Genomic DNA, 144179 nt, shown 5'->3' on the forward strand with positions numbered 1-144179 from the left:
ACCACAAATGTCAGAGCATGTCAGAACACCTCCAGGGCCCAGAAAACAGCTCAGACCCCAGAGGGTTAAAAAAGCCTGAAATAGTCTCTGAGTTTCTTCAGTAGGCCTGAAAGAGTCTCTGGGTTTCTTCAGTAAGCCTGAAAGAGTCTCTGGGTTTCTTCAGTATGCCTGAAAGAGTCTCTGGGTTTCTTCAGTAAGCCTGAAAGAGTCTCTGGGTTTCTTCAGTAAGCCTGAAAGAGTCTCTGAGTTTCTTCAGTAGGCCTGAAAGAGTCTCTGGGTGAAAGAGTCCCTGAGCTTCTTCAAAAATCCTGAAATAATCTCTACCTTTTTTAAAAAAGCCTGAAATAGTCTCTGAGTTTCTTCAGTAGGCATGAAAGAGTCTCTGGGTTTCTTCAGTAAGCCTGAAAGAGTCTCTGAGTTTCTTCAGTAAGCCTGAAAGAGTCTCTGGGTTTCTTCAGTAAGCCTGAAAGAGTCTCTGAGTTTCTTCAGAAGGCCTGAAAGAGTCTCTTGGTGAAAGAGTCCCTGAGCTTCTTCAAAAATCCTGAAATAATCTCTACCTTTTTTAAAAAAGCCTGAAATAGTCTCTGAGTTTCTTCAGTAGGCCTGAAAGAGTCTCTGGGTTTCTTCAGTAAGCCTGAAAGAGTCTCTGGGTTTCTTCAGTAGGCCTGAAAGAGTCTCTGGGTTTCTTCAGTAAGCCTGAAAGAGTTTCTGGGTTTCTTCAGTAAGCCTGAAAGTGTATCTGGGTTTCTTCAGTAAGCATGAAAGAGTCTCTGGATTTCTTCAGTAAGCCTGAAAGAGTCTCTGAGTTTCTTCAGTAGGCCTGAAAGAGTCTCTGGGTTTCTTCAGTAAGCCTGAGAGAGTCTCTGAGTTTCTTCAGTAAGCCTGAAAGAGTCTCTGAGTTTCTTCAGTAGGCCTGAAAGAGTCTCTGGGTGAAAGAGTCCCTGAGCTTCTTCAAAAATCCTGAAATAATCTCTACCTTTTTTAAAAAAAGCCTGAAATAGTCTCTGAGTTTCTTCATTGGGCCTGAAAGAGTCTCTGGGTTTCTTCAGTAAGCCTGAAAGAGTCTCTGGGTTTCTTCAGTAAGCCTGAAAGAGTCTCTGGGTTTCTTCAGTAAGCCTGAAAGAGTCTCTGAGTTTCTTCAGTAGGCCTGAAAGAGTCTCTTGGTGAAAGAGTCCCTGAGCTTCTTCAAAAATCCTGAAATAATCTCTACCTTTTTTAAAAAAGCCTGAAATAGTCTCTGAGTTTCTTCAGTAGGCCTGAAAGAGTCTCTGGGTTTCTGCAGTAAGCCTGAAAGAGTCTCTGGGTTTCTTCAGTAGGCCTGAAAGAGTCTCTGGGTTTCTGCAGTAAGCCTGAAAGAGTCTCTGGGTTTCTTCAGTAAGCCTGAAAGAGTCTCTGGGTTTCTTCAGTAAGCCTGAAAGAGTCTCTGAGTTTCTTCAGTAGGCCTGAAAGAGTCTCTGGGTGAAAGAGTCCCTGAGCTTCTTCAAAAATCCTGAAATAATCTCTACCTTTTTTAAAAAAGCCTGAAATAGTCTCTGGGTTTCTTCAGTAGGCCTGAAAGAGTCTCTGGGTTTCTCCAGTAAGCCTGAAAGAGTCTCTGGGTTTCTTCAGTAAGCCTGAAAGAGTCTCTGGGTTTCTTCAGTAAGCCTGAAAGAGTCTCTGAGTTTCTTCAGTAGGCCTGAAAGAGTCTCTGGGTGAAAGAGTCCCTGAGCTTCTTCAAAAATCCTGAAATAATCTCTACCTTTTTTAAAAAAGCCTGAAATAGTCTCTGAGTTTCTTCAGTAGGCCTGAAAGAGTCTCTGGGTGAATGAGTCTCTGAGTTTCTTCAGTAAGCCTGAAAGAGTCTCTGGGTTTCTTCAGTAAGCCTGAAAGAGTCTCTGAGTTTCTTCAGTAGGCCTGAAAGAGTCTCTTGGTGAAAGAGTCCCTGAGCTTCTTCAAAAATCCTGAAATAATCTCTACCTTTTTTAAAAAAGCCTGAAATAGTCTCTGAGTTTCTTCAGTAGGCCTGAAAGAGTCTCTGGGTTTCTTCAGTAAGCCTGAAAGAGTCTCTGGGTTTCTTCAGTAGGCCTGAAAGAGTCTCTGGGTTTCTTCAGTAGGCCTGAAAGAGTCTCTGGGTTTCTTCAGTAAGCCTGAAAGAGTCTCTGGGTTTCTTCAGTAAGCCTGAAAGAGTCTCTGAGTTTCTTCAGTAGGCCTGAAAGAGTCTCTGGGTGAAAGAGTCCCTGAGCTTCTTCAAAAATCCTGAAATAATCTCTACCTTTTTTAAAAAAGCCTGAAATAGTCTCTGAGTTTCTTCAGTAGGCCTGAAAGAGTCTCTGGGTTTCTCCAGTAAGCCTGAAAGAGTCTCTGGGTTTCTTCAGTAAGCCTGCAAGAGTCTCTGAGTTTCTTCAGTAGGCCTGAAAGAGTCTCTGGATTTCTCCAGTAAGCCTGAAAGAGTCTCTGGGTTTCTTCAGTAAGCCTGAAAGAGTCTCTGAGTTTCTTCAGTAGGCCTGAAATAGTCTCTGGGTTTCTTCAGTAAGCCTGAAAGAGTCTCTGGGTTTCTTCAGTAAGCCTGAAAGACTCTCTGAGTTTCTTCAGTAGGCCTGAAAGAGTCTCTGGGTGAAAGAGTCTCTGAGTTTCTTCAGTAAGCCTGAAAGAGTCTCTGGGTTTCTTCAGTAAGCCTGAAAGAGTCTCTGAGTTTCTTCAGTAGGCCTGAAAGAGTCTCTTGGTGAAAGAGTCCCTGAGCTTCTTCAAAAATCCTGAAATAATCTCTACCTTTTTTAAAAAAGCCTGAAATAGTCTCTGAGTTTCTTCAGTAGGCCTGAAAGAGTCTCTGGGTTTCTTCAGTAAGCCTGAAAGAGTCTCTGGGTTTCTTCAGTAGGCCTGAAAGAGTCTCTGGGTTTCTTCAGTAGGCCTGAAAGAGTCTCTGGGTTTCTTCAGTAAGCCTGAAAGAGTCTCTGGGTTTCTTCAGTAAGCCTGAAAGAGTCTCTGAGTTTCTTCAGTAGGCCTGAAAGAGTCTCTGGGTGAAAGAGTCCCTGAGCTTCTTCAAAAATCCTGAAATAATCTCTACCTTTTTTAAAAAAGCCTGAAATAGTCTCTGAGTTTCTTCAGTAGGCCTGAAAGAGTCTCTGGGTTTCTCCAGTAAGCCTGAAAGAGTCTCTGGGTTTCTTCAGTAAGCCTGCAAGAGTCTCTGGGTTTCTTCAGTAAGCCTGAAATAGTCTCTGAGTTTCTTCAGTAGGCCTGAAAGAGTCTCTGGGTTTCTTCAGTAAGCCTGAAAGAGTCTCTGGGTTTCTTCAGTATGCCTGAAAGAGTCTCTGGGTTTCTTCAGTATCCTGAAAGAGTCTCTGGGTTTCTTCAGTAAGCCTGAAAGAGTCTCTGAGTTTCTTCAGTAGGCCTGAAAGAGTCTCTGGGTTTCTTCAGTAAGCCTGAAAGAGTCTCTGAGTTTCTTCAGTAGGCCTGAAAGTGTATCTGGGTTTCTTCAGTAAGCATGAAAGAGTCTCTGGATTTCTTCAGTAAGCCTGAAAGAGTCTCTGAGTTTCTTCAGTAGGCCTGAAAGAGTATCTTGGTGAAAGAGTCCCTGAGCTTCTTCAAAAATCCTGAAATAATCTCTACCTTTTTTAAAAAAGCCTGAAATAGTCTCTGAGTTTCTTCAGTAGGCCTGAAAGAGTCTCTGGGTTTCTTCAGTAAGCCTGAAAGAGTCTCTGGGTTTCTTCAGTAAGCCTGAAAGAGTCTCTGGGTTTCTTCAGTAAGCCTGAAAGAGTCTCTGAGTTTCTTCAGTAAGCCTGAAAGAGTCTCTGAGTTTCTTCAGTAGGCCTGAAAGAGTCTCTGGGTTTCTTCAGTAAGCCTGAAAGAGTGTCTGGGTTTCTTCAGTAAGCCTGAATGAGTCTCTGGGTTTCTTCAGTAAGCCTGAAAGAGTCTCTGAGTTTCTTCAGTAGGCCTGAAAGAGTCTCTGGGTGAAAGAGTCTCTGAGTTTCTTCAAATAGCCCGATTTTGGCAGCAGATTTCACTTACGGCCATACCACCTTGGGCACGCCTGATCTAGTCTGATCTCGGAAGCTAAGCAGGGTCGGGCCTGGTTAGTGCTTGGATGGGAGACCGCCTGGGAATATCGGGTGCTATAAGCTTTTTTGTTTAAAAAAAAAAAAAAGAGTCCCTGAGCTTCTTCAAAAATCCTGAAATAATCTCTACCTTTTTTTAAAAAGCCTGAAATAGTCTCTGGGTTTCTTCAGTAGGCCTGAAAGAGTCTCTGGGTTTCTTCAGTAAGCCTGAAAGAGTCTCTGGCTTTCTTCAGTAGGCCTGAAAGAGTCTCTGGGTTTCTTCAGTAAGCCTGAAATAGTCTCTGAGTTTCTTCAGTAGGCCTGAAAGAGTCTCTGGGTTTCTTCAGTAAGCCTGAAAGAGTCTCTGGGTTTCTTCAGTATGCCTGAAAGAGTCTCTGGGTTTCTTCAGTATCCTGAAAGAGTCTCTGGGTTTCTTCAGTAAGCCTGAAAGAGTCTCTGAGTTTCTTCAGTAGGCCTGAAAGAGTCTCTGGGTTTCTTCAGTAAGCCTGAAAGAGTCTCTGAGTTTCTTCAGTAGGCCTGAAAGAGTCTCTGGCTTTCTTCAGTAAGCCTGAAAGAGTCTCTGGCTTTCTTCAGTAAGCCTGAAAGAGTCTCTGGGTTTCTTCAGTAAGCCTGAAAGAGTCTGAGTTTCTTCAGTAGGCCTGAAAGAGTTTCTGGGTGAAAGAGTCCCTGAGCTTCTTCAAAAATCCTGAAATTATCTCTACTTTTTTTAACCCTCTGAGGTCGACAAACGCGCCGGCGCGTTTTGCTGCATTTTCTCCACATTGTAGCACTATAAACTTAAATTTCTCCGTCATTTATGGTCATACAGAAAAAAGAAATATAAAAAAAGAATCTGTGGTATTTCTACTTTTGTATGTGTCCACTTCCAATCAAATCAAAACATTGTGCTTTTGTAAAATAAAGAAAATAAACAGTGTGTGCGTTCTGCCTCTCCGTCGCGGTGAACTTTTTTTTCTTGAGCACGTCTATAAACTGAAACAAAACTCAGCGAATACTTGTCACACATTTATGAGCCATATACCTTTATAAACATTTAAGTGTGTACTTTTAAATGATCGGATTCAAACTGAAAACAAATATTCTCTGTTTAAGTAATTTGTATAAAACCAACAAGATGTCCAGCTTCTGAAACGCTTGCTCATTACAGTTAATTTGGCCACGCCTACTCGCGCAAAAGATATTCACATGCAAATCTCCACATGGAACGCGATCGCCCTCATTACCTCAACAACAAAACACTTCACTTCACTTTTCGTCGAGTTTGAAAGACGTGCCTGAGCTTACATTGGATTTACATCAGAAGAAGAAGAACAATATTTGAAGACAAGAAAGATGTAAGGTAAGAAATTCTTACATATTAGTTTGCTATTGTTGCATAAATTTCACATTGCAGTTGAACTGTTGCTAGATATATGGTGAATATTATAATATTTAGACCCGTGTTTACTGTGTTTGTGGATATCTGCTCAAACGTAGATATGTATATGGTAGGTGTTATGAGCCGGAGTCATTTGTCATATGCTCATTGATTCCATTCTGTCCTGTGTATTGTCTGTGTATGTGCATGTGCTTGTTTGTGTTGCAGGTGGGCGGTATCTGGTGATAATTAGTTGGATGCTGCGATTGGTTCTCCTCCACACCTGATCCAGATATAAGGACCACCCCAAACACTCAAGATGGCCGACTATTGTGCCATTGTTGATTGTTACCACTTTGCTATTGTTTGTATCAGCGTCTATGCTAGTGTGTCGTATCTGAGAGTTTGTGAGTGTTTGTTTGAGATTGTGCTGTGATTGTTTATTTGGAGATTGTGACTGTGATTTTGAACCTCTGTTTATCCTTGTTAACTGACCCACGCCTGTTTGACTACGATTTTGGATTATGTTTTGCATTGTTTGCTATGGACTTTACATTAATCTCCTGTAGATATTTGTATATATATTTTTGCCAAATTAAGGGAGGTAGGGGGTTTGACGCCATTTTGTTTTGTATATCTTTTCACATTGTTTTTGTTTTAGGGAGGTAGGTAAGTTTAAATTGTATTTTGTTTTCTTTTGTTTTAGGAATTGTAGAGGTTACCCAAAAGATTGTTTTTGTTTGTTATTTTGGCCTTGTCTGCCCCTGATGCTTAAACCCTTTTAAAAATAAACACTTGTTATTTTTGATATCTCTCTGGTGGTGAGACTCATTCCTTTTCCTGTTATGGCTGACCCCTAGTGGTCGTAACATAGGCCTAACCATAATGTTTTATATTTGAGCACGATCGCGTTTGAATGTATCATATTTTTGATCGCGATCGCGTTTTAATGTATCATATTTTTGATCGCGATCGCGTTTGAATGTATCATATTTTGGAAAAGCAAAACGCTCCAAACGGCTTCATGTTTTTACTATTATCTCATTTCATATCATCATAACGAATGGAAACATTTGAAGTAACATGATAATCAATATATTTTTCTCTAGCTTAGTTGTTACTGAAATCTTTTTGAAAATATATATAGGCTGCTATATTGTTATTATTTTATGCAGCACTGGCATAGCCTATACCTACAAGGCACAACAAACCTGGTGTTCATTATATAATATATTGTTGGAAACATTTGTGTGAGTGTGTGTGTGTATTCTGTGAATTTTAAAAAGCAATTTTAACAAGAAAAATCTAAAATGTATTCCCAAAATCGTGCAGGCCTTTCTCTTGATATCAGTATGTTCACTTTTTTTTTTTTTTTTTTTTTTTTCAGGGCCCAGATGCCACTGAGTCCTGCTGACTTCAACATTCACAGTACATGTCTCTGCACATGAACATGGTACTTTTTTGTTGTGTATCTTTGGATTATGTTGTGTTGTAAATAAATCCAAACAATTTTAAAAGCCATTCTTTTTTAAATCTCCTCATTCTTTGTGCAAGGGTGGTCAGAATGATGGGCCCTGATAAGCTCCTAATAGGGCCATTAGGGAGGTTCTTTGTCTTTCTCAGGTGTGGAAAGCTTTCATATTAATGAGATGATCCACCCCTTCGCATATTGCTTTATCACACAAAACACGTCGTAAAATTTTTAAATCAATATATTGTCTTCTCTGAATGAGCAGTCAGGGTGATTCTCACATAGTTTTAGAGCAAATATTCTAGGCTACGTCATACAATTTTCAAAAGTCTTGTGAAGAAATAATCAGTATGGGTTTCATGACCTTATTTCAGTGAGAATTTATTTTTGTATTTTCACAAACCACGCATAAATGTCATTATCTCAAAACTACAAACTTTTACATACATGCTGCTGATATATTATTGTAGCACAGTCTGTGCTGAATACAGTGTAATTAGACTTTAGCCATGAAAATGTCACAAGTAACAGAAATAACCACAAATGTCAGAGCATGTCAGAACACCTCCAGGGCCCAGAAAACAGCTCAGACCCCAGAGGGTTAACAGCAAGGCCTGTCCAGGTCTGCTCAGCCACACAGCACTGGATAAAAGGATCTGTTTCAACCCTCTGTTTAGAGGGTGGCCTCCACAGCTTTGCAATATCATCTGGTGTTGGGCAATTGGTCTTCCACCCCTCCTGACCAATCACCCTTGCCACTTTAGCTGCAGAAGGCTTGCGGAGACTGAAATAACCTGAAAGACAGAATGACAAGACAGAATGACAAGACTTTACTCATGCAAGTCATTTGTCACTGTGAATGAATGGGTGCCAATGCTGTATTGATGGATTTGGAGACTTACCAAGTAGATATTCTTTTATTTGCCCATACTGTGAGAGGCGCCACTTATCATAATATAACTTGTCTCCTGCAAACCCACGGTCCATCCGCTGCCTCTTAGTTGGAGGCTGGCCCTCCAGTGAAACAGAAAATGTTTCCAAAAAATCAGAAAAAGAACGGCGCATGCTGGTTCCAGCAACTGCTTGCTCTTCATCTGAACATGTCCTGTATAAGTGAGGAATATAAAGTTTAGAGTAATATACGATAAATTTAGACAAGTTGCTAATCTGCTGTTCAAATAGTTTGTGTTATGTCTTTGATAAATTAAGAGACATACACAGCCAAGCAGTGCAAAATCTTAGCTGCCTCTACCATCTTCTCACTTTGTCCCGCGCCAGCGTTACGGGCCCAGTAGAGGCTGATACACCCCCTGTTGGGCCCGTAACGCTGCCGTAATGCTGTCAGCTCTTTTGCAGCCACCATAACTGCCCTCCTCACATCCTGGTTTGTAAACATGTCCACTTTATACCTGTAGAAATAAATAAAAAAAGCTGTTGCAAGCTTGATAAGCCTGAAAACTATCAGGGCGGATCTTAGTGAAGTACTGCTGCAAAATCTATGAAAAAAAGCTGTGGTTAGTACGGCCCACCCACTCCGCATCCTGAAAAAAATTGGTGAAAAAAAGGTGTCATTAAAAAGGAGTGTGTGTGTGTGTGTGTGTGTGTGTGTGTGTGTGTGTGTGTGTGTGTGTGTTTGAGAGAATGAATTTACTAACCCCATATGTGAACAAATAAACTACTTAAAATAGACTTACCGTCATGTCTTCAACAGCTCCTGGGAGCTGCATGTGTGTATAGACAAAGACCGCCTCACAGTAATACCTGTGAAGGGTCTAGTCTGCATTAGACATTTTCCTGCCCAACTGCAGGTCCTCTTGGATCCTTTGTACGTCATTTTTTGCGACCTTCAAAATCTTCTGACATTTCAAAATGCAATAGACTGTCTGTTTGGATTAAACATGAAAAAACCCGACAGGATACTTAAAACACAACCCTTAAGATTATGTGAGAGAAGACAGGTGAATGTGGATGATACCAGTGTTATTACAAACTTTTATACTGAGATGATGAAGTCGCACTGTAAACAATGCTTGCAAACTACACTGCACTTACTTTTCCTTATTCGAAGGGCTGACAACATTCTGTATGCTTAACAAACCAGCAGAGGAAGGGTAGTCAGATGCTGAAGGAGTTTCTTCGCCGGAGTCCATGTTGGGCTGGTTATGGACCAAAAAACCCAGGTGAAGAAGCTCCTTCAGCATCCCCACCTGACATCCTCTGTCTGGCAGCAGCACACAGAGATGATGGAAATCCCAGGTCCTTGCATTTCTGACCCAATCACTGGCCGAAACCTTGGCTTTGAGGACTTATTTTTATTACACAATGAGGTTCTAAGATTTATCACATTGCAGTAAGTTACCAAACCCAATAGCCTAGTGGTCAGTACACTCTGCACTATCATTAATTGCATTTCAGCTTATTGCGTCCCGAGTTCAAGTCCCGGTTCGTCAAACTTTCTTGATACTATACTGTCCTATCATAATAAAAGGCAAAAAAATATATTCTTTAAATATTTATAAAGCTTATTTTTTTAGCTTTGGGCGACCCGAGTTCAAGTCCCGGTTCGTCAAATTCTGTTCCCCCTAGGTTTATTACACAATAAGGTTCTAAGATTTATCAAATTGCAGAAAACTACTAAGCCCAATAGCCTAGTGGTCAGTACACTCTGCACTGAAGTGAATTGCTTTTCAGCTTATTGCGACCCGAGTTCAAGTCCTGGTTCGTCAAACTTTCTTGATACTATACTGTCCTATCATAATAAAAGGCAAAAAATATATTCTTTAAACTGATGGAAGTTAAGCTCCATCCACACACAAAAATAAAATCAGCATTTTTTAAAGGGGTGATGAACTGAGAAATCAAAATTTCCTTGAGCTTTTGACATATAAGAGATCATCATACTATAATAATATCCTGTAAGTTTCAGAACTGAAAACTACCTTGTTAGTCCAATAAAAGCTTTTATAGACATCAGGCTCAGCAAACGACTCGTTTTTCAAAGTGGGGAACTATGACGTCAAAGAGGATAAAACACCGCCTCCACAAAAGAAGATCAACGCCTACTTCAACACGGCCTGTTTAGCCCCGCCCACCGATTCGCCCAAACATGCTAAATAACATAGGACGACATGATAATTGCTAAACCAGATCGAGCTACTTCCAAGCAATAAACATGCTGTTTACTAAATATTGTGCAGTGCCTGGTTGTGGAAGAAGACAGTCTGCATAAGCTTCCTTCGGATTCCAGCATGGTTAAACTATTAAATCAGTCAATCACAATTTCCTGACACGGATCTGCCAGCAACATGTAAGTAACCATGTGTATTCTAATGCCTGATCTGCGATCAGTGATTTCTGTGTAATTATTCAAGTTCAGATATTTCTCTTAAAATCGTTCAATACTGTTTATGCATCAGTGACTAAACGACTTCACATCATTTCTCGTAGTATAATGAAAATAATCTTTTTTAAACTGTTATTAAATTATATACAGAAAGCGATCAAAGAACGTTCCCTATTCAATCGCCCAAGCTGTCAATCAAACAGCACAGCGCGAGCCGCGAGAGCTTATCTGGACACTTACCAAACTCGTGATGAAATAATGACACTGTTACACTACACAACGAAGCTCTTACTGTGTATTCATTCACATCGTGTTTGCATTGTGATTTGGAGTAAGCATTTGTGAGAGTGCAAAAATTGCGTTGCAATGATAAGATCTTCATTGACGCGATCAACAGACTGTCTGTCATCTGCTCAGTCAGTGCTCGTCATGCTGCAACCTTTCATGTGATGGAATAGATTTAAATATAATGCTTTAAACGATACTTTTCACGATTTGTTAATCTCGATAGCTGTAGGCCTAATAGTAAAAACGTAGTAAAAGTTTTCGAAAGAGTTCATGTAATACTAGCTATTTTATATGCAAGCATGTCAGCCAATCACAGCAGTGGGCGTTTGCACTGCAGTCTCACAGCAGACACGCCCCTTAAAACGGAGCGTTCAAATCTAAGGCTGAAATCAGGCTTGGAAAAATGGCTTTTATTTATAAATTATGACAATTTTTGATGTAAAAATCATACTAACATTATAAGGGCACCCCAGGCAACATTATAAAATAATAAAACAATCCAGTTCATGACCCCTTTAAGCCATTACATCATCACCTCTCATAATGGGAGTGGGGGAACGGATTCTGACAGCTGTTTTTTTGCCGTCGGTTTCTGTTCCCCCATATTTCTGACAAACTGAGGTTCTAATATTTATCAAATTGATGCTGTTTAAGCTCCATCCACACACAGAATAGAATAAGCATATTTTAAGCCGATACATCAACATCTCTCATCATTGGGGTGGAGGAACGGATTTCGACAGCTGAACTATTTGCCGTCGGATTCTGTTCCCCCTATGTTTATTACGCAATAAGGTTCTAAGATTTATCAGATTGCAGGAAACTACTAGCTTCAATAGCCTAATGGTCAGTGCCCTAACAATATTTTTTTTAGCTTTGGGTGACCCGAGTTCAAGTCCCATGTTCGTCAAACTTTCTTGATACTATACTGTCCTATCATAATAAAAGGCAAAAAATATATTCTTTAAACTGATGCAAGTTAAGCCCCATCCACACACAAAAATAAAATCAGCATTTTTTAAGCCATTACATCAACACATCTCATAATGGGAGTGGGGGAACGGATTCCGACAGCTGTTTTTTTTTTTCCCGTCGGATTCTGTTCCCCCTAGGTTTATTACACAATAAGGTTCTAAGATTTATCAAATTGCAGCTAATTTCTAAACCCAATAGCCTAGTGGTCAGTACAATCTGCACTTGAATGATTTGCTTTTTAGCTTATTGCGACCCGAGTTCAAGTCCCGGTTCGTCAAACTTTCTTGATACTATACTGTCCTATCATAATAAAAGGCAAAAAATATATTCTTTAAACTGATGCAAGTTAAGCTCCATCCACACACAAAAATAAAATCAGCATTTTTTAAGCCATTACATCAACACCTCTCATAATGGGAGTGGGGGAACGGATTCCGACAGCTGGTTTTTTTTGCCGTCGGTTTCTGTTCCCCCTATGTTTCGTACACAATAAGGTTCTAAGATTTATCAAATTGATGCAGTTTAAACTCCATCCAAACACAGAATAGAATAAGTATATTTTAAGCCGATACATCAACATCTCTCATCATTGGGGTGGGGGAACGGATTTCGACAGCTGAACTATTTGCCGTCGGATTCTGTTTCCCCTATGTTTATTACACAATAAGGTTCTAAGATTTATCAGATTGCAGGAAACTTCTATCTTCAATAGCCTAGTGGTCAGTGCCCTCACAATTTTTTTTTTTGCTTTGGGCGACCCGAGTTCAAGTCCCGGTTTGTCAAACTTTCTTGATACTATACTGTCCTATCATAATAAAAGGCAAAAAATATATTCTTTAAACTGATGCAAGTTAAGCCCCATCCACACACAAAAATAAAATCAGCATTTTTTAAGCCATTACATCAACATATCTCATAATGGGAATGGGGGAACGGATTCCGACAGCTGTTGTTTTGCCGTCGGATTCTGTTCCCCCTAGGTTTATCACGCAATAAGGTTCTAAGATTTATCAAATTGCAGCTAATTGCTAAACCCAATAGCCTAGTGGTCAGTACACTCTACTCTGAAATGAACTGCTTTTCAGCTTATTGCGACCCGAGTTCAAGTCCCGGTTCGTCAAACTTTCTTGATACTATACTGTCCTATCATAATAAAAGGCAAAAAATACATTCTTTAAACTGATGCAAGTTAAGCTCCATCCACACACAAAAATAAAATCAGCATTTTTTAAGCCATTACATCAACACCTCTCATAATGGGAGTGGGGGAACGCATTCCGACAGCTGTTTTTTTTGCCGTCGGATTCTGTTCCCGCCATATTTCTGACAAACTGAGGTTCTAATATTTATCAAATTGATGCTGTTTAAGCTCCATCCACACAGATAATAGAATAAGCATATTTTAAGCCGATACATCAACATCTCCCATCAATTGGGGTGGGGGAACGGATTTCGACAGCTGAACTATTTGCCGTCGGATTCTGTTCCCCCTATGTTTATTACACAATAAGGTTCTAAGATTTATCAGATTGCAGGAAACTACTAGCTTCAATAGCCTAGTGGACAGTGCCTTAACAATATTTTTTTTTAGCTTTGGGTGACCTGAGTTCAAATCCCATGTTCGTTAAACTTTCTTGGTACTATACTGTCCTATCATAATAAAAGGTAAAAAATATATTCTTTAAACTGATGCAAGTTTAGCTCCATCCACACACAAAAATAAAATCAGCATTTTTTAAGCCATTACATCAACACCTCTCATAATGGGAGTGGGGGAACGCATTCCGACAGCTGTTTTTTTTGCCGTCGGTTTCTGTTTCCCCATATTTCTGACAAACTGAGGTTCTAATATTTATCAAATTGATACTGTTTAAGCTCCATCCACACACACAGAATAGAATAAGCATATTTTAAGCCGATACATCAACATCTCTCATCATTGGGGTGGGGGAACGGATTTCGACAGCTGAACTATTTGCCGTCGGATTCTGTTCCCCCTATGTTTATTACGCAATAAGGTTCTAAGATTTATCACATTGCAGGAAACTACTGGCTTCAATAGCCTAGTGGTCAGTGCCCTAACAACGCTTTTTTTTAGCTTTGGGCGACCCGAGTTCAAGTCCCGGTTCGTCAAACTTTCTTGATACTATACTGTCCTATCATAATAAAAGGCAAAAAATATATTCTTTAAACTGATGCAAGTTAAGCCCCATCCACACACAAAAATAAAATCAGCATTTTTTAAGCCATTACATCAACACATCTCATAATGGGAGTGGGGGAACGGATTCCGACAGCTGTTTTTTTTTTTCCCGTCGGATTCTGTTCCCCCTAGGTTTATTACACAATAAGGTTCTAAGATTTATCAAATTGCAGCTAATTTCTAAACCCAATAGCCTAGTGGTCAGTACAATCTGCACTTGAATGATTTGCTTTTTAGCTTATTGCGACCCGAGTTCAAGTCCCGGTTCGTCAAACTTTCTTGATACTATACTGTCCTATCATAATAAAAGGCAAAAAATATATTCTTTAAACTGATGCAAGTTAAGCTCCATCCACACACAAAAATAAAATCAGCATTTTTTAAGCCATTACATCAACACCTCTCATAATGGGAGTGGGGGAACGGATTCCGACAGCTGGTTTTTTTTGCCGTCGGTTTCTGTTCCCCCTATGTTTCGTACACAATAAGGTTCTAAGATTTATCAAATTGATGCAGTTTAAACTCCATCCAAACACAGAATAGAATAAGTATATTTTAAGCCGATACATCAACATCTCTCATCATTGGGGTGGGGGAACGGATTTCGACAGCTGAACTATTTGCCGTCGGATTCTGTTTCCCCTATGTTTATTACACAATAAGGTTCTAAGATTTATCAGATTGCAGGAAACTTCTATCTTCAATAGCCTAGTGGTCAGTGCCCTCACAATTTTTTTTTTTGCTTTGGGCGACCCGAGTTCAAGTCCCGGTTTGTCAAACTTTCTTGATACTATACTGTCCTATCATAATAAAAGGCAAAAAATATATTCTTTAAACTGATGCAAGTTAAGCCCCATCCACACACAAAAATAAAATCAGCATTTTTTAAGCCATTACATCAACATATCTCATAATGGGAATGGGGGAACGGATTCCGACAGCTGTTGTTTTGCCGTCGGATTCTGTTCCCCCTAGGTTTATCACGCAATAAGGTTCTAAGATTTATCAAATTGCAGCTAATTGCTAAACCCAATAGCCTAGTGGTCAGTACACTCTACTCTGAAATGAACTGCTTTTCAGCTTATTGCGACCCGAGTTCAAGTCCCGGTTCGTCAAACTTTCTTGATACTATACTGTCCTATCATAATAAAAGGCAAAAAATACATTCTTTAAACTGATGCAAGTTAAGCTCCATCCACACACAAAAATAAAATCAGCATTTTTTAAGCCATTACATCAACACCTCTCATAATGGGAGTGGGGGAACGCATTCCGACAGCTGTTTTTTTTGCCGTCGGATTCTGTTCCCGCCATATTTCTGACAAACTGAGGTTCTAATATTTATCAAATTGATGCTGTTTAAGCTCCATCCACACAGATAATAGAATAAGCATATTTTAAGCCGATACATCAACATCTCCCATCAATTGGGGTGGGGGAACGGATTTCGACAGCTGAACTATTTGCCGTCGGATTCTGTTCCCCCTATGTTTATTACACAATAAGGTTCTAAGATTTATCAGATTGCAGGAAACTACTAGCTTCAATAGCCTAGTGGACAGTGCCTTAACAATATTTTTTTTTAGCTTTGGGTGACCTGAGTTCAAATCCCATGTTCGTTAAACTTTCTTGGTACTATACTGTCCTATCATAATAAAAGGTAAAAAATATATTCTTTAAACTGATGCAAGTTTAGCTCCATCCACACACAAAAATAAAATCAGCATTTTTTAAGCCATTACATCAACACCTCTCATAATGGGAGTGGGGGAACGCATTCCGACAGCTGTTTTTTTTGCCGTCGGTTTCTGTTTCCCCATATTTCTGACAAACTGAGGTTCTAATATTTATCAAATTGATACTGTTTAAGCTCCATCCACACACACAGAATAGAATAAGCATATTTTAAGCCGATACATCAACATCTCTCATCATTGGGGTGGGGGAACGGATTTCGACAGCTGAACTATTTGCCGTCGGATTCTGTTCCCCCTATGTTTATTACGCAATAAGGTTCTAAGATTTATCACATTGCAGGAAACTACTGGCTTCAATAGCCTAGTGGTCAGTGCCCTAACAACGCTTTTTTTTAGCTTTGGGCGACCCGAGTTCAAGTCCCGGTTCGTCAAACTTTCTTGATACTATACTGTCCTATCATAATAAAAGGCAAAAAATATATTCTTTAAACTGATGCAAGTTAAGCCCCATCCACACACAAAAATAAAATCAGCATTTTTTAAGCCATTACATCAACATATCTCATAATGGGAGTGGGGGAACGCATTCCGACAGCTGTTTTTTTTTGCCGTTGGATTCTGTTCCCCCTAGGTTTATCACGCAATAAGGTTCTAAGATTTATCAAATTGCAGCTAATTTTACCCATTAGCCTAGTGGTCAGTACACTCTGCACTGAAATGAATTGCTTTTCAGCTTATTGAGACCCGAGTTCAAGTCCCAGTTCGTCAAACTTTCTTGGTACTATACTGTCCTATCATAATAAAAGGCAAAAAATATATTCTTTTAAACTGATGCAAGTTTAGCGTCATCCACACACAAAAATAAAATCAGCATTTTTTAAAACATTACATCAACACCCCTCATAATAGGAGTGGGGGAACGGATTCCGACAGCTGAACTATTTTTTGCCGTCGGATTCTGTTCCCCCCATATTTCTGACAAACTGAGGTTCTAATATTTATCAAATTGATGCTGTTTAAGCTCCATCCACACAGATAATAGAATAAGAATATTTTAAGCCGATACATCAACATCTCCCATCATTGCGGTGGGGGAACGGATTTCGACAGCTGAACTATTTGCCGTCGGATTCTGTTCCCCCTATGTTTATTACGCAATAGGGTTCTAAGATTTATCACATTGCAGAAAACTACTGGCTTCAATAGCCTAGTGGTCAGTGCCCTAACAATGCTTTTTTTTTAGCTTTGGGTGACCCGAGTTCAAATCCCATGTTCGTCAAACTTTCTTGATACTATACTGTCCTATCATAATAAAAGGAAAAAAATATATTCTTTAAACTGATGCAAGTTAAGCCCCATCCACACACAAAAATAAAATCAGCATTTTTTAAGCCATTACATCAACATATCTCATAATGGGAGTGGGGGAATGGATTCCGACAGCTGTTTTTTTTTGCCGTCGGATTCTGTTCCCCCTAGGTTTATCACGCAATAAGGTTCTAAGATTTATCAAATTGCAGCTAGTTGTTAAACCCAATATCCTAGTGGTCAGTACACTCTGCACTGAAATAAACTGCTTTTCAGCTTATTGCGACCAGAGTTCAAGTCCCGGTTCGTCAAACTTTCTTGATACTATACTGTCCTATCATAATAAAAGGCAAAAAATATATTCTTTAAACTGATGCAAGTTAAGCTCCATCCACACACAAAAATAAAATCAGCATTTTTTAAGCCATTACATCAACACCTCTCATAATGGGAGTGGGGGAACGCATTCCGACAGCTGTTTTTTTTTTGCCGTCGGTTTCTGTTTCCCCATATTTCTGAAAAACTGAGGTTCTAATATTTATCAAATTGATGCTGTTTAAGCTCCATCCACACAGATAATAGAATAAGCATATTTTAAGCCGATACATCAACATCTCCCATCATTGCGGTGGGGGAACGGATTTCGACAGCTGAACTATTTGCCGTCGGATTCTGTTCCCCCTATGTTTATTACACAATAAGGTTCTAAGATTTATCAGATGGCAGGAAACTACTAGCTTCAATAGCCTAGTGGGCAGTGCCCTAACAATATTTTTTTTAGCTTTGGGTGACCCGAGTTCAAATCCCATGTTCGTCAAACTTTCTTGATACTATACTGTCCTATCATAATAAAAGGCAAAAAATATATTCTTTAAACTGATGCAAGTTAAGCCCCATCCACACACAAAAATAAAATCAGCATTTTTTAAGCCATTACATCAACACATCTCATAATGGGAGTGGGGGAACGCATTCCGACAGTGGTTTTTTTTGCCGTCGGTTTCTGTTTCCCCATATTTCTGACAAACTGAGGTTCTAGTATTTATCAAATTGATACTGTTTAAGCTCCATCCACACACAGAATAGAATAAGCATATTTTAAGCCGATACATCAACATCTCTCATCATTGGGGTGGGGGAACGGATTTCGACAGCTGAACTATTTGCCGTCGGATTCTGTTCCCCCTATGTTTATTACGCAATAAGGTTCTAAGATTTATCACATTGCAGGAAACTACTGGCTTCAATAGCCTAGTGGTCAGTGCCCTAACAATGCTTTTTTTTTAGCTTTGGGCGACCCGAGTTCAAGTCCTGGTTCGTCAAACTTTCTTGATACTATACTGTCCTATCATAATAAAAGGCAAAAAATATATTCTTTAAACTGATGCAAGTTAAGCCCCATCCACACACAAAAATAAAATCAGCATTTTTTAAGCCATTACATCAACATATCTCATAATGGGAGTGGGGGAACGGATTCCGACAGCTGTTTTTTTTGCCGTCGGATTCTGTTCCCCCTAGATTTATCATGCAATAAGGTTCTAAGATTTATCAAATTGGAGCTAATTACTAAACCCAATAGCCTAGTGGGCAGTACACTCTGCACTGAAATGAACTGCTTTTCAGCTTATTGCGACCCGAGTTCAAGTCCCGGTTCGTCAAACTTTCTTGATACTATACTGTCCTATCATAATAAAAGGCAAAAAATATATTCTTTAAACTGATGCAAGTTAAGCTCCATCCACACACAAAAATAAAATCAGCATTTTTTAAGCCATTACATCAACACCTCTCATAATGGGAGTGGGGGAACGCATTCCGACAGCTGTTTTTTTTGCAGTCGGTTTCTGTTTCCCCATATTTCTGAAAAAATGAGGTTCTAATATTTATCAAATTGATACTGTTTAAGCTCCATCCACACACAGAATAGAATAAGCATATTTTAAGCCGATACATCAACATCTCTCATCATTGGGGTGGGGGAACGGATTTCGACAGCTGAACTATTTGCCGTCGGATTCTGTTCCCACTATGTTTATTACGCAATAAGGTTCTAAGATTTATCACATTGCAGGAAACTACTGGCTTCAATAGCCTAGTGGTCAGTGCCCCAACAATGCTTTTTTTTAGCTTTGGGCGACCCGAGTTCAAGTCCCGGTTCGTCAAACTTTCTTGATACTATACTGTCCTATCATAATAAAAGGCAAAAAATATATTCTTTAAACTGATGCAAGTTAAGCCCCATCCACAAACAAAAATAAAATCAGCATTTTTTAAGCCATTACATCAACATATCTCATAATGGGAGTGAGGGGAACGGATTCCGACAGCTGTTTTTTTTTGCCGTCGGATTCTGTTCCCCCTAGGTTTATCACGCAATAAGGTTCTAAGATTTATCAAATTGCAGCTAATTACTAAACCCAATAACCTAGTGGTCAGTACACTCTGCACTGAAATGAATTGCTTTTCAGCTTATTGAGACCCGAGTTCAAGTCCCGGTTCGTCAAACTTTCTTGATACTATACTGTCCTATCATAATAAAAGGCAAAAAATATATTCTTTAAACTGATGCAAGTTAAGCCCCATCCACACACAAAAATAAAATCAGCATTTTTTAAGCCATTACATCAACATATCTCATAATGGGAGTGGGGGAACGGATTCCGACAGCTGTTTTTTTTGCCGTCGGATTCTGTTCCCCCTAGGTTTATCACGCAATAAGGTTCTAAGATTTATCAAATTACAGCTAATTTTACCCATTAGCCTAGTGGTCAGTACACTCTGCACTGAAATGAATTGCTTTTCAGCTTATTGAGACCCGAGTTCAAGTCCCGGTTCGTCAAACTTTCTTGGTACTATACTGTCCTATGTAAGGACATTAGCTCTAAGGGGAAATATTAATAATAATCCATAATTACCAATTATGATTAATTATTAATATTTGGGTCAGTTAATCAGATTAACTTTGAGGTAAGCCAAAGTAATATTACAATCAATTAATCAGTTCCAAAGAACTCTTTGATTATTCATTTATTCTAAGGAAAATGTATTGTTCATGGTCGCTGAAAAGTAATTATTCCTTATGTACAGCAATTAGCATGTAGCAAGATCAAAATCGTAAAAGGGACTTTGTATGCAAACAGAGGATCAGAAACCAAATTCATAATCGTGCACAAATTTTATTAACTAAATCACAAACATAACTAACACTAAACAAACATAAATACATTCATACATCCATACATACATGCATAGGTAAAGGGGTGAGTGGTGTGGAACCGGAAATAGAACTATGGAATAAGATCTCAGTATGAGAAGAAGAACCATCAGCTTATTTCATAGCAATCTCATCAAAGAATACTTGCATGGCAGTTGCAATCGTGGAAAATTCTTGGATTGGATTGGATTCGTTGAGAAGAAAAGCATGGTGGCTTCGAGCACATGGCTGTTGTGAGTCGAAGCCTGCTGTCCTGGCTTGAAGACCAGGAGTGGATCGTTGAGTCAGTGATGGTAAAGTTGCAGTTGTTTTCTAGATTGAAGAAAAGTCTGACTCCCTTTTTGGAGTATGAAAGCATGGCAGGCATTGCTCAGGCCTGTTTGGGCCCAGGGAGCTGGGCCCAAGTGGGGGGGAAGGGATCCAGCCCCTCCCCCAGTAACAGCAGAAGCTGCCTTGTTGTCGGATGAGAAGCGTTGAGAAGAGAGCACGGTCACTGTGGTCAGTCTCTAATAAAGCCTGAGAATGGCCACCCCTCTCTGGGTTTGCTGTACCAATGAGAAGGGTGGACTGTCTGGCGGGAGTTTCTTCTGTCACCAGGATTTACAAGCCTTTGTCTTAAGCGTGCTCACTCGGACTGGCATGCTGGATTGGTGTTTAATGACACTACTAAGGAAGATTCTTAGTAATTCTAATGTGTTGCACAGCTATTGGCATATCATGTACACAATCATTTCGATCTTCAAAGCACCAATTTATCGAGACCAAACATGGTTACATAGACAGTTGGTCTTGTAATAACTACATAGTATCAAAGAGATCATAGTATCAACAGAATTATTAAAAGACAAAACACACAACAGTAAATCATTCTCAAAATGTTCTGGAATGCCTGTTCATTTCATGTCAGTCAGTTCATCAATAAATGAATGCAGGAGAGTTTGTTCTGATATCTGTGGCAGAGTTAGTTACTTGTTAGCATTCCTGAGAGTCATAAAACATCCTATCTGATCGCGGCCATGGCAACCAGGCCCCTTTCGCCCCGCCTGGGGGTTGGGACCCTGCTCTCGGATGGAAGTTTTAAAGATTGGTGTGTGCATATGGCAAATAATTGTGTCTGATTTGTCTCAGTCGCTACAGATTCCCCCCCTTTCGGTCGTTGTTGTCCCTCTCAAGGACAACCACGAACGATGTTGAAAGTGCAGAAAGATCAGACACTGTCATACAAGGCTGGAAGGCCATGGTGGCCTCTGGTTGCTGGTGTTTCCTGGAGCGGTGGTCGTTCCACCAGGTGTTGTAGACAGTAGCCAAGTACAGGTCTTTGAGTTGGTGCAGCAGGTGCCGAGGCAGCAGGTGCCTTGACAGGGTGTCACCGGTCATTCTGAAGTTAATTAGTTTCGGGGCAGGTGTTTGCCTGTGGTTGCAGGAAGGGGTTAGGGCTCTATGTAGCATAGAGAGGTTTTCAGGCCAACCTAGTGCTGGTGGCAGGAGGTCAGAAGGTAGTCTGAAGAATTGAAGTGTTGCTCCATCCTTATGGCGGTGCTGATGTGAGCTTGCCTAAGCTGGGGTAGGCAAGGAGTCCAATGCTTGTATTTTACAGGACTCCTCGGGTGAGTCCTGTTCAGGGAGCTGGGTTGCGTGTGTCAGCAGCTCCTGTAGCTCTGAGTCAGGTGTATCCAGCTGTCCTTGTGGAGCCTCCGATTGACACCTGTGTGAATGGTGTGGAGGAGGATGTTGTCGTTGACAGCCTATGGTCATTTTGTGGTGTTTGCAGGTGGAGGGTGCTGTCCTCCATGGCTTCTCCAAGAGCTTGACTGTTACCTGGGTTACCTGGACAGTTCTGCGCTGGTGCTGGGCATGCTCAGTCCAGCTGCGTTGAATCTGGTTTGAAACTCAGTCTCTAGCTGGTGTGTGAGGCTTTGAGCACAGGTCCGCTCCTTGTGGGACGCTGTGATCTTTATAGAAGGTTGTGTACCTTCTGTTTCCCACCCAAAAGGTGGGGTAAGGAGATGATACTCTTGATCAGCCTGGTGAGGCTATAACTCTGGCTTGGGTCATGGGTCGTTGGTCCTCTTCTCTCAAGGTTCAGTAACGTTTGGCTCTGGTGCTGTAGGATGTCAGCAGCCTTGGTGGAACAGTGTTCCTTGTGAGGGCTTGTCAGTTCTTTCGGTCTCCTATCTGGTTAGGGTCAGATTGAACAGAGGATCTGCGACATTTTTGACACCCTAGGGGTGAGAGGCTAATGCATGACCCTAAAGAGTTCAGAGCTAAGGTTTGATAGGTTAGCTAGGTATGTAGCATAAAGCTAGGTGTTTATGTGTAGCTTGTCAAGTGTGTTTTGTATCCTTATCATCTTAGCTGTGGGTGTTAGTGTTAGTAGACCTTTTTTTTGAAAAGGGCATAAGCCAAGAGGAAATAAATGACTTAAGATGGTTCTTATGGCTAAATTATTTCTCTGGACTTAACTGGTTGTTCACAACGGGCTTGGCGAAGTGAATGATAGTAGGAAAAGGACAGTTTTCCTATTCAGATTATGCTTATTATCAATCCTCAGGACTATAGTTATGCCCTAGTAATCGTTGAGATTACTTGTTTTGCAGGGTCATAAAAATGAGTGCACTTGTTGAAAATAAACAAAATCACAAATAAAGGTGTCTCTGGTTCCTTTCTGGGCCCTATGGGGACTGGAACCACATTAGAACAAGAGGGGAAATGTAAATAAATCAAATAAATGAAAGAATAGACAAGTGAATAGCTGACGGCTATTATCAAAGTAAAATAATAAATAAAAAGGACTTAAATAAGTGATAAAAACAGCAGGAATCATCTGAAATTGGAAATAATCAATAGCACGAGTGGCTAAACTTTGCACTGTGCACAGCACAAGCTGTAGAAAAAGGCTTCAAGTAAATGATGCTAACCGCTAACTGTAGCAGTTATTATTTAGCTTGGTCTAAGCTGAACGGACGCTAGGTTAGGTTGGCTTAGCTCTCTAGGCTGATTTGTTTACAATATGACATTATGCGTTTGCACTTCCTGTGACAAGTCGTTGTCAAGGGAACCATGTCAGAGCAATTCAACAGTCTATGACGAATGTCTGTACATTTGAAATGAGTCATACATGTTTAAACAAGTTAAAATTTGGCGCCTATACTTTGAGTCTTTCCAAAACTTGATGTTACATTCAGTAAAATGCAAATGTGGTTTGGCATTTGAAACTTTTACTCATGTAATGCTTCTCTTTACTTTAAACAACTTCTTCTAATTGTTTAAAAGTGAGGAAATGGATTTGCTGTAAGTTAAAGCTTGTCTAAGCATACAAGTTTACGTCCATCTCATGCATAAATATTGACTTTCAGCGAGTGAAACAATCTTGATCACTAAGTAGCTCTGCTTGTAGATGCAGCCCAAAATCTAGATGAATTACATCAATCTAACAATAATTTGTAAGGCCTTTACATTGTAGAAAGGAGGGGACATCACCCAAGTCTACGTGTATATAACACTGTACTGAGATTTCTTCGTCCGAACAGATTAAACAATGCTGCACTTTGGATTTCTCCAGTCAAGGCAGAATAATAAATACCGGCACAGCATGCCGCTGAGTTGAGCTTCCTTTGTCAAACAGACTTAAGCTTTAATGCTGAAATTGCCGATACTAGTTAAAAATCTATGACTTTTTATTCTTAGTAGAGATGTCGATTACAGCTATCGTTTTATCTGCACTTAAACAAGCCAGTAACTAGTGATCAAAGTGCGTATCGCAGGTTGTATCCTATTTGGATTGCAATGATCAAATGTCTGTATGGTTCGAAAGCAGTGCATAGTCTGTTGGCGCGTTGGGCTCACGTATGCATTCAAGATTTTCTTTAAGTCAGTAAAATTCTAATTTTACTAATGCCGCTTCCTGCTTCTTTTGAGCACACATTTTCATCTACTTTAAAAGTCCTATGTCCTATGCTGACTATGAACTTTGTAGCAGCGGTTTGCATTATGGTCGGGCTGTGTGTCTTCTGATCTTTGCAGTTCAGAGTCAGTGGGGTTTATGAACCCTTTCTGATGAGGCCTCGTGTGTTAAAGGCATTCTGCGTCAGGTCACACATTGTTGAGTGGGCATTGCATGGAGCTGCCAGGAATGGTGACTAACTGGTTTTGGAGAAAAAGGTTCTTGGAGCATCGCTTCATGTGTCGTTTCAGGGTTTGTCTGAATTAAACCTTTTCCTCTGCGCCTGCAGAGGCTCTCAGGACACTGGCGGGTGACTGTCGAGCCAAGGGTTTGACTCCTCCCCCCCTTTGTACAGGGCTGGGGGAGCTTATGCGGCTGATGTGAAGTTTAGCTTTAGCAAACTTTAGAAGTTTATGTGAAGTCCATTTGCAGGTGGTTGGACTGTTTCAGTTCTGTTCAGGGTCACATTCTGTTTGTCTATAATGTTGCAGCATTGTTGAGTCAGTGTTTGGACTTCAGCTCTGACTGGACACTGATGGCTTTAGTGTCTCTCTTTGAGCTCAACCAGTTTTTTAAGTTCATTTACCTCCTGTTTAAGGCCTGAGGGAGCGTGGCTAAGGATAAGATGATGCTGGTCAGCTCTTGGTGACTCAGGCTGGGTGTCAGATGTCCGCTTTCGTTGTCGTCTAACGGTTCCCTTCTCTGCCTCGGCAGGTCGTTGTCTGCTTCAGGCTGGAGGATGTCGAGGACGTGGCTCTGCCGGTCTCCAGATGGTTCTGGTGGGTGGCAGGGCTGGATGTCTGAGGCCTACTGGCATACTTTGTGGGAACACAAGAGAGGAGTGACAAAGGCCAATGCAAGTTTCTACAGAGGTGGCTCTGTGGGCCATTAAATTTAGTGTTGGTGAGCACACAACAAAAGGGTTTTGAGTATTCAAGTTGATGTGCTTTAAGCAGCATCGACTGATGACTGGCCTCTTACATGTCCTAAAACTATTACTCAAAACTGATGGTTCTTTTCACGTTTTACTACGAGAGTAGCAAATAGAGAAAAACAAAATAGAAACAATAGAAATCCGAAAGGGAAGGGAAGGTGTGTTCTACCTATTTAAGTTTAGCTAGGAGACATAGGTAAACAGGTGTCACGTATGGGTTAAGCTGCTGTAAGACGAAGCTAGCAGGGACACATCAAACATCAGACAAAAAGGTTAAAAGAAGAAGAAACAGCGGGAAGTGTCTCCCGTTCTGTCTTTTGCCTACTGTGCGTTTACGTTAACCGTACTTCATGTACTTAACTTGGTGCTAAGGAGTAAGGAGGGTTAAAGCACAGACAGGGGTTAGGATTCTAATGACCTGGGTCGTTACAGAAACAACAGTTGCTATAATTACTGTAATCCTATAGAGAGAGGGAAGATGTCGATAGGAAGTACCTAAGATAAGGTATAAGTAAAGGTAGAATGTCCTTATAGCTCAAAACCAAAGGAAAGGGAAACAATTGATTTAGTTAAATCTCAAATTTAGTTAAACTTTATTTAGCTGAATATGGAAATTCAGGCTAAAATAAAGTAAGTAAATAAATTGAATAAAATCAAAATCAAAAGTAAACAGGGATTGTCCTCATAGCCCTGGTAACTAAAAGGGAAATTGAATAAGCAAATTGATTTAATTAAATCTCAAATTTAATTAAATTCAACTTAACTGAATAGGAATATTCAGGCTCATCAGGTGTAAATACACAAAATAAAATAGGGGTAGACTTAAGTCGAAATAAATGAAACACAAATAAAACCAAGGTATCTAGGTTTCAACTAAAGTGAAACCAAAAAGGGGGGGTCGAGAGAGAGAGAGAGAGAGAGAGAGAGAGAGAGACAGAAGTAGAGAGAGGGCGGAGTAGTTTAAACCGCCTATGATACGTGCTTCGTGAAGCTCGGAAACCGGTGTGAATCATTTGTCTCAAATCAGTGATTCTGAGCATGTATCAGACTGTTAAAGTCACAGGATTTCAGTAAACGGGCTTTGTTGCGCGTCATAGATATTTAGAAATTATTCTAAATTTCAACGGTTCGTGAAACAATGTGTATTTGATTTCTATGTGATCTTGTATCACTTTATAGATTCGTACACATTTAATGACACATTTGATAAAAGGAAGAGGCGAATTTAATAGTCTCTTTCATAAACGAGCCCTACAGTTTATTAAATTATTGTGCCTTGAAAGACACCTCATAGTATTAGATAGTTTGTGCGTTGCTATAACATGCTTACACCTTTGATCAAACCTTTGCGATTGGTTTGTTAAAGGTGTTTCATTACGCTGAGTTATCTACACTTACACTGTTCTGACCAGCAGGGGTCGCCAAAGAGGGCGCTTCAAAACAAAGAATCATTTGTGATGCAATTGACTCCTTTGATTCAAAGCCTCGAGAAGCTTTGACTCTTGTGTTCAAAACACTACCCCTTTGTTTCAAGGGCCACTGTCCAAAGTCTGTAGTCTTTGGTTTAAAGGTTACACTTTACGCTCGCACGTGTCTAAGTTTTAGTCAGTGCTAAAAGCTATCACTCGAGGTAAAGGGGCTTGTATGCGTGTAGGGTTGCTAGCGAGCTGGCTTTGGCTACACACATTCACTTGTTTACACAAGGGGTCTGTGAGATTGGTGCTGTTCTTCACGTAAACAGAAGTGCCTGCTCGCACTTCAGACACACTGCCAACCAGCAACACAAGTCGAACGGAGCAGCGTTCGCATTGTGCTGAAGGTTTGCACTGAGTCAGAGATTGTCTAGTTTAGACACATGACGTTGCATGTAAGTGATTCTTTCACAAATCAAACAGCACCGTTCTTTCACAGACAATGGCAAATTCCTAGTTAGCTAGGCTAGAATTTATACCACTAAATCGACGCGATTGTTTCATATGTGCGGTTTAGCAGTTTACTATGAATACAATGACGTGACGAATAATAATAAGGCCTTAAATCGGTGAGGAGGAACATCGCTCAAACACCTTAAAAATTGCTGCAAATGGGGATTTCTTCGCCCATCTCAGACTAATTTGTTCTGGTACCATCTATACGTGCGGCTAATCTGAGATTTCTTCGTCAGAGAAGGCTTACGATCACTTTAGAACTGAAATTAGGGTTGCTTCGCTAATATCAGGAACCATTTATACGCGCGGCTAATCTGAGATTTCTTCGTCAGAGAAGGCGTACGCACGTTTTATATCTGAAGTTAGGATTTCTTCGCTAAAATCAGAAGTTTCTTATTGTACGATTTAAACATGCATAGTGGCATTGAGAAACTTTCTGCCATTCGTAGGAAGGCATATTCAAGCAATAGTTTTGCTGATTTTATCAGAAACTTGTACGTGCATGTATGAGATGTTAATAAAACTTATGGGACAACATATGATTGATTAATGTCTGCTTGCATACAATGTTTAATACAATTCCCAAGATTCTCCACCATATGTAAGGACATTAGCTCTAAGGGGAAATATTAATAATAATCCATAATTACCAATTATGATTAATTATTAATATTTGGGTCAGTTAATCAGATTAACTTTGAGGTAAGCCAAAGTAATATTACAATCAATTAATCAGTTCCAAAGAACTCTTTGATTATTCATTTATTCTAAGGAAAATGTATTGTTCATGGTCGCTGAAAAGTAATTATTCCTTATGTACAGCAATTAGCATGTAGCAAGATCAAAATTGTAAAAGGGACTTTGTATGCAAACAGAGGATCAGAAACCAAATTCATAATCGTGCACAAATTTTATTAACTAAATCACAAACATAACTAACACTAAACAAACATAAATACATTCATACATCCATACATACATGCATAGGTAAAGGGGTGAGTGGTGTGGAACCGGAAATAGAACTATGGAATAAGATCTCAGTATGAGAAGAACCATCAGCTTATTTCATAGCAATCTCATCAAAGAATACTTGCATGGCAGTTGCAATCGTGGAAAATTCTTGGATTGGATTGGATTCGTTGAGAAGAAAAGCATGGTGGCTTCGAGCACATGGCTGTTGTGAGTCGAAGCCTGCTGTCCTGGCTTGAAGACCAGGAGTGGATCGTTGAGTCAGTGATGGTAAAGTTGCAGTTGTTTTCTAGATTGAAGAAAAGTCTGACTCCCTTTTTGGAGTATGAAAGCATGGCAGGCATTGCTCAGGCCTGTTTGGGCCCAGGGAGCTGGGCCCAAGTGGGGGGGAAGGGATCCAGCCCCTCCCCCAGTAACAGCAGAAGCTGCCTTGTTGTCGGATGAGAAGCGTTGAGAAGAGAGCACCGTCACTGTGGTCAGTCTCTAATAAAGCCTGAGAATGGCCACCCCTCTCTGGGTTTGCTGTACCAATGAGAAGGGTGGACTGTCTGGCGGGAGTTTCTTCTGTCACCAGGATTTACAAGCCTTTGTCTTAAGCGTGCTCACTCGGACTGGCATGCTGGATTGGTGTTTAATGACACTACTAAGGAAGATTCTTAGTAATTCTAATGTGTTGCACAGCTATTGGCATATCATGTACACAATCATTTCGATCTTCAAAGCACCAATTTATCGAGACCAAACATGGTTACATAGACAGTTGGTCTTGTAATAACTACATAGTATCAAAGAGATCATAGTATCAACAGAATTATTAAAAGACAAAACACACAACAGTAAATCATTCTCAAAATGTTCTGGAATGCCTGTTCATTTCATGTCAGTCAGTTCATCAATAAATGAATGCAGGAGAGTTTGTTCTGATATCTGTGGCAGAGTTAGTTACTTGTTAGCATTCCTGAGAGTCATAAAACATCCTATCTGATCGCGGCCATGGCAACCAGGCCCCTTTCGCCCCGCCTGGGGGTTGGGACCCTGCTCTCGGATGGAAGTTTTAAAGATTGGTGTGTGCATATGGCAAATAATTGTGTCTGATTTGTCTCAGTCGCTACACCTATCATAATAAAAGGCAAAAAATATATTCTTTAAACTGATGCAAGTTTAGCTCCATCCACACACAAAAATAAAATCAGCATTTTTTTAAGCCATTACATCAACACCTCTCATAATGGGAGTGGGGGAACGGATTCCGACAGCTGAACTATTTTTTGCCGTCGGATTCTGTTCCCCCCATATTTCTGACAAACTGAGGTTCTAATATTTATCAAATTGATGCTGTTTAAGCTCCATCCACACAGATAATAGAATAAGGATATTTTAAGCCGATACATCAACATCTCCCATCATTGCGGTGGGGGAACGGATTTCGACAGCTGAACTATTTGCCGTCGGATTCTGTTCCCCCTATGTTTATTACACAATAAGGTTCAAAGATTTATCAGATTGCAGGAAACTACTAGCTTCAATAGCCTAGTGGGCAGTGCCCTAACAATATTTTTTTTTAGCTTTGGGTGACCCGAGTTCAAATCCCATGTTCGTCAAACTTTCTTGATACTATACTGTCCTATCATAATAAAAGGCAAAAAATGTATTATTTAAACTGATGCAAGTTAAGCCCCATCCACACACAAAAATAAAATCAGCATTTTTTAAGCCATTACATCAACACCTCTCATAATGGGAGTGGGGGAACGGATTCCGACGGCTGAACTATTTTTTGCCGTCGGATTCTGTTCCCCCCATATTTCTGACAAACTGAGGTTCTAATATTTATCAAATTGATGCTGTTTAAGCTCCATCCACACAGATAATAGAATAAGCATATTTTAAGCCGATACATCAACATCTCCCATCATTGGGGTGGGGGAACGGATTTCGACAGCTGAACTATTTGCCGTCGGATTCTGTTCCCCCTATGTTTATTACACAATAAGGTTCTAAGATTTATCAGATTGCAGGAAACTACTAGCTTCAATAGCCTAGTGGGCAGTGCCCTAACAATATCTTTTTTAGCTTTGGGTGACCCGAGTTCAAATCCCATGTTCGTCAAACTTTCTTGATACTATACTGTCCTATCATAATAAAAGGCAAAAAATATATTCTTTAAACTGATGCAAGTTAAGCTCCATCCACACACAAAAATAAAATCAGCATTTTTTAAGCCATTACATCAACACCTCTCATAATGGGAGTGGGGGAACGCATTCCGACAGCTGTTTTTTTTGCCGTCGGTTTCTGTTTCCCCATATTTCTGACAAACTGAGGTTCTAATATTTATCAAATTGATACTGTTTAAGCTCCATCCACACACAGAATAGAATAAGCATATTTTAAGCCGATACATCAACATCTCTCATCATTGGGGTTTTTGTTTGTTTTATTTGGATCCCCATTAGCTTCAGCATAAGCTAAAAGCTATTCTTCCTGGGGTCCTACAATCTACCATGTGACAATACAATTTATGACATCACATTACACACATACTCACAAGACATTACACAACATTTGAAAATACATATTGTACAGTTAACGCCATTAATCACAAAAAATAAATAAATAAATAAATAAAACATACATAAAAATAAAATGTCGCTACTCCTAATAGATCTATATCAAAAATAAGATAACTAAGAACCCTATAACAGTATCTCCTTAAATTAAATTAATATGAACTATTTTATTTTCTTCGAAGGTAATATTTCTTAAGTGATGTTTTGAAACCATACAGAGTGTTTTGTTGTTTGATAGTATTTTGGAGAGAGTTCCATCCACACATCGCTCTGTTCCTGGTTCCTGACTGAACGTTGAATTGATTTGGTTTTCACTATACAGTAGGTAAAATAAAACTACCTCCTACTGCATGCCTCGTCGGATAATGATGTGTATCAGTACTAAAGGATAGTTTTGTATATAAAGTAAAAGGTGTTTTGTTTGTTATAACATTATATAAAAATACGACTAGTGAATACACCAATCTATTTTTAACTTTAAACCATGAGAGGCTTTCATGCATTTTGTCAACATTTGATCTAAACCCACACGAGAGAGCCACACGTGCAGCTTTATTCTGAATCACCTGTAGTTTTTTATATTAGTTGATGAAGTATTGGACCAAACCACAGAACAGTAATCAAGGTGTGAAAAAAACAAAGCATGAAGTACTTGTTTAACGATCTGTGGTGTAAAATGTTTTGCACACCTTTTAATAACAGACAAAGTGTCGCCCATTTTAGTTAACAGTTTCTGAACATGTCTGTCCCAACACAATCTATTATCAATCATCACTCCCAAAAGTTTAGCTTCTTCTCTTTGCTCAACAGAATTTTGCTCTATGCTGAGTTCAAGTTTCGGTTCGGAAAGTAAAGAAAAAGGAGTTCCAACCACTAAACAGGTAGTTTTAGATGCATTGAGAATCAGTTTGTTACTCCTTATCCAGTCCACCACTAACTGTAGCTCTCTTTGTAGTTTTGTATTTAAATCACCAATATCAGTTCCTGCTAAATATATAGTGGAATCATCAGCAAACATTGAAATGCTTGCCTTGTCTAAAACAGATGGAAGGTCATTGGTAAAGATTGTGTAGAGGAGCAGCCCAAGACAACTTCCTTGAGGCACGCCATGTTCCACAACCCTTACCTTTGAAAAGCTTCCATTAAAGTAAACTAATTGTCTTCTGTCTGACAAATAACTTTTCATCCATAATAATGCGGGTCGTGAAAAACCATAATATTCCAGTAAGTCGTGGTCAATTATATCAAATGCTGCAGTGAAATCAAGCATTACAACACCTATTATTTTCCTCTCCTCCATATCCTTGAACCAGTCATCCACCATCTGAGTCAGGGCAGTGGCTGTTGAGTGTTTTCCTCTATATGCATGCTGAAAAGTTGTAATTAAATCATTATTCATAAAATAAGACTGAATCTGTTCATAAACAATTCTTTCCATTATTTTACCGAGAATTGGTAATAAAATTATTGGTCTACTGTTTGACCCAGAGAAAGGCAGTTTCTTATTTTTAGGTATTGGCACAACTTTACATATTTTCCATGCTTGCAAACATATATTATCCATAAAACACAAATTAATTATATGAGCAATAATTGGAGCAATGATTGCAACTATTGGCTTAAGCAACTTATGTTCAAGGTAGTCAACACCAGGTGGTTTGTTTTTACAATTCATCAGAAGTAATTCCACTTTGGAACCACTGACACTCTTGAATTTAAAGCTACATGATCTACTTTCCATCATCTTATTTATCAGTGTATTTGATAAATCTGTCTTATATGGCTGTGTAGTATTTTTAAGTTTTTATTTTATTTATGAGATAATCATTAAGATGATTCGCTATATCACTTGGTTTAGTAAAAAATTCACCTTCATGTTCTAAATAAGATGGAGTTGATTTATTATTTCCTCTTAATATATTATTCAGTGTATTCCATAATTGTTTACTATCATGTTTTATTTCTATAATTTTCTTAGTATAGTACAATTTCTTTTTATTTACCTTAGTTACAAAATTTCTAAGTTTATAATATATTTGACAGTCCGATTTGAATTTAGATATGATTGTTGCTTGTTTAGCGAGATCTCTCCCTTTCATAAGATCTTTTATTTCTTGATCCAACCACGGGGTGTTGACATTTCGAACTGTAAACTTTTTTATTGGTACATGGTTTTCTACAATTGTCATTAAAGTTTGATCAAAAAGCTGAAATGCCTTCTCTGGATCCTTTTGTAGAATTACCTCTGACCAATTTGTGTTTCTGACATCTTCTTATTGTAAATGATTGAATCTTCTAAATGACCTTTTCATTATTACTTTTGGACCCGATTTAGGAACTTTTGTTTTCCTTACAATTGCAATAAGATCACTAAAACCAACTGGCACTGATAAGCAATTTGAGCAAACTTGTAGTCTATTTATAAACATGTGGTCGTTACAGGAAGCTGATCGAGTGCCATCCCTTTTTATACATATTCTAGTCGGTTTATTAATTACCTGTGATAATCCACATGCTGTTGCTGTGCTCATTAATTTGATTTTCCTAGGACAGTCAGAAGAATTCCAATCTATATTGAAGTCACCCATTAAGTAAGTTTCCAGATTCATTCTGCTAGCATGATCTAACATATCACATATTTTGTCCAAATATTCACTATGTTGGAAACTCAGAATCGAAGACCAGGAGACTTTGGGATCACGTTCAAGAAGGTTGTATTACAAATTTATTAAAAATGTTTAATTTAGGTTTACATTGATTTTAGCATGTTAAGGTTAGGTATAAATGATTATTATCAGAGTTTTCTAGCAAAAGACTCCGGTCAGTCCTGTTTTACTGAAACTCGTTATGGCTTTTGGAGCTTGTGTTTTAGCAAGAGAGTCCTGCCAGTCCTGTACTCGGGTCTCAGCATTTGAATAGATATGCTGAGTGGATTAGGATGGGCAGCACTCTCAGTCTAGAACAGGTTCCTAAACCTGTCTCATCACAAAGTTTTGGTATCTGCCCCTAAATGTATATAAACTGTAAGAGAACGTCCACTTAGTCAGACTTTGGAAGAACTGCAGCCACGTCAACGCGAAGTCCTCAATAAAGAATAACTTCTTGAACGTGATCCCAAAGTCTCCTGGTCTTCGATTCTGAGTTTCCAACAGTGCCATCTTGGAGGTTTTACAATCCTTGATGAACGTTTAGGTTTCACACAGTCATCCTCAGTCTCCATTCCAGTAGCCTCTCCGGCTCGAAGGACCATGTAGAAATTTAGCAGAAATTCTAGGCTGATTTGGCTGTTGCTACTGGAATGGTGGGTCCATTAAAACTCATTCAGTCATCAAGTACTTTTCCCAGTTTGTTTGTGGTGACATATAGGAGTAGACATTTCGCAGATGGCAGTGATGGTAATTGTTGGTTTATAAAACCCATAAACAGAACCATTAATAAATACAAACATAATTGCAAATCTTAAATCATACATCTGAAATCAGCTTTAACAATCAAATGAGTATAACACTGAAGAGCTACTAAACATAACTAGAATTCAATATATCATATCAAACACACATAATCCTTTAAACTAAACAAACAATCAAAAAAGGAAACTTACATGGTCAACAACGCAACAATTCCACACAAGCCATGTCTGAACGACAGCTTTTTGGTTCAAACAAGAGGAGACTGAAACATAATTAGTAAGGGGGCACAGGTGCTCTTTATCAAGACTCAGTCAGCCAATCAGATCACAGCAGGATTTTCTACACCATTTAATGACAGCAACAAGGCAGACCAAAGTGCTGTACAACACAAAATAAAAGACTATAAGATAACAAATAAAAGAAAGCAGAGAAGAACAAAACAAGATAATAAAAGCCAATGAACAGAGATATGTTTTAAGACTGGATTTGAGTGCAGATCAGGTAGAAGCAGCCCTACTGTGGTTATAAAGAGGGACCAGACACAATTGCAGCCAAAACTTCCAATTGCATCTGTGCTTAGATTCTAAAACAGCGTGCTAAGACAGGTTGCTTTTTCACAGGACAACACTGATTGCAAAACGCTATTGCTTTTTGCAATTGTTTAAATATGCAGAATGGAGAATGGAGAATGACATTTAAATGCTGCAGCAGAGGGAAAGATTTTTAGTGAATAATGACTTAAATTTCAGTTTTGTTTGTCTACTATATGATAGAGCAGCACAATTACTTGTTAAAAGATTGTGATCTCCATTCAAACACCCATGTGATCTTATTTCTAAATGACAATGATTCTGAGCAGTTGCCATGTATCGGTATGAACATATATGCTCTATATAAATGATGTATGAACATATATGCTCTGTATAAATGATGTATGAACATATATGCTCTGATAATATAGTGTATAGGTTATGCTGTTATAAAATAAATACATTTTTCTGTATTCAGATATAACGTTTTTTTTTTTTTTTTTTTTTTAAGTAGGCCTACAAATAAAATGACAAAATGTAGATGTTAAAAGACATTTATATTAAATGTAATATTACAAAACAACACATTAATGAATTGAACCAATTTGGAATTATTAAACAACTCACAAAAATATTGACATAAACAAAAAAAATATTACAAGACCTTGTACTCAACAGAACAGATATTACTTATAGAGTAGAGGAGAATGGAGAAAGACTTTATTTGCAAACTAAATAAATTAACTGTCAATTAAAGTTATAAATACTATCACGTGATTTAATTTATGGTAAGAATAACAATAATTCAACAAACGCTGATGCGGTTTCTCCACACTGGGACACCCTTCTGGCTCAGCCACTGGTGCAGATTCTCCCACAATGACATGAAACTCTTTACAATAACTCCTAACTTAAACAGAAATAAGAGTGTGTTGTAGACATTTACGTTTGCATGTGTTCTGCATACATCCATACACTGGTGTGTGTTAGACTAGTGATTATGACACAGTGCTCATCATTTCCAGGATATGAGTTCACCTTGTCAGAGTAGCCATAATGATTGAGCACCTGTGGTCACCAACATCTGGACCCAGAGGTCAATGTGCAGCTAGAGTTAGGGTCAGGGTCAGGGTCAGGGTCAGGGTTAGGGTCAGGGTTAGGGTCAGGTCAGGGTCGGGTCAGGGTTAGGGTCAGGTTAGGGTCAGGGTTAGGGTTAGGGTTAGGGTCAGGGTCAGGGTCAGGGTCGGGTCAGGGTCGGGTCAGGGTCGGGTCAGTTTAGGGTTAGGGTTAGGGAGAGGTACTGGTCCACCACATCCAGATGCTGATAGCACCTCTGCTTCATACCATGAACATGCATAAACATGAACAAACATAGATAGACAAACTCATCAACACTCTTGACTTGTGTCACTGTCCCTTGAATGTGGTTTAAGCTTTCCCTCACAATCAGATTAATGTGTGGGCAAAGCATGGCAAGTGCTTCCATTCAGCTTTCCGGAAAGCTGCTTTCATGTTGCTGGCATTGTCAGTAACACAAGCAACCACTTTGTTTGAGATTCCCACTCTTCACATGTCTTTTTAAGTTCAGCTGCCAGGTTGTCAGCAGTATGTTGGTCAGTGAATGAAAAGCAGTCAAGAAGAGGTGATGAAAGAGTAAAATGTTCATCGATAAAATTACAAGTGACTGCCATAAAACTTGTAGTTGTCCGAGACGTCCAGGCATCAGTCGTCAGACACACAGCAGAGGCATTGCTGACTTTCACCTTCACCTCTTCTTTACTTCTGCTGTAGAGCTGTGGCATCAGAGTGTTTGATATAGTCTTTCGGTTCGGTAAAATGTATGATGGATCAATTGCCTTCTAGAATCTTCTAAATCCAGTGTCACTGACGATTGAAAAAGGTTGAAAATCCAGTGCAATCATTTTAGATAACTCCTCATCCACTTTGCTTTGTTTGACAGGGCCAATTGGTGTTCTCACAAAGCTTGTCATCTAACTCTGTCTCGTCCTTTGGACACTGGAGCCAGATGAGGACGCAGTAGAGGCCGTAACAGAGGAGACAGCAGCCGTAGAAGCACGACTACCTCAGGCTTATAAAAAAAAGAAAAGAACTGAACTTCCGACATTGTCTATTTACTGTGTTTTTTGCCAAGTGCAACACAGTCAGTGACACACTGGGATAGACTATGTGGTGCCTGCCTTTTGGGAAGTGAATTTCCCCTTGCCCTTCCATAGCTGTGCTCTCTTCTTGAGCTTTGTGTTGGCCACCCAGTAATGAGGGCACGCCAGTGTCCCAGTGGTGTTTTCAGACGAGCCACTGCTGTCGGCGGCACTCCAATGCTCGTTTGCACGCCTCTTCTCTCCATCCTCCCAGCACCTGATCCGGCAGATAGCTGTGCTCTCTTCTTGAGCTTTTTGCCTGTGGGATTGTCCGGATGAGCCGTCTCCAGCTGAGCAGTCGTCACTATCGCCAGCCTCGTCCACTCCTCGGCTGGGCTCTCTGGGCTCTCCGCTGCAGCTGCACAAAGGGGATCTACATCATTTAAAGAGAAATTTAAAATAATTATATATGTTTTAATGAAACTATGGCTGATTGTCTAAATGGGTAACAGCATATCACACAGTATAAATCAACATGACAACAGTCTCCTACACAAACTCAAACAGGTATGAGGCTCTTGGTGTTTTCAGCATCTGCACACACACACACACACACACACACACACACATGCACACACACACACACACACACACACACACACACACACACACACACACACACACACACACACACACACACAGTCTCACTGTATGAGGACACTCCACATGATCTTCATCTCCAGAGCTGCTCTTCAGAGTCACTTCACAAGCTTTCCCCCGTTTCATCTGAGAAAAACTACTGTTAAACACACACTGAAACTGTCTTTTTATTCATTTCAAAACACATCATATTTGATGCTACATTTGTATTCAATCATAAAACATAGAATCCAGAAAAATATAATAAAACACACTTTAGGAAGAAAAATAAAAAATAAATGTGGGCCCTAAATTAAAAGGTAGCTTACTCTGTGGAGTTTAATTGCGAACAAACAAATTATGATGATATTTTTGGCCATATCCAGCTCTATTTTTGAATTATGAATCATTTGCGTCTATTTAAGAGGTTTTAAACAGGATTTAGAGATATATGTGGTATAATATCCCGCTCCAGTGCAGTAGGTGTCGGTGTGCAACTGTTCCAAACCCTCCTGTAAAACACACGAAAGAGAGGAAAACGAAAGTAAAAGCATCTGGTCCTCGTTTATCACCGCTGCGTCGCACAGAACAGGCTCTGAGAGAGGCGGACGACACTTCCGACGCATAAGTTGTGATTTATAAAAACAAACTTGACGGGAAAATGTTTGGGGAACCGATGGTGAGCTGGAGTTTTTTAAATTTGAATTTAAAATATGTTTTACTTCTGATATAAACATTTAAATTAAATATGATCGATAACGGACGAACGGTTTCATAAGTCTGAATATTTTTTTGGGCCTACGCCATTTTTGGCTTTCGGGCGCACGTACATTTTTAGTAAGGATCCTACGCACAGTTTTATAAATGAGAGCCCTGATACCCAAACCTGTTACTCACTGGATTTGATCTGATCTATGATCCAGAAAACATGTCTCCAGATTTAGCACAATACCTCCAAATCTAATAACACGCGGACATAAATGTGTTTAATCCACAATCCATCGAGACCAGCAAGAGATTCTGAGAACGACGCGCGCGGACTGACAACAAGCGTTACTGAGTTTAAAATACTTATAATTCATATAATTATTATTATTAATACATTCTCCATTAAAGTCATTTGTAATTATTAGGAACTTTATATTGTATATTAAGCGAGATTTAAATGTGAAGTTACAGAAGGCTGTTCTTCTGCTACTCCGAACAGACGAAGAATCTGCCAGAAATTACAATCTTTTGAAGTTAAAACATGAAGTTTTATTGAGAAAGGTTTATTGAAAACGAATATGTTTCTGAAAGTTTTCCCTCATTTCCTCTTCAGTTTTAGGTTGTTGTTTTTGTGATGTGAAATCGAAAGTATTTTTGAAGCAGACATTTACAGTAGACAGACAGATGAAGCCTGACGTCAATGAACAACAATCTGCTGTTATTAAAATGAATATCTCAGTTCATATATTATGGTTCGTAGTTATACAGTATTATAATTCTGCTTACTTTTACTCAATCAGTTATTTTAGGATCATTTGAAAGTAATGAAATCAATCATCATTGTGAACTTGAAGTAATGATTAAATGACAAATGATTCAACAATTAATACAGATTGGGTAAATATGATTGTAAAATGATATTAAACTGTAATAGAGAATATAACAAATCAGCTTAAATTTTCCCACTCAAAGTTTTAAACACAATTTCTGTTCCCCAATGAATTAATATTTAGAGTCAGTTAAACTCATTACACAATCAGAAATGATTAAGACCATTCGGTTATTTTACATGGCAATATATTTGTCTGTAACTCACTTTATTTTATAGATAGTTTTTGCTGTTGCTGTTGTTGATGATAACTCCGCATTCTTCATTATTGTCTTAAATAAGATGTTCTTCATCTGTGTAAAATGGTGTCATTTCCAGGTGATGCTGAAGGATTGAGTGTTTTCAGAAAGCAGTGCTGATCAGTTTTCAGTGTCAGTTTAGCTGCAGTATGTCAGAGGAAAGAGGAAAGGCCTCTCTCTCTCAGATGAGTCTCTCAGAGAAACACAGGTAAGACTGCGTCTGTTTTCATCAGTTTAAACTCGACTGGACTTTGTGTTTCCCTGTCAATAACACAACTTTAAGCATATTTGCACATGCTTTGCACAATTTCTATTTTTAACTTCTTAAATTAACTCTGAAATTGTCTAAAAGCCCTGTTTGCTCTATAGAAAATATCACAGTTAATAATTTGTTAATAACCTTCTAGATGCTGAATTAATCCAAATAAATGACTTCAGTTTTTAGATCATACAATTATTGACAGACATTAGGAAACAACTATACACTTAATTTAATTCAAGTATGCTAACACAAACTGTGTCACACAGACATTTCTGCTCTCTATTTCTGTCAATAAACAAAAACTTGAAATGTTCTCATAAATTAGAGTGAAGTATTTTTTAACATATTAAATCTCTCTCATATATATTAAAGAAATCGTTAAACTAATGTGAGCCAGTAAAATAAAATAGTAGTTAACTATAAAACAGTAAATTGTGTGAGTGTGTGTATTTCTGTGGAGGATTAGATTAAGACACAGATGTGTTTCACACACAGTTGATCCTCCTTTACTAAAGTGTTTTCTCTCTGTTCTTTGTGTCATCAGTGTAAGATCAGGCTCACATGTGTCCAGCTCTGTGTCTCTGAAGAGTGATCAGTCTAAAGATTTTCCACTAAACTTCAGTGAGAAAACACCATCATCTAATAAAAGGTATTTCATAAGTTTCACATTGTTTGTCACACGTTGTCTGTGTTTAAAAGTTGTATCAGCGAATACCAATCATGAAACATTTCTAGATCCAATATTTATCATTATTTATCATTGAATCATTTATCATGATATTTATCATTGACTACTCTGATAAATATTTGATCTGATAAATAATTATCAGAGTATTCACAGCTAATGCTCTTTCTCTTTATGTGAAATTTTGCCTGGGAAATCAGTATTTATTTTATTTATTTGATTACAGGCTTCAATATGAGACATTAGACCCAGACGTTCAGACTCACAGGAACCACGAGACTTTCAAAGACAATCTTCGAGGAATCTTCCAAGTAGGAAAACACATTTTTATAAATGTTTAATATTCTAACAAACAAATATGTTATTGAACAAAGACATTTTATTTAATTCCTCCAGATCCATTTTTTCCTCTGAAGCACTTATATATTTTTTATTTTTCTATTTGTTAAAAATAACAGCTGGTTAACATGTTAGTCTTTTAACTGGATTTTTTTTTTATAGATATTATATTTATTGAATAAATTGTGTTGACAAAATGTAGATGTACAATTTGGTTTAAATTGTCTTTTTTCTTACTTTTGTTTGTAGGATCTTGAGAGCAAAATAATCACGTTTCTGAAGAATGAGCTGGAGAAGTTTAAGAAAATATTACACAATGAGAACACAGAACACTTTGTGAAGGACTTTAATGAGAACAGATCCAGTATCAAAGAATCAGCTCTTGATCTCACACTACATTACCTGAGAGAGATGAAGCGAGATGAAGCTGCTGATGCTCTAGAAGGTTAGAGACTCATGATCATCTGTCCGATTGTCTCTTATAAATGTAGGAGTGAAAATGAAGACTAAAACTGTCTATTTTCTGTTCCTGTGTTTAGATGAGCTGCTCTTCATTCCTCAGCTGAAATGTGGCCTAAAGAAGAAGTATCAATGTGTGTTTGAAGGAATTGCGAAGCAAGGTGACTCCACACTTCTGAATAACATCTACACAGATCTCTATATCACTCAGGGCGGCAGTGAACAGGTCAATACTGAACATGAGGTGAGACAGATTGAAGTTGCTTCCAGGCGTCATGAAGCACAAGAGAAACAGGTTAAATGCACAAATTTGTTTGAAGCTCCTGAACAAGACAAGGAGATCCGAACTGTACTGACAAAAGGAGTCGCTGGCATTGGGAAATCAGTCTCTGTGCAAAAGTTTGTTCTGGACTGGGCTGAAGGAAAAGAAAATCAAGATATCCGCTTCATATTTCCTCTTCCTTTCAGAGAGATGAACTTAAAGGTGAAAGAAAAACTGAGTTTGATGGACCTTATAACTCAATTTTTCCCAGAGACAAAAGGACTGAACCTTACAAGAAGGAATCCATTTAAAGTGCTGTTCATCCTTGATGGACTGGACGAATGTCGCCTTCCTCTGAAGTTTGATTGTAATGAGACATTGAGTGATGTATCGTCACCAGCCTCTCTGGATGTTCTCCTAACGAACCTCATGAAGGGAAATCTGCTTCCTTCTGCTCTCATCTGGATCACCACCAGACCAGCAGCTGCCAGTAAGATTCCTCCTGACTGTATCGACCGGCTGACAGAGATACGAGGATTCAGTGATGCACAGAAGGAAGAGTACTTCAAAAAAAGATTCACAGATGAGAATCAGGCCAACACAATCCTAGATCACATTAAACAACCAAAGAGTCTCTTTATCATGTGCCACATCCCAGTCTTCTGCTGGATATCAGCCACGGTTCTCCAGAACATTCTGGAGGAGAAAATAAATAATGATGTGAAAAACACTCAGGCTGATGAGATCTCTAAAACACTGCAGGAATCAAACACAGAAGACACTCCCAAGACTCTGACACAAATGTACACACACTTTCTCCGCTTTCAGATCCAGCAGAGCCACCGAAAGTATGATGGAGAATACACACCAGATGTTTCCTGGGATAAAGACGCCATCCTTTCACTGGGGAAACTGGCATTTCATCATCTGGAAAGAAACAACCTGATCTTCTATGATACAGACCTGGAAGCCTGTGGTATTGACGTCTATAAGGCATCAGTGTACTCAGGCATGTGTACCCAGATCTTTAAGGAGGAAACGGGGATCGCTCTTGGTACCATGTACTGCTTTGTTCACTTGAGCATTCAAGAGTTTATTGCAGCCCTTTATGCACATCTGTTTCTAGACATCAACAAGACAAGTGTGTTTGATCATGAGTCTACAGAACAGGAAAACAGAAACGAGACCATGATTGATTTTCTCAAGACTGCAGTGGACAAGGCGCTCGAGAGTGACAATGGACACCTGGACCTTTTCCTTCGCTTCCTCCTCGGTCTGTCACTCCAGTCCAATCGAGGACTCTTACGAGGTCTGTTGACACAGCAAGACGGCAATGACCAGAGCAACAAGGAAATAGTTCAGTACATCAAGCAGAAATTAGAAGATGATCTTCCTGCAGAGAGATCCATCAATCTGTTCTACTGTCTGAATGAACTGAACGACCAAACTCTGGTGAAGGAGATTCAGACTCACCTTAGCAAAGGAAGTCTCTCATCTGGTGACCTTTCACCTGCCCAGTGGTCTGCTTTGGTCTTTGTGTTGTTGACATCAGAGGAGGAGCTGGAGGAGTTTGAGCTTCAGAAATTTAAGAAATCAGACGAGTGTCTCATTAGATTATCGGCAGTCATCAAAACCTCCAGAAGAGCTCTGTAAGTATTTTAATATATTTTGTCATGTTTTGCTCTCATCTGAAAAATGTTTTTATCTACATTACTCTATAGTGATTCCTCATCATGAACATGAACTTATCCCTGTAAAGCCTGACATATGAAATAATAGTCTGAATTTTTTTTTTGTGTGGAGACAGTTTATCAAACCTTCAGACAAAATATAAAAGACCATGGAAACATGTTTGCATGTTTTGTATCAATATGATACACCAGACTGTTATGACTTATATAGAATTATATATTAGCTCATACTCATACTTGAGGGGGAATAAAGTACATATTTTATTCATATACCCAAACTGGGGGAAAGAATGTAATTTGGTACAGATGTTTTTTATATTGCTAAAATGAAAGATGAAATTCTGAAAGGTTATAATATAAAACATTGATATTTTTATAAAACAGGCTACTTAAATAAAGTCCATATACATTATCGGTTGTTACTGTATCTCCCAATAATTTTAAATTTTAAATGCTAAGTTTATGTAAAAAGTGTTTATGTAAAAAATGTACATGAATGTGCATTTTAATTAGTGGTGCACGATATATCGGCTGCCGATATAATATCGGCCGATATGGTCATTTTTTTACACATCGGTATCGTTCCGATGTCAAAATAGGGCCGATGTGAACAGGCCGATAGTCATTCCTGTGTATTTGACGTGTGAAGTTGAGGATGAAGAGGAAGTTGATGATGCTGACTCGCGATCTTCGCAGTAGTGAACGCGCCTGAGAGAAATGCACATTTCATACGGATGACATAAGCAGAGAACAGTCTGTTTTCTTTTGTTTTGAATTGTTCTGTTCAAAAGTACACATTTCAAGCTTTCTATATATGTGGTTTCGGTTCATTTATGAGACAAGCTCCAGGTTCACGCGCTGGCGCCTCCGTGTCGTGATTAAATATTTTCTATTTACTTCTTATTTTTTAAATCCAGGCAATTGGTTGATGAAACATTGATCAAAATTAAGATACAATTAATACAAAACGAAAATAAAATTTAAAGACAGGCTTTGTGCTTTCTGTTTGAGGTCGCTGTGAAAGTTTTAAAGCAGTCTTTTAGTGCCGCTTTCAGAGCGCTCGCGTCCGTAACGGAGAACTGTCCCATCCATAACATTGTTTTTTTTTGTGTGAAATAAATTTCTAAATAAATGCGACTTATGGTCCAGTGCGACTTATATGTTTTTTTCCTCCTCATGACGCATTTTTTGACTGATTGTTTTTTGACTCGTAGATATTCGAATACGTTGCTTGATATTTGATACCCGTTCGAATTAGATTTTTCTCCAAAGTGACAGCACGTTTGATCTGTGGATTAATGATAAGCGCAAGTCTGGAGAAACAGGCGTTTATTTATTCATTCTCAGGGTTGAGAAACGTAGCCTTCATGTGTTACGCTATTGTGTTAATAATAACTAAATTACCTAATTATGTTACATACTTATTTTGTATGAAAACTAGCGCGTTCGTTACTTATAGATTAAAAAGTACCGTTGTATCAGTGCTGCGCGAGCTCTCTCTCACAAACACAGACGTGCACACAGAGAGAGAGAAGATAATTGTAAAATTGTAAAATTGACGGGCTAAGTTTAAATTTTGTTCTTGCGTGTTTTGTTTTTCTGTCAAAATGTCAGAAAGCATTTTGTATTATCCATCCGTGTTTTTAAAATTCGTTAAATGACGGACGTTTTACTGTTAACACAGCTCTCATATGTCGGATTCGTCTAACTTATTCTTGATATTATTTTTAGAATAAGTGATTCGTTATGCTATTATTGGACTCCTGTCTATTCATTGTCAACTGTTTTCTATAAATATGTTTGTATTGGCTAACATTTATTCAGCTAATGCCTGTTCAAAATGTGCAATGTTCAAACGAAAAGACAGCACGTCACAAATAGAAGCCAAATATCATATTTGGATATTGGAATAATAAATTAGTAGCCTATCTTAATTGTACACAATGTTCCTATGTTTTTTGTTGTTGTTGTTTTTTGTTTTACTTTTTTTCTAGGGGTTTCTTAATTTTAGACAAGTTGACCAGCACACATTATATGCAATGCAATATAATGCATGTGTGTCGTCGTGCATTATATTATAAAAATATGTGTTTTGGAAAATAGCTCTTTATTTGATTATCATAAAAATGTGTTTTCTATACAGAGATATCGACATCGGTAAATATCGGTATCGGCCATAACAGCAATATTAATATCGGTTATCGGTATCGGCCACAATTTTCACATCGGTGCATCATTAATTTTAATGCATTATTAACCCTTTAGGCGCCAAGGTTTTTTTGAAAAAATGCTGGATTTTGACATCAAAATTTCAAAAGCTTGTGGCTTGAAAGGGCTTAAAGATAGAGATCTACTGTAAATTAGAAAAATATTGGGGATGACTGAAAGTTTATGTGGAGTGTAAATATACTCATCTAATTTGCATATTATAACGTCATCAGGGGGCAGCCCTCTTGAATTTAATAATATTCAGGAAATAGTAGATATTGAACTGATGTTTGAACTTATTTGCATGTTTTATTTTTATTTTTTTTATCCTTATTCCAAATGATGAGAAAAGAGGAAACCAACAATAACAGGAGAAAGTACTAAATTATTACTATACTATATAGTAAAACGCATGTGAACAGTAGCCTACTTTTTGATCAGTTCATCAGTAATATTCAGGAAATAGTAGATATTGAATTGATGTTGGAATTTATTTACATGCTTTTTTTTTGTCTTTTTATCCTCATTCCAAATGATCGGAAAAGAGGAAACCAACAATAAAATAGGAGAAAGTACTAAATTATTACTACATTACAATACTTTAGTAGTAAACCACATGTGAACAGTAGCCTACTTTTTGATCAGTTCATCAGTAATATTCAGGAAAAAATATATATGGAGTGGGGGTTTTTTTGTGGCCTTTTTATCCTCATTCCAAATGATCAGAAAAAGAGGAAATCAAAAGTAAAACTATAAGTAACTATAGTAAATTATTACTTTATTACTAGGCCATAGTAAAATGCATGTGCCTATTTTTTGATCAGTTGACCAGCTATCTGCCCAATCAGGTATCTAGGTGACAGTTTATAGTTTTTGAGAGTATGGTATCTGTTTGTGCTTCGTGAACACTCGCGCCTTGCGCTGCGGCACTATTGCGCGGCAAAGATGTACCGGGAGAAGCGCGGGCAGCACCATTGCGCGTCAAAGATGTACCGGGAAAAGCGCGGGCGGCACCATTGCGCGGCAAAGATGTACCGGGAGAAGCGCGGGCGGCACCACTGCGTGGCAAAGATGTACCGGGAGAAGTGCGGGCGGCACCACTGCGCGGCAAAGATGTACCGGTAGAAGCGCAGGCGGCAACATTGCGCGGCAAAGATGTACCAGGAGAAGCGCGATCATTAGACGGCCGATCGTCATTTTCAAAAGGCAAATATTCCACTTCAGAGTCAGAATCGGCGAATAATATTTGCAACACATCCTCACGGTACAAGTTTTTATTAGCCATTTGATGATTTTCTCTCACAAATCTCACAATTTACTCAGACGCTCTGAACTGAACTGCTTCCGCATCAATGACACGATCGCTCACTTGCTCTGCTGTTTCCTCCAACACTTTGAATAGGAACATGACGTCATTTTGGTCTTGAATCGAAGTATTACATGTCTGCCATCTAGTGGTAGGGAATACAAATGAGATATTACACCATATTAGGATCTACAGCCTGTTTTATTAAGTATGACGTCTTGTCGCAATTTTGCGACTTTGGCGCTTAGAGGGTTAATCTTAATTTTAATCAGTGTTTCATTAACAAATTGCCTGGATTTAAAAAATAAGAAGCAAATATAGCCGACATCAGGACTTGGAGGCGCCAGAGTGATCACTGGCATTGCCCGTGAACTGGAGCTCGTCTTATAAGTGAATTGAAACTCAGAGTAGTATAGGCTATTTTCCTCACAGACATGATGAAAAAAATATATATAGAAATCTTGAAATGTCTATATCAAACAAAACAATTCAAAATGAAAAGAAACAGTTGGCTATGCTTTCTGCTTATGTAATCCGTATCGTATGAAATGTGCATTTCTCTCTAGAGGCGCGTTCACTACTGCGAACATGGCTAGTCAGCATCGTCAACCGACACTGACACAGAAAACACTAGTTTATTAACCCTCTGGGGTCTGAGGTGTTTTTGGGGTCCTTGAGATGTTCTGACATGCCCTGACATTTGTGCTTTTTTCAGTTGCTTATAAACATATTAATGGAAAAGGTATAATTACACTCTATTTAGCACAAACATAATATGTGAGCAACATGTATACATGTTTGTATTTTTGAAAGAATAATGTTTATTATTGGTTATTGAAAAAACTAAAAATGAAAGTTTCTGAAATAAGGCCACAACACACATTCTAAATATGTGTCCACAAGACTTCTGAATAATGCATTTTGTCGCCTAGAGTTTTTTCTTCAAAATGATGTGAACATCATCCTGCCTAATCATTCACATAAAACAATACATTGATTTAAATTTTGTAAGACACTTTGTGTTTGGAAAGGCAATATGCGAGTGGGCATGATTCACACCTGAGGAGACAATGCCCCGCATAATGAGGCTGCTTACATAATGAGCCATTCATTCAGGTGTGTCACTGAGCCACAAGAAAGAATGCAAGGAATATATATATATATATATATATATATATATATATATATATATATATATATATATATATATATATAAAATTGGTTCACATTTGGAAACACTGTTGTTGTTGGGTTTTTTTTCACAAATTGTGCTTGCAAATTGTATAATATCCAAGGTAAACATTTCTAGTAATTGTGCAGTTAATTGTTCTCATACTGTATTTTTAGAAAGTTTTGGAATATATTCTCTACCCAAATATGTCACTAATAAAAATAATTTAAAGAGAAGGCTTATATTGACCTTTTAAGATTTTGTTTACATCTATCCTTGTATATATATTTTTTTGCTATTTTATTAAAAAGGTCATACAATTACAACAACAATTAAAATGTTAACAATATTTCAAGTGTAACCGTTCTTTGTAAAAACTAAAGTATACATTTTATCATACGTATTTCAAAGTTAAGGATTCATTAGTTTGAATATAGCCTACATTGGAACAAACACTATAATAACATCTTAGTTGATGACTTTATTTTTGACAAAACATAATACATATATATATATATATATATATATATATATATATATATATATATATGTATATGTGTATATATATATATATATATATATATATTATATAACACATGAGCAGAAATTGGCAACATTATAAGCTTATTTGATGTGGCAGTATTTTACAGTAAAAACTTTATAATCTATCCAATTTTTGTAGTCGATTTTTCAGTATTCAGTATTCAGTATAGCAATAGAGTTTGGTAAAAGCTGTTCATTTATTCACACACAGAAACGCGATTCATATTTAAACAGTCTTTTTGCGTGTAGCCTACAGACACTATTGCGATTAGAACAAAGCAAATATAGAACTGACCTATTCCTCAGCCGGATCCGTTGCTCCTCGAAATGAAACTTCCAGCACTTCTGAGGTAAATTTTCCAGGATTATTATTAAGATAGTATTATTCCTCACAGCATTGTAAAGTTCATGAGTCTGAAAGTGAACTCGCGGTGTGTGTTATCCAGCTGATGTGGGTGTTCCCAGGTTTGCATGGATTGCCTCAGATCATTTGCGTTTGAATAGCGCGTGCTCTCCGTGGGCGGAGTCACATTAAAACATAATGAGCTGAGATGAGAACGACTGACATCTCTCTTTTCATACACATTACATAAACTGAGAATATTTGTTTTTTATAAAAATTACTTAATTTAAAAGAAGAGAATTCAAGCCTCATGCCTGTGTGTCTGTATGCCTGTTTGACTGAGTATTCGCTGAGTTATGGTTCATTTTCGGACGCATTTCAGAATAGTGTTGTCACGATACCAAAATTTTTGTTTGATACCGATACCAAGTCAAGAATTGCGATTTCGATACTTTTTCGATACTTTTCCTGAAAAGGGAGAAACACTCTCAAATATCATTGCTGTGCTTTATTTTAAAACCGGGACAACATTCTAATCATATAATACACTAATAAATGAACATATGAACAGCAGATATATTAAACATTTGAACAAAATATGAAATATCAAAATATAAAAAATAAATTAGAGCAATGACATTTAAGGTAAAAAAAATAATAAATTAAGCAGCATTATCTCATTTATCATAAGAAACATAAGAGTTACCGGTAATAACTTTATCTTGATTCTGAACTTTGAATAAAAATATGAACAGTGATTATTTTAAACAATGTTTAATATTGGTAACATATGATAAGCCTCATTGGTGATATATTTGACATATGGGGATAGAGTTGTGGAAGGCCTATGCTTCATGTTAAACATAAATATATAGCAGCAAAGACAACGTCGGCAGTGTTGACGGCAAAGTAGGCTACAGAATATTTCGTTCTGTATTGACCTGTGCAGTATTTGAAAATCGATAATATTTTTTTAAATTACATTTATATCTGCATTTATGTCAAAACCTAGAGACTTTCAAACATCAAAATGTCATTTATTAATATGTATTCGTGTCAAAATGACATAGACACATCTTTTCCTATTCTATTTTGCCTGGAAACGCTTCCAATACGCTTGTGTGTCGCATGAAAAATAGGCGTCGGTTCTATTTCTAGCATGCACGCGTTTTCCGTGCGGCTCGGGCGCGCGTGTCACGCAGGCAGTGTGCTAGCTCTAACCTGTTAACATGGGAGCCGAAATAAAAATGGACATGCCACGCAGCTGAGACGCTCACGCCACGCAGCCAGTGTCGCCGGGCTTACAAATCTGGAACGCGGTCATTCTTAGAAGTATCGATACTAATAAATTTAGGAATCGTGACGTTTTTATTTTCCGAGAATCGCGATACTTTTGAAGTATCGGTGCACCGTGCAACACTATTTCAGAATTGACTTCACTGACGGAGAGAAAGCAGAACTCGCATCATGTTTATTTTGCTTTATTTGGCAAAAAGCACAACACTTTGTTTTTATTGTGAGTATACACACAAATAATACACACTTAACAGGATCGATTGATGTATGAAACTTGTTTGTAATATCAAAGTCAACAGAGTATTTTGAGTCTCTTTTGAACTGATAAGAAAAAAAGCGAGCTTATCGCGCCGGCACGATTGTCGACCCCGGGGGTTAATAAACAATTAAAATGTCTGCTTGCTTTATTTGACACCTTCATAATCATTACTTTTGCCGGTTCTTTGTGACAGTTTTTTAGTGTGTAAGTGGCAGTGACGTCACCCACTGGTTACATGAACGCATCACCACCTCATTATTAAGTCCGTGGCCAGGGGTTAGCCTTACCTGCTGCGGCTCCGACTGATTTCCGACTCATATTACGGAAGACAATTTAAACTTACCATTGTCGATATTAGAGCTCCTTTGAGCTAAATAGCCTACTGCTGAAGACATTTCATTATTGAATAAATGAATGGCCAAATCCACTGAATTAAGGTTATTTGCTCTCAATAGTAAATTCACTGAATGACCATGATGATTAGGGGGGACGTTGTCTCATCACAATGCCCCCCCTTGGCGACAGGCCTGGATGTACCCTGAAAGCTGGCCGAAATCACTGCTGTGGCAGTGAGAAACGAAGTTTACTCTGAAAGCTGGTGTTAGACCAGTAGGTGAAATCACTACTGCGGTAATGAGAGAAATATATTTTGATGAGGGGAGAAAGCACTGCTGCGGCAGTGAGAAATGAAGGTTTAACTGGAGAACCTGAAGGGAAACCCATGCTATGTGGGCTCGAAGCACTTGAACGGAGATAGGCCGACGGAGCTATACGGTGGAGGTAAGGAGGAGAGCAGGTGAAATTTATGGATTAATGAACATGTGCGCAGCAGCTACATTGCTGAATGGGTAATTGGTGAGCTTGTCTGTGTCATTAGTTTGAAATTATGTTTTGCTCTCATCTGAAAAATGTCTTTATCTACATTACTCTATATTCAGTTGATGATGAACTGAATATATCTATATCATCATTACTCTATAGTAAGTTCATTGATGAACATGAACTTATCCCTGTAAAGCCTGACATATGAAATAATAGTCTGATTTTTTTTTTTTTTTTAAGACATATTTTATTGATATACCCAAACTGGGGGGAAATAATGTAATTTGGTACAGATGTTATTTATATTGCCAACAAGTAAGATGAAATTCTGCAAGGTTATAATATAAAACATTGAGATTTTTTATAAAACAGGCTTCTTAAATAAAGTACATATATATTACCACATCATATATTAGTGGTCCCTGTCACATGTCTGTGTTTGTTTGGACTTTCAGTTCGAGTTTTGCTTGGTTCCTGTTTGCCTTTGTTCTTTTCCCGCCACTCCTTTGTTTCTATGGTTATCAGTTCAGTTGTGTCACCTGTTTAGTCATCATAGTCATTAGTGGTCGACCGATATGATATTTGGCATTTATAAAATATCGACATCGGCAGATATGTTTTTTTCTGATTGGCCGATGTGTTGGAAGCGGGAACATAACTGCGGGAAGCGTCAAAATAACTCTCATCATTAGTTTACAATCTCTGTCAGTCATATCTAATACTTTGAACTGAATACAGAACTGGTAAACAAAGAAAGTAAATGGTATGCGAAAAAGTAAAGTGTTGCCTTTATATTATTTGTAACAGAAAAGGCAAACTGTCAGGCTAAAATACTTTCTCATTTACCGTCAACATTCACCAAATGCGCATCTACATAATTTAAACAAATCTCTGAATATCTAATAAACATTTAATATCACAAACCTTGCAGATTTAATGGAATCCAGCTGTGATATCTTGTAAAGTGTGCATTTGTAGCCTGATAAACGTGTGACTGCGAGTGACGGTCGAGTGAAGTGAGTGAATGCGAACAGAAGATCAGCTTCACAGGAGACGCGATGGAAAAACTTTAAATCCTTCATTTTAAAATATGCTGTGCTATATCCAGTTGGCCACTGTGTCATATTCATATTGTTTTCACTGTGTTCTGTATGCAATATTAGCGTTACCTTGTTTTTATTTGAAAGAAATATGATTACCAGTGCGCACGATATTACCAGATTACTGAGTGCCCTGTTACAGTGTTTGCTTCCTTTTTATTCACATATTCATATATTTTTAAACAATTACTTTATTGGTGAAAAATACTGTAATAGGTTTGCAGATACAAGAAGTTGCCATCTAAAGTATAAGCATGAAAAAGATTTGTTTTCTAGTTTATATATAATTTATTAAATATTGATTAAAATAAATATAAAGTATATAATAAAAATATCGGCTTTACATCGGCCATCGGCCATCCTGCTCTCTAAGATATCGGCATCGGCCATCAAAAATCATCAATATCGGTCGACCACTAATCGTCATCTATCTCACCTGTGTTCTGTTAATCAGTGTAATCTGTGTTTGTATTTAAGTTCTATTCTGTTCAGTCAGTCCTTGTCCGATCTCCGTCGTATTTAGTGTGTGTGAACCTTCTGTCCGTCTTCTATGTACCTGTATTATTTATATTGTGAGCAAAAGTTTGCATTGGAACTTTTGATTCTCCTTCGTCTTCTTCGGCCTGCACCACACCGTGACAGTCCCTCTGGATCTCCCAGTAATTAGACATTTTAAATGCTTATTTTTATCAGTAATTCTGTTGTTTAATGTAATAATAATGTAATGTAATATGTAGATTGAGAGATTTACAAATAAACATTTATCAAAAGCCAGATTTTATAACAAAAAGACGTGTACAATGTGAATGAAGGCATTTTTAGAATTATAGTGAAATGCCTTTAACTTGCCATAAAAGTGTGAACTGTCTCATCTAATAGTGTCAGTGCAGTCAAGTCAATAATATTGTTAAAAATTAAGTGTCTCCAACTAAGGAAGCCAGAGGCAACAGTGGCAAGAACCCAAACTCTATCAGGTGACAGAAATAGAGAAGAAATCCTATAGCTATAAATCTTAACGCAAATATTTTTTTTCAAACACGCTTAATTTTATCTAGGAAATTTGTCACTGAATAAAAAATACTAATGTACTGGAAATAGTATTTTTTTGTAGATGAATGCTGTTTGAATGCATTGTATGCTGTTTATGTAAAAAAAAAAAAAAAGGAAAATGTATTTAATATTTGTATATAGAAAATTTATTGTATGTGTGCCATCTAATTCTGTGTTGTGATTTATTGTAGGTTAAATGATTGTAACTTAACAGAAAAAAGCTGTTCAGCTCTGGCTGCAGTTCTTGGATCAGATACCAATCTGAAAGAGCTGAACATGAACAATAATAATCTGCAGGATTCAGGAGTGAAGCTGCTCTGCACTGGACTGAAGAATATAAATTGTAAATTGGAGATACTGAGGTAAGTTGAGCCACATGAGTCACATGACTAAAGTAAGGTGCAATGACTGACGGGACGATCCCAGAGGCTAAAAGTTATAAATAAAAGTTGCATTTCTTTGTTTAATATAAGTAAGTTTGTCTTTGTTCTATTGTTGTTGTGTTTTTCATTCAAAATAATAATGAGCCACAAACTAAGCAGTCCAAAGATCTTTTATTTATTTGTTACAACGTGGGTATAGCATATCATTCTTCTTATCAATTTTGTTAATAAAAGTCCAATGTTTAATATAAGTGAATTTATCATTGTACTATTTTATTATTGATGTATTTTCATTAATACTAATGAACCACAAACTAAGCATTTGTTTTAAATTTAGGGGAAAACAATAAGACCTTCATTTGTTACAATGGGGGTATACTATGCCATCTGTCCTATTTGTTTTGTTGATAAAAGTTTGATGTTCAATATAAGCGAGGTTGTCATTGTGCCATTTTACTGTTGTTGTGTTTTTTTTCAGTGAGTAATACCGAAGTGATATTAAGCATTCATTTTGTGCTGCATTCATTTGGTGCTGCACTGTAATGCAAATAATTGCAGGGGATTATAATAATGGATAATGTATTTTCCATATATGTATATTCTACTTCTTATAAGTTAACACTTAAATTGGGCTGTTTTTGTTTATAGTAATTTATAATTTAGTGATTTAATCGTTATTTGCATACCTAGTCAGAATTCAGATGATTCTGTTAGAGCTGGTAAATCTGCCACAGAAAGGAGGGTGAGATCGAGTAGAAATCACTTATCTTAAGATTGTATATAACAGGATTAATGTATTTTAGTGCTTTTGAGGGAGCTGTTTGTCTTTGATTCTGCTTTCAGCTTTGCAGCTAGTCTCGACCAAACACTTCCTGTAGTTTATGAGTGTTTTACACCACTATTAAGGTATTTTGGTCCGTTTGTCTCACTCAGTGGCTTAAAAAGTGGGTATGCACTATATGCGGCGCATAGGGGCGCAGCACCATGCGATGGTAAAATAAATAAATAATTACAATTCTTTTTTTGGTATTTTCTATATGTAGCTGCTGTTGTGCATTTCTAAATCATTTCTGCATTTCCTCAATGTTATATAACATTTTAGAGGACTAACAGGCTAGAGTAGGCGCCCTCATAAGATTCCATCATAGAATTTTGACATTGAAGATATCGCGAGCGTAATATTGCGAGGGGCGCCGTGAGCACTGAGCGAGCAGGTACGAGTAGTGAATTGTCGTTGAAAAAGATGGATAAAGCAAAAAAACTGTCGGGGCTAAAGATAGAAAAAGAAAGAGGGAAAGTGAGATGGCATGTCAAGGGATACCAAAAGCAGGTAAATAAGTGGATGGTGAAAGGCAACAGGTAGGATTTAAAGTAGGGCTGAACGATATTCTGTTTTAACATCAACATTGCGATGTGCGCATGAGCGATAGTCACATGCGATGTGAAGGGTAGTAGCACCCATGGTGTATTAAGAGAACGGTAGCACCAGGGTAGCACACAGTAAACACAAGTTTGTTGTATGTCTTGTTGCTGGGGTGACATGCACGTTCCGCATGCCTGCACAGTGACTGATTCGCTGTGCCACTGCTCACCACTCACAGCCAACATTCACATCTTAACAGATGTTTGTTTGTTCATTAGGCTATAATTCCTCAAAATAAGTAAAAAAAAATCTTATTCTCTCTCTCTCTCTCTCTCTCTCTCTCTCTCTCTCTCTCTCTCTCTCTCTCTCTCTCTCTCTATGTTTTCGGTGCTGATGCAGTTCATGTAAACGGCACCTAAAAGCTGTCACAAGGAACCAGCAAAAGTAATTATTATGAGTATGTAAAATAATGCAATGAGACATTTTAATTGTTTATTAATAAACAAGTGTTTTCTGTGTCGGCTGCAAAGATGAAGTTGACGATATTGACTCGCGATCTTCACAGTAGTGAACGCGCCGGAGAGAAATGCACATTTCATATGGATTACATAGTTTTATGTTGTTTTGAATGGTTCTGTTTAAAAGTAGAGATTTCTGTAGATAATGGATATATTTCTTTCTTTTTTTTTTGTGGTGTGTGAGGCGAGTAGGCTACCTTATACACTGAGTTTCGGTTCATGGATGATAGCTTAAACTCCAGTTCAGGCGCTGGCGTCGTGATTATCTATTGTCTGCTATATTTACTTTTTATTTATTAAATCTAGGAAATTGGATAATGAAACACTGATTAAAATTAAGATACAATTAATACAAAACGAAATTCGCTTTAAAGAAAAGCTTTGTGCTTTCTGTTTGAGGTCTCAGTGAAAGTTTTAAAGCAGTCTTATAGCCTGGATTTATGGCTCGCAAAATCACAATATATATATCGTTGGAAAAAAATATCGCAACGTAATTTTTTCCCAATATCGTGCAGCCCTAATTTAAAGTGTGATGTCTGTGCTTGGAGGCTTTCAAATATTCATGTTAACAGACATTAGCGCTCTAAAGTTCTCTGAAGTGTGGCTGAAAAAGCCAAGTAAAACTTTAAATAACCATTGAATCAAATTAAAATTTTATTCTTATCTGTGAAATAAGCATGTAACCCGTTTCAACTCCACCACTCAAAGAATTGTTAAATTGTTCTCCAAATTTGTTGCTTCATACCCCTCTGACACTGGGTAGTTGCGCCCCTGGTCTCACTCATCCTTGCAAAGCTGCTTCAGCTCAGTGACATTTGTAGACTTTCCAGCATGAGCTGTGTTTCAAGTCCTTCCACAGCATTTTAATGGAATTGAAGTCTGGACTTTATTGGGCCATTCCCAAACTTTAATTTTCTAATTTTCCGACCATTTTCAGATCATAGACTTTCAGAGTTGTACAGTTTTAGTTAATTGCAATCTTGAAAGGGATGTTGATGTCTAACAAATTAAAGTTCACTGAGCCTTTTGTTTGCCTCCATATTCAATTGTCAGTTTTTGCAACTGACTTTCAATACATTCGTATGAAGAATAAAATCAAATTCAGTTTAAGGATTTATATTGTTCAAGTTTAACTGATTAATCAGCTGAATGTTTTCCTCTCTGTTCTAGACTCTCTAACTGCAGTGTGACAGAAGAAGGTTATAAAGCTCTGGCTTCAGCTCTGAGATCAAACCCTTTACACCTGATAGAGCTGGATCTCACAGGAAATGATCCTGGACAATCAGGAGTGAAGGAGCTCAATGATTTACTGCAGGATCCAGACTGTCAACTGAAGACACTGAGGTGAGACGGGATCAAATAATTAACTAAATTAGCAATATGCAGGCTAAATATTCATAACTAATATATTATTTTAGTTATATAATAAACTGTACAATTTGTTGCATCAAAATGATCAAGATCAGATCAGATGCTGCAGGTTCTGTCATGATGATGATAACCGTCAACACAGTTTAGTTGTGATACGAGCTACAGGTCAAATAGACATTATGGGTCAGTATATGTGTGCTGACATTCAGGAGTATACCTTGATAATTAACAATAATAGTTTTCCATCAAGCCCAGATTCACTGCATCTCTCTGCACCAGGTCTATGAGTCTCCAGATGTTCTCAAACATGCCGTTTCACAAGCCAGTTTTCTCTGTGCTGACGTTTCTCACTTCTCCTGCTTTAAAGACAGAAAGATCTTAATTTCACACTTTGTATTCATACTGAAAATCATGATCTAGTGAGCTTTTGCCCTTCTGCTCTGTGAGACCTTTCTGTTCTTATGCTTATGTTTGCTTTAGGACTGAGTGTTGCTCTAGTTTCTTTTAAATATATATTTATTTGTGTATTTAAATGTTTAAAGAAAAATTTGACATCTAAATAACTAACTTAAGCTTGTCTTTAAAACAATAATTAAGTTTTTTATCGTATCAATCATTTTTTGTAATGCAGTGGACATTTAGTTGATACCTGAACTGCCTCTTCTGCAGGTTTGTGAGTCCTGCTGCAGAGGAAGCCTGTCAGTATGTGAATAGAGTTGTGGGTAAAAACCCATTGCTCCAGAGAGAGCTGAATCTGAGTGGACATAAACTAGGAGACACACGAGTGAATCAGATCGCTGCTCTACTGCAGGATAAACACTGTCAACTCAACACACTGACGTAAGTATTGCTCATTTATTTATTATATTACTTTTAAGCATTTTTCCCTCAGTCACACAGAGCCAGAACAATTTAAAGTAATAAAATTAAACAGTCAATTAAATTATTAAGCTGCAACCCCCCTTTTGAAAAATCCCCAGAATGTCACATGATTATGGCACTTTTTCATGTGTTCCATATTATATATATATATATATATGGACTAAAGCTGCGTCCGAAATCGTGTACTATGGGAGTAGGTACTACATTTAAATTAGAACATACTTCGCGACCGTTAAGAAAGTACGCTCTATTATATAGTATGAGTACAGGTAGTCACGTACTGAATGGAGTCATGACGTACTGGTATTACGGTTGGTATTGTCACGTAACATGCGCGGTCACATCAGCGCGGAAAGTTAAAGAGGCCATTCCACTGACTGCACCAACTTTCTTTCTGCTTTCGTCTGCATTTTTACGTCGTTCGTGCTCACAATTCAGAGTCGGTCAGCTGCTCGCAGATCACGTCTTTGTCAAGAGCTTTGGTGTAATTTCTCAAATAAGTTAAATATCATTTAGCCAATACATTTTACCTCAAAAAAACAAAAACAAAAAACACACACACACACACACACACATAAACATGGATGGCAATATCACAAGCAGTGTGTGTGTGTATATATATATATATATATATATACACATACATGTAGGGTAACACACTGAGATCAGATACAAAACACACATATACACACACACATTCATATACATGTGTATACATGAAAAAAAAAAATTCTTCTCAAATGAGAATTTTTATCAAGCTTGTATATTTAGGTTCAGTAATTTCCCTTTAATGACAATTAATAGGTCCTTTTCATTGCCATTAAAGTGAAATAACTAAACATAAACATACAAGCTTGATAAAAATGATCAAACTAGAAGAAAATTCTAGTTCTATATTTTTAAAGATGGAGCTGACCTCCGCCCCGACCTCCGACTTTCACGGTAGTCCATCCAGTCACTGATTGCGACCATGGGTGGAAAAAAAGCACATCGAGGTGCTGGTGTTCTAGCTACATATCACATATTTGAGCTTAATTTTTTACAAATTATTTACTTTAAATTTGGGTAGGAAAAATTCAAGTGGAAATCCAAAAATTACTATCTTGTACACATGCTTTTAAAAATTGGCTTAAAGGCTATAATTCCTCAAAATAAGTAAAAAAAAATCTTATTCTCTCTCTCTCTCTCTCTCTCTCTCTCTCTCTCTCTCTCTCTCTCTCTCTCTCTCTCCTCTCCCTCTCTCCCTCTCTCTCTCTCCCTCTCTCTCTCTCTCTCTATGTTTTCGGTGCTGATGCAGTTCATGTAAACGGCACCTAAAAGCTGTCACAAGGAACCAGCAAAAGTAATTATTATGAGTATGTAAAATAATGCAATGAGACATTTTAATTGTTTATTAATAAACAAGTGTTTTCTGTGTCGGCTGCAAAGATGAAGTTGACGATATTGACTCGCGATCTTCACAGTAGTGAACGCGCCGGAGAGAAATGCACATTTCATATGGATTACATAGTTTTATGTTGTTTTGAATGGTTCTGTTTAAAAGTAGAGATTTCTGTAGATAATAAATATATTTCTTTCTTTTTTTTTTTGGTGTGTGAGGCGAGTAGGCTACCTTATACACTGAGTTTCGGTTCATGGATGATAGCTTAAGCTCCAGTTCAGGCGCTGGCGTCGTGATTATCTATTGTCTGCTATATTTACTTTTTATTTATTAAATCTAGGAAATTGGATAATGAAAAACTGATTAAAATTAAGATACAATTAATACAAAACGAAATTCGCTTTAAAGAAAAGCTTTGTGCTTTCTGTTTGAGGTCTCAGTGAAAGTTTTAAAGCAGTCTTATAGCCTGGATTTATGGCTCGCAAAATCACAATATATATATCGTTGGAAAAAAATATTGCAACGTAATTTTTTCCCAATATCGTGCAGCCCTAATTTAATGTGTGATGTCTGTGCTTGGAGGCTTTCAAATATTCATGTTAACAGACATTAGCGCTCTAAAGTTCTCTGAAGTGTGGCTGAAAAAGCCAAGTAAAACTTTAAATAACCATTGAATCAAATTAAAATTTTATTCTTATCTGTGAAATAAGCATGTAACCCGTTTCAACTCCACCACTCAAAGAATTGTTAACCCCCTGAGGTCGGCGGTCTCGCCGGCGATACCAGCTCGCTTTTTTTTTATCAGTGTAAAAGAAACTCATAAATACTCTGTTGACTTTGATTTTCCATAGGAGTTTCATACATCAATCGATTCTGTTAAATGTGTATTATTTTTGTGTATACTCACAATAAAAACAAAGTGTTGTGCTTTTCGCCAAATTAAGAAAAATAAACACGGAGCGCGATCTGCCTTCTCTCTGTCCGTGTAGTCCATTCTGAAACGCGTCCTAAAATGAATCATAACTCAGCGAATACTTCTCACACAGACACGTGGTATATGTGTTTATGAAGCTTGAAATCTCTTCTTTTAAATGAAGTAATTAATATAAAAAACAAATGTTTTCAACTCATGTAATCCGTTTGAAAGCAAGGAGAGGTACCGTTTTTTCCTTCTGCCTCATTATCTCTATAATGAACCGAGGCCGCCCCGCCCCCGGCGCTATTCACATGGTAAATAGTTTAGGTAATCTATGCTTCGCACCCGCCCCCCGATCAATGCCTTGAAAACACGAAGTTTCATCAGATCAGATTCACTGATAGTTCATCGCGTTTAGAGAGGATGGCTCGTTTCTCCGGGAAAGACGCCCTTCAGATGATTCTGGACAGCGAGGAATAACTCACCTTGGCTTTTCCTCAGAGGAAGATTGTAGCTCAGACGACGAACGGCAGCATTTTCAAGAGCGAACTGATCACGCCGAGTAAACACCGAGTTTTCACGTGAGTAAATACGTGTACTCAAGTGGTCTAGTGGTAGAACATTTGCCTAGCGTGTCAGAGGTTCTGAGTTCGAATCTGCACTCATATAGTTTTTTTTTTTTTTTTTTTTTATCAAATCAGATTATGTTTATCAGTGGTTGTATATCAGGCAGAGACATGTTTGTGTGTATTTTGTTTTGTAATTTCACTGGAACGAAAAGAGAGTCTCCACAACGGATTGAAGCGCGCGTCCGAGTGAAGACTGCGCGAGCCTAAAACAAACACAGTATCCGCGTTTGACTCGCGGGAATCCACGGCGCAAACCTGTGAGGGGCTGTTTTCTCGAGCCCCATATCAGCTCGAGAAAACACAATTTTAGAGAGAAATTTGGGGAGAGGATAAATATTCCAAAACTGAAAATACAGTATGAGAATTAACTGCACAATTACTAGATATGTTTACCTTGGATATTATACAATTTGCAAGCACAATTTGTGAAAAAAAAAAATGTATATAAAAAATATAAATAAAATGTTTTTTTGTGTATAAATATATACACATATATATGTGTGTGTGTATGCACATATATATATTTGTATAAGCAACGTATTAAACTGCAAATTAACATTTATATTCCTTATAATACAAATGAAAGACCTATGTTACAGACATATGAAAGACAACATTTCGTTGATTAGTTTTGGATAGATTATACATTTTTACTGTAAAATATCTGCCACCTCAAATAAGCTTTTATTTGCCAATTTTTTGTCAAAAATAATCAAATAATCAATCAAATCCTTAACTTTGAAATATGTATGATAAAATGTATACTTTAGTTTTTACAAAGAAAGATTACACTTGAATTGTTGTTTATTGAAATATTTACAAGGTAGATGTAAACAAACTATTAAAAGGTAAATATAAGCCTTTTCTTTAAATAATTTTTATTGTGTTTTATTAGTGACAAATTTGGGGAGAGGATAAATATTCCAAAACTGAAAATACAGTATGAGAATTAACTGCACAATTACTAGACATGTTTTCCTTGGATATTATTGGCCACATTGCAAGCACAATATGTGGAAAAATAAAAAAGAATTGAGATGCTTCCAACTGTTGCTCTTGCATTCTTGTGGCTCAGTGACTCACCTGAATGAATGGCTCATTAAGTATGCGGTCCTCAGGTGTGAACCACTAAATATGCATGATCGTTGACGCCCACTCGAATATTGCCTTTCCAAACAGAAAGTGCTTTGCAAAATTCAAATCAATGTATTGTGTTATGTGAAGGATTAGGCAGGGTGATTTTCACATCATTTTGAAGAAAAAACACTAGGCAATGACATCTATTAGACAAAAGTCTTATTGGCACATATTTAGTATGTGTTTTGTGGTCTTATTTCAGAAACTTTAGTTTTTAGTTTTTTCAATAACCACGCATAAACATTATTCTCTCAAAAATGCAGACATGTACATTCTTGTTGCTCACATATTATGGTAGCCCTGTTTGTGCTAAATAGTGTGTAATTTTTCTTTTGCCATTACTATGTTTATAAGCAACTGAAAAAAGCACAAATGTCAGGGCATGTCAGAACATCTCAAGGACCCCAAAAACACCTCAGACCCCAGAGGGTTAAATTGTTCTCCAAATTTGTTGCTTCATACCCCTCTGACACTGGGTAGTTGCACCCCTGGTCTCACTCATCCTTGCAAAGCTGCTTCAGCTCAGTGACATTTGTAGACTTTCCAACATGAGCTGTGTTTCAAGTCCTTCCACAGCATTTTAATGGAATTGAAGTCTGGACTTTATTGGGCCATTCCCAAACTTTAATTTTCTAATTTTCCGACCATTTTCAGATCATAGACTTTCAGAGTTGTACAGTTTTAGTTAATTGCAATCTTGAAAGGGATGCTGATGTCTAACATATTAAAGTTCACTGAGCCTTTTGTTTGCCTCCATATTCAATTGTCAGTTTTTGCAACTGACTTTCAATACATTCGTATGAAGAATAAAATCAAATTCAGTTTAAGGATTTATATTGTTCAAGTTTAACTGATTAATCAGCTGAATGTTTTCCTCTCTGTTCTAGACTCTCTAACTGCAGTGTGACAGAAGAAGGTTATAAAGCTCTGGCTTCAGCTCTGAGATCAAACCCTTCACACCTGATAGAGCTGGATCTCACAGGAAATGATCCTGGACAATCAGGAGTGAAGGAGCTCAATGATTTACTGCAGGATCCAGACTGTCAACTGAAGACACTGAGGTGAGACGGGATCAAATAATTAACTAAATTAGCAGGCTAAATATTCATAACTAATATATTATTTTAGTTATATAATAAGCTGTACAATTTGTTGCATCAAAATGATCAAGATCAGATCAGATGCTGCAGGTTCTGTCATGATGATGATAACTGTCAACACAGTTTAGTTGTGATACGAGCTACAGGTCAAATAGACATTATGGGTCAGTATATGTGTGCTGACATTCAGGAGTATACCTTGATAATTAACAATAATAGTTTTCCATCAAGCCCAGATTCACTGCATCTCTCTGCACCAGGTCTATGAGTCTCCAGATGTTCTCAAACATGCAGTTTCACAAGCCAGTTTTCTCTGTGCTGACGTTTCTCACTTCTCCTGCTTTACAGAAAGATCTTAATTTCACACTTTGTATTCATACTGAAAATCATGATCTAGTGAGCTTTTGCCCTTCTGCTCTGTGAGACCTTTCTGTTCTTATGCTTATGTTTGCTTTAGGACTGAGTGTTGCTCTAGTTTCTTTTAAATATATATTTATTTGTGTATTTAAATGTTTAAAGAAAAATTTGACATCTAAATAACTAACTTAAGCTTGTCTTTAAAACAATAATTAAGTTTTTTATCGTATCAATCATTTTTTGTAATGCAGTGGACATTTAGTTGATACCTGAACTGCCTCTTCTGCAGGTTTGTGAGTCCTGCTGCTGAGGAAGCCTGTCAGTATGTGAATAGAGTTGTGGGTAAAAACCCGTTACTCCAGAGAGAGCTGAATCTGAGTGGACATAAACTAGGAGACACACGAGTGAATCAGATCGCTGCTCTACTGCAGGATAAACACTGTCAACTCAACACACTGACGTGAGTATTGCTCATTTATTTATTATATTACTTTTAAGCATTTTTCCCTCAGTCACACAGAGCCAGAACAATTTAAAGTAATAAAATTAAACAGTCAATTAAATTATTAAGCTGCAACCCCCCTTTTGAAAAATTCCCAGAATGTCACATGATTATGGCACTTTTTCATGTGTTCCATATTATATATATATATATATATATATATATATATATATATATATATGGACTAAAGCTGCGTCCGAAATCGTGTACTATGGGAGTAGGTACTACATTTAAATTAGAACATACTTCGCGACCGTTAAGAAAGTACGCTCTATTATATAGTATGAGTACAGGTAGTATGAATGGAGTCATGACGTACTGGTATTACGGTTGGTATTGTCACGTAACATGCGCGGTCACATCAGCGCGGAAAGTTAAAGAGGCCATTCCACTGACTGCACCAACTTTCTTTCTGCTTTCGTCTGCGTTTTTACGTCGTTCGTGCTCACAATTCAGAGTCGGTCAGCTGCTCGCAGATCACGTCTTTGTCAGAAGCTTTGGTGTAATTTCTCAAATAAGTTAAATATCATTTAGCCAATACATTTTACCTCAAAAAAACAAAAACACACACACACACACATAAACATGGATGGCAATATCACAAGCAGTGTGTGTGTGTATATATATATATATATATATATATATATATATATATATATACACATACATGTAGGGTAACACACTGAGATCAGATACAAAACACACATATACACACACACATTCATATACATGTGTATACATGAAAAAAAAAAATCTTCTCAAATGAGCATTTTTATCAAGCTTGTATATTTAGGTTCAGTAATTTCCCTTTAATGACAATTAATAGGTCCTTTTCATTGCCATTAAAGTGAAATAACAAAACATAAACATGCAAGCTTGATAAAAATTATCAAACTAGAAGAAAATTCTAGTTCTATATTTTTAAAGATGGAGCTGACCTCCGCCCCGACCTCCGACTTTCACGGTAGTCCATCCAGTCACTGATTGCGACCATGGGTGGAAAAAAAGCACATCGAGGTGCTGGTGTTCTAGTTACATATCACATATTTGAGCTTAATTTTTGACAAATTATTTACTTTAAATTTGGGTAGGAAAAATTCAAGTGGAAATCCAAAAATTACTATCTTGTACACATGCTTTTAAAGAAACAGATTTTGAATTATTTTAAAGTGATGCCCTACAAATGAGATTGTTAGTAAGAAAGTCCCTTTAGATCTTTTAGAAACCTGTAAAGGTTCCCTTACTGAAGCTGCTGACGTTCATTTTCTTCCCTCAAGACGACGTTTTAAAACTTTTGCTTTTGGTGGAGCTTTAAGCTCTATTATACTACTTTGTGCCAAAGTTTTGTGATTTTGTTTTAAGCTTTGTATTCTGTATCCATTTAAAAGTTAAATATACGAAAATAAAGCAAATACATTTTAAAGGTGTCTGGAGTGTGTGGGTATTTCTCTATAGTGCGGCACTCATATTTTTCAGATATACCTGCAATTTGCTTGTTTCAGAAACCATCTGGAATCTGCCACAAAATAAGTGCACACACAACACCCTTTAAAAATATTAATTACTCAGTTCCACATATTAAACACTTTACAACTGACAATCTAACTACTGTAAATCCCTGGGAATTAAGTGTTTTGTAATAACACTTCCTAAACCAGCAAGACAAAATGAACTTACTAACAAATAAATGGAAAGAGAGTGTGTAACATTTGTTTTCTTTATTATTATTATTTATTTTTTTAGCAATTATTTCTAAAAGCTGAAGGAATCTTTCCTCTCTCTGGCCTCCTGTTCTCGTCTCTCCTCATGCTCTCGTCGCTCTTTCTTTTCTTTCCTCTCTTTCATTAGCCACTCTCCACTCTATAAGAGCACAGGTGTGTTCATCAGCCCCTGCAAAATCAACACAGAATTTAACATTAGTGATGAACCATGGTCAATCTATATTATTATATTAATATTAATGTTACATGGACAAGTTGAGGAACACTTGATAACAGTAGCTTGCTACGTAGCCAACACATATTACATATCAACACTGGCAAAGGAGAAATAAAATCGCTGTAAAATAAAAAATAAAAGTTTTGTAACTATCATTTAACTGCGAAACAACGTCGTTATTTAAATAAAACAGTGTTAACTAGCTGACAGGCATTAGCTCGTTCTGTTCGGTAATAATAATGATAAAATGGTCAATTTTGCAGCCAATTCACAAAATTGTACCCTCGATTTACATTATTTAAACTTTTAACAAGTCAATCGTTTACTTATATGATGTTAAACAAATAAAAAATTTTGTTTTTTTGTTTTGTAAAGTATTTACACTTGAAAACAGCCGCGTCTCCATTTTCTGCCATTTTTGAATATAACAATGACAACTCCTCTCCCGTGGCATCATGGGCAGTGCCTGAAATTAAAGTCCCTGTAAAGTCAAAATTAAGTATGTGTTCTGAGTTCACCGCTACAGCCGGAATGGATGCTCCTAGGTTTTACAAAGCCATGTTCGAGCCTGGACTAACGTTACCTACTATAATTATAACATAAGCACACAAGGCAACTTACACTCATTGGTGGGCTCGCACTGCCGACGATGGCACCAGTTTTCGGCGCGACGGGAGGATGATTTGGTTGAGGAATGAGGAAAAATGAGGAAGTTTATAAAACTATCCCGTGTCAAATGATCACTACAGAGCCGGGTTTTGGCGGTGATCCTCAGCTGTCCATCAAGGTGGCTCTTCACAAAATTAATCCACCTCTTCTTGATGTGATCGTTTTTCGTAAATTTAAATAAGGACACCGATCTGTTTTGTACGTGATCACATCCAGGTAGTACTCATTTCCGTGACGAAGGCATAGCTAGCTAGCAAACTGTAGGCTGTAGTAACTAATGCCTGGCTCACACTACAGGAGTTTTAGGCCGATTTATGCCAGATTTCCCCCTCCCGAGAATCGGAGAAAAAATCTTGTCGAGGACCTTGATCGGTTCCGATGTTCGGCGCAGATTATCTGGTAATGTGATGCGTTCACAGATCGAATCTTGCACCTCCCGATCTGCTCTCACACAAATCGGGCTTGCCCCGATCATATCAAACATGTTTGATATTTAAGATTTTAAATCGGGATGAGCAAGTCTGTGATTACGTCAGTGCTGTCAAAATAGCCAGGAAAGTAGGGCTGTCGTGCTGAAGGAATTTCCCTTGAGATAATTTTGAGTGACTCAACTCGATATGCGTTTTTATCTCCATTTATTTATTGCTAAATAAATAAGTGTTACGCTGTGGTCAGCAGGCACAAAGACGATGTTCAGTAATTAAACCGAAACTAAAAACCGCGTTAAAACGAAGTGGATTAAAATGAAGACACAACACGTCAAAATAAGGGTCGGGGGTCCACATAATATAATAAACACAATAAACCTGACAATGAGCTTGTTAGACCATTGTTATATAACAGTTAATTCCTTGAATCTCACTTTACGAGAGGCTTTCTGCTGATATTTCACCAGTATTGACATTGAAAGTCTCTGCGCATTAGAGACTGTCACTCAGTCATTAAACTGTTCATTCAACGGAAATGTAAAAATGCGGATGCATTCACAGATAGGTGCTAGATGTAATGAAACAAGCTGTTAATTATTTTAATATTTAATTTAAACTTTGAGCTCCACTTTACACTTTTTTTTTTAGCTGATTAAAAAATGTTGTTAAAAATGTTTTAACCATTTGTAGATAATCTGTTGATAGTCAACTAAAGATTAGATCTGTTGCTTGTCAACAAATAAATTGTTTATGATCAGTTGACTAAGTGTTAGTAACACTAAGTGTTAGTAGATCAATTTTAGGACTATCTAATTAAAGTGAAAAACAGTTTATATCAGTAGAAAGTCTATAACCTATCAACAGATTGAAAACATACTTTCTTTGCACGTTTGGATAGATGCTGAAACGTAGCCTATGATACAGACATGTCTGCAACGTAGAATTATTACGAATTCACAGCTACAAAACGTTTACGAATCATAAAGATATCTGTATCATTTCCCTTATACTGTTTTATAGATAAATGTAAGTTCCCTTAACCCTACTCCCAAACCTAAATATAAATTACTCATTTTATACAGAATATAAAAAGAATAAAACACTTTATGGACAGAGATGTGTAGGGAAATGCCAGTTTTATTAATAGCATTAAAATATATTTTGAGCCACTAACATGAATCCTACTCCTGCCCCTAAACCTACCCATAACCATTTCTTAAAAATATGCAGGCTAAAATTATGAAGAAAAACAACAGATGTGCAGTGTAATCATAATAATTTATTGCGAAAATGTAAATCAGTACCAAAAGTCGCTCAAATGACGATGTGTTGCAGTCCTCTCTGGCAGTATATAATAGTTTTGTATAAGGGACAGAGCAGAATTTAAGTTATTAATCCATGAAAATGTTAACCCAGCTTCCCTCTGCGTGAAGACGGCGCGCGCGCACGCGCTTCTGCATTTCAATGTTGTTTCAACTGAAACACGTCATGCTGCAATCTGTGACGAAGCAGGCGAGAGCCAATGAACGTTTGATATCACTGCCGTAAAACATGTCGTAACGCTTCTTGAGGGCGCAATTTTTGAATTTAAATACATCACGAGCGCGGGATTTGACATTTACGGTCGCTGCTGAGAATGGAGATGGAGATCGCTGGATGTGGATGAAGGGCTGAATTTGGATCTGTGTTCATATGCTTGCGTATGGATTATAAAGATTTGGATTACATCGAACGTTACGTTAGCTAATAAAAATTATGTATTTTGTTAATTTATATTGTGTTTTGGTGTATTATGGTTCTATAGGAGAAAACGGTTAAGGGTTTAAACTATAGTCTTGTCTGTTAATCCTCCGAAACGAGTTTGCAGCAGGAACAGAGATTATTTCTTAAATGAGTAACTGTTATAACGTTAAACTGCATTTAATAAATGCGATTTTCTGGAAAACTTACTGTCATGAAAGGCTAAATGTATTAATTAATAATTATTGTTATTTGTTGTTTATAACTTTTGATCTTGGCCTCGGGCATTTGAAATGATGTAGACTATTGAGAGTTTTCTCATTTGGAATGCTCAATATAATTTTTTTCACATAATCAGATGGTTCAGATGTGATCGTGATATCCTAGTAAATAATGGGTTGTATTATTTTTATTTTATTTTTTTTATTTAATAAAAGTGATTTTTTTTTTCTCTGATGTGCTGGCCATAGTGTTTGTTCTACTTCAGTCATGTTAGGTATGCAATCTGTTGATAGGTTATAGACTTTCTACTGATATCAACTGTCTTTCACTTTAATTAGATAGTCCTAAAATTTATCTACTAACACTTAGTGGATAATGTCTATTAAAAGTCAACTGATCATAAACAATATATTAATCTGTTGATAGGTTATAGACTTTCTACTGATATAAATTCTTTTTCACTTTAATTAGATAGTCCTAAAATATATCTACTAACGATTAGTTGAGAATGTCTATTAATAGTCTACTGATCATAAACAATTTCTTTGTTGATAAGCAACTACATGTAATCTTTAGTTGACTATCAACAGATTATCTACAAATGGTTAAAACATTTTTAAAAACAGTTTTAAATCAGCTAAAATAATCATAAATTTGATGCATATGAGACCCCTTGAGTAGGATATACAGTATCATATACTTCATATGCTGACATGACTGTTGGCTTTTAACTGACAGATTGATCTTGAGTTGTTGGTACTCAATCTACAGAAAGTTAGTTGACAATTGAAAGTTAGTCGACAATTGGTTAATAACCTGTTGCAAAATAATATTGACAGTCAACAGGCACTTTTTCGTAAAATCTGTAGATTAACACTTGAATTGTACCTTATAGTCTATAGGCAGTCAGTTGAACGTATGTTACTTGTCTGTTGAAACAGTGTTGTTGATTCTCAAATGATGCACTGTTGAAAAGCTACTGAATGGCTACTAATAACTAGTATAGTCTCAACGAACGGACTATCAAAATAAAGTGTTACCTACATTTCTAACATTTATAATGTGTTTAGATTTTTTTTTTAGAATTGCCTTTACAGGGACTTTAACACCCGACCACACGCCAAATGCGGGTGAATTCTGCAATTGGCGGGTAACACTGTCAATCTACCTGCCACATTGGCAGGCAGCCAATGAGAATCGACCCTTCGCGGGGAGTTTGATTGACAGGCGATCTGGCCAATCATAATCCACCGAATCCGCCTTTTTTTGTCCGACAAAGCAGTCAGGAGAGTTCAACTTTGGAGGATTTGAACTTGAAAAAACAGAGTGTACTGAGTAAGCCTACTGACATCTTTCCGCAGTTAAAACTACATTACTTCTTATGTTCATTCATGTTTATTTGATGCTATAAATTAACTAGAAGGAAGAGATGATCGGTTCACGAACAGCTTTAACTGAGGCACCACAGCGATCTGTCAAGACACATTACAGAGCCACAAAACGGTTACGGTAGTCTAAATTTCTTTAAAAATGACCAAATTTTAACGTTGAGACTTTAATATCAAAAGTAACCTGGACTGTCTTGTCTGTCAGCGTGTTGTCAGTGTCTCTGCTGCGCAATGTTTTTCATTGCGTGAGATCATGGTTTGGCGTGAGCGCGGTGTAGCTTGTCGGACATAGCAACAGTAACTAAAGGGGCCGGGTCTTTGCGGTTTGGACTGTTGTTCTTTGACATTTAAACCAACTCAGCCATTTCGTTGGATTTTAGCTAAAAAATGTGGCGGCACATTACTGGAGTAGTAAAGAAAGCATCTGTGAAAGCAGCGCAGTTTGAGTGTTTCGGAACGTATATGTGGTCGGAGAGAAAGATGAGACTACCCTTCTCTGACTACGTTTGAATGTGTGAGTTAAGTATTAAACTGTTGGTGAGATGAGATGAGATAATGCAATGCTGACATAGGCTACAGTACAATGACAGTTGCACAGATGTTGGGAACCGGTGAGAAAATGTCCGGTAGCCTACCCGGTAACTTTACCAGTAATAACCATAGATATCATATAAAGGCTAGATGTCTTGTGCGCGCTGCTGGCCAATGGAGGTCGACGTCCGCACACGGCGGCCATCATACCACAGTGTGCTCGCTCACTCGTAACATGGTGCATGTACTTTTAAATAACCATAACTTGCTCAGAGATGTAGCTATGACACTGCATACATATGAATAATTATAACATAAATGTTCAAGCATTCGGAATTATAGCGACGTTAATAGTGTTAGTAAGAAACCAAACCGTTTGTAAATCCGTCAAGATTTCAGCGAGATAAGAGGATTTGTGTGCGTGCTGATCACTCACCTTAATTCACTGCTCCACTGTGGTTAGATGGCCGCCGGTGATGCCGGAAGTGACTCCGCCTTAAGACATCTAGCCTTTATATGATATATGGTAATAACAATATTAATTTAGTTCTGCTTAACGGTTCCTGAACGCTGTAACTAACAGCTGCCCAGCCATCAACACAGCCGCGTGTGATTTGTTTTTAATACGAGCTGCACTAGGTCTATATCTGTATTCTAAGAGTTATTATTACTTGTATGGATCTCGTTAATAACTTGACAACACTTAAATGTGTATTCTTACAAGTTAAAGAACAAATGTTTGTGCAATTCCTTTTTTTTTCACCTTTTATGAGGCAAAAAAAAAAAAAAAACTGTCTGGTAAAAAGTCACTGTGGCGGGTGGTCAAAAAAGTTAAAGTCCGCGTGAACCGGAAGTTGCAAACGACTTTTCTCCAGTGTTGTGACGTATTTCCCAGTGAAAAGGCATATTGAACAGAGGGCAGGGTTTTACGCTAGCGCTCCTCCTCTCCATCTCTCGCTCATAGCAGACTAACGGTTTGAGGGGAGTGGTTAAGCGTTTCCCAAACCATGCAGTCAAATCTACGTCGTCAGAGAAGGAACTCCATTCCAGTCCGGAAGTAACTTTTCAGACTTTGATTAAGATTACGACGGCAAACCATTTTTTTCTGTGTATTAACTTGCACGGATTAATTTTTTACCACAAGACTAGTAATATGCGCTAACAAATTAAATAGGGTCAATTTTGATTTCAGTTGGACTTTAACTTCAAGCCCTGACCATGGGATAGTAAAGTGTCCATCATATGCGCACTTCGGAAGTAGTAGGTCATCCGGGTACTTTTCGCCTACTGTTTTTCGAATTCTATGATTTCGGACATACCACTCTGCTCACGTACTGTTTTTCGCATACTATATAGTAGGGAAGTATTCGATCGGGCGCAGCTTAAATGTGCATAGGGCGCCCTCAGGCTGCTGGTATGGATTGAAAACACAGTACATCAGAGTATCCAGCGCTCATAATGATTACATCGACACGTTTGGATATAAATTCAGTAAATATTATTCCTGTCTATAGAAATATGATGTAAATCTATGAGAATCTATCAATATTTCTCCAAATCTGCACATTTTTGAGCTAAAAGCCCTGAGGGACGTTGTTTTGTCAAGAGTTGTCATGACGACAGCACAGGAGTTTTTTTTCTGAATGAAAGCGGCTGACGCTCATAATTCATATTAAAGGTATCGACTCATTTCTTCATTACATAACTCCTGACACAAAATAAGACATAACTGTCACTATACGTTTCTCAGAATACAATAGTGGTCAAATACTGAAACTTGAGTCTTATATCTTTTTAATGATGTATAGTTTGCCAAGGTAATAACATTAAATCTGATAGTAACTTTGAACTATAAAAAAAAAAAAAAAAAAATGCTTCAGTGTGCCGGCGCACTGGCACAGGTTAACAGGTTAATAACACAAATTAAAAAGGTGATATCAAGCTTTAAATATTTGATTAAGACAGACAGTTTGATCATGGGTCAATAATTATATCAGTTTCTGTAGAGGCAGAACAATGTTTTTTTTTCAGACATCAGGATCAGAACTGTTCATAACTGCTTTCAATTTAATCTTTGTATTTCACAAATATCTAATTTTGGTGCAACATATACTGTAATTTGTAAAAACCGAATAAGTGCATTTTAAAAGTCTGTGATCAGTATCTGCCTGTAATAAGATCCACTGAAGGTAAGTTGACTGAACGCTAGTGATGGGCGCTTTTGAAACACGCTTCATGAAGCTGTGAAACCTTTACGAATCTTCTGTTTCGGATCAGTGGTTCAGAGTGTGTATCAAACTGCCAAAGTCACATGATTTCAGTAAACGAGGCTTCGTTACGTCATAACTGTTTCAAAACGTTTAAAAATGTCAATGGTTCACCACTGGGGGGCGATGATCTCTGTGAACCCATGAATCATGCAGATTCACTGAGATTGAACAAGTGTCTGTGGGTTTTACCTGATCTCTGATCAGTTTTATACATTTGTAGACATTTTAATTAGACATTAGTATAATTAAAAGCAATAATAGTAGTTAATAGTCTCTTATTGGCCTGTTTAGCTGAGCCATCCATAAAAAACACCGACACTGCCTCACGGTGCAGCACTAAAGCAGATGAACTACCTTTTACAAAACTTGTTTGATTGTCTTCTGCTTAAGGAAATACTTTTATTCCTTAATCTGATCATGTTAGATTATACAGTTATTCTTTGTTCATGTTAGTTCACAGGGGATTTACTAATGTTATTCTGTTAACTTTTGTATTTAAAAATGTATTAGTAAATGTTTAAACTTAAGGTTATTAAATGCTGTATAGTATTGTCCATCATTGGTTCATGTTAACTAATGTAGTTAATGTTAACAAATGAAACCTTACTATAAAGTTTTAGCAAGTAGACAATGTGTCTGAAAACAACCGACATAAACACATTTGACCCAGTGAGCAAACCAAGGGTGACATTGACATGAAAGAACCTTAAAGATTAAATGAAATGAATGTGTAAACTAACATAAATAGATCATCGCTTTCAACCTTTGTATTGTTACAGTGTTGGTAGTATATTTAAATGAACAATGTGTAGTCTTTCTCCATGTTACCTTTACCTTGATATCCCTGTTTATTTGTCAGCAAAAGTCTGCTGGATGAAGATGAACACGTTAGTTGATCATCATAGATCTGAGTCATTTTCTCTTTCTGTCTTCAGTCTGAGTGGATGCAGAATTACAGAGGAACAGAGTCTCATCCTGACTTCAGCTCTGAAATCAAACCCATCACACCTGAGAGAGCTGGACCTGAGCGGGAATAAACTAGGAGACTCTGGAGTGAAGCGCTTATGTGCCGTACTGAAGGATTCACACTGTAAACTGGAGAGATTGAGGTCAGTCACATTCACATACAAGAATCAAAATGCTTAAAATCACTTCAACAGTTTAAACTAAAACATTTTAACACTGTGTTTGTGCAAACTTAGTATTTTGTGATCTGGTGAAATAAAGATAAAGATCTCTCTTCCTCTCTCTGTTTTATTTGCTTATGAAGATGATGTGACTTTACAGAATAAAGAGTTTTCTTTTCTTCTGTCTTATTTTCTTCTCTCTCTCTGCTAATGTAGGTTAAGATGCTGTTATATGACAGATGAAGGTTATTCTGATGTGACTTCAGCTCTGAAATCAAACCCGTCACACCTGAGAGAGCTGGACCTGAGCTGGAATAAACTAGGAGACTCTGGAGTGAAAAACCTCAGTGATCTACTGATGAACCCACAACTCAAGCTGGAGAAACTACAGTTAGTATCATTATACTGTACAGCAATTACAGTGTGACTGAAGTTTATTTATTTGAAGACAGCAGGGCTTATGTTTCATTGTTTATAGCAGTGCACTTTCTGGGTTTCCCCTATTGCTCACAGGGGGTTAAAGTGGGATGTGAGTGTGCCGTACGGACTCTTATTCTGGCTGTACTGAAGACGAAGCGGTTTGACCAATCAGATGAAAGGGGCGTTTCAGTGCCGCCCACATGTGCAAACGAAATATCAAAGCCATAAACCGATTTGTAAACCACAAACGAAAAATTTAAAATCGAGCCGAAATCTCATTTTCCGTTTATTAAAGGAGTCATGACCTGTAATTTTCACTTTTCCACGAGAATCAATGTATGTTATGATTGCCTAACGATTATACACTGGCCGGGAAGCCGATAATTAAAAGTAAAGCGTTTGTTTACCCCTGGGTTCGTAAACCAGCCCACGTGCACGCGCACTCAAATACGAGATTTTTATTTCTGCCCCGACTTGACGTCAAGACTGGGCAGGATATACCATATATGGACACCGCAGACCTATGCTGCCGGAAGCCCGCCCTGCCCCTCTCCCCCTCATATTCAGTCGCGAAAGATGCAGAAACGTAGTGCACACATGAGTTGCTCTGTTGTTGACTGCCAGAATCAACATGTGAATGTGTTTTCTCTCCCAAGAACGGACCAAGCTGTCAGGGACCAGTGGATTAAATTCATTTTTAATGACGCGGTTCCTACAACTCTTCCCACTGGCTTAACGTTAGGTGTCTGTGCTGATCATTTTACGCCGGAATCGTTCACAAATTTGGGGCAAATTTAAAAATGATAAACAGACAAGAAAATGATACAGCTATATTTTTATAGAATTGTATATTATATAACTATGACAACATATAATTGTATTGATATTTTTATAGAATAGATAAGGATAGATAAATAAAACAAACAGTCAAGTAATAATAAACATAAAGAAAAGGATCACGTTACATGTCTGTAGAAGAAAAATATTGAATGTCTAAAAAACCACAACGTGAAACAAGGCAAAAGTGTTTTTGCCTTGTTTCACGTTGTGGTTTTTTAGACATTCACATGATAGCAAACGTTGATCTCAATAACCACTGTAAGCTGATAAAAAAAGTAGACTACATCTCCGTTAATGTAATCTACATTAAATAAAAGGTATAATGTATGTCTCAGTCAAAATGATTGTCTTTACCATTCAGAGACATCTTGATGTAGACGTCCTTCCGTCGACTCTACATCTTCCCTTTCCAGCTCAGGTTCAGAGTCTGGCTCATACATATACGGTTGAATCCCATAGGTCGCGGCCAGGTCGGGTTCATTCACAACTTGCGCCATGATGTCATTTTGGAATGATATGCTGAAGTTACCTGCGGTGTCAACCCCCCTCCTTCCTGCCACCAATCAACGCGCCCCTCATTTGCATTATTAAAATGACCGTCCACGACAGCCAAAATATCGCATCAGATCTCGCGAGACAATAATGCCTTCAGAAATAAGGGTCAGAGGAGCTCTGTGTTTATTTTTTTTCCACTTTTCTTTTTTAGAAGGGCCTGAAAGACTATAATAGAGCGTGGGTATCCAAGGTAATACTAGGTTATGACTCCTTTAAACTAAACGAAACAACGAATAAACGATCCGTCTTTTCATTTCTCGTTATTCCATTCCAAACAGGAAATGAAATGATCAGATGATACACGGACCGTGTCGTGTGTTCATTCGTCTTTTGATTTAATATTGAAAGTAGAAAAACGAGAAAACACTTCCTTTTTCGTCTTTTTATTTTTTCAGAAAAACTAAAAACAAGTATTCAGCTTGATTTTTCACTTTTCGTTCTCAGGTAGAAACATTTATAAACAGCTTGAATATTTGATTTCTACACGTAGGCGGGAATGAAACGCTCCTTTCCTCTGATTTGTCAGCCGAAGATCAAACTGTCCCGTCATCAGTTCTTCCTCAGCTCCGCTCAGCAGAATAAAAGTCCTCCGCTACTGCAGTTGTACGGATTCTGAACGCGTTTATTGCAACTACTACATTTCATCTTTTCCTCATCAAACACCCAGACTAATGGCTCGACACGACCCGCACCGGGGAAGAGCCTCGACAGGGCTTTCTTATGAGGCTTTCAGTTCTCAAGTGCCAGGGGGTCCGTGAAATAATTTACTATAACCTACTGTATTTTCCGGACTGTAAACTAAAGTCACGTTTTTATCATGAAACACGTTGTGATTTATTCCAGAGTGACCTAGGCCTTTACAATGCATTTAACTTAGTTCACATAATCTAAATGTTGACTTTCAAAAGTAGGCGCGCCAAGAAGACTATTCACTGTATTTTGGTTTATATACACTGCTCAAAAAAATTAAAGGAACACTTTGAAAACACATCAGATCTCAATGGGGAAAAATATCATGCTGGATATCTATACTAATATGGACTGGGTAATGTGTTGTGAACGAAAGGATGCCATATCGTTTGATGGAAATGAAAATGATCAACCTACAGAGGATTGAATTCAAAGACACCCCAGAAATCTGAGTGAAAAAATTATGCAGCAGGCTTGTCAATTTTGCTGAAATTTCATTGCAGCAACTCAAAATGGTACTCAGTAGTTTGTATGGTCCCCACGTGCTTGTATGCATGCCTGACAACGTCGGGGCATGCTCCTAATGAGACGACGGATGGTGTCCTGGGGTATTTCCTCCCAGATCTGGACCAGCGCATCACTGAGCTCCTGGACAGTCTGAGGTGCAACCAGGTGATGTCAGATGGACCGAAACACAATGTCCCAGAGGTGTTCTATTGGATGTAGGTCAGGTGAGCGTGGTGGCCCTTCAATGGTATCATTCCTTCATCCTCCAGGAACTGCCTGCATGCTCTCGCCACATGAGGCCGGGCATTGTTGTGCACCAGGAGGAACCCAGGACCCACTGCACCAGCATAGGGTCTGACAATGGATCCAAGGATTTCATCCCGATACCTAATGGCAGTCAGGGTGCCATTGTCTAGCCTGCAGAGGTCTATGCGTCCCTCCATGGATATGCCTCCCCAGACCATCACTGACCCACCACCAAACCGGTCATGCTGAACGATGTTACAGGCAGCATAACATTCTCCACGGCTTCTCCAGACCCTTTCCTGTCTGTCACGTGCTCAGGGTGAACCTGCTCTCATTTGTGAAAACCACAGGGCACCAGTGGCGGACCTGCCAATTCTGGTGTTCAATGGGAAATGCCAATCGAGCTCCCTGGTGCTGGGCAGTGAGCACAGGGCCCACTAGAGGACGTCGGGCCCTCAGGCCACCCTCATGAAGTCTGTTTCTGATTGTTTGGTCAGAGACATTCACACCAGTGGCCTGCTGGAGGTCATTTTGTAGGGCTCTGGCAGTGCTCATCATGTTCCTCCTCGCACAAAGGAGCAGATACCGGTCCTGCTGATGGGTTAAGGACCTTCTACGCCCTGTCCAGCTCTCCTAGAGTAGCTGTCTGTCTTCCTAGAATCTCCTCCATGCTCTTGAGACTGTGCTGGGAGACACAGCAAACCTTCTGGCAATGGCACGTATTGATGAGCCATCCTGAAGGAGCTGGACTGCCTGCGCAACCTCTGTAGGGTCCAGGTATCGCCTCATGCTACCAGTAGTGACACTGACCCTAGCCAAATGCAAAACTGGTAAAAAACAGTCCGAAAAGATGAGTAGGGAAAAAAATGTCAGTGGCCTCCACCTGTAAAACCATTCCTGTTTTGGGGGTTGTCTCACTGTTGCCCATCTAGTGCACCTGCTGTTAATGTCATTAACACTAAAGCAGCTGAAACTGATTACCAACCCCGTCTGTTACTTAACTGACCAGATCAATATCCCAGGAGTTTAACTGACTTGATGCTATTCTCTGATTAAAAAGTGTTCCCTTTATTTTTTTGAGCAGTGTATATACAGTATATACTTTGTTTTAGTTTTTTTCATCAATCTCTTTATTAAATTTTGAACATGAAATAAGAACAAAGTTCCCCTTCACATACAAAGAAAAAAAAATACAAAACATATACACCAAGAATCAACAAAAATAAACGACAAACAACATAGTAACAATGAAGAAAAACAACAACCATTAACTAATAGCTGTGAGTGACGGTCCAAGAACTACTGCCCAGTCATTTGCAGCAAAAAACGTGGGACACTAAGTTTACTCAGGATTGTCTGGGAAGGTCAACTTCCCAACATATTCAAAAAAAGGGGGTATATATATATACTTTTTAACCACAAATGCCCGTCTTGTACCATCTCTGAGATGTGCCACGTATTACATCATCACGTTGGAAAGGTCACGCGTCACGTCATCAAAAAATGTGTTTTGGGGTTTCATGACCCTTTAAAAATGAAATGAAATGAATGTGTAAACATGAATACATCAACAATTTCAACCTTTGTATTGTTACAGTGTTGGTAGTATATTTAAATGAACAATGTGTAGTCTTTCTCCATGTTACCTTTACCTTGATATCCCTGTTTATTTGTCAGCAAAAGTCTGCTGGATGAAGATGAACACGTTAGTTGATCATCATAGATCTGAGTCATTTTCTCTTTCTGTCTTCAGTCTGAGTTATTGCAGAATTACAGAGGAACAGAGTCTCATCCTGACTTCAGCTCTGAAATCAAACCCGTCACACCTGAGAGAGCTGAACCTGAGCGGGAATAAACTAGGAGACTCTGGAGTGAAGCACTTATGTGCCGTACTGAAGGATTCACACTGTAAACTGGAGAGATTGAGGTCAGTCACATTCACATACAAGAATCAAAATGCTTAAAATCACTTCAACAGTTTAAACTAAAACACTTTAACACTGTATTTGTGCAAACTTAGTATTTTGTGATCTGGTGAAATAAAGATGAAGATCTCTCTTCCTCTCTTTGTTTTATTTGCTTATGAAGATGATGTGACTTTACAGAATAAAGAGTTTTCTTTTCTTCTGTCTTATTTTCTTCTCTCTCTCTGCTAATGTAGGTTAAGAGGCTGTGATATGACAGATGAAGGTTGTTCTGATGTGACTTCAGCTCTGAAATCAAACCCGTCACACCTGAGAGCGCTGAACCTGAGCGAGAATAAACTAGGAGACTCTGGAGTGAAAAACCTCAGTGATCTACTGATGAACCCACAACTCAAGCTGGAGAAACTACAGTTAGTATCATTATACTGTACAGCAATTACAGTGTGACTGAAGTTTATTTATTTGAAGACAGCAGGGCTTATGTTTCATTGTTTATAGCAGTGCACTTTCTGGGTTTCCCCTATTGCTCACAGGGGGTTAAAGTGGGATGTGAGTGTGCCATACGGACTCTTATTCTGGCTGTACTGAAGACGAAGCGGTTTGACCAATCAGATGAAAGGGGCGTTTCAGCACCGCCCACATGTGCAAACGAAATATCAAAGCCATAACGAGAAATGAAAATCAGCTCGTTTATTCGTTTTTTAGTCTAAAGTTCCATTAAACATGAAAACCCAACAACCCAATGGGAATATACCCTTGTTGTATAAAACATCCAGAGGTGGACAATAACAAAGTACATTTACTTGAGTACTGTACTTAAGTACACTTTTTGAGTAGCTGTACTTTACTTGATTTTACTGTACTTGAAACTGATTTTCGTTTTCAAAGTTGGGTTTGGTCTTCTAAATGTGAATTTTGCCCTTGTTTTGGTGCACACTAGCTTATAGATAACAGTAAGGCTACTGTAACATATTCATACTAAAAGCCAACAAACTTTAAATATGGCACTATTTGAGGGAACAGCCATTTGGGTGTCCGAAACCATTGTGGACGTTATTGAGTGACTTATTCAATCTCACATTCAATCCCACTACTGGAACTGTGCTCTAGAAATAAATTTGATATTGTATTGAGGGTTGGAAGGCAGGCATAGATTCAGAGGCATAAGGTACTGTAGTATTACACACAACAGTGCAGCAATAATAAAACAATGCATTGACATTTACTTTTGATACTACTTTTAAAAACGAGTAGGCTACTTCTATACTTTTACTTAAGTAAAAATCGGTCTTTACAAATTTTACTTGTAACGGTGTATTATTTGACCAGTAGTATCTGTACTTTCGCTCAAGTAAGGAAGTTGTGTACTTTGTCCAGCTCTGAAAGCATCTGTTCATATTCTGTCATTACACAATTCCAATACGAACAGCACCGGGAGGCGTCTGAAAAAACTCTGCGCTGATCAATCCGCATTTTTAAGCCAGCTAATTTTACAGTAGGCTCATATTCAAAATGTCCTACTCATATAACGCCAACGACCACACAAATGGGCTTCCTTTGTGAAATATATAGCAGACCACCGTTTTAAATGACAGTTTAAAAAAGGTGATCTGCTATTTTTCTCAAAGGAAGCTCAGTCAGTCAGATAGAGTGATAGATAGATAGATAGATAGATAGATAGATAGATAGATAGATAGATAGATAGATAGATAGATAGATAGATAGATAGAACTTGTAGGTTATAGCCTACTTGAAAGGAAAACAAATTTGCAGAGTAAAAACAGAGTTTGTGTTTTTGAATCATATTTTTTTCCGTAGTAGGCTACATCTTAAAATATAGAGCTCATGACAAATAAAAGTTCCAGATGGACAAACATTAAAAGCAAAAACCAGTGTGAATAACAATATCTTAAAATAAACTAGAGTGGATACACAGATATGGCCTATTTATGAATGAAATTAATGCATTTATTTGTCATTTAAACTGATGCAAACAGGGCCGTGTTGAAGTAGGCATTGATCTTCTTCTGTGGAGGCAGTGTTTTATCCTCTTTGACGTCATAGTTCCCCACTTTGAAAAACGAGTCGTTTGCTGAGCCTGATGTCTATAAAAGCTTTTATTGGACTAACAAGGTAGTTTTCAGTTCTGAAACTTACAGGATATTATTATAGTATGATGATCTCTTATATGTCAAAAGCTCAAGGAAATTTTGATTTCTCAGTTCATCACCCCTTTAAACTGATGCAAACAGGGAAAGAGAGTAGAAAACACTTATTATCCTGTCGCCCCCTCTAGTGGACAGCATTGAGTATTACGGCCTTCATTGCTCTGATAACGCAAGTCAATAGATTTTTTGGGAAAGATATAAGCGAGTCAGACCAGTCTGAAGGTCTGAGCTGAGTTTGGTGAAGCATTAAAGTTCTAGGCGGAGTCAATTTCTCATAATAATAATAATAATGTTCAAATATGCTGGCTTTCTTAAGTCAACATATTAAAGAAAACTCAGAGAAACATCGACCAATTCAGTATGTAATAAAATTGTATTAGTTTTATAATAAAACTATAACATTTTAAAGGCATGCCGTGCTCTTCAACCGACATGATTTAATTAATCCCAAACCTGCTAATTTTGTCAGTATTAATGTACGTTCACTGATTCTAGCTTCTCTCTTTTCTGTCTCTTTCTTTTAATGTGAACTGAGTAGGCTACACATGCTTACATTCATAAATATAAACTTTATTTCTATTCAATTTTCTAAATTATTTATAGCATACATATGTCACACACGCCTACCTGCCTTTTGATGTAAATAAAAGATGAGAGAGGTTTTTTATTTCCACTCCCCTTTTATCCAAAGAGACGGAACTTTTGCACTGTATTTATCAATGGGAAATACATCATGCTAAAATAATCTGTCATATGTTGCTCACATTAATGGGGTCGCTTGCAAGTCACAGCAGCACGAATTACGTGACCAGCAACATATTTCTGCTTCCAATATTGTGCGTAGTTAACAGTGAGTGGTGGTTTCAGACATTATTTTATTAAAGTGCATTTGTCAGTGCCGCACTCGTACTGACTCTTATTCGGCCTGACAGAAAGAAAAGCTCGTACTGAAGGCGGAGCGTTTTGACCAATCAGATGAAAGGGGCGTTTCAGCGCCGCCCACATGTGCAATGAAATATCGAACTCATAAACCGATTTGTAAACCACAAACGAAAAATGAAAAAAATGAGCCAAAATCTAATTTTTCGTTTTTTAAACTAAACTAAAAACGAATAAACGAGCTGATTTTCATTTCTCGTTATTCCATTTCAAACAGGAAATGAAATGATCAGATGATACACGGACCGTGTCGTGTGTTCATTCGTTTTTTGATTTAATATTGAAAGTAGAAAAACGAGAAAACACTTCCTTTTTCGTCTTTTTATTTTTTTCAGAAAAACTAAAAACAAGTATTCAGCTTGATTTGTCACTTTTCGTTCTCAGGTAGAAACATTTATAAACAGCTTGAATATTTGATTTCTACACGTAGGCGGGAATGAAACGCTCCTTTCCTCTGATTTGTCAGCCGAAGATCAAACTGTCCCGTCATCAGTTCTTCCTCAGCTCCGCTCAGCAGAATAAAAGTCCTCCGCTGCTGCAGTTGTACGGATTCTGAACGCGTTTATTGCAACTACTACATTTCATCTTTTTCTCATCAAACACCCAGACTAATGGCTCGACACGACCCGCACCGGGGAAGAGCCTCGACAGGGCTTTCTTATGAGGCTTTCAGTTCTCAAGTGCCAGGGGGTCCGTGAAATAATTTACTATAACCTACTGTATTTTCCGGACTGTAAACTAAAGTCACGTTTTTATCATGAAACACGTTGTGATTTATTCCAGAGTGACCTAGGCCTTTACAATGCATTTAACTTAGTTCACATAATCTAAATGTTGACTTTCAAAAGTAGGCGCGCCAAGAAGACTATTCGCTGTATTTGGTTTATATATATACAGTATATACTTTTTTTTTCATCAATCTCTTTATTACATTTTGAACATGAAATAAGAACAAACAAAGTTCCCCTTCACATACAAAGAAGAAAAAAAACAAAAAAAACCACCAAGAATCAACAAAAATAAACGACAAACAACATAGTAACAATGAAGAAAAACAACAACCATTAACTAATAGCTGTGAGTGACGGTCCAAGAACTACTGCCCAGTCATTTGCAGCAAAAAACGTGGGACACTAAGTTTACTCAGGATTGTCTGGGAAGGTCAACTTCCCAACATATTCAAAAAAAGGGGGTATATATATATATACTTTTTAACCACAAATGCCAGTCTTGTACCATCTCTGAGATGTGCCACGTATTACATCATCACGTTGGAAAGGTCACGCGTCACGTCATCAAAAAATGTGTTTTTGGGTTTCATGACCCTTTAAAAATGAAATGAAATGAATGTGTAAACATGAATACATCAACAATTTCAACCTTTGTATTGTTACAGTGTTGGTAGTATATTTAAATGAACAATGTGTAGTCTTTCTCCATGTTACCTTTACCTTGATATCCCTGTTTATTTGTCAGCAAAAGTCTGCTGGATGAAGATGAACACGTTAGTTGATCATCATAGATCTGAGTCATTTTCTCTTTCTGTCTTCAGTCTGAGTGATTGCAGAATTACAGAGGAACAGAGTCTCATCCTGACTTCAGCTCTGAAATCAAACCCGTCACACCTGAGAGAGCTGGACCTGAGCGGGAATACACTAGGAGACTCTGGAGTGAAGCGCTTATGTGCCGTACTGAAGGATTCACACTGTAAACTGGAGAGATTGAGGTCAGTCACATTCACATACAAGAATCAAAATGCTTAAAATCACTTCAACAGTTTAACCTAAAACACTTTAACACTGTATTTGTGCAAACTTAGTATTTTGTGTTCTGGTGAAATAAAGATGAAGATCTCTCTTCCTCTCTCTGTTTTATTTGCTTATGAAGATGATGTGACTTTACAGAATAAAGAGTTTTCTTTTCTTCTGTCTTATTTTCTTCTCTCTCTCTGCTAATGTAGTTTAAGCTGGTGTGATATGACAGATGAAGGTTGTTCTGATGTGACTTCAGCTCTGAAATCAAACCCGTCACACCTGAGAGCGCTGAACCTGAGCGAGAATAAACTAGGAGACTCTGGAGTGAAAAACCTCAGTGATCTACTGATGAACCCACAACTCAAGCTGGAGAAACTACAGTTAGTATCATTATACTGTACAGCAATTACAGTGTGACTGAAGTTTATTTATTTGAAGACAGCAGGGCTTATGTTTCATTGTTTATAGCAGTGCACTTTCTGGGTTTTTTAAACTAAAACACTTTATACTCAATATCTCACAGTGAGTCTGAGTTCACATTATATTTGTGTAAAATTCTTCACATTCATGATTTGTTTGTAAGATAATCTCTCTTCCTCTGTTTGTGTCTTTCTAGTCTACGGGACTTTGGCATTACAGATGTTTCTTCTCTAACTCAGTCTTTGACTAACTCAAAAGCACTGCAGTTTCTAAAAGAGCTTGATCTGAGATTCAATAAGATAGGAGACTCACAGCAGTGGCTCAGAGACGAGCTACGAGACACAAACTGTGTCCTGAGGTGAGGAAACATCACTGAGATATTAAAGAGATCTTCATTTACCTCTGATATGTGAACAAACCTTTCAAACATTTGTGAAAGGAAATTATCATTAAGCTTTATTGCAACAAAGGGTTTGTGTGAGAACAAAATGTGAAGTTATTGAAATGTTTAACACAAAGGAGGAAAGAGAACAAAAGCTCACTGTCACAGCTTTATACATTGTCGTAGAAATTTTAAACTGTATATTAAACTAACCATGTTTCTAACATCTAACCTTATTTAACATCTAACATCTGAACAGGATGTACTGTACGAAACCAATGGAAAACTTGTGTCTTTGAGTGTGTGCATATGTGTGTAAAAATAACATAGTTTGGGAAATGAAACTAGACAGTCTGTTAGAATCTTGTGATTAACAAATGAAGTCATCATTAAAACAAAGTTTGCTTTACCTAGTAACAGAGGGGTTTGCATATGAAGAACCAAGCAAATAATGGGGAAATTATGTAATGAAACCTGACATTTATGCCATACCTCGATTCTATAAAAACTGTTGTATCTGTGTTTTACGCTGGGATTTCTCAATGGAATTTGTCTGAGATCCTCCGGCCTTGATTCTTCTTGGGAGAGTTTCTCTGAGAACTGCTCGAAGACTCTCCCGGCCGTTATTAAAGCATTTAAAGGGCATTTGCTGAAAGTCTGTCTGTTAATTTCTGCTTAAACTGGTCAGTTTAGGGAAGCAAGTTAGTTAGAAGCTTGAAAAAATCCACTACAACATCAACACCTGCTTTATTAACAGTAGAAGTGAATCATTTCAGTGTGAAAACAGACTTGGTCAGATTGTAGGAAAACGCTGCACTCCTGCTAAAATCAGTGCAGTTCCAGCTTCAGCTCACAGCGTCCAGCTCACATGAGGAATGTCTCTGTCTCTAGTGTGTTTTTACTGTGACAAGCAACACGGCACACTACTTTACACTTACTTTACTCTCAGTTATTTACTAAGAGCCTACAAACATGTTTAAACTAGAGGACAAATGGCTTTAACTAAAGGTTTGTGTTTGAACTCAAAATAACATTTGTATTTGCTCCCTGTGGTTTATTCCACACGCCGTACACTCATTAGTTTCTCCTTTACAGAGACTCAATAGGAGTCGAACTGAACACTGATTGTTTTCTCTTCTGTTCCACTTTACAGAGTAGATAAAGATCGATCACCAAACATCCCTGATGAAGATCGATCACCAAACATCCCTGATGAAGATCAATCACCAAACATCCCTGATAAAGGTCGATCACCAAACTCTGATGGATGTGTTATATCATAGTGTGAAATGATCATGACAGGAGCAGAAACCATCAGCTGATCCACAGAAGAGTCTCTCTACTGTCTATGAGGAGAAATACATGTGTAAATGTGTTTCATAAAGGTGGAAGAGACTCAGACTTCACAATTAAATAAAGCAGCGTGTGTGTTAGCATGCGTTTTAGAAACGTGATATTGAATGACCAATGTTGGTTTAGTATGTATAATAATTATTTATAATAATTAATATAATAATTCATTATTATAAATAGCTATTTAGTTTTGTGTGACATCCAAGTTGTGGAATTGGGAATATATTGTTGATTCTGATTTGTATATTTCATTGATATTTTATGTGAAGTTGTACATGTCTTATATAAAAAAAATATTATTTATAGATTTTTTTTGTAAAATCTATGTTTTGGAATACATCTGTGACTCTGATCTGTTATATATATATATGTGAGTGTGTGTGTGTGTATATATATATGTTATTATGTTGTGTTGTGTATTTTTTTGGTGAGATATGTCCTCTATATTTATCTAACAATTTCTTCTCTCTTGTGACTATTCTACATTACGTAATCAGGTGATTGTCACATGACTAACTAATTGTTGTTTAAAAGTACTGTGAGTGTGTTAGCTACACCCTGGCTGTGTTCGAAACCGCATATTCACTGAGTAGGTCCTTAATTTCAATAAGTACTTGCTTAACGAGCGCTAAAAGAGTAGGTACTATATAGTCTGATCGCGTTAAGTATGAATGCGAGCCGTACATCATCCGCCATGTTGAGGTTATCATGTGACCTACAACGTTATCACAAGCACAACTTAAAAGATATGAGCGACAGCTTTAATTCATCTATCTGTAAATATCCTGATATTGATGAAACTTGCTCATTTTGTGGTTTTGTTGAAGAATCAAGTGCCCATTTATTTTGTAATTGTAGTTTAACCAATACATTTAGGGTTGATTTAAGTTCTTATATTTTAACCCTATAATGTGACCCACAGTTTTATCCTTAAAGATGTTATTTTTTATTACAAAAACCCCAAATCGTCATCTCTTGAATATGTTGTTAATTTCTTTATTTTATATGCAAAATGTTTCACCCACAAGCAAAAGTGGCTTAAATCTCAACATGTTTAACTCGTTTCATCCCTCAGGTTTATAAATAATAAACTTTTTTTTTTATGTATTATGATCAATTATTCAAATATATTTAACCTTGTAATTGTGCTTTTCCCCCTGTGTATATAATCTCATACTATGATAAACGCAAACCCATGATATTTATGTTTTCTTATTTTGTTTTGTTTATTGTCATTATGATTGTTCATTGTTAAAGAACTGGAATCTTTCCCTGATCTTGTATGTAACTATAAGTTATGAGTGACAGGTGCACTAACACTTCATAACATCAGTAACTCGACAGCCTAGAGCAGTTCTCCTCAGCTTGTGTAATGTGTGTAATGCGTGTAATGTCTGCACAGAGGAGACGGGCGGCTCCTCCAAGATCTCGAGAAAACTGGTGATTTTTTACTCCAAAAATGTAAATATCCCTCCTTAAAAATAAAGATTACCCCAGAAAGAATTGCATTGCTAGCCCACCCCAACACTTACACACAATTATAATGATAAATGCTGACCAATACTTAATTATATTACTTTTTAACTGAAAATTATATATTTCAGTAAAAGAAACAAAATGTCATTTGTTTTGTCATATGACATAGATATGCATAAATACACACTAAATAAATGCAGTGAACACATCTCAATTTTCAGTCTAGCAATGAATTAATGCATATATTAATGAAATAATTATATTTTATTTACTGACAATAAGAAACAACACACAACAACACACACTCCTGTGAGAGAAGCATAGTAGAGCGAGTCTATAACACATTGAACACACACTGATGCTTTATAGAGTCTGAACTGAACCTGTGAGACTCAACAACACACACTCCTGTGAGACTCAACAACACACACTCCTGTGAGAGAAGCATAGTAGAGCGAGTCTATAACACATTGAACACACACTGATGCTTTATAGAGTCTGAACTGAACCTGTGAGACTCAACAACACACACTCCTGTGAGACTCAACAACACACACTCCTGTGAGAGAAGCATAGTAGAGCGAGTCTATAACACATTGAACACACACTGATGCTTTATAGAGTCTGTACTGAACCTGTGAGACTCAACAACAAACACTCCTGTGAGACTCAACAACACACACTCCTGTGAGACTCAACACACACACTCCTGTGAGAGAAGCATAGTAGAGCGAGTCTATAACACATTGAACACACACTGATGCTTTATAGAGTCTGAACTGAACCTGTGAGACTCAACACACACACTCCTGAGAGAGAAGCATAGTAGAGCGAGTCTTTAACACGCTGAACACACACTGATGCTTTATAGAGTCTGAACTGAACCTGTGAGACTCAACAACACACACTCCTGTGAGACTCAACAACACACACTCCTGTGAGACTCAACAACACACACTCCTGTGAGAGAAGCATAGTAGAGTGAGTCTTTAACACGCTGAACACACACTGATGCTTTATAGAGTCTGAACTGAACCTGTGAGACTCAACAACACACACTCCTGTGAGAGAAGCGTAGTAGAGCGAGTCTTTAACATGCTGAACACACACTGATGCTTTATAGAGTCTGAACCTGTGAGACTCAACAACACACACTCCTGTGAGAGAAGCATAGTAGAGTGAGTCTTTAACACGCTGAACACACACTGATGCTTTATAGAGTCTGAACTGAACCTGTGAGACTCAACAACACACACTCCTGTGAGACTCAACAACACACACTCCTGTGAGAGAAGCATAGTAGAGCGAGTCTTTAACACGCTGAACACACACTGATGCTTTATAGAGTCTGAGCTGAACCTGTGAGACTCAACAACACACACTCCCTGTGAGACTCAACAACACACACTCCTGTAAGACTCAACAACACACACTCCTGTGAGAGAAGCATAGTAGAGTGAGTCTTTAACACGCTGAACACACACTGATGCTTTATAGAGTCTGAACTGAACCTGAGAGACTCAACAACACACACTCCTGTGAGACTCAACAACACACACTCCTGTGAGACTCAACAACACACACTCCTGTGAGAGAAGCATAGTAGAGCGAGTCTTTAACATGAACACACACTGATGCTTTATAGAGTCTGAACTGAACCTGTGAGACTCAACAACAAACACTCCTGTGAGACTCAACAACACACACTCCTGTGAGACTCAACAACACACACTCCTGTGAGAGAAGTGTAGTAGAGCGAGTCTTTAACATGAACACACACTGATGCTTTATAGAGTCTGAACTGAACCTGTGAGACTCAACAACACACACTCCTGTGAGAGAAGCATAGTAGAGCGAGTCTTTAACACGCTGAACACACACTGATGCTTTATAGAGTCTGAACTGAACCTGTGAGACTCAACAACACACACTCCTGTGAGACTCAACACACACACTCCTGTGAGACTCAACAACACACACTCCTGTGAGAGAAGCATAGTAGAGCGAGTCTTTAACATGAACACACACTGATGCTTTATAGAGTCTGAACTGAACCTGTGAGACTCAACAACACACACTCCTGAGAGAGAAGCATAGTAGAGCGAGTCTTTAACACGCTGAACACACACTGATGCTTTATAGAGTCTGAACTGAACCTGTGAGACTCAACAACACACACTCCTGTGAGACTCAACAACACACACTCCTGTGAGAGAAGCATAGTAGAGCGAGTCTTTAACATGAACACACACTGATGCTTTATAGAGTCTGAACCTGAGAGACTCAACAACACACACTCCTGTGAGAGAAGCATATTAGAGCGAGTCTTTAACACGCTGAACACACGCTGATGCTTTATAGAGTCTGTAACAACAATGACTTATGTTATGGAATTAATTAGCTCAAATTAGCGTTAAGGTGAATATGCATAATTTCTTTTCTTCAGTTTCATCCACAAAACATCATCTTCCAGCCCCATGTCTCCACACTTATTCAAAAAATATTTCATTATTATTTTCCAGTCACCCTTATTTTCTTCATTTAAATATTTTCTTACTATTTTAATTCTCATGCTTTTTTTCCTTTGCTCCACATCCATCAATCCAACACCTCCCTCCTCTATTGGTCCGATTAGCGTATCATAGGCTATTCTCGAAGGCTTGCCATCCCATAAAAAGTTTAAAATATTTTTTTTTCTGCAAAAATAAATAATAATAAAATATATTTTATTAAATAATATATAAAATATATATTATATTATATATATAAATAATATATAAAGAGAATAATAAATTTATCTTTTCCGCCCATATTTGTATGGGCATTACTGATAACGCATACCACATTTTGGATAAAAGTAAGGTGTTGGCTATTAAGACCTTCCCTTTCAGATTTAAATTCCTTTGCTTCCAAAAAATGAGTCTCCTTTCCATTCCTCCCAATATCTCCTCCCACATCATATTCACACTATTCCTCTCATCTTTCCCAAAGTTTATTCCTAAAATTTTCATGTGCTCTTCTTCTTTAAAAGCAAAATTAGTTGGTAATATTTTGGCTTCTCCAATCCTCATGAACGTTGTTTTTTCCTCATTCACCTTTGCTCCAGAACCTTTACAATATGTTTGCACAGTCTCCATTGCTTTACTTATACTATCCACATCATTCACTATTAAGGTTGTATCATCAGCATATTGAAAAACTTTTTGCGCTTCTATGTTACCCCCAATTTTTATTCCTTTAATATCTATATTTCTTTGGATAGCAATCCCTAAGGGCTCTGCTACCAAAGAGTAAAGTTGAGGTGACAATGGACAACCTTGTCTAATTGATCTTGTAATTTTAAAAGCATTTGTTAAAAACCCATTGCACTTTATCTTACTCATTGCTCCTTTATATAAAACTTTAATCCACTTAATAAAATTCTCTCCAAAACCAATTTTTTTAAAAATGTCAAATAAAAACTCATGTTCTACTCTATCAAAAGCTTTTTCTAAATCCAGACTAATAACATAACCACTTTTCTTTTCAGCTTCCGTGTAACCTATCATGTCTCTCACATTATTAATCGTATCAGTTATATCTCTTCCTTTAACATCATATGCTTGGTTTGTTTCAATTATTTTTGGTAAAATATCCTTCAATCTGTGTGCTAAGATTTTAGCTAAAATTTTAAAATCACTGTTTAACATTGTGATGGGTCGAAAATTATTTAAAGCTGCTTTGTCCCCTCTCTTTTTATATATAATTTTCACTAAACCCATCCTCATAACTTGACTCACTTCTTCTTTCCTAAAAATGTCATCATATATTTCTTTTAAAATTGGTATTAACTTATCTTTAAAAGTCTTATAAAACTAATTCGTTAAACCATCTACTCCTGGACTTTTCCCTCCCTTTAATTGCATTATTGCCATTTCAATTTCTTCCAGTTGTATCTCTCTCTCCCCTGCTTCTTTGTCATGTTCTTCCACTTTTAATGTGATATGTTCTAATAAAAACTCTTTCTTCATTTTATCTATTCCTTTTCCATTAAACAAGTCTTCATAATAGTCCTTTATTTCTTTAAGTATTTCTATTGTTTCCTTGACTCTTCTCCCATCTTTCCCTATTATTTCTTTTATCATGTCTGCTTTTCCCCTACTTTTTTCTAAATTGAAAAAGATCTTGGTACATTTTTCCCCTTCCACTGTATACCTTCACTGTTAAAAATTGCTGTAGTTTTTACAGTAAATATTTACAATAGACTACTGTATTTTTAAATTTACAGTATTACTGTATTTTGCCATGTGGGAGCATGCATGTTCCTATGACTTGTGGAAACATGCTTACCGGTATGCAGTAAATGCTACTGGATATCACGCATACCACTGTAATTTATTTTATTTATTTATTTAAAAAAAAAAAAAAAAAAAACGGTTGCAAAAGTTTTGCTGCTTCACAAGTCAATAACACTAAAGTAATAGTCAACTGTAATAAATACAGCCTTTTTTAGCGAATTATTTACACCATTTAAACTCTGACATTTGATTATATAACGTACACCTCTAGTACTTTAAAACTGTTGGCTTTTAAAAAAACTCGCATGATTAAACATCGACATCGGCGTAGCGCAGTGCGTGTGATGTCATTTCGTCAATCTTCATCTTCAGTGGACATCTTGGGAGTTGGGACCGTTGGGACCTTCCACGCGCTGCATCATCATCACCACTCAATTTTCGCGCTCACCTCATGCACGCTACGTTTACCGGAGGAGGACGAGGACCTCGAATGAGAGTGAGACGACGAGGTGTGTAACGCTATTAATTCATGCTTTAGTGTAAACGTGAAATCCTGTTACATCCACAATATATTAACTATTATTTTTATTTTGTGACGTTGCAAAATGGATAATCTAGATTATTTGTCCAATTTTATGATACTGAATTTGCTTGATGAGTCCAGACACAGATGAACGATTATGTTAGCTGGCTAACGTTAACTGTTAGGCCTATATTTTCTTCACCGTGAAAGTGTGGCCGTGCTGTCATTTTACTATTAGTGCTACATTTTTGATAACTGTTCGGTATAAAATGATTTTACATTGTTGTTGGTAGAAGACATGTAAGCTTTTAAACATTGCAATTAAATTGTGTAGGTTTTATGCAACTAAATAGTGTTTAACTTGACTGCGCAAGCCATTAGCTGAGTCATTCTACGAAACGGGTGCCATTTGTGTCCGCAACATTTGATGAGATGCATAAGGCACAAAAATGTCCCAAAATGTGTTTCCAAAGCTTAAAGTTATTAATTCAAGTGTTCTTGTTAACATGATATATGATAAAATACTATTCTTAAAGATTAACATACTATTTTTATTTTTTTTTATATTTTTTCTTTAGTACATAGCCAATTTCACATGTCCGTGTTGACCAACATGACATTTGTATCTAAAATATCACCAAATAAGTTGTTGTTTTTTATAAAACATTTATTATTTTCAGGATTATATGTGTGTCCCTTTTTACATAAGATATATTTATTCAAAATAAACCTTATTTTTTTTGTAAATATTTTATGATATGTGTGCGTCCCTCAGTTTGACTTACCACCCCGTCACACTAACTTGTTTTATCTATAAATCATGGACTGTTGATTTAAATGACATCACAAAGTGGAAGTGACATCATTTGAACCCTGTAGCCACCACGAACAAAAGCAGGCAAGTTCCAGTGAAAGAATATGTTAAATATTTAGGAATTTATATATCTAAAAATTTGACAGTTAGACAGCATCTCAATTTTAATAACAAGATTAAAAAAACAAAAATGATTTTTGACAATTGGTTAAGAAGAGATTTATCTATCTTAGGCAGAATTTTATTAACAAAAGTAGAAGGTTTATCCAGATTCATTTTTCCTGGGCTGTCTTTATTTGTTCAAGATTCTACTGGTAAAGAAATTAATAGATTATTAGTTGATTTTTGCTGGAAAAATAAGCACCACCATCTTAAAAAAACTTTATTAGCTGGAAAGAAATCTGAAGGAGGTTTTGAAATGCTGGATTATGTAGACATGAACAATACTTTTAAGATTAATTGGATCAAAAGGTGTGTTATTGATACTGATTCAATTTGGTCCTTTATTCCACATAATATTTTTAAGAGGGTCGGTGGTCTTAAATTTCTTTTAACTTGCAATTTTGTACCATCTAAATTACCTATAAAACTGTCTAAATTCCATGAGCAAGCACTCTTGGCCTGGAAATTGTGCTTTGTGCATAATTTTTCTCCTCACAGAATGAAAATATGGAATAACGAATTGATTACAGTTAAAGGAAAGAGTTTATTTTTTGAGAAATGGTTGGATCACGGGTTAATGTATTTAAGTGATTTATTTGATTCATCTTTAAAAATTCACTCTTATGATTCTTTTTTGTCCAAATTCAATTTTCCTATAAAATTTAAAGAATTTTCTGTAGTAATTAAAGCGATTCCCTCTGGACTTATTAATTTAATGTGCAGCCACCTGACTTATTATAAAGTTGAAAATAAAGATTATGATCTCTTTATAAATGGTAAATATATTTTTGATAAAAAATGTACTAATAAAGATATAAGACAAGTATTTAATGAACAAAAGAGAGTTACTCCAAGAGGGAAATTTTATTGGAATTCTATTTTAAGAGATGTTAATTGGAGAAAAGCATGGCTGCTCCCTTACAAATTTTGTATTTCTAACAAAGTGAGAGAAATTCACCTGAAGATCTTACACAAAATATATCCAACTAATATGTGGCTCTCTAATTTTATGGAAATTGGGAAAGAATGTTCCTTTTGTAACAACTGTGAGGAGACTTTAAATCATCTCTTTGTTGATTGCCAGAGTGTAAAGTCATTTTGGAAAGATTGTTTTTTTACTTTTTCAGTTAAAATTAATCTAATGATAACACTGAATGTGAGGGAAATTATTTGCTATTTTGAGAATGATGATAAAAATATTCACAATTTTGTAAATTTTATCATCTTGAATGGCAAATTTTTCATTCATAAATGTAGATTGTCAAAATCTCCTCCTTTATACAAGGTTTTCTGTAACGAACTCACTCTGTTAATGAAGTCTCTTAAAATTGTTAAAAATTCAAAAGCTATGTCTATTGTAAGGTATTATGAATCTGTATTTGGCGTCTTATGAATGTCTCTTTTTCTTTATTTTTATTTTATTTTATCATCCTTGGAGTTTATGTTACTCATGCCTGTTTTTTTTTCTGTAATGTTAATTACATGTTCTAATAAAAAAAAAAAAAAAAAAAAAAAAAAAGCAGGCAAGTACTGACATTCTTTTACATTAGTTATTTGTTCCTTTTTCATATTAGGCAGGTTCCGTCAAGCTCAAATCAACCACCCCGTCACGCAAAATAAAGAGAGAAAACTGATTTTTATATATTTTTTTACATTATTAATGCAAAGAAAATTGTATTTCAGATTGAATGCATGTATGCTAGGTGAGGAACTTGACCACATGCAAGATATGTGGCCATTTTGGGATGAAATTTACCACCCCGTCACATACCACCCCGTAACATGTTTTATTGTGACATGGTGGTAAGGGATGTGACGGGGTGGTTCTGCTTCCCATTTGAATGTGAGGATGTGTGAAATCAAGAATTCTAAGATAGGATAATCAAAATGTTGTTTTACTGTTAACTTAATTCTGTTTTTTTCCATTCACTCACTCACTATATCACTCACACACCTATTACTCACCATCTCTTTCAGTCACTCACTCACTATCGCTTTCACTCACTCACTCACTCACTCACTCACTATATCGCTTTCACTCACTCACTCACTCACTCACTCACTATATCACTTTCACTCACTCACTCAACATGTCACTCATTCACTATATCACTTTTACTCACTCACTATATCACTTTCACTCACTCACTCACTCACCATGTCACTCACTCACTATATCACTTTCACTCACCATGTCACTCACTCACTATATCACTTTCACTCACCATGTCACTCACTCACTATATCGCTCTCACTCACTCACTCACTCACCATGTCACTCACTCACTATCGCTTTCACTCACTCACTCACTCACTCACTCACTATATCGCTTTCACTCACTCACTCACTCACTCACCATGTCACTCACTCACTATATCACTTTCACTCACCATGTCACTCACTCACTATATCACTTTCACTCACACTCACTGACTATATCACTTTCACTCACCATGTCACTCACTCACTATATCACTTTCACTCACTCACTCACTCACTCACCATGTCACTCACTCACTATATCACTTTCACTCACCATGTCACTCACTCACTATATCGCTCTCACTCACTCACTCACTCACTCACCATGTCACTCACTCACTATCGCTTTCACTCACTCACTCACTCACTATATCACTTTCACTCACTCACTCACTCACTCACTCACCATGTCACTCACTCACTATATCACTTTCACTCACCATGTCACTCACTCACTATATCACTTTCACTCACACTCACTGACTATATCACTTTCACTCACCATGTCACTCACTCACTATATCACTTTCACTCACTCACTCACTCACTCACCATGTCACTCACTCACTATATCACTTTCACTCACCATGTCACTCACTCACTATATCACTTTCACTCACACTCACTGACTATATCACTTTCACTCACCATGTCACTCACTCACTATATCACTTTCACTCACCATGTCACTCACTCACTATATCGCTCTCACTCACTCACTCACTCACTCACCATGTCACTCACTCACTATATCGCTCTCACTCACTCACTCACTCACTCACTCACTCACCCACCATGTCACTCACTCACTATATCGCTCTCACTCACTCACTCACTCACTCACCATGTCACTCACTCACTATATTGCTCTCACTCACTCACTTTCACTCACTCACCCAACATGTCACTCATTCACTATATCACTTTTACTCACTCACTATATCACTTTCACTCACTCACTATATCACTTTCACTCACTCACTCACTCACTCACTATATCGCTTACACTCACTCACTCACTCACTCGCTCACCATGTCACTCACTCACTATATCGCTCTCACACACTCACTCAACATGTCACTCACTCACTATATCGCTTTCACTCACTCACTCAACATGTCACTCACTCACTCACTCACTCACCCACCATGTCACTCACTCACTATATCGCTTTCACTCACTCACCATGTCACTCACTCACTATATCACTTTCACTCACTCACTCACTCACTCACTCACTCACCATGTCACTCACTCACTCACTCACTCACTCACCATGTCACTCACTCACTCACCATGTCACTCACTCACTCACTCACTCACCATGTCACTCACTCACACAGTCACTCACTCACCATGTCACTCACTCACTCTATCGCTTTCACTCACTCACTCACCATGTCACTCACTCACTATATCGCTTTCACTCACTCACTCACCATGTCACTCACTCACTATATCACTTTCACTCACTCACTCACTCACTATATTTCAAGTGTCTGTACTTTATCAGAGTGTTTTTCTTTTAGGAAACTTTTACTTCACAACATTCCAAAGCATAATGTTGTACTTTTTACTGCACTACATTTTATATTGAATTTCATTTAATACTTAATTACATTGGAGTAATAGTAATTCAAAGTTTTAATAAAGTACAACATTTTAAGTTAACATTTTTTTTTTTATTTGACCATAGACTTTTATTTATGAAATGTAGTGCAGTAAAAAGTACAACATTATGCTTTGGAATGTTTTGAAGTAAAAGTTTTCCAAAGAAAAACACTGATAAAGTAAAAAATACTTCACTACTGTACACTTTACAAAATAAAAAGTAATTTTTCAACTACATGTCAACTAACTCTCAGTTGAGTATTAGTAGACTGTAGTACAGTGTTGGTAGACTGTTAGATTAGGGTACGGGTTAGTAAAAGTGACAAGTAGTTGTAAAAGTAAAAGACCAATAAAGTGTTAGCAGATATTAAGCAGACAGTCTACTAATACTAATATGATGCTCTTTTCAGTTTTTCAGAGCATGACCAAAGTTTTCCATTAAATCTCTAATTATTATGTTATATAATCATAATGTTTCCCCTCCCCCAGTTTTATAAAGTTTAAAACCAACAGATCATATAGAGAAACACTTTGTCCATACCACCCTGTCACAGTGAACCACTCCGTCACATCAGTTACCACCCCGTCACGGGGTCATTTTTGTTAAAATTTTAGGGAAAGGAAATAAAATTTTGCATAAATTAATGTTGAATGATGTTCTTGTTGTGTGGACTAATCAAATAAATGTAACTTTATTTGTATTTTTTAAGTGAATTTGTTTTTTCAGTACAAACAATGAGGCCATTGAAATGTCGAATTCATATTTCAAGATTAAAAAACGAAGAAAAAAAATAATGGATTAAATTACAGACTTTCAATTCATGGTTTACAAAAAAGGGACACTATACTATCAGGAAAACATTAGATTTTAAAAATATATGTCTTGTTTTACTACTCTAATGGCATACATATTGTCCGTGACGGGGTGGTACAAGAACGACTCCCATGCCTGAATAAAAAGGATAATATTATTCAGGATTTTGTGCCTGAGGTGGGAAAATATAATTTTTTGGAGGATTAACATATCTTTAAAGGTGTAAGTTTTTCAAAAATAAGTTTGTTCTTAATGAAAATTTGGAAAATTGCAAAGTGGAAATGGCACCCGTTTCGTAGAATGACTCAGCTAATGTAATAGTACGTTTTTGTTCGATTTAAGATGGTGTAATGAAGTATTTTTTGTTTTATTTTTATGTTAATATTATTTGTAAGGGTGCTTGGTACGTTATTCATATTTGTAATTTAGTTGTTAAATAGAAAGTTATGGAAACATTTTTTGGCAGTTGAACATTTTCTGTCACTTTTGTAATAATGAGAGCAGTACAATCCTGAGTTTTGTGCAGCATGTGAAATTGCATAGAAATGTGCCTAAATCAGGATTTAGATGTGGTGTACCTGATTGCCCACATATTTTGTCTCTCTCAGTAAATTTCTACTGAAGGAATGTCTGGAGCCGATAGAGGAGAACTTCACAAGTTGATGGAGGTCACATATTACCATCAGCGCCACCTCCGCCACTGTCTGAACTAAAGAACTCATGGCCTTACCTGTTTTGTCTGAAGGGGATCTTTTTACATTTCCAATTGCTTACTGACATCTCGCTGCTACAAAAAATCATGGAGAGCATTGAAGGGAAAGGAAAGAGGATTCTAAGATTTTTTCAAGAAAAGCCAACAAACAATGAGGTGTGTGCTGTTCTGTCAAAGTATCAAGAGGGAAATTCTCTGGTCCTGTGCATCTTGCAACTCTTAATGGCCCATTTTAAAGAGAGAACAGAATCCCTTATAATTGAAGCTGATGTAAGTATAACATTTAGATTTTTAATGTATTAAAGATTTAATTGAAATGCTAAATTAATTTTTGTTTTTCTTAGGCAGCAGCAACTTCAGCCGACATGGAAAGAGAGGGATTACCGGATTCACCCGCACTGATCATCCAAGGTTTTTTGCTTTACTTTGTGTCTGTGTCTCCATCATATAAACTTTTCTTTGCTCTCTAGCTTTTAAATGGATAACTGTTTGTCCTGTACTGTTTTTTTTTCTTCTCACTTTAATGGCCATTTTAAAAATACAATTTTGCCTCCAATTTTGCCTTCTATTTCACAATTCTATTCTCATTCCTATATTCCTTCCATAGTTAGCTCTCTCTGTGCCCTGTTTTTTTTTTTTTATCTCTGAACCATTCTCTCTCATTAGTAACAAAAATCCTTATTAGTAACATTAATCTTCATTATAAATCCATAGTTTATAGTGTCTTTATCTAAAAAAAAAAAAAAACCATCATGATTTACTCACCCACAAGCCATCCTAGGTGTATATGACTTTTCTCTTTCAGACAAATACAATCAGTTATTTTAAAGAATGTCCTGGCTCTTCCAAGCTTTATAATGGCAGTGAATGGAGGATGAGATTTTAAAGCTCTAAAAAGTGCATCATCCATCATAAAAGTAATCCAGGAAAAAAGTAACTCCAGGGGGTAAATAAAGGCCCTCTGAAGTGAAGCAATGTGTTTGTGTAAGTAAAATATACATTTTTAAACTAAAGTCGACTTATGCCAAAAGAAAGTAACTCCTGACATGATGTATAGTGTAAGCTTTAACGCCTCTCGTGGTTCAAACAAATAGGGCTGTGTAACAAACTCAAGGTCTTCTCTTATATCGATTCAAAATCCTCAGAAATTTGTCTTTAAAAATTATTGTTTTAGACTTCTAATTCGAGGTTTTTTTTTTTTTTTTTTTTTTTTTTTTGCTCTATCCTCTGCGCTTACGTGTTCTTCGTTGCGTCAGGTCAGAGTTCACTCTTTCGCCATAAATATGCTGAAAGCTAGATATTTTAATTTATATGGTTTTAAATATGGATATTTTTCTTAAACAAAGGCATCGCTTCACTTCAGAAGGCCTGAGTCATGTGGAGTACTTTTATGATCGATGGATGCACTTTTTGGGCTTCAAAATCTTGGCCGTCATTCACTACCATTATAAAGCTTGGAAGAGCTAGGACATTTTTTTTATATAACTCCGATTGCAATTGTCTGAAAGAAGAAAGTAATTTACTCCTATGATAGCGTGAGTAAATCATGGTAATTTTCACTTCATTTCATTCTTTTCAGACTATCCCTTTATCATGAGCTACCCATGAACCATACTTTTACAACACTTATTAATCTATGCCCTGCCGTATTTTTTTTATTTTTTATAGGTGAATCCATGGCCCCAAGCAAGTGGATGTTGTCAGTCGAAAGGGAAGTTGTCCTGGGCCCATTTTCAGAGGCATTTGTTGAGGGCCTGGCAGCATTGTTTGCGACCTATTACAACTTAAATCTTGCTTATCAGAATGACGCTGCATGCACGCTGGAATTTATTCAGAGGTATTTCAGAGCATAAAATCTTACTCAATATTTATTGTGGACTTTCAAATATTCTTGACTCTTTTTTTTTTAGGTTTTCAATTTAGGATAGTTTATCAGGATTAGATATTTTATGGAAAAGTTTTCAAATGAACAAAAAAAAATTGCTAACCACACACTGAATAGAGAATTATTTTATTCACTGCATGAATAACTAAATCTAAAATTACTAAAATTAAATCTGTATAATAATGATATAATCTGTACATTTTGTTTATTGCAAACATGGAAGGCTAAATATTTTTATATTAAAATTTTGGATAAAATTAAATATGACTCTAACTCTTCATTAATTGAAATTAAATGTAATTTATGAGTTGTCTGACAAATTTTTGTATTTTATTGTTTAAGTGTATACTGTTTTTTGATAATTGGATGTTGTGTGTTTTTTTTCCACAGAGGACTTGTGGGCATTAACCCGGAAACTGGATCAAAAGTTGCTGCTGGAAACAAGAAAATGCATGAAATGAACCCACATGTATGCACACTGTTATGGAAACTAATGGACTTTGAATGGCTTGCCATTTAAACAAAAGTATTCCAATGGAATTGATACAAGAGACTCTGACCTGATTTCCAAGTTCATGATTGATGTTCAATACATTCTTGCCTTTTTTTATGGATTTGGCAAATTAAAGGTAGGCACAGTTCAAACCAAGTTCAGTCACACTTTAGGGATGTGTGCCCTGTATAGTTAATACTTAAAGGATTAGTTCACCTCAAAATGAAAATTTCCTGATAATTTACTCATCCCAATGCCATCCAAGATGTTCATGTCTTTCTTTCTTCAGTGGAAAATAAAGTTTTTTGAGGAAACCATTTCAGGATTTGTATCCACACAATGGATTTCAATCGCAACCAACATGTTGAAGTCCAAATCAATGCAGTTTCAAAGGGCTTTGAAGTGCTCCAAACGGCTCTGCACGATCCCAGCCGAGGAATGGGGTCTTATCTAGCGAAACGATCGGTCATTTTCTAAATAAAATAAAAATGTATATACTTTTTAACCACAATTGTTCGTCTTGTGCTGGTCTGCTACGCACCAGGCATTACGTCATCACGTTGGAAAGGTCACAGGTCACGTCATCGGTCTAAGTTATTTGTCTGTGTATTCCGGTTCAAAAAGGTAGGGAAGGGCGAAAAATGTATCTAATTTTCTCCTCCAACTTCAAAATCGTCCGACATCTTTGTTTTAGTTTTTTCGTGACCTTTCCAACGTGATGAAGTAATACGTAGCGCATCTCGGAGATGGTACAAGATGGGCATTTGTGGTTAAAAAGATATATATATATACATTTTTTTAAAAATTATTATTATTATTTTTTTTTTTTATGACCGACAGTTTCGCTAGATAAGACCCCATTCCTCAGCTGGGATCATGCAGAGCCGTTTGAAGCACTTCAAAGCCCTTTGAAACTGCATTGATTTGGACTTCAACATGTTGGTTGCGATTGAAATCCATTGTGTGGATACAAATCCTGAAATGTTTTCCTCAAAAAACTTTATTTATTTTCCACTGAAGAAAGAAAGACATGAACATCTTGGATGGCATTGGGATGAGTAAATTATCAGGAAATTTTCATTTTGAGGTGAACTAATCCTTTAAAGGGATACTCCACTTTTTTTGGAAATAGGCTCATTTTACAACTCCCCCAGAGTTAAACAGTTGAGTTTTTACCGTTTTTGAATCCATTCAGCCGATCTCCGGTTCTGGCGGTACCACTTTTAGCATAGCTTAGCATACATCATTGAAGTGGACAAGACCATTAGCATTTCTCTCAAAAAAAATTGTTTCTCAAAAAAAAGTTTCAAAAAGAGAAAAAAAATATTTTTCCTATTTAAAACTTGACTCTTCTGTAGTTACATCGTGCACTAAGACCAACGGAAAATGAAACGTTGCGATTTTCTAGGCTGATATGTCTAGGAACTATACTCTCGTTCCTGCGTAATAATCAAGAAACTTTACTGCCGCACCATGAGTGCAGCAGGCGTAAGGATATGACGCAGCGCCTGAAAATAGTTCCCAGCTCGGTAACTTCCAACGTGACCGGGACTAAGTTTGTGTAGTTTCAGTCGGCAAATTAGGTGAAGTTAGTGGATTTCCCTGGGCGATTAGCCATGGTTCTGTGCGTAGTAAAGGGCTGTGATAGTAAGTCGAGGGGATACACTACCGGCGTCATGTTTCACAGAGTACCAGTGAACAACAAGGAACTAAACAATCAATGGTTGGCTGCTCTGAACATTGATCTCAAAACACCGGTAGAATCGATCAAGAAATGGCGTGTTTGCTCAGAGCATTTTGGACCAGATGACTATAAAGAAAACAAGGACAGTACGGTGCGGCGTCTAAAGGATACGGCCATCCCAACAATCTTCAGAGTACAGACAGGTCCAAGTGTATCATCATCACCCATGGCTGTAAGTATAACATTTTTTTTTTTGTTAGCTTGAACCACTTGATTGAAAAAGCACTGCCGACTGCCGTTGTCTTTATCTTCCTGTGAAATGCAATCAATGAGTACTAGGTTTGCTCGATCATTTGTCTTGTACAGTAACGTTATATAACGTTAGTAGTTTTGTTGTCGAGTTCTGGTGCGGTAAGTTAGCGTATAGTTGAATTAAAGGAAACTTGTCGAATTTTCGGTATTGTTTATCTAAAGTTTCTATAGTACAAAATACTAGTGATGTCACGTTATGTGCCGAAGCTTTGGAGCGTGTGTCGAAAAATCATCTCATTGATGACGTCCGAAATCTCGCTTGGCCTGATTAGTTCTGGAAGCGGTTCTAATCTTGTAAATTCACAGTCCCCTACCTTGTTTAACTCAGCCACTTTACATTTTTAGACTAATAATATTGCCCCTCCTGTCTATTATGAGCAAAGATTTGATTTACACACATTTGATAGCCCCATTCATTTCAAGCCAATACGTACACCGTTATGTTATAGTATATGCTACACTGACTTAGAAGGGGGTAAGAGCTCTTGAATCTGTGCTCTGACCCTGGTTTCAGAATCAGCCTTGCAAACATCCTTTTCCTAAAATTGAATTGTATGTAATATCATATTACCTATGCTGTTGAAAGACAGGTGTGTTGGACTTTTTTTTTTTTTTTAGCTTGCATCTCAAAGGTATTGCCTCCATGGAATAACCTTTTTTTTCTTTTAATTATCAATCAGGATGAGCTTGATGTACAGCAGGATCTACCTGAACAGCAGGATCTACCTGAACATGAGCATTTCTTCAGCCTTTTTGCTGGTGTACCACAGTCAACCCCTCAGAAATCCAGACCTTCAAAAGAACTTCCAGCGGAGTTCAAAATTCCGTCACTGTTGCAGCTGACTAGTCCAGCACAGACAGTGACATGCACAAAGCCATTTGCTGCCCTGGCACCCACATGGACACAACTGGTAGGAAAATGAAACTTTACCCTCTGTTCTAGTTTTTTGTAATGTGTTATGAATGAAACTCCTAAAATTATTTGAAATCTCTATAATTTATAGGACACCACATCTTCGTCCAGTGTCATGGCTGTGTCCAGTCCAAGGAAAAGTTTAATCTATGATGTGAGTGTCCATGTTATATGTCTGCTATCTATAATCCATAATGAAAATATTATTCGTTTTTTGCATCGTTCTGCTGACACTTATCTATAGCATTATGAAATGCAATGGTAGAACAGTCAAATAATTGTTTATTCAAATCATTTCTATGTGAGAAGACAAATACTGGAAGAGAAACTAACTATTTCAATGTTGAATTGTCAATAATAGGAAAAACACACATCTTTAATGGACATCAGTTCATCATCAGCCTTGGAAATCAGCATGTGTTCAGAGCCTGCTGCCGATCCTTCTGATGCCAGTTTTGCTCCATTCACAAGCCCCTCGACCTCTTCCACAGGAAGCACTTCAAGCAGCTCTGAACATTACAGAGGATGGAATGAGAGAAAGTGGATTGTGAATGAGTCAAAACTCATGGAGCTCTTCCAGAAATGCTCCACTTGTGGAGCTCTGATCTCTCAGGCAGACCAGACCATAGTAACAATTGGTTGCAGAATCAACGTGAGCTGGAAATGCAACAACGGACATACTGGACATTGGGATTCATGTCCAAACACACGTGGAATGCCGGAAAACAACCTACTAGCAGCATCTGCCACACTCTTCACTGGTGCAACGTTTACAGACATCGCTGACTGGGCTGGGCTCTTGAACTTGCAGCTACCCCAAAAAACAACATACTACAACATACAGGCAAGCTACCTCATTCCGGCGATTGAAGCAGCATACAAGAAGCAGGAAAACATCATAAAAGCGCAACTAATCTGCCAGACTCAGGATGGTCAGGGAGTGCAGCTCTGCGGAGATGGGAGGAGTGACAGCCCAGGCCATTCATGCAAATATACCACCTATTCCTTCATGGATGACTCCTCCAATCAGATAGTTGTTTTTGATCTGGTTCAGGTAAACAAATGGTCACAACACTAGAATAAATTTACTAAAAAATGATGTCTAAAATGTCATAATCTGTAAAATTGTTCCCTCTAGGTGTCCCAGGCCACAAGTTCCGTAGCAATGGAACCAATGGGCTTCAGGAAAGGGCTGGAGAGGCTCTTGGATGAAGGCATTGACATAAAAGTTGTTACAACGGATAGACATCCATCCATCAGAAAACTGATGAGAGAAGAGTATCCTAACATCATACATCAGTTTGATCCATGGCATGTGGCAAAAGGTTAGTCTATTACGCAGTAGAGCACAACCTGTTGATACTTATTGTGTGAATTTATTGGATTTTAACAATATCAATAACAATATGCCATTGTCAATCCTGCGTTATCATCTGATTCTCTATCAATTATTTTATCAAATCCTTTTGTTATAGAAGGTAGTCTACACAGTTTTTCGGTAACAACAAATGAACCTATAACATAGCTTATGTTACTATGATGGCCATAATGGCATATTCAAATAATTTAAAAAATGTATTACTGTGTTGTCTATTTCAGTTTACTTTCAAAACTGATCAATTGCCCATATCAATGCACATTTAAAAAAAAAGGCAAGCATTGATGGGAGAATCATGGTCAGATGCATATTTCAGTAGATTGAAGGATTTGATGGATCCTTTTCACATTTCCAGGTTTCTCAGAAGTGGAAGTTGTCATAGTTGGATACAAATCTATAGACTTACAATAATAATGTACCCTTGTAATTCAGGAATAAAGAAGCTGGTTTCTGCTTCCAATCGAAGGAGTTGCAAAGAACTTGCTCCTTGGGTGAGGAGTGTGAGCAACCATATGTGGTGGAGCTGTTGCTCATCCAAGGGAGATGCAATGGTACACAATCATACACACACAACTCCTTACAAAATGAAAGTCTAATTCATATGCATGCTGTATAGAGGTGTAATGCATAGTGACATTGCTGGTTATCACAAATCATGCAAAAAAGTGTGTTTTCCAGATACTTTGAATTAATGTTATCACTAAAGAAATTTTCTGTCTGGCCTCTTATGTTATTGTCAGGAATTGCACAGACGATGGAAATCAATACTACATCATATCTCAGGGGTTCATCGCTGGGAGGAAAATGGCATGGAGTACAATTGCTACCATAAAGAGCTGACAAGAGACCAGCAAAGGACGAAGAAATGGTTGTCCGTGGACTCCCCTGCCTACAAAGCCCTGATTGAAATAGTGGTGGATGCACGTCTACTGAAAGACCTGGAGCAAATGACGCTGTTCAAACACACAGGTATGTTTACGAAAAAGTTTGATGTGCAGGTAGTGTAATGGCCAACTAAATTTACTTTCAGTGGGAAGTGTCTGAGAAAGTGATATAAAATTAAGTATTATGGTCCTTCGAATCACTTCAAAAGACACAAATATTGGATTGACCCCAGTCCTGACAATGTCAGTCCTGCATAGATCATGCACATGCACACAGTTATCAAATTTTTTTCCCTGTTTTACCAGGACAACTCGAGGTCTTTCATAATGCCCTGCTGAAATACTGTCCAAAGCGTCTACACTTTCATTATTCATCGATGCAGGCACGCACAATGTTGGCCATTATGGACCACAACGAAAACCACTCTACGCAGCGTGAACAGGCAACAACAGCAGCTGGTAAGACATAAAAATATTATAAAATGCAAAGCTCTCCTACTACCATACAGTTTTTTACCTGACATATTTGAGATGTCAACCATAGAGATGTCAGCACAAGATCGATACATAATCTCTTGGCTTATACATACAGTATGACTGAACAAATTCATTTTTAGTAAAACAAAAAATGGGCTGGTATAAAAGGCCTCTAAATTCGTCATAAATATCATAACCATTACAGACTAACTCACAATACCTTGCTGGGTGTATAATTTCAGGCCTCCCAAGGCACAATGTTGTCTATCAAAGACAGTCTAAGCAGTGGATTGCCAGACCCATCTATAAGACGACAACACAAACATTCATAAATGGTCTCATGGAAGGAGTGATTGAAAGACGATTGGATCCCACTGTCAAATTCAAAGATTCGTCATCCCATCTCGGAATACTTCATCTGGCAGCTAACATCGCCTTACAGCCAAAACCCAGCAAGGAAGAGTGTACACATCAAGGTTCAAAGGTCCATCAGAGAAGCTGTAATTGCCATCTGAAACTCAGAATGAACACAAACCCACTAACTCCCCATAGACCTTGTATCGTTCAGAATACACTGTGACTTCACATCATATATGCATATATGTATAGTTTGTTGTTTTATTGTACAGTTAAATAAATGATTGCATTCTCAATTTGTGATTACCCTTTGGTTTGTAAACATCATCTAGGCTTATGTATTTTACAAGTAAAAGATGTTAGATATCATGTTGTACATATGGTCACAACAAAACTAAACAAAACCAAATATAAATGTTGCTATACTGTATTTCTATAAGTTGGTAGGTCATGTAAAAAAAATAAGGCTTCACATATTTTCTAGGTACATGAAGGCAAAGCTTTATTTAGACAAATGACAACTCACATCTGTGAGTTAGTAATATGGGAAAGTCTGACAGTCAGATGAGTAAATGTCTAAACAGACTAATGTAATTACTGATAACATAACTCACAAGCACAAGAACACATATGTTTCACACTCAAAGCTTGTGCAATATAAAACAATATAATCTTTATAATCCATCAGATTGCAAAAATGTATTTGAACTGTAAGAAGCCATAAAATCCGAGCACTTGAAATGTAGGCCTACAGAACGGTAACAGTACCTATAGTATATTTATTGCATCTTCTGCTTCTTGAAATCCTACATAAACTCCTGACTCTGATGGATATTTTCGGCGAATGGCACCAACCACACACGATGGCAATGGTTTTCGGTTGCTTCTTCCTTAAGTATCTCCCTTCAGGGCCCACTCCATAATAATGCGGTACGACACCAACCTGTATTGACTGAGAAGATAAAACATTATAAATATAAGCTTGAAAATGCATGCTGACAGGATGCATTTTAAATCTTTGACTCATGCATTGTAATGATTGCAGGAATCACTTACTCTAACGATAGCTGGCCGTCAGGTCCACTCGGCACGGGACGTTTTTTTCCAGTTTATTTTGTCTAACCGAAAAAAAAAAATCGACCACTGCAGGATGCAGCATCGCTAAGAAGTCCTCGGATGTTGAGACACATGTCACTTCCTCATCAGGTAGATCGATCCTTGCCATTGATGGCAAAACCTGTTCCCACTCGTTACAACACAGGCACTCACTTTCGGTCGGCATGGGTTGACAAGCCCCACACTTACACCACCAGTTCAAATCTGCTCTCCTACTCCCTTCTGTCCCAGTCTGTTCAGCCATACTTTCTTGCCTCTCATGTTCCAAAAGCTCATCTTCAGTGTATTCCGGTTCAAATAGATACGGTTCGGGATCTGAACGAAAGTATATGTCCTCTGAATCGTCTCTCACAAATGTCTCCATGCTACAAGGCACGCTCCCTGTGCAAGCAGGTAGGTTGTCACGTTGGTTATGTTGACGGAAGGTAGCCTATTTTCAGGCGCTGCGTCATATCCTTACGCCTGCTGCACTCATGGTGCGGCAGTAAAGTTTCTTGATTATTACGCAGGAACGAGAGTATAGTTCCTAGACATATCAGCCTAGAAAATCGCAACTTTTCATTTTCCGTCGGTCTTAGTGCACGATGTAACTACAGAAGAGTCAAGTTTTAAATAGGAAAAATATCGAAACTCTTTGGTAATTTTTTTGAGAGAAATGCTAATGGTCTTGTCCACTTCAATGATGTATGCTAAGCTATGCTAAAAGTGGTACCGCCAGAACCGGAGATCGGCTGAATGGATTCAAAAACGGTAAAAACTCAGTATCCCTTTAAGTGCTGCTGTTCTCAGTGGTTCTTTCCAAGGCTAAAGTCTTTCATTTAATCCATTTTTGTTTCTCCCAATATATTTTGGAATCTGGTGCTTATGTTAAATAGCCATTATTGCACAATAAATTTGTTATATTAATGAAAACCTGTTATTGTGAGTTTTATTTGACAAAAAGGCTTTTTTTTTTTTTACAGTGTTGCTTTACTTCTTATGATAGCACCTCTGCACTTTTCTTCTTCTATTTCACTTAATTTTTCCTCCAGCATTATTATCTTTTGCAAATCACTTCTTTCTTTACTTAATTCTTCCTTTAAATCCTTTCTCACTTTTCTTTCCTTCATCCCTTTTACCCTCTGTATTAAATTACTATACTCTATTGAATATTTCTTTATGTCATACTTTATATTATCCCACCAAATTCTTTTATCCTCTTTATACATTTTATTTTCCTCTCTATTTTCTATTAGTCTTTCTACACCCATCCTATAATCATTTCTCTTTAAAATTCCTGAATTTAAAACCCATACCCCTGGTCCTCTTTCAAATTCATTAAAATCCATCTGTACAAACAAAAACTTATGATCACTCAGAGTTGTCTCTTTATAATACACTTTCTCTACATATTTTCCCAGAGCTCTTTTAATTAAAATAAAATCAATTCTAGTTTGGCACATAAAGTTTTGCACTATCTGCTGTCTTGAGTATTCTCTTTTTTTCTCATTTCTTTCCCTCCATACATCAATAAGATCATTTTCTTCTATTAAGACATTAAGCTCCTTTCTCCCTTTATCTGATTTATACACCATTCCTTCTGCCATGTCCATTTTACTAAAAAGTGTATTAAAATCACCCATTATAAATACATTTCCCACTTTTGATATCAAAGTTCTTAAATTGTTGAACAAATCTTTTTTCTTTTTTTCCTCCCCTGGTGCATGTATATTATATAATATCATCTTTTGTTTCCCACAATTCATTTCCACCGCTAAACTTTTACCCGCTCCATCATCATATATCCCTTTAACTTGTCCACACCCATCTCTTTTAATTAAAATGGCAACCCCACTTCCTCTTCCACTTTCATCGCCATTGTTATAAAAAACATCTCCATTCCACCTACTTTTAAAATCCTCCATTTTTCCATTTTTCCAGTTTGTTTCTTGTAGTAAAATAACATTTGCTCCTTTACATAGCTCTTTCATCTTTTCAAATTTTTCCACATTCAATAATCCTCTTGCGTTCCATGATACAATATTCAAAACCATAAAAATAAATAAATAAAAAACAATCATTATTTTCCCCATTTTCAGTCTTCTTTTTCTTCTAGGTTTCTTAACACATCAAATCTGTTTATATTTTTTAAAAAATTCCCTTTCTTTTTCTACATACTTCTAAATTTGGCGTTACCTTCATTGATCTTCTTCTCCCCACTTGTCCCAAGTCTTTGTCTCTCCTTTTATCCTCCGGTCCATGTCCTTCTTTACCATTACTCTTGTCCGTGTTTTTGTTTTTTTCCCCTTCATTATGCTCTTCCATTGCGTTTGTTTTTACTTCAATTGGTGTCCATACTCCTTCCTCCATACTTTCCTCCTCATCTCTTCTTTCTTCCTCGTTGCTCTCAGCTTGTACATTTCCATTCTCCCTCTCCTCTTCTACTGTTAAATCCTGCTGCTCCTCCGTTTCTTGCATTTCTTTCTTTTCCATGGTCTCCTCTTGCACCTGTCCGCTCTCCTCTTGTTCCTCTTCTTCTTCTTCCGCTTCTCTGCTATCCATCCAGCATTCACATTTGTTTAAAGTTTTCAAACAGTCCGGGCACTTGACTGCTTTACAATCCCTTGCGAAGTGACCTCGTTCCTCACATTTATAACACGAAAACTCCGGACAATCCTTGAGGATATGCTTTGGACTCATGCACAGACGGCAGGTCTTCACCTGTTGACTGTGGATAATCCTAAAGTGCTGTGTTCCCTCTGTTGTCTCGAAGCGTGTACTATAGGGTAATGATGCTACTTCTCTTGGGAATTGCACCTTTATGAATCTGGTACCATCTTCTATGTCAGTTCCCGGATAGCACCTTCTCCTTATTTGAGAGGTAGGGATTACTCTCCAGCCCCGTAGCTTCTCCAGAATATCCTCGTCCTCTAGGTAAGCGGGCAAATGCATAAAGGAGACCACGTACTCCCTGTTCTGTAGTCTTTTTATTTCACACATTTTTCCTTTGATTTCAACTCCATTTACAAGTTCATCACAAATGTCTTCTTTGTCCAAAGTTACCTCATATAGTCCATGTTGTTTTGGTCTTACAACTAGGATTTTTCCTACTCCCACCTTCTCCGATATGGCTTTAATGATATCTTCTGCTCCTCCATTTTGCACCTCTGTTACATCAATTGTTATGGTTGCCTCCTTTGCATATATTCTTCTTTTCTCCTTCGTAGTGTTTCCATTATCTGCTTGAAATCCTTTCTCCGGTCCTAGTTCATGTTGTCTGCCTGTTTCTCGAACCTTTTCCAAGTCCGTTTCTTTGTGTCCGTCCATTTTACTCATTTCCATTTTCTCCATCCGTGCAAACACAAACAAAAATAAACTACTTCCCAGACAGCTCAAAGCTGCTGGTTTGTGATAGAACTAAACAAATCTAACTTCAATCTATTATTTTCCCTTAAACATACAAAAAAACAAAAACAAAAATAACTGAAAATGCAGAGAGCCTTTCTCTCTGAACTGCTGCCAAACTATTTTCTGGAACGTACCGAGATCAGACGAGATCGGGCGTGCCCCAAGGTGGTATGGCCGTAAGTGAAATCTGCTGCCAAAATCGGGCTATTTGAAGAAACTCAGAGACTCTTTCACCCAGAGACTCTTTCAGGCCAACTGAAGAAACTCAGAGACTCTTTCAGGCTTACTGAAGAAACCCAGAGACTCTTTCAGGCTTACTGAAGAAACCCAGAGACTCTTTCAGGCTTACTGAAGAAACCCAGAGACTCTTTCAGGCCTACTGAAGAAACTCAGAGACTCTTTCAGGCTTACTGAAGAAACCCAGAGACTCTTTCAGGCCTACTGAAGAAACTCAGAGACTATTTCAGGCTTTTTAAAAAAAGGTAGAGATTATTTCAGGATTTTTGAAGAAGCTCAGGGACTCTTCCACCCAGAGACTCTTTCAGGCCTACTGAAGAAACCCAGAGACTCTTTCAGGCTTACTGAAGAAACCCAGAGACTCTTTCAGGCCTACTGAAGAAACTCAGAGACTATTTCAGGCTTTTTTAAAAAAAGGTAGAGATTATTTCAGGATTTTTGAAGAAGCTCAGGGACTCTTTTTTTTTTTTTAAACAAAAAAGCTTATAGCACCTGGTATTCCCAGGCGGTCTCCCATCCAAGCACTAACCAGGCCTGACCCTGCTTAGCTTCCGAGATCAGACGAGATCGGGCGTGCCCAAGGTGGTATGGCCGTAAGTGAAATCTGCTGCCAAAATCGGGCTATTTGAAGAAACTCAGAGACTCTTTCACCCAGAGACTCTTTCAGGCCTACTGAAGAAACCCAGAGACTCTTTCAGGCCTGCTGAAGAAACTCAGAGACTATTTCAGGCTTTTTTTTAAAAAGGTAGAGATTATTTCAGGATTTTTGAAGAAGCTCAGGGACTCTTTCAGCCAGAGACTCTTTCAGGCCTACTGAAGAAACTCAGAGACTCTTTCACCCAGAGACTCTTTCAGGCCTACTGAAGAAACTCAGAGACTCTTTCAGGCTTACTGAAGAAACCCAGAGACTCTTTCAGGCCTGCTGAAGAAACTCAGAGACTATTTCAGGCTTTTTTTAAAAAGGTAGAGATTATCTCAGGATTTTTGAAGAAGCTCAGGGACTCTTTCACCCAGAGACTCTTTCAGGCCCACTGAAGAAACTCAGAGACTCTTTCAGGCTTACTGAAGAAACCCAGAGACTCTTTCAGGCTTACTGAAGAAACCCAGAGACTCTTTCAGGCCTACTGAAGAAACTCAGAGACTATTTCAGGCTTTTTTAAAAAAGGTAGAGATTATTTCAGGATTTTTGAAGAAGCTCAGGTACTCTTTCACCCAGAGACTCTTTCAGGCCTACTGAAGAAACTCAGAGACTCTTTCAGGCTTACTGAAGAAACCCAGAGACTCTTTCAGGCTTACTGAAGAAACCCAGAGACTCTTTCAGGCCTACTGAAGAAACTCAGAGACTCTTTCATGCTTACTGAAGAAACCCAGAGACTCTTTCAGGCTTACTGAAGAAACCCAGAGACTCTTTCAGGCCTACTGAAGAAACTCAGAGACTATTTCAGGCTTTTTTAAAAAAGGTAGAGAATATTTCAGGATTTTTGAAGAAGCTCAGGGACTCTTTCACCCAGAGACTCTTTCAGGCCTACTGAAGAAACTCAGAGACTCTTTCAGGCTTACTGAAGAAACCCAGAGACTCTTTCAGGCTTACTGAAGAAACCCAGAGACTCTTTCAGGCTTACTGAAGAAACCCAGAGACTCTTTCAGGCCTACTGAAGAAACTCAGAGACTCTTTCAGGCCTGCTGAAGAAACCCAGAGACTCTTTCAGGCTTACTGAAGAAACCCAGAGACTCTTTCAGGCTTACTGAAGAAACCCAGAGACTCTTTCAGGCCTACTGAAGAAACTCAGAGACTATTTCAGGCTTTTTTAAAAAAGGTAGAGATTATTTCAGGATTTTGTGAAGAAGCTCAGGGACTCTTTTTTTTTTTTTTTTAAACAAAAAAGCTTATAGCACCTGGTATTCCCAGGCGGTCTCCCATCCAAGCACTAACCAGGCCCGACCCTGCTTAGCTTCCGAGATCAGACTAGATCGGGCGTGCCCAAGGTGGTATGGCCGTAAGTGAAATCTGCTGCCAAAATCGGGCTATTTGAAGAAACTCAGAGACTCTTTCACCCAGAGACTCTTTCAGGCCTACTGAAGAAACTCAGAGACTCTTTCAGGCTTACTGAAGAAACCCAGAGGCTCTTTCAGGCTTACTGAAGAAACCCAGAGACTCTTTCAGGCCTACTAAAGAAACTCAGAGACTATTTCAGGTTTTTTTAAAAAAGGTAGAGATTATTTCAGGATTTTTGAAGAAGCTCAGGGACTCTTTCACCCAGAGACTCTTTCAGGCCTACTGAAGAAACTCAGAGACTCTTTCAGGCTTACTGAAGAAACCCAGAGACTCTTTCAGGCTTACTGAAGAAACCCAGAGACTCTTTCAGGCCTACTGAAGAAACTCAGAGACTCTTTCAGGCCTGCTGAAGAAACCCAGAGACTCTTTCAGGCTTACTGAAGAAACCCAGAGACTCTTTCAGGCCTACTGAAGAAACTCAGAGACTATTTCAGGCTTTTTTAAAAAAGGTAGAGATTATTTCAGGATTTTGTGAAGAAGCTCAGGGACTCTTTTTTTTTTGTTTTTTTAAACAAAAAAGCTTATAGCACCTGGTATTCCCAGGCAGTCTCCCATCCAAGCACTAACCAGGCCCGACCCTGCTTAGCTTCCGAGATCAGACTAGATCGGGCATGCCCAAGGTGGTATGGCCGTAAGTGAAATCTGCTGCCAAAATCGGGCTATTTGAAGAAACTCAGAGACTCTTACACCCAGAGACTCTTTCAGGCCTACTGAAGAAACTCAGAGACTCTTTCAGGCTTACTGAAGAAACCCAGAGACTCTTTCAGGCTTACTGAAGAAACTCAGAGACTCTTTCAGGCTTACTGAAGAAACCCAGAGACTCTTTCAGGCTTACTGAAGAAACCCAGAGACTCTTTCAGGCCTACTGAAGAAACTCAGAGACTATTTCAGGCTTTTTTAAAAAAGGTAGAGATTATTTCAGGATTTTTGAAGAAGCTCAGGGACTCTTTTTTTTTTTTTTAAACAAAAAAGCTTATAGCACCTGGTATTCCCAGGCGGTATCCCATCCAAGCACTAACCAGGCCCGACCCTTCTTAGCTTCCGAGATCAGACGAGATCGGGTGTGCCCAAGGTGGTATGGCCGTAAGTGAAATCTGCTGCCAAAATCGGGCTATTTGAAGAAACTCAGAGACTCTTACACCCAGAGACTCTTTCAGGCCTACTGAAGAAACTCAGAGACTCTTTCAGGCTTACTGAAGAAACCCAGAGACTCTTTCAGGCTTACTGAAGAAACTCAGAGACTCTTTCAGGCTTACTGAAGAAACCCAGAGACTCTTTCAGGCTTACTGAAGAAACCCAGAGACTCTTTCAGGCCTACTGAAGAAACTCAGAGACTATTTCAGGCTTTTTTAAAAAAGGTAGAGATTATTTCAGGATTTTTGAAGAAGCTCAGGGACTCTTTCACCCAGAGGCTCTTTCAGGCCTACTGAAGAAACTCAGAGACTCTTTCAGGCTTACTGAAGAAACCCAGAGACTCTTTCAGGCTTACTGAAGAAACCCAGAGACTCTTTCAGGCCTGCTGAAGAAACTCAGAGACTATTTCAGGCTTTTTTTAAAAAGGTAGAGATTATTTCAGGATTTTTGAAGAAACTCAGAGACTCTTACACCCAGAGACTCTTTCAGGCTTACTGAAGAAACCCAGAGATTCTTTCAGGCTTACTGAAGAAACCCAGAGACTCTTTCAGGCCTACTGAAGAAATTCAGAGACTCTTTCAGGCTTACTGAAGAAACCCAGAGACTCTTTCAGGCTTACTGAAGAAACTCAGAGACTCTTACAGGCTTACTGAAGAAACCCAGAGACTCTTTCAGGCTTACTGAAGAAACCCAGAGACTCTTTCAGGCCTACTGAAGAAACTCAGAGACTATTTCAGGCTTTTTTAAAAAAGGTAGAGATTATTTCAGGATTTTTGAAGAAGCTCAGGGACTCTTTCACCCAGAGGCTCTTTCAGGCCTACTGAAGAAACTCAGAGACTCTTTCAGGCTTACTGAAGAAACCCAGAGACTCTTTCAGGCCTACTGAAGAAACTCAGAGACTATTTCAGGCTTTTTTAAAAAAGGTAGAGATTATTTCAGGATTTTTGAAGAAGCTCAGGGACTCTTTTTTTTTTTTTAAACAAAAAAGCTTATAGCACCTGGTATTCCCAGGCGGTCTCCCATCCAAGCACTAACCAGGCCCGACCCTGCTTAGCTTCCGAGATCAGACGAGATCGGGCGTGCCCAAGGTGGTATGGCCGTAAGTGAAATCTGCTGCCAAAATCGGGCTATTTGAAGAAACTCAGAGACTCTTACACCCAGAGACTCTTTCAGGCCTACTGAAGAAATTCAGAGACTCTTTCAGGCTTACTGAAGAAACCCAGAGACTCTTTCAGGCTTACTGAAGAAACTCAGAGACTCTTTCAGGCTTACTGAAGAAACCCAGAGACTCTTTCAGGCTTACTGAAGAAACCCAGAGACTCTTTCAGGCCTACTGAAGAAACTCAGAGACTATTTCAGGCTTTTTTAAAAAAGGTAGAGATTATTTCAGGATTTTTGAAGAAGCTCAGGGACTCTTTTTTTTTTTTTTAAACAAAAAAGCTTATAGCACCTGGTATTCCCAGGCGGTCTCCCATCCAAGCACTAACCAGGCCCGACCCTGCTTAGCTTCCGAGATCAGACTAGATCGGGCGTGCCCAAGGTGGTATGGCCGTAAGTGAAATCTGCTGCCAAAATCGGGCTATTTGAAGAAACTCAGAGACTCTTACACCCAGAGACTCTTTCAGGCCTACTGAAGAAACTCAGAGACTCTTTCAGGCTTACTGAAGAAACCCAGAGACTCTTTCAGGCTTACTGAAGAAACTCAGAGACTCTTTCAGGCTTACTGAAGAAACCCAGAGACTCTTTCAGGCTTACTGAAGAAACCCAGAGACTCTTTCAGGCCTACTGAAGAAACTCAGAGACTATTTCAGGCTTTTTTAAAAAAGGTAGAGATTATTTCAGGATTTTTGAAGAAGCTCAGGGACTCTTTTTTTTTTTTTAAACAAAAAAGCTTATAGCACCTGGTATTCCCAGGCGGTATCCCATCCAAGCACTAACCAGGCCCGACCCTTCTTAGCTTCCGAGATCAGACAAGATCGGGTGTGCCCAAGGTGGTATGGCCGTAAGTGAAATCTGCTGCCAAAATCGGGCTATTTGAAGAAACTCAGAGACTCTTACACCCAGAGACTCTTTCAGGCCTACTGAAGAAACTCAGAGACTCTTTCAGGCTTACTGAAGAAACCCAGAGACTCTTTCAGGCTTACTGAAGAAACTCAGAGACTCTTTCAGGCTTACTGAAGAAACCCAGAGACTCTTTCAGGCTTACTGAAGAAACCCAGAGACTCTTTCAGGCCTACTGAAGAAACTCAGAGACTATTTCAGGCTTTTTTAAAAAAGGTAGAGATTATTTCAGGATTTTTGAAGAAGCTCAGGGACTCTTTTTTTTTTTTTTAAACAAAAAAGCTTATAGCACCTGGTATTCCCAGGCGGTATCCCATCCAAGCACTAACCAGGCCCGACCCTTCTTAGCTTCCGAGATCAGACGAGATCGGGTGTGCCCAAGGTGGTATGGCCGTAAGTGAAATCTGCTGCCAAAATCGGGCTATTTGAAGAAACTCAGAGACTCTTACACCCAGAGACTCTTTCAGGCCTACTGAAGAAACTCAGAGACTCTTTCAGGCTTACTGAAGAAACCCAGAGACTCTTTCAGGCTTACTGAAGAAACTCAGAGACTCTTTCAGGCTTACTGAAGAAACCCAGAGACTCTTTCAGGCTTACTGAAGAAACCCAGAGACTCTTTCAGGCCTACTGAAGAAACTCAGAGACTATTTCAGGCTTTTTTAAAAAAGGTAGAGATTATTTCAGGATTTTTGAAGAAGCTCAGGGACTCTTTCACCCAGAGGCTCTTTCAGGCTTACTGAAGAAACCCAGAGACTCTTTCAGGCTTACTGAAGAAACCCAGAGACTCTTTCAGGCCTGCTGAAGAAACTCAGAGACTATTTCAGGCTTTTTTTAAAAAGGTAGAGATTATTTCAGGATTTTTGAAGAAACTCAGAGACTCTTACACCCAGAGACTCTTTCAGGCCTACTGAAGAAACTCAGAGACTCTTTCAGGCTTACTGAAGAAACCCAGAGATTCTTTCAGGCTTACTGAAGAAACCCAGAGACTCTTTCAGGCCTACTGAAGAAACTCAGAGACTATTTCAGGCTTTTTTAAAAAAGGTAGAGATTATTTCAGGATTTTTGAAGAAGCTCAGGTACTCTTTCACCCAGAGACTCTTTCAGGCCTACTGAAGAAACTCAGAGACTCTTTCAGGCTTACTGAAGAAACCCAGAGACTCTTTCAGGCTTACTGAAGAAACCCAGAGACTCTTTCAGGCTTACTGAAGAAACCCAGAGACTCTTTTAGGCCTACTGAAGAAACTCAGAGACTATTTCAGGCTTTTTTAAAAAAGGTAGAGATTATTTCAGGATTTTGTGAAGAAGCTCAGGGACTCTTTTTTTTTTTTTTAAACAAAAAAGCTTATAGCACCTGGTATTCCCAGGCGGTCTCCCATCCAAGCACTAACCAGGCCCGACCCTGCTTAGCTTCCGAGATCAGACTAGATCGGGCGTGCCCAAGGTGGTATGGCCGTAAGTGAAATCTGCTGCCAAAATCGGGCTATTTGAAGAAACTCAGAGACTCTTACACCCAGAGACTCTTTCAGGCCTACTGAAGAAACTCAGAGACTCTTTCAGGCTTACTGAAGAAACCCAGAGACTCTTTCAGGCTTACTGAAGAAACTCAGAGACTCTTTCAGGCTTACTGAAGAAACCCAGAGACTCTTTCAGGCTTACTGAAGAAACCCAGAGACTCTTTCAGGCCTACTGAAGAAACTCAGAGACTATTTCAGGCTTTTTTAAAAAAGGTAGAGATTATTTCAGGATTTTTGAAGAAGCTCAGGGACTCTTTTTTTTTTTTTAAACAAAAAAGCTTATAGCACCTGGTATTCCCAGGCGGTATCCCATCCAAGCACTAACCAGGCCCGACCCTTCTTAGCTTCCGAGATCAGACGAGATCGGGTGTGCCCAAGGTGGTATGGCCGTAAGTGAAATCTGCTGCCAAAATCGGGCTATTTGAAGAAACTCAGAGACTCTTACACCCAGAGACTCTTTCAGGCCTACTGAAGAAACTCAGAGACTCTTTCAGGCTTACTGAAGAAACCCAGAGACTCTTTCAGGCTTACTGAAGAAACTCAGAGACTCTTTCAGGCTTACTGAAGAAACCCAGAGACTCTTTCAGGCTTACTGAAGAAACCCAGAGACTCTTTCAGGCCTACTGAAGAAACTCAGAGACTATTTCAGGCTTTTTTAAAAAAGGTAGAGATTATTTCAGGATTTTTGAAGAAGCTCAGGGACTCTTTTTTTTTTTTTTTAACAAAAAAGCTTATAGCACCTGGTATTCCCAGGCGGTATCCCATCCAAGCACTAACCAGGCCCGACCCTTCTTAGCTTCCGAGATCAGACGAGATCGGGTGTGCCCAAGGTGGTATGGCCGTAAGTGAAATCTGCTGCCAAAAATCGGGCTATTTGAAGAAACTCAGAGACTCTTACACCCAGAGACTCTTTCAGGCCTACTGAAGAAACTCAGAGACTCTTTCAGGCTTACTGAAGAAACCCAGAGACTCTTTCAGGCTTACTGAAGAAACTCAGAGACTCTTTCAGGCTTACTGAAGAAACCCAGAGACTCTTTCAGGCCTACTGAAGAAACTCAGAGACTATTTCAGGCTTTTTTAAAAAAGGTAGAGATTATTTCAGGATTTTTGAAGAAGCTCAGGGACTCTTTCACCCAGAGGCTCTTTCAGGCCTACTGAAGAAACTCAGAGACTCTTTCAGGCTTACTGAAGAAACCCAGAGATTCTTTCAGGCTTACTGAAGAAACCCAGAGACTCTTTCAGGCCTACTGAAGAAACTCAGAGACTATTTCAGGCTTTTTTAAAAAAGGTAGAGATTATTTCAGGATTTTTGAAGAAGCTCAGGTACTCTTTCACCCAGAGACTCTTTCAGGCCTACTGAAGAAACTCAGAGACTCTTTCAGGCTTACTGAAGAAACCCAGAGACTCTTTCAGGCTTACTGAAGAAACCCAGAGACTCTTTCAGGCTTACTGAAGAAACCCAGAGACTCTTTTAGGCCTACTGAAGAAACTCAGAGACTATTTCAGGCTTTTTTAAAAAAGGTAGAGATTATTTCAGGATTTTGTGAAGAAGCTCAGGGACTCTTTTTTTTTTTTTTTTTTTTTGTAAACAAAAAAGCTTATAGCACCTGGTATTCCCAGGCGGTCTCCCATCCAAGCACTAACCAGGCCCGACCCTGCTTAGCTTCCGAGATCAGACTAGATCGGGCGTGCCCAAGGTGGTATGGCCGTAAGTGAAATCTGCTGCCAAAATCGGGCTATTTGAAGAAACTCAGAGACTCTTACACCCAGAGACTCTTTCAGGCCTACTGAAGAAACTCAGAGACTCTTTCAGGCTTACTGAAGAGACCCAGAGACTCTTTCAGGCTTACTGAAGAAACTCAGAGACTCTTTCAGGCTTACTGAAGAAACCCAGAGACTCTTTCAGGCTTACTGAAGAAACCCAGAGACTCTTTCAGGCCTACTGAAGAAACTCAGAGACTATTTCAGGCTTTTTTAAAAAAGGTAGAGATTATTTCAGGATTTTTGAAGAAGCTCAGGTACTCTTTCACCCAGAGACTCTTTCAGGCCTACTGAAGAAACTCAGAGACTCTTACAGGCTTACTGAAGAAACCCAGAGACTCTTTCAGGCTTACTGAAGAAACCCAGAGACTCTTTCAGGCCTACTGAAGAAACTCAGAGACTATTTCAGGCTTTTTAAAAAAAGGTAGAGATTATTTCAGGATTTTTGAAGAAGCTCAGGGACTCTTTTTTTTTTTTTAAACAAAAAAGCTTATAGCACCTGGTATTCCCAGGCGGTCTCCCATCCAAGCACTAACCAGGCCCGACCCTGCTTAGCTTCCGAGATCAGACGAGATCGGGCGTGCCCAAGGTGGTATGGCCGTAAGTGAAATCTGCTGCCAAAATCGGGCTATTTGAAGAAACTCAGAGACTCTTACACCCAGAGACTCTTTCAGGCCTACTGAAGAAACTCAGAGACTCTTTCAGGCTTACTGAAGAAACCCAGAGACTCTTTCAGGCTTACTGAAGAAACCCAGAGACTCTTTCAGGCCTACTGAAGAAACTCAGAGACTCTTTCAGGCTTACTGAAGAAACCCAGAGACTCTTTCAGGCTTACTGAAGAAACCCAGAGACTCTTTCAGGCCTACTGAAGAAACTCAGAGTCTATTTCAAGGCAAGGCAAGGCAAGTTTATTTATATAGCACATTTCATACACAATGGCAATTCAAAGTGCTTTACATAAAAGAAATTAAAATAATAAAAAGAAATAAGACTAATTAAAACAGTTAAGAAAAAAAAAAAAAAAAAAATACAGTACAGTACAAACAGTCGGACGAACATTGGCACAGTGCTCATTCAGTAAATGCATAGCTAAACAGATGTGTTTTGAGTCTAGATTTGAATGTGACTACTGTAGGAGCACGTCTGATCTCCTCTGGAAGCTGGTTCCAGCTGCGGCTGGCATAATAGCTAAAAGCAGATTCACCATGCTTTGAGTGAACCCTTGGTATTTCTAGCTGATATGATCCTAGTGATCTGAGTGATCTGTTGGGTTTATATTCAGTGAGCATATCTGCAATGTATTGAGGTCCTAGGCCATTGAATGATTTATATACCAGTAATAATACTTTAAAATCAATCCTAAATTTAACTGGGAGCCAGTGTAAAGACCTGAGGACTGGTGTGATATGTTCATATTTTCTAGTTCTGCTCAGAATCCTGGCGGCAGCGTTCTGTATGAGCTGCAACTGTCTTATGGTCTTTTTGGGAAGGCCAGTGAGGAGTCCATTACAATAATCCACCCTGCTGGTGATGAAAGCATGCACAAGTTTCTCTAAGTCTTGTCTGGAAACAAAGCATCTAATTCTTGCAATATTTTTCAGATGATAGTATGCTGATTTAGTTATTGCTTTGACATGACTACTGAAACTAAGGTCTGACTCTAGTGTCACACCAAGATTCCTAACTTGATTTTTAGTTGTTTGACACCTATAGTGAAGGTATGCATTCACCTTGAGAACTTCATCTTTGTTTCCAAATGCAATGACTTCAGTTTTGTCTATGTTTAACTGAAGAAAGTTTTGACACATCCAACTTTTGACTTCATCAATGCATTGGCACAGGGAGTCAATGGGGCTGTAATCGTTAGGCGATAGGGCTAAGTAGAGCTGTGTGTCGTCTGCATAGCTGTGGTAAGCAATTTGGTTCTTTCTCATTATTTGGCTCATTGGGAGCATATACAGGTTGAACAGGAGTGGCGCAAGAATTGAGCCTTGAGGGACTCCGCATGTCATGGATGTCCACTCAGACTTATGGTCTCCTATACTCACATAATAACCTCTCCCATCTAAGTATGACCTGAACCATTTTAGGACTATCCCAGAAAGCCCCACCCAGTTTTCCAGCCTGTCAATAAGTATGTTGTGATCGACAGTGTCAAATGCAGCACTGAGGTCGAGTAGCACCAGCACTGATAGTTTGCCTGAATCAGTATTTAAGCGAATATCGTTTATTATCTTTATGAGCGCTGTCTCTGTGCTGTGGTGCGGTCGGAAACCAGATTGAAAATTGTCAAAGGATCCATTCGAGCTTAAGAATTTGTTCAGCTGATTGAAGACAACTTTTTCAATGATCTTGCCTATGAAAGGAAGATTTGAGATCGGCCTATAGTTGCTTAATATGGTCTTATCCAGATTGCTCTTTTTCAGGAGGGGCCTGACAACTGCAGTTTTTAGGGAGTTTGGAAAACTCCCAGAGAGAAGTGAGGCATTTACCACTTCTAGAAGATCTGCTTCTAAACTGTTTAACACACTTTTGAAAAATGATGTGGGAAGTGTGTCAAGAGCACAGGTTGATGTTTTAAGGTGTCGTACGGTTTCTTCCAAAATTTTGCCATCAATTTCTTTGAAGTCAGACATAGTAACTACTTTCTCAGGTGGTTTGATCTGTCTGACCCCAGGGCAACTCAAGGATGTGCTGATCACCTTTCTGATATTATTGATTTTCTCAGAGAAGAAAGAAGCAAACTCACTGCACTTGTTCTCTGAGAGCATTTCACTGGGAATCTGGCTTGGGGGGTTTGTCAGTCTCTCTACAGTAGCAAAAAGAGTGCGTGTGTTGTTTAAATTACTGTTTATAATATTTGAGAAGAAAGTCTGTCTAGCTTTGCCTAGTTCCATATTGAAAGCATGAAGGCTGTCTTTGTAGATGTTATAATGGACTACAAGTTTTGTCTTCCGCCACATGCGCTCTGCTTTTCTGCATTGTCTTTTCATATTTTGCACTGCTGTTGAGTTTCTCCAAGGTGCTTTTTGTCTGCCACTCTTCTTCCTGACTTTAACAGGAGCAATATCATCAATTACACCTTTAACTTTTGAGTTAAAAGAATCAAGGAGAAAATCAACAGAGTCTGCAGATATGCTTGGTGTTAAGGATATAGCCTTCATAAATAGTACACTAGTGTTCTTATTTAAGCATCTCTTCTTGACAGACACAGATCTAGCTTCAGTGGCAGGAGAGATCAATATATCAAAGAAAATACAGAAATGATCAGACAGTGCTACATCCTTAATAACAATCGATGAAATGTTAAGACCCTTACTGATAAGTAAATCTAGAGTGTGTCCACGATTGTGTGTGGGTCCATGTACATGCTGAGTCAGATCAAAAGTTTTTAAAACAGTTTTGATTTCTTTAGCCATGTTGTTCTCTGCACTATCTATGTGGATGTTAAAATCTCCAGCAATGGCAAAACAGTCAAACTCTGAGGTAATTGCTGATAACAGTTCTGTAAAGTCCTCAGCAAAGGCTAGAGAGAATTTTGGAGGCCTGTAAATAATGATAAGTAAAATGCGTGGAGCACCTTTTAACACAATACCCAGATATTCGAAAGAAGGGTAATTCCCAAATGATATTTGCTTACATTGATAGATATCTTTAAAAAGAGCAGCTAGACCCCCACCTCTCTTAACAGCTCTGCAGACACTCATAAAAGTAAAGTTAGGAGGGGCTGCTTCATTGAGGATTGTTGCACTAAAGCTGTCTTCTAGCCAGGTTTCATTTAGAAGCATAAAATCCAGGTTGTTTGTGGTTATTAAGTCGTTGACTAGAAGTGGTTTATTTTTAAGTGAACGAATGTTTAAAAGTGCTAACTTAACAGTCTTACTTTTTGTCCCCACATCAATCTTACTTTGACGTGTAATAGGCACCAGATTAGTTAGGTTTGCTGCACGGCTATTGAAGGCCTTAGATTTTCTATCTTGTAATAAAACAGCAATAGAGAAAGATACCGGCACACTGGGTTCCCGCTTGTTCTGTAAACATTTGAGAAAGTTACTGTTATCAGAGCGGGGACCCAAAACACATCACTGAGAGCTGGTATCAGTTGTTTTTGGTTCACCTCGAGCAGATGTAGGTGGGTGTGGGCCCTGGCGTTGTGGCAGAGGCCGAAGAGCTCTCACAGGAGGGGGAGGGGGAGGGGGAGGGGGAGGGGGAGGGGGAGGGGGAGGGCGAGCTGGGCCTGCAGGCTTTGGTGCGGGTGGTAATGGTGCCTGCCGTTTTTTGGTTGGTATCTGGGGGCTTGCAGCAAAAGAGTGGGATAGTCTGGTTCCAGCATACACCAGTTCTTCCATTTTCTGTGAGAAACACAGAAGTGGCGATGCTGGAGAGAGGGATAGCGTGTCTGGTGAAAGGGGCTGTTGCTCTGGTGTTATAGGAGGTTGTGATATGCTGTCCTGGCTTCCCTGGCTGTTTTCCAGGAAGTCGTCCTTGGGTGCTGAATCTTCAAGCAGTTCTGATATGTCTCTCTGTGGGCAGGGCTCAGCTGAGATTGTGTCCGTGAGCAGAGGTTGTTGTGGCGGAGTGGTGTTATCATTGTCCTTGTGTGATATGTCAACCGCATGTCCATTTTGCTGCTGAAGTGAAGTCCTGTGGTCATTCATACTGTGTCCAGGTGTGTGTGTGCCGTTCAGATTGAGTGGATTGGCACACACTGCAGAAGGATGATTGAGGGAGAAGTAGAAATTGTCCTTTAACACTCTTGAACCAAGTTTGTTTGGGTGATGGCCATCCCGATGAAACAGTTGTCTCTGACTCCAGAAAAGATTGAAATTGTCAATGAAGTTTACTCCTTTTATATTGCAGGTTTTTTGCAGCCATGTATTTAGCCCAAGCAACCGTGAAAACCTGTTTGTTCCTCTTGCTGGGAGAGGTCCACTGATGAATGTTTGAACTTTCAGTCTTTCAAGTGTTTCAAAAAGTTCATTGAAATCCTTCTTAAGGAGTTCTGACTGCTCTTTATGAATATCATTCTTCCCCACATGAATGATGAGTCGATTTGCAGTCTTATGTTTCATCAGAATGTTCTGAAGTTCCCTGTTTATATCAGAAGTTGTTGCTTGTGGAAGGCAGCACATAGTTGTATCCCTGCTGCTAATGTTTCTGATTATCGAGTCCCCCACTATCAGAGTCCTGGGTTCGGCAGCGTTCTGAGCTGAGTGCCGCTGTCTGCTTGATCTTGAGCGCCAGTTAGCATCAGTGTTAGCTACTGGCCCATTCAGTCTGTGTTCGATCACATTCATCACATTTGGGGATTCCTCATTTACATTCATTAGTACTTCAAATCTGTTCTCAAGATGTATAGGCGGTGGTAGAAGACCGGTGTTTGCAATCCTTGTCAGAGCTGTATCTGGGGTAGAGGATGCTACTGCGGCAATATGTGATGCTCGTGACAATCTGATGTCTTGAGTGCCTTTGGGTCTAGCTCCCTGTTTGTGCCATCGATTAGTAAGTCGATTGGCTTGTTTCTCTACCTGTCGAGGAGCACTAGTTTCATGGGACTCACCGGTATGCTGAGGGTGTTCATGACGAAGCTCTGTTGTGTGCTCCGTCTGGTTTGATGGTCCCGTAAGTAACTTTGTTTCGAGAACTGCAATCCTTTGTAAAAGTCTGTGGCAGTTAGTGCAGCAAGTAGATTCTTGAACCTGAAGAGGCATTTTCTCTTATCCGTATGAATGTAGGCAGTTGTGTTTTCCTTTCCCGGAATGTAAGCTGGTCGGGTAAAAGAATTCTGCGTTTTTGTAGTAATCCAAAATTTGTTGTCTGAGCACTGTGCTGTTTGCTGAAGTTAAAGTTAGGTGATAAAAGGAAATAAAATATAAAAATATAGGAGATAAAATGTAAAAGCGATAGAGCAAAGCGCGGAGCAGTAAGCAAGAGCGTCCGAACAGTAGCTGAGCAGGAAGTTGTATTTCAGGCTTTTTTAAAAAAGGTAGAGATTATTTCAGGATTTTTGAAGAAGCTCAGGGACTCTTTCACCCAGAGACTCTTTCAGGCCTACTGAAGAAACTCAGAGACTCTTTCAGGCTTACTGAAGAAACCCAGAGACTCTTTCAGGCTTACTGAAGAAACCCAGAGACTCTTTCAGGCTTACTGAAGAAACCCAGAGATTCTTTCAGGCCTACTGAAGAAACTCAGAGACTCTTTCAGGCTCTCTGAAGAAACCCAGAGACTCTTTCAGGCTTACTGAAGAAACCCAGAGACTCTTTCAGGCCTACTGAAGAAACTCAGAGACTATTTCAGGCTTTTTTTAAAAAAGGTAGAGATTATTTCAGGATTTTTGAAGAAGCTCAGGGACTCTTTTTTTTTTTACAAAAAAGCTTACAGCACCTGGTATTCCCAGGCGGTCTCCCATTCAAGTACTAACCAGGCCCGACCCTGCTTAGCTTCCGAGATCAGACGAGATCGGGCGTGCCCAAGGTGGTATGGCCGTAAGTGAAATCTGCTGCCAAAATCGGGCTATTTGAAGAAACTCAGAGACTCTTTCACCCAGAGACTCTTTCAGGCCTACTGAAGAAACTCAGAGACTCTTTCAGGCTTACTGAAGAAACCCAGAGACTCTTTCAGGCCTACTGAAAAACTCAGAGACTATTTCAGGCTTTTTTAAAAAAGGTAGAGATTATTTCAGGATTTTTGGATCATTATTTCAGGATCATTACAGTTTTTTTTATTCGCTTTGGTACTATTATCGCAAGTATGTGGTAAAACCTCACAACTGTTAGTACAAAACTCAAAGCAGATCATCAAAAAGTCTGTTTTTTCAAACATGTAATCACATGTTCAATTGACTAAGTACAACGCACAAAATTACACATTCACTTTTTCACCTCACCTAATCAGTGTGTCATCAAAGAAACACCTTTCATATGAAGTAATTGTCGTTCACAATGCAATGCTCACAATACTTTTGATATGCTTCTCATTTGATTTGCGTAAATACATTTGACCAACACTTAATCCAACTGATCTTAATGGTTAATCACAGAACCATTTGGTAAACCTATAGATTTTCATTTCAGCAATATACAGTATATGGATTTTGAGAACTATACAGTTTTTCTCAGTCGATTTGGTACATTTCTCCAAACTCAGGTAACAGCTCTCAAAACAGTTAACACAGCAAACTAAATGCACTCTTATATTGACGAAACAGTTACAGTAAGTATTCACTGCACAATGAAACACAGCATTTTATTCTAGTAATACATTTATTAAAATTCAATATTAACATCAAAACTAAAAGTGTGTTCTCTGTTGATTTGATAACAAATTCAGCAAAAGATACACAAAGAAATAATTGAAAATACATGTTTTTCATCAAGTTATTTAATGAGTTCAGGTGTATAACAATGAGTTGTCACCGCACAATTTCTTTTTTAATGCAAATAAGTACATAGGTAAAAAAAAAAAAAAAAAAAAAAACCTGCATTAATTGAATCAATTAATTTATTGATCATGCCTCTCGATTACATCTGGCCAGAGAATTTCATCAACATTACAAAAAATATTTTCACGAGTCATGCATCGTGGGAAAAAAAGCCTTGAATGCTGTATCCATCCTTGACATGCTTGTGCCCCAATATCTCCACAGGCCTCTTCCATCGCTTGAAGACTTACTTGGTTGTAAGGGTTGCGATCATGTACTTTCCATCTCCAAGAGGAGAAGAATTCCTCAATTGGATTCAGGAAAGGAGAATATGGTGGAAGGAACACCATCCTGAAATGTGGGTGATTCTCAAACCACTCTCGCACCAGTGCTGAATGGTGGAATTGGACATTGTCCCAAACAACTACAAAATTCCGCACCATTTGCTCCTGATCACCCTGCGGAAATAGGATTTCATTGAGGAGGTTTAAAAAATGTAGGAGCCTTGCTGTGTTGTATGGTCCCAAGACAGCATTGTGTGCCACAACACCAGTTGTAGAAATCGTGGCACAGAGAGTGATGTTGCCTCCTCGTTGTCCAGGGACATTGACTGTAGCACGATGGCCAATCACATTTCTCCCTCTTCTCCTTTTTTTGTGAAGATTGAAGCCTGCTTCATCAATATACAGGTACTCATAATGAGTTGCACTGCTATCCAACTCCAAGATTCTCTAGAGTAAAAAGAACACAAGGTACAATACAGTAAGTTAGTGTTTTACAGTAATGGAGGCATATCTATGTATACTGCTGCTTCAAAGTGTGAACTCAAACTTCAGCAACAGTTTCACAGTAGTATTGACTGCAATCAATGTTCTTTTCAATGTGCAATCAAATCTTTTCACTTACAGTAGCATGGAATAGTTTATGGACACTTAAAATTCAGGAAAAATATATCTTTGTGTTGACAGTAAAAGTGCAGTAATTGGGTTGCACATACTTGAACAAACTGGAATCGCAACTCCTTCACTCTAACAGAGTTCCTCTCAAAGGGCACTTTGTATACTTGCTTCATTCGGATTGCATTTCTCCTTAGAACACGATCAATTGTGGAGAGACTGCATTGGTGGATATTGTGGAACAGTTGATTGTCCTCTGTTATTCTTTGCTGAATTTCTCTGAGGCGAAGGGTGTTGTTCTGGACCACCATGTCAACAATGGCATGCTCTTGTTCAATTGAAAAAAGTCTTGTTCGTCCACCTGAATGTTCTCTAACTTCAATTCTGAAAAATGTTTGGACAAGCAGGAACATTTACTGTAGAAATCTAGACCTGTGTCAAACAAGACTACATGGACTCTCATTGTAGAAGTTGAATGATATAGTTACCTCTGAAATGTGCGGATAATTGAAGCCACTGTGGATCTGTTTATATTGGGCTGAACTCTCTGCCCAGCTTCTCTCAGTGAGAGACCATGATTTATGACATGGTCAATAAGTGTGGCTCTGATTTCATTTGAAACACGTGTGTACCCTATCCTTCTACCTTTTCTCCCTCCTCTAACACCTTGCCCTCCTCTAACACCTTGCCCTCCTCTTCCTCTCGGTCCATCTCTTCTTATATTTTCTACTCTTTCTCTTTCCACTATACCATTGCCCTCCAATCTATCCATCTCTTCTCCCTCTGCTCCTCTATCTTCTCCTCTTCCTACATCCTCAGCTCTTCTTTCTCCTACATCTTCAGCTCTTCTTTCTCGTTCTCCTACATCTTCAGCTCTTCTTTCTCTTTCTCCTACATCTTCAGCTCTTCTTGCTCTTTCTCCATCTCCTCTTCCTCTTCTTCTCCCTCTACCCTGTCCACCACCTCTCACTCTTACACCTCTTCCATTTCCACTGCTCATTTTTCTTTTTTTATTGTCTTTTCTCCACATTCATCTTCTTTGTTGTTTTTCTCTTCCCCTTTTGTAGTTGTTGTAATTAAGACAGCTGTGTGAACAATTAGGAAATTGGCTTTTTCTGTGTTAAGTGGATTACTAACTCATCAGATATCAATTTTGGGTTAATTGAGGACATAAGGTGTGCAACTGAATATTTTACAATTCACAGAGTTTTGTTTGTTGTGTTTTGAAAATGGTACAAAAATGCTTGTGATCTTTGTGAAGACCAATGAAAAAGTTGCAAATGTTTTTCCTGATATATTACAGTTTTTCTCGATTGTTTACACACATTTTCTGAAAGCATGCCTCATATTCTCAGAACTCTACACACAAATCCAAAAACACACACACAATGGGCAAAACCCCTCAATTCTCCTGCAAAATGAAACTTTACATTCAAAACAATGTTATTTCTTCTCAAAATGGTATTTTGTTTTCAAATGACACACACAAACCATCACATGAATAGACATTTATAAGAACCAGTTGAACACTGATGTGCTCAATGTAAAACACTATGATGAATGGAAAACACCTCTTCTCCATTCATCATAATGATTTAGGCCTTTTTTTGTTCAGTGTTACACTTACTACAGACAGTACATACATAAGTGTGTTGTAAAATATCTGAGAATATTGTTTTTATACTCAGAACACACAAATATACGGTAACGAATATATTTTATTTTTCCCACAAAAACAATGTACACAGTGTACATCCCAACCAACACAAAGTAGGACATACAGTGGTCTACATACAAAACAACAGAAGAATTTACTGTATACAGTTACAGTAATACAGTTTTTCTCGATTGTTTACACACATTTTCTGAAAGCATGCCTCATATTCTCAGAACTCTACACACAAATCCAAAAAAACACACACAATGGGCAAAACCCCTCAATGCTCCTGCAAAATGAAACTTTACATTCAAAACAATGTTATTTCTTCTCAAAATGGTATTTTGTTTTCAAATGACACACACAAACCATCATATGAATAGACATTTATAAGGACCAGTTGAACACTGATGTGCTCAGTGTAAAACACTATGATGAATGGAAAACACTTCTTCTCCATTCATCATAATGACTTAGGCCTTTTTTTGTTCAGTGTTACACTTTCTACAGACAGTACATACATAAGTGTGTTGTAAAATATTTGAGAATATTGTTTTTATACTCAGAACACACAAATACATGGTAACAAATATATTTTATTTTTCCCACAAAAACATTGTACACAGTGTACATCCCAACCAACACAAAGTTGTACATACTGTACAGTGGTCTACATACAAAACAACAGAAGAATTGACTGTATACAGTTACAGTAAAAAAAAAAAAAAAATCCAATGTTGGCACCCATTGCTCCATTGAAGAGCTCACCTGTTGCCCTTTTATGCTAAAGCTCTGATTGCTAATTGTAAAACTGTGTGACGGGTGTTTGCCCATGTGAAGAGTCAGTGTGCACATTTGAATGGCAGTGTGTTCCTTGTGAAAACAAGAGATTTTCTGCATGAAAATTGTGCCAAAAGCAGAGAATTGTGTGTAGTGTTTTGAAAAAAGTGTGTTTTAGAACTGCAATTTGAGTGTAAAGCAGGAATTGTGCTTGTAGTTTAGCAGAATTGGCTCAGGGGGTTGGTGAATGAGTTACATGTTGTGGTCATTGTGTCTCAAGTACCAGAAAATGTGTGTAAACAATCGAGAAAAACTGTAAAAAAAAAAAAAAAATCCAATGTTGGCATCCATTGCCCCATTGAAGAGCTGACCTGTTGCCCTTTTATGCTAAAGCTCTGATTGCTAATTGTAAAACTGTGTGACGGGTGTTTTCCCATGTGAAGAGTCAGTGTGCATATTTGAATGGCAGTGTGTTCCTTGTGAAAACAAGAGATTTTCTGCATGACAATTGTGCCAAAAGCAGAGAATTGTGTGTAGTGTTTTGAAAAAAGTGTGTTTTAGAACTGCAATTTGAGTGTAAAGCAGGAATTGTGCTTGTAGTTTAGCAGAATTGGCTCAGGGGGTTGGTGAATGAGTTACATATTGTGGTCATTGTGTCTCAAGTACCAGAAAATGTGTGTAAACAATCGAGAAAAACTGTAAAGATTTGGTTGGCTGTATGAACTGCTGTGATAACATTAGGGAATTTTGTGCACAGTGTTTTGAGAAAATTATGCTTTTGATTTGTAATTTGTATGAAATGAAGGAGCATTTACTATCTGTTTAGGACAATTACAAAGTGTACAGATCACTGTGTTAACTGTTTTGAGAGCAGTTACCTGAGTTTGGAGAAATGTACCAAATCGATTGAGAAAAACTGTAAATAAAATGGTTGTTTGTACAAACATATAAATTACGTGTAACCACACATGATGAATACTCGTTATTGCTAATTGATTTCACATAGTGGTAACCACAATTGGTCACCATATATACAGTAAATATTGTAGAACAAAATAGTTGATATTCATTATGGTACTACATGTACAGTAAATACATCTCTGTAAAAGCACTGCAGTAATAGAGAGAATACTACAGACACAGTGGAATCATTGAACAAAGTTTGTAATATATTGATGAAAAACACTACAGTACAATCACAACATAGGTTTATTTGAATCAAAGCAAAAATAATTAGCTATGAAATAGAAAAGAAAAGACAGCAAAACATCAAATGCAGTGTTCCTCAACTTGCTTGCTTGTACTGTAAGAAACAGAACAGGAGTGATTATCTATACAGTGCAGTGCTGTCAATACTGTAAATAGTCTGAAAAGGTGGTACAGTATTTGGGACCATAGACACAGTGTCTGATGAAGCATTATGATCAAATATTAGGCTACATCCATGGATAGTGTAGTCTAAATGGTTCATGCTCCACGCTAATTGGTGACAATGAATCTCGTTATCTTGAAACTTTCATGATTTAAACATGGAAGATTGTTTGTCTGTTTCAATACAACTATGCATTAAGAGTAATGCAATAGTTACTTATCATTTTGAGCAGTTGTATCAATTGATAGTGAGATCATTGTAAGGAAATGAATAGACACTCATTTGAAATGTAATGTGTGAATTGCCTTTTGAAATAGTAGTACTTTGATGTTAAGTTGTGTCATATTGAACAGGTGATTGTTGTTGAATGAACAAATGATCTAAGTTTTATGTGTATTGTATCCAAGCAATTGAGAAAATGGTTAGAGTTTTGAAAAATGTGCATTTTGATCATTGGTTGAGAGTTTTGTGTCTAGAGTTGTGAAAAATTGCATCAAGGTTCTGAAAATAGTAACAAAGTGATTGTAAAAAACTGTAACAAACAGCTGTAGAGTTTGGTTAACTAAAGATAAGCCTCTAAAAAGTTTTTCTTTTAGAGATGAAATTGATCCTCTGTTGTTGGCAGGGAAGATTAACAGTTACATGTTAATATTGTTTGTACCTTTGTAAGCTAGAGAAGATTTAGCCTCATGTGCTAATAAGATTGTACCGTCTGTTTGCAAGACAGTAGAGAGAAGTTTTTTTTTTTTTTTTTAGTGTTTGTTTGTGGTAACAGAAAGTCACAAAATGGTTAGAAGGAATGCTAGGCTGATTTCCACAACGGAGAAAGGTGGATTAGCTAGCCCGTTATGGACAGACAATGAGTTTAAGTCCTTGTTAGGAGAATGCATGGACTCAATCGTGACTGAGGAAGTCAGATTGAATTTAACAAAGAAATTTGGCATTGATGTAGTCAAAGTTTGGTCAATTGAAGATTGTAAGAAGGTACTAGGAGCAAGTATTCGCAAGAACGATATGAAAGCCATTATCTGTTGTCACCGAGAATTTAGCTTATCCATTGCACAAGAACAAGCTTGTTGTATTGCTACGTTAAACGATCAGAACAAACAATTGCAGACTCACATGTCCTGTCTCAAGACAAAGGTGGGCCATAACCAAGCCTCAACCAAATGTGATTTAGAAGACCAACAGTCAGATGAAAGCTATCCTGATTTACAGTCTTTTGATAGTATAGAGGACAATGTCAATGCAGATGTAAATGCAGATGTAAATGCAGTTGAAGTGTGCGTAGCTAGACAAAAGCCTCAGGGAAAAGGTGTTGATACAGTTTCATTTGCAACCCCCATATTGCAGCCACAAGCAGTCAAAACATCTTTAGGTCCGAAAGATATTGAGAGAATTGCTGAAAGTTTGCCATCAGTGCAAAGAAATTTTTCTGAGTTTAGGAGAGCATTGTTCAGTAAAATGCATCTTTACGACATGTCGTTGCCGGAAGTTACACAGCTGATGTCACAAATTCTAACTGAATCTGAATTCAACAATTTTGAGTCTGCTGTTACTTCCGAACTGCAACATGTCAGTAAAGGCGATTTGAGAGAAGGTGTTTTGAAAATCCTAAAGAAGAAAGAAGAAACTGTGAGTGAATATACTGAGAGGTTCTGTCAGGTAGCTGTAACGTACAGTGGAATAGTGGATGATTCCGAAAGTGTGTTAGCTGACAAAGGAGCTCTAATCCGAATTTGGGCTTTGCCATTCCTAGATATTACGTGGGCTAAAAGAACTCTCAGAAGTAACCTAGAAAGTTTAGCTATTTGGGAAAGAGATTCTGATGTCAAAGAGAGAGTAAGAATTGCAGCAGTTTCTGTTAAGGTCAACTCAGAGAAGCCAAAGAAACGCAAAAGTCCTAGAGAAGCCAGTTGTTCTTACTGTGGCAAGCACGGACATTTTGGAAAAGAATGTAGGAAAAACAAAAAGAACTTTAAAGAAGTTAACAAGGTTAATCAGCTTCTGCTTAGCCTGCTTGATATTCTGAAGCAGCCCCTCCCCTCCTCGTTAAATTCGTGGGGCAACTTGATACGGTGTTAACCATTTAGGCTGTGAGTGCTTAATTTCCCCAGTAACTCACAACAAAGATGAAAGACTTATTTTTGTTTAATAGAACAAAAGGAAAGTGACTGTCTCAGCCTTTGTTTGGGGGACATTAAGTAAGACTCACAGCCTTAAATGTTATGCCATAGAATATTGCAGTCAGACAACCATCCTCTGTTAATGATGTCTACTAGGACTGATGTTTCACTGGAGAATGGAAATGTGCCAATTTTCTCACACACTGTACAGTGTGTACACAACACAGGGACAGAATAGGACACGGACAAGTGAGGTGCCCTGGGAAGAACTGAACGCAACATGCGTTCGGGGGTAAACCCAGGGTGAAGACACTACCTCATAGGCCTTTCCCGATTTAGTCCATCCTTACCTCACTGGTCCATAGGTGTCAAATAAATTAAGAAATAGGGAAAGAATGAAACGACAACAGTAGACTCTGAAAACGATAGAACCATTGTGTTTAAACTGCTACAACCATAGTGTTTTGAAGAAATACTGTTCTCTGTTTTTCTGTTTTCTGTCTTACAGTGTGCAGATAAAACTTGATGGCTTTTTCAAGATCCATATGCAACGACCGTCTCATCTGCGTATGAAGCCCCAACCTCAAGAAGACAACCAGACCCACTGCTGAACGAACTATCGCAAAAGAAAATGAAAAATACACAACGCAGAGAATTCACGGACCCTAAATTGCATGTTTGTTTCTGTGTCAGCATGCAATTACAGATGAACAACACAGAGCAAGTTATATGTGCCTGTAACTTACACCAGTTACAAGAATGAACTTTATGTGTCTAAATTTGTATTTTGTGAGAGTTTTTAAGAACTCTCAAAGGGGGAAGTGTTGGATTACATATTTTATTAAATGTTTAATTTAGTTTGCAACAGTAAAAGTTGAGTATATTGAAGTTAGCATTTTAAGGTTAGGTTAGGATAATGGTATCAACAGTTCCTGCCAGCCCTGTTTTCTCTATTGTGTTTTAAATGAGTCTTTAATGGCTCTAGCCAGTAGCTCCAAGACGCACCTTTTGTCTTTAATGGCTCTGGGATGGCCCGTGGAACCAGAGTTTCCTGGCCAGTATCAGCATTTGAATAGGTATGCTGATTAAATTGATACTGGTAACACGCTGGGGTCTGGGGCGGGTTCCTTAACCTGTATACCTAATTTGCATGCTTTGTTCAACCTCAATGTAAATCCCTCCCCCTAAATGTCTATAAATTTGCAAGGCAACTCTCTTGAGTTTGTCTTGATGATGATGATTAACTACAGACTACTTGGAAGAATAAATCTCTTCTGCTTATAAGATCCATCTCAAGTCTCCTGGTCTCTGCTTTGAAGAAAGAAAACTTTACAACAAAAGATAAATGTGGAAAAAACTGCTTTTATGAGATTTGGAGAAGCGCCAGTATTACCAGCGTGCATTGCTTTTTTGATGAAAAGAAAGAAATTAAGATTCTGGGAGTAAATTTGGGGAAAGATGAAAATAGCTCAAGAGAAAAAGGATGGGAGGAGATTGTGGGAGAAATGAAAAGAAGATTGATTTTTTGGAAACAGAGAGATCTGGAGTTGAAAGGAAGAGTTCTAATTGCTAATAGTCTAATGCTCTCTAAGATGTGGTACATGTTATCTGTAACTGCAATGCCAATGTGGGTTGAAAAGAGAGTGAAGAGTATTGTGTTGGAATTTTTATGGAGTAATAAACCTCCCAGAATTGCACACAAGACATTAATTGGTTCTCAAGAGGAAGGAGGATTGGGGTTAATGGATGTTGAACAGAGGAAGAAGAGTATGAGAGTGAAAACTGTAAAGAAATATCTAAATGGAGAAAAGATGGAGGAATGGAAAGTAATAATGAAACATTTTTTAAACAAACGTTCAAAGTTGGAAATGGGGGATGACATTTTATGGATGAGAGTTAAAAAAGGAATGATAAAGGGAATTCCAGATTTTTATAAAGAGGTTTTAGATGCATGGACGGATTTTTTACCACACATTGATTTTAAGCCACAAGGAAGAGAAACGATTTTGAATCAACCTTTGTTTTTAAATGCAAAGATTGCTATAGATGGCAAAGATGCGTTTTTTAAAAAGTGTCTGGATGTGGATATTAAAAGGGTTAGAGATGTTTTATATGAGTATAAAAATGGGTTTCTGCCTCTGCAGTTTGTCATCGATACTTTGGAAGAGGCAAAAGAGGATTATAATGTTAGTACTGTAAAGAAGCAGTATGATGTTGTAAAGAAAGCAATACCAAAAGAGTGGATTGAAATAATAGAAAGTGGGGAAAAAGAGGAAGAGAAAGTGGAAGTGTTTTTTAAAGCTGGGGAGAATAAAAATGATTTTAACTCCAGTTCTGTGAAGATGTTTTATAGATGTTTCAAGGAATCTGTTTTCAAAAAACCAAAAGCAAATGAGTTTTGGATTGATCATTTTCCTGGACTAGATGAAAAGAATATATGGAGGAATGTTAAGTGGAGGTTTTTAGATGTAAAAATGGAAGCGCTGGATTATTTTATAAGGCATAAGGTTGTTTTTTCTGAGATGAAACTATGTAAAATTGGGATGGCACAAAATGCAACATGCAAAGTATGTAAAAGAGAGGATGAAGGATTTTTACATTTGTTTTTATATTGTGATGAATTGGAAGAGTTTTTTAAGATTTTAAAGAGTTTGATAAATCAGCTAAGAGGAAAAGAAAATATTCCAAATTGGAATGAGTTGTTAATAATGGGACTGAATGAGAATTGTACTAATAAGGAGGTGATTAATCTGCGTATATCTATGGGGAAGTATGTGATATGGAAAAGAAGAAACATAGTGAGAAGTAAAGACTGTAAAATAGACATATGGATGTATTTTAAAAGAAGATTGAAAGAATATTTGCAAATGTTATATGTGTATTTTAAAATGGAAAGGAAAATGGATGTTTTTTATAAAATGTTCTCTGACAATGTACAAAATGTTTTAACCCTCTGGGGTCTAAGGTGTTTTTGGGGTCCTTGAGATGTTCTGACATGCCCTGACATTTTTGCTTTTTTCAGTTGCTTATAAACATATTAATGGCAAAAAAAAATTACACACTATTTAGCACAAACAGGGCTACCATGAAATGTGAGCAACAAGAATGTACATGTCTGCATTTTTGAGAGAATAATGTTTATGCGTGGTTATTGAAAAAACTAAAAACTAAAGTTTCTGAAATAAGGCCATAAAACACATTCTAAATATGTGCCAATAAGACTTTTGTCTAAAAGATGTCATCGCCTAGTGTTTTTTCTTCAAAATGAAGTGAAAATCACCCTGCCTTAGGGACCGTTCGGTATTTATGGAAGGGGCCACCGGAGGAAAATAGGGGAGGGTCATGTCTTTTTATTCTTTGTTGAGGGGAGGGTCATCCAACTTTTTTTAGTCTAGGGGAGGGTCACCCAACTTTTATATTCATTAAAACAGCAACATTTCAAAGTGGCTTGTTTGGTGCTATTTTTTTTTTTCCATTTAGCTCCATGTTGATCTCGCGTTATCAGACCCCCTTCGATATCAGATGGGTCTGACCCAACAAAAATCCAGTTTGGCGCTGTTTGACAGTGCGCGCGCACTTCAGTTCGCGCTTAGAAAAAGTGCATCATGTCAGAACAGAATGCCAAAGAAATGTTTACCTGGCAAAGCTTTAAAGCACGAGCAAATAATGAACTTTTGTTAAGTGCACAGTGTCCTGTGAGTGTAACTCTACGGGCCCTATCTTGCACCCAGCGCAATTGACTTTGTACACCGACGCATGTGTCATTCCTATTTTGCACCCGCGCAAAGCGTGCTTTTCCCTCCACAGAAGCACGTCGCTAAACTAGGGAATGAACTTGCGCTCCCTGGGCGGTTCAGCGCAAAAAAGGAGGCGTGTTCCGGCGCAAACGTTCCTTCGTGCTATTTTGCAGGTTTAGAAAACAATTGCGCCACTATAACCAGGAAAAAATAGTTTAAAGTTAGTGGCGCGTTGCGCATGTTATTCATATGCTATTTTAAGGGCTTGGCCATAATCAATGTAGCGTTAGCACAACGCGCATACACTTTAATTCTCTCATCTACACACAGACGCAGCAGTTATCATTTTTGCAAATCATACATTATTACGATAGATAGATAGATAGATAGATAGATAGATAGATAGATAGATAGATAGACGCCAGTTTAACCGAAGTTAATTTGGGTGGGTTTCTCCATTTCAATGTAGCCTAACTTATCTCTTTTACGACCGTGACGAGAGCGTTGCTCTCCTTGGCTGTGAACCGCTCCTGGCGCGCGTCTGGCAAATCCGCCGTTATGATAGGAATCCGCTTTAGAACAAGCGCACCTGCTCTTAAAGGGAATGTGAGATGCGTCTCTGATTGGTTTATTTCACGTTACGGCCAAACCACACCTATGAATAATGAAGCTACTTCAGACCAACCCATTTTAGATTTTCGCCTGGCGCAAGAGTCATTTATCCCGCCGGGAAAATAGCAACAGCGCCGAGACCCGCCCACAAAGTTACTTGCGCTTTGCGCTTGACACTTGCGTTTCAGATCGTTAAAATAGGGGCCTACCGCTGCATTGACATGTGATGTGAACGTACGTCGAGTTTAACAGTATTGGGACCGAGGCACCATATCTGCAGCTGATAGAATGTGCGCTGTAGGGCGATACTGCATATTTTAGTTTCCATTCTTATTTTGTTTCCACGATGTGTAAGATGTAGGGCTACCACATTACAAATTACTATTAGTATTATTTAAGTTAACATAAAATACACCTACACCACAAAAACTAGTTTAGGATAAATTCGTTAAAATTGGGCGATTCCAGTGTTATGGACGTGACATTTGCAGTCAAAACTTAAAATAAAAATTCTCAGAAAATGCATTTAATACCAATATTTTGAAACGTCTGAAAGGAGTCAAGACATTAGAAAAATATCAGTCTACACATGCGTTTTATATTTAATATGAGGGAAATAGCCTACACATGTGGCAAAATATTTTTTAGTAATTCTATAAATTACACTGTGCAAACCAAAGATATATACCCACCGGATGAATAAAGATCGGCCTCCACAGAACATAAAATATTATATTATTTTTATTTTATTTTTCGTGTTCGCATTTATGTGAAAAAAAAAAAAAAAAAAAGTTCTCCATTACGGGCATGACTGCTCTGAAGCGACTTTAAAAATTTCACAGAGACCTCAAACAGAAAGCACAAAGCCTTTCTTTAAAGTGAATTTCGTTTTTTTATTAATTTTAATCAATGTTTCATCTGGATTTAATAAATAAGAAGTAAATATAAAATAGATAATCATGACACGGAGGCGCGGGCGAGTGAACTTAATTGTCTCATAACCGAAACTCAGCGTAAGGTAGGCTACTTGCCTCACAGACCTGAGAAATATATAGAAAGCTTGAAATGTCTACTTTTAAACAGAACAATTCAAAACTAAAGAAAACAGACTGCTTTATGCTTATGAAATGTGCATTTCTCTCTGGCGCGTTCTGAGAAGATCGCGACGCATCGTCAACTTCATCTTTGCAGTAGACACAGAAAACACTTGTTTATTAATAAACAATTAAAATGTCTCCTAGCTATATTTGACATATTAATAATCATTACTTTTGCCGGTTCTTTGTGACAGCTTTTAGATGCTTTATTCGCAACGCCACCCACATGTTGAACGAGTGGAGTCACACCGCATCAGCACCGAAAACATGATTTTTTTCAAATCTAAAATCAAAAATCGTGATACGAACCGGTTTGGTCTATCGTTACAGCCCTAGTAAGATGAGAAAGCAAGAGTTTATGGTTGTAAAAAAAAAAACAATGGCTATCTGAACATCTTTGCCAAGCGCAAACCAGTACAGAATTAGGCTAATCAATAAATTATTGGGGAGGGTCATGCCTTTTTTCACAATCATTTTGGAGGGTCATAGAAAAATTTATTGCTGGCGAAGGGAGGGTCATGTCTTTTTTGACAACAGATCTCAAAACTCCTCCGGTGGCCCCTTAAATAAATAACGAACAGTCCCTTATCATTCACATAACACAATACATTGATTTGAATTTTGCAAAGCACTTTCTGTTTGGAAAGGCCATATGCGGAGTGGGCGTCAACGGTCATGTATATGTAGTAGTTCACACCTGAGGAGACAATGGGGCCCGCATACTTAATTAGCCATTCATTCAGGTGAGTCACTGAGCCACAAGAATGCAAGAGCAACAGTTGGAAGCATCTCAATTCTTTTTTATTTTCCTCATATTGTGCTTGCAATTTGGCCTATAATATCCAAGGAAAACATGTCTAGTAATTGTGCAGTTAATTCTCATACTGTATTTTCAGTTTTGGAATATTTATGCTCTCCCCAAATTTGTCAATAATAAAACACAATAAAAGTTATTTAAAGAAAAGGCTTATATTTACCTTTTAATAGTTTGTTTACATCTACCTTGTAAATATATTTTTTTATTGAAAAGGTTACAACTACAACAACAATTCAAGTGTAATCTTTCTTTGTAAAAACTAAAGTATATATTTTATCATACATATTTCAAAGTTAAGGATTTGATTGATTATTTGATAACTTTATTTTTGACAAAACATATTATATTTAACATAAGCAAATATTGGCAAACAAAAGCTTATTTGAGGTGGCAGATATTTTACATTAAAAATGTATAATCTATCCAAAACTAATCAACGAAATGTTGTCTTTCATATGTCTGTAACATAGGTCTTTCATTTTTATTATAAGAAATATAAATGTTAATTTGCAGTTTAAATCCAGGAAATTTGTTAATGAAAAAATTATTAAAAGTAAGATACAATTGATACAAAACGAAATTCGTTTTAAAGAAAAGATTTGTACTTTCTGTTTTGAGGTCTCTGTGAAAGTTTGAAAGTCTTTTAGTGATTTTTTTAGAGCGCTCGCGTCCATAATGGAGAACTGTCACGTAATATTGTTTTTTCCTCATAAATGCGAACACGAAAAATAAAAGACAAAAGACTTTTAAGTAAAACTTACTCCGAAATTGTGTTCTCGGCGGAATTCGCTCTTCAAAATGCTGCCGTTCGTCGTCTGAGTTACAATCTTCCTCTGAGGAAAAGGTGCATTCTTCCTCGCCGTCCTCATCTGAAGGGCGTCTTTATTACCGGAGAAGCGTGTCATACTCAAAACGCGATGAACTATCAGTAAGTCTGATGAAGAAACTTTTTATGGCATTGATCGGGGGGCGGGTGCGCTGCATACTAGATCATCTAACTATTTACATGTGAATCGCGCCGGGGGCGGGGCGGCTGCAGCTGATTATAGAGATAATGAGGCAGAAGGAAAAACGGTACCTCTCCTTGCTTTCAAACGGATTACATGAGTTGAAAACATTTGTTTTTTATATAAATTACTTCATTTAAAAGAGGAGATTTCAAGCTTCATAAAGACATATCTCACGTGCCTGTGTGAGAAGTATTCGCTGAGTTATGATTCATTTTCGGACGCGTTTCAGAATGGACTACACGGACAGAGAGAAGGCAGAACTCGCTTCGTGTTTATTTTTCTTTATTTGGCGAAAAGCACAACACTTTGTTTTTATTGTGAGTGTACACAAAAATAATACACACTTAACAGGATAGATTGATGTATAACACAAGCATATAAGATAAAAATTAATATTTTTATTTTATTATTTTTTTGCACTCATACGGAAAAAAACGAGCCTATCGCGCCGGCGCGATAGCCGACCTCAGGGGGTTAAGGAATTTTAATGTTGATTTCCATGAAATGTTGTAATGAAGTGTAATGTTTCGTAACAAATATTTTTTAATAAAAAATAAATAAAAAAATAAAAAAAAATAAAAAATCAGTGTACTGACATTTAGCACTTTTGGGCTTTGGACCACCCGAGTTCAAGACTCGACTCGTGGATTTTTTCTTGATCCCATACTGTCCTATCATAATAAAAGGAAATATACTGATTGCAGTTAAGCTCCATCCACACAAAAATTTGAATCAGCCTTTTTTAAGCCACTACATCAACAGCTCTCATAATGGGAGTGGGGGAACGGATTCTGACAGCTGTATTGTTTGCCGTCGGATTCCGTTCCCCCCAAGTTTCTCAGCAGTGAGGTTCAAATATCCATCAAAATGCAGTCAAATGTTTGTCCCAGATAGCCAAGTGGTCAAAGTACTGACATTTAGCACTTTTGGGCTTTGGACGACCCGAGTTCAAGTCCCTGACTCATGGATTTTTTCTTGATCCCATACTGTCCTATCATAATAAAAGGCAAAAAAACAAACAAAAAAACTTTAAACTGATGGCAGTTAAGCTCCATCCACACAAAAAATTGAATCAGCCTTTTTTTAAGCCACTACATCAACAGCTCTCATAATGGGAGTGGGGGAACGGATTCCGACAACTGTATTTTTTGCCGTCGGATTCTGTTCCCCCCCCAAGTTTCTTAGCAGTGAGGTTCAAATATCCATCAAAATGTAAACAAATGGTTGTCCCAGATAGCCAAGTGGTCAATGTACTGACATTTAGCACTTTTGGGCATTGGACCACCCGAGTTCAAGTCCCGACTCGTGGATTTTTTCTTGATCCCATACTGTCCTATCATAATAAAAGGCAAAAAAAAAAAAAAAAAAAAAAAAACTTTAAACTGATGGCAGTTAAGCTCCATCCACACAGAAAATTGAATCAGCCTTTTTTTAAGCCACTACATCAACAGCTCTCATAATGGGAGTGGGGAAACGGATTCCGACAGCTGTATTTTTTGCCGTCGGATTCTGTTCCCCCCAAGTTTCTTAGCAGTGAGGTTCAAATATCCATCAAAATCCTGTCACATAATCGTCCCAGATAGCCAAGCTGTCAGTGTACTGACATTTAGCACTTTTGGGCTTTGGACGACCCAAGTTCAAGACTCGACTCGTGGATTTTTTTCTTGATCCCATACTGTCCTATCATAATAAAAGGCAAAAAAAAAAAAAAATATATATATATACTTTAAACTGATGGCAGTTAAGCTCCATCCACACAAAAAATTGAATCAGCCTTTTTTTAAGCCACTACATCAACAGCTCTCATAATGGGAGTGGGGGAACGTATTCTGACAGCTGTATTTTTTGCCGTCGGATTCTGTTCCCCCCATGTTTCTTAGCAGTGAGGTTCAAATATCTATCAAAATGCAGACAAATAATTTTCCCAGATAGCCTAGTGGTCATTGTACTGACTTTTAGCACTTTTGGGCTTTGGACGACCCGAGTTCAAGTCCCTGACTCATGATTTTTTTCTTGATTCCATACTATCCTATCATAATAAAAGGAACAGAAAAAAATTAAATAATAATAATTCTTTAAACTGATGGCAGTTAAGCTCCATCCACACAAAAAACTGAATCAGCCTTTTTTTAAGCCGCTACATCAACAGCTCTTATAATGGGAGTGGGGGAACGGATTCCGACAGCTGTATATTTAGCCGTTGGATTTTGTTCCCCCCAAGTTTCTTAGCAGTGAGGTTCAAATATCCATCAAAATGCAGTCAAAGAGTTGTCCCAGATAGCCAAGTGGTCATTGTACTGATATTTAGCACTTTTGGGCTTAGGACGACCCAAGTTCAAGTCCCGACTCGTGGATTTTTTCTTGATCCCATACTGTCCTATCATAATAAAAGGCAAGAAAAAAACAAAAAAAAACTTTAAACTGATGGCAGTTAAGCTCCATCCACACAAAAAATGTAATCAGCCTTTTTTTAAGCCACTACATCAACAGCTCTCATAATAAGAGTGGGGGAACGGATTCCGGCAGCTGGTTTGTTTGCCGTCAGATTCTGTTCCCCCCAAGTTTCTTAGCAGTGAGGTTCAAATATCCATCAAAATGCAGTCAAACAATTGTCCCAGATAGCCAAGTGGTCAGTGTACTGACATTTAGCACTTTTTGGCTTTGGACCACCCGGGTTCAAGACCCGACTCGTGGATTTTTTCTTGATCCCATACTGTCCTATCATAATAAAAGGCAAAAAACAAACAAAAAAACTTTA

The 144179-nt window shown here is 38.0% G+C and overlaps 2 protein-coding genes across 2 annotated transcripts; both read left to right on the forward strand.

The window, feature by feature from the left end:
• The first annotated feature begins 37485 nt into the window (after positions 1-37485).
• LOC307159700 (NACHT, LRR and PYD domains-containing protein 3-like) lies at positions 37486-85658 on the forward strand. The gene is made up of 17 exons (XM_079873224.1): positions 37486-37591; positions 38828-38956; positions 39555-39659; positions 39922-40006; positions 40284-40479; positions 40574-42404; positions 52736-52906; positions 62012-62185; positions 62871-63041; positions 73205-73378; positions 73613-73786; positions 78408-78581; positions 78816-78989; positions 83239-83412; positions 83647-83820; positions 84057-84218; positions 85396-85658. The coding sequence occupies exons 2-17, from the start codon at positions 38898-38900 to the stop codon at positions 85523-85525; spliced, it is 4128 nt and encodes a 1375-aa protein (XP_079729350.1). The 5' UTR covers positions 37486-37591; positions 38828-38897; the 3' UTR covers positions 85526-85658.
• Positions 85659-102753: 17095 nt separating this feature from the next.
• Positions 102754-106854, forward strand: LOC307171844 (uncharacterized protein; the record flags this gene model as incomplete). Its single annotated transcript, XM_079893752.1, has 8 exons — positions 102754-103533; positions 103627-103689; positions 103897-104589; positions 104674-104860; positions 105346-105464; positions 105654-105882; positions 106104-106256; positions 106517-106854. Exons 2-8 carry the CDS (start codon positions 103651-103653, stop codon positions 106852-106854), a joined length of 1758 nt encoding a protein of 585 aa, XP_079749878.1. The 5' UTR covers positions 102754-103533; positions 103627-103650.
• Between the last annotated feature and the right edge of the window lie 37325 nt (positions 106855-144179).

This window comes from Squalius cephalus (genome assembly GCF_949319135.1).
Source record: "Squalius cephalus genome assembly, chromosome: 1".
Taxonomy (NCBI): Eukaryota; Metazoa; Chordata; class Actinopteri; order Cypriniformes; family Leuciscidae; genus Squalius; species Squalius cephalus.

Coding starts and splice junctions, on each gene's coding strand:
- LOC307159700 (XM_079873224.1), top strand. CDS start 38,898: ATGTCAGAGGAAAGAGGAAAGGCCTCTCTCTCTCAGATGAGTCTCTCA. Junction 38,957..39,554: donor AGTCTCTCAGAGAAACACAG/GTAAGACTGCGT, acceptor TTGTGTCATCAG/TGTAAGATCAGGCTCACATG. Junction 62,186..62,870: donor TGTCAACTGAAGACACTGAG/GTGAGACGGGAT, acceptor CCTCTTCTGCAG/GTTTGTGAGTCCTGCTGCTG.